The sequence below is a fragment of the Leptonotus elevatus genome, chromosome 2, assembly GCF_054856555.1.
Source record: "Leptonotus elevatus isolate MCC_2025b chromosome 2, RoL_Lele_1.0, whole genome shotgun sequence".
NCBI classification, from domain to species: domain Eukaryota; kingdom Metazoa; phylum Chordata; class Actinopteri; order Syngnathiformes; family Syngnathidae; genus Leptonotus; species Leptonotus elevatus.
This window is the reverse complement of record NC_141240.1, coordinates 30226787-30345312: the sequence shown is the minus strand read 5'-3', so window position 1 is coordinate 30345312 and position 118526 is coordinate 30226787. Positions and strand designations below refer to the sequence as shown.

Sequence of the window (118526 nt, the reverse complement as noted above, 5' to 3'; positions counted from 1 at the left end):
ATTGTTACAAAGGAAAAGGAGATAATAGGTGGCATTTTAAAACATCAAAGTCATCGTTCATTGGTTAATACATGTCAATTGGGCACAGACAATTTAGAACAGGGAATTCTCATTTGTGATTTACCAAAGGTGAGTCACAATGTGTTTCCATACTGTTTTACAGGAAAGGGTGCCAATACCAGTGACAGAGGACGTTTTCTAATTTTCTATTTTTTACGCCCATTGTTTGTTTTAAATTGTTTTTGAATCATTTTTTTTCAGATATAACAAGTTCTCCCTAAAAAAAAAAGAAGATATTCCACATTATGTACTTTACCTTCATGGGTGTCAATAATGGTAAGCAGTACTGTAGGTATTGTAGATGGTATTTTTGTGAATTTGATGTGTAAACAGACAGACAAAGTCTCTCACACGGACATGAATGATCGGTATGAAAGGTGGTCTCCAAGTGCCCACCTGTCAGATCTGTGATCTCTCTAGGCAACTTAATTTACTATTTTAACATCCGCCCTTGGAGTTGTAATGTACTTGACCTTCTTCCGGATTAGAGCAAATCGGTTTCTTCTTCCGTCATGTCAAAGTCTATCAGTGCACCTCTTGTACACTGTATTTAAATGGAATGAGAGAAAACACTTTGATTGGCGGCATATCAAGTTGTTTGCCCATCTTGAGATGTGCCGGCTTGTGTGCGTCTGCGAAATTACCAACTCTCGGTTAAACCCACCCCCGCAGAGAGAAAGCTCACCATGTTAGAATTGCGTACCTTGGCCATGAAAATACAGCCCTTAGTATTTAAGTCCAAAACTAATTTCAAGGTGTTTTTATTTTTTGTTGATGTCAATTTTCTCTACACTTTTTCCATTAACGCAGAATTTTTGCCTTTGCATGTCTGAGGGACCAAGCATCCTTTACGGCCATAAGGACCACAATTAACTCTAGCCAGTCTTTACAGCCATTGTTGAATAATTGTAATAAGGGTAACATATATATAGACATCTATATGTTACTACACTATATGTTCCAAAATGAAAAGAGCATGTTAATTTTTTTTATTTAAAAAAATAAATAAATAATTATTGACATTTTCTCAGCTCCCTTAACTGACACTGTACAAAAATGCAAAACAGAATTGATTTTCAAGCATTCAGATAACAAATGTACTGGTTAGATTTAATCATGGATTGCTCTTTACTACAGAGGTCAAGTTCACGGTAGGCTTCAATATTAATTATCCACCCACCCATGCATGTGCTACATTGAATAACGTGTAGTAAGGATGATTTCTGCAGCCTCCCTCCTAAGGTGCTCCATGTATCCTTGGCAACTGTAATGAATTATGGACGCTCCCCGTTAAAACATGTGCGGTATTACCCCATTTCAGGGTGTGTCCTCCTTGGCTGTCTTTGATTCACTAATCTCACCAGACTGGGTTTCTCTCTTTTTTTCCCCCTCTCCCCCCACTCCCTCCTTCTCTGCCCACTCTAGTCCCCAGGGATGTCCGTCTGGGATCTGCCAGGCTCATCAGCGGAGACGAGGAGAAGGCTAACTGGGAGCCTGCACTTGGCTGTAAATCTGTCCATGTTGGGAGGTGTTCCTGCGGTGGCCTCACCGCCATCACAGCCCAGTAAGTCCATCCAAAGTCGCCACCGCCCCCTGCTCATGTACAGTATGACATCACTCATCAAAAGTCAACCAGTCTGTCCTGGCTGAACCTATCACACTTGGAGCTGCTTATATTTTTAATGTGGCATGAAATGAAAAATGTTTATTTACATATTGTTGCTGTTATTGTAGTTCCTTACTTAAAAAAAAAAAAAAAACATTCCTGAAGTTATGACGCACTATATGCAAACGATCCCACCGCAGCAGCTGATGCTTGATGCCTTTGGTGATTAAGAGCTGATGAGATTTAGTCACTATCTAAGCAGTGTTGTTTAAATTATGGTAATGTGCAGACATAATTTAGGCTTTCAAAAAGCTATGAAGTCATAGACAGCCTCTTCTTGGCTGCAATGCAGTGTAGGGGCTCGTCTCTCCCATACACTCATTTTGCTGGGTATGATACTATTCCATACACATAGACGCGCGCCCTCCCTCTCCTTATCTGAGAAATAAGCATTTTTACAGAGTTTGAGCTGTAAAAGGAGAGGAGCAGATAGCCCATAAATCTAACCATAAAATCGTTAAGTTGTCAGAGGTGCCATCAGCTATCAATCGTGTGCGGCAAGCTGATGAAGGGGAAATAGGTGATAAAAAACAGCATTTTAGGGAAATTATGTCCAGTCTTCCATTTGCGAAGTGCTGCAGTCGCATCACGGCGGAATCTTAATCACTTTGCCAGTGTGACCAGGGACTGTTCTTGGTGTGACAGTGAGGAGGAGCACAACCTGGTGGGAGGGTGCAGGGACATGGAGGCGGAATAGGAGAGCCATAGGGGAAGGGTAGGAGCTAGGGTGTGTGGGGTGTTTGGCGTGGTGGTGGGGGGGGGGGGGTTCAGTGTTGTAGAAAATTATACAACTGGCATAAATCACTTATACACAACCGTTTTCCTCTCTCCCTCCATTTCTTGCTGTCCCCCATCTCTGTTGGATGTTCTCCTCTTTCCTCCGTGGACGCGCGTCTTCCAACTTCTCATTTGCATTCCCGCTGCTCCTCACTTCAGCCCCCCCCCCCCCCCCCCCCACATTTTCATTCTTTCCTACCCATGAAGTGATAGTGGTCACACTCAGCTCTCCTCCTCCTCCTATTCTCCATCCATCTCAACTTCATTTCCACCCTGGTTTGTTTACATGCTTTCTATATTGATCTGCTTTTTGTAGCCTACCAGGGATTTATCCCCTGTCCATGGGCCTGTATTAGCAAACCTCAGGATTGACTTGTCTCTCTGAGATGCTCCAGAACGAACACGCTTTCCAAATAAAATAAAACGCCATCAGAGCATGCAGCTTATTTCAGGATTTTATCAGTGTGACAGGCTTATTTCTCTAATCTGGAATCTAGCACCTGAAATGGAAAACCATCACAGAGGAAATTTATTTTGGAATCTCAATGCTCAAGTGCATTTTTCAATTAACCAATGTTAAACCTTATTAACACTGACCACACTGGCCACTTCAAAAGGTAAACCATCACAATTTAGAGATTCAAAACAAAACAAATTTACACTTTTCAAATGGACAATTTGCTTTGATAGACACTGTCAGAGAGATGTTAATATAAAGGTGGTTAATATTTGCCGTTTCCAATAGCATGCCTGTCTAATGTAGCCTATGGCGAAATATAACCAAATTGTAGAAGCACCGTTGAGTATGAGGCAGTGCAAAAAATACAATCATAGTTATACTCACATTGTTACATTATATCGCAAACAAAAATATTTTTACATTAAACAATTCATTAAATCGGGCCGCTGTCACTGGTTTTATAGCTGGCGAGTGAGCACAATACATGGAAATTACTTTATTAGCGCTTAGGCATAATAATATGAATGCATCATGTGCAAGCCCTCGTCTAATTTTTTTTGTCGATAGTAATTCACCATCAATTTCCATGCTTTTTGCCTGAGTGCCATAAAGTTTTGGTGACATCATTTGACAAATGATGCACATTTTCCTACATGAGGCCTTTTCAGAAGTGTCCTCTGCATCCATTTATCAGGTGTTAGTTACTGTGCTCAAAACTCTCCGTCTGCTGTGAAAAGTGACACTGCGGTATTTCTCACCTCAAATGGATGAGAGGCTATTGATTGACTATTTAGGGTCAGTAGTTCTCGTGTGTTTATGAAGCCAGGAAGGGCTTTCCACAAAGTTGGCCTCATTCACTCAGCTACTGGCAGTGGGCACCTTTCATAAGAATGTGTGGCTTGGCGGTCAACATTCACTTTAGGTTAGTTAGAAATGCTTTCTGGTAACGAGTCTTGTCAGGGGCTGTGCTGCCACCTTTAGTTCAGCTTCGGTACTGTAATGCAGTATCCATTTCCACCCTGTCAGTTTTGGGGCTACTCCGCAGTGAAGTCACATAGCATGTGTTTGTGACAGAGGGTAGTTTAATAGCACATCTAACCTTACCGTGTTACAGGCAGTGTAGCCGTGAACATGCAAGCAGAACGTGAAACACCCTGACGCAGAAATATATTGCCCAGCTGGGTTTAAACTTTTTCCCCCGCCCCATCCAAGTATCGGTATCGTTTCAAACCTGACATGATATTTTCTGCTGTTGCTTTTATGTGTTTATTTGTTGATACAGATCAAACTGGATACATTGCTGGCAAATATTTAAATAGCAGAGGTGTAAAATTGCACTGGAGCGGTTATAATATTTTGCCCAGTCATGTAGAGTAAGGTAGCCAAAATATCAGAAACACTTTTTCCGCATTGCAAATTACCACCACATTTATGAATTTATTTTTATATTAATAACTTTCAAACAAAATAGAACAATAATTTGAGTAAACTATATAGGCGGAATGTGTAATTCAAACTCTCTTATGCATGTAATCAGATTGTAAAACTAATCATGGGGGACCAGTGTATGGAATATTTTTGAATAAACATTTTCTTCACAAGCCTATCAACAAGTATCTCTGTGTCTTGCTTTTTTTCTGTACAACATTTTAGTGAGAAACTTGCTGGGATTTTTTTTCTCTCAGTTTTTGTTGCAGATCATAGAATGTGTACATCTCCCATAAGGCTCACATATCTGTCCAAATGTTCACTATGAGTTTCTTGTATTCGCACAACTAGGGCAATTTTTCTTCTCTGGTGTAAAATGACGCGTTTAAGGCTTAGCCCTTTTTTTCTGTAGTATTTTTTTGCTAGGGAGTGGTCATTTGTGTTGACATGTTAGTGCAATGATAACTGCATCTGCCAGGGGGCAGTCGAGCACACGCATGGGGACTGCAGGCGCGTCAAAGACCACTGCACGTCATTTTCTGCCTTGGAGGCTTTCCCCGTAATATCCAAAATTACCAAAGCATGCAGCAAACTGAAATTGTTCAAATTAATTTTGTTAAGATGAGGTTTTTTTTTTTTTTTTTAAAGATGTATCTGAATAATTTTGGGTGGTTGGTTGTGCTGTGAAACTCCTATAATTACATGACTTTAGTGGTTTATATCACCATTAATGTTCACTACACAAGCATTAAATCATGTCTTATTTTCCATTCTGAGGTCAGACGAGGAAAAGTGAGGGAAGGAGTGGAGCACGTCTTCTGATGAGCGAGTGGTAATGCGCTGACAATAAATTAATATTTAGCATACAAAAAATTTAAAAGCATACATAAAAATAACATTTATACACACACTCCAAAGTTACACAACAGTTACAGTTCAATGATGTCAAAATGTAGAGTTGTAATTTTATGCCCATAAAACTGTTAAAAAGAATTTCATGAATTTCATACTACTCATTTCACAAGTTAGCCATTTATGTGCAAGAAATAGATGCCTTTAATGTTATGGCATATTTGAATATTCATGGTACATCTTATTGACATATTTTTAATTAATTCAGACAAATACAAAAAATAAATCTGACCTAGATCTGATTAGTAGTTGAATAATTGATCCATAATATCTATTTATTGTAATGTGACCATGGCTGTGTCCGAATGTCCACCCTTATCGCTTAACCCCTCGTTCACTACACAGCCCCGCACTATATAGTGGCCAAATATGTTGTGCCCTCAATCTGTTTGGCGATTCGGACAGCCAGCTCACTACTTTCTCCTCGCATATCAGGTTCCCCCGTACCTGTCATGACACACCAGTGTATAAATCTCCGACTATTTATTTTGAAAATGTTTCAAAACTGTACTTTATTTTCTTTGTTGTGCACATTTTCAACCAAAACAAATTAATTATTTCCGTAACATATATTTAATGTATCGCTTTAAAGTCCTGCACTTGCGCTGTCGCTCGCGACAAGTTTTTTCCGTACTCGCAATGCATTGTGGTCTATATCAACCCGGTTGAGTGAACATTAATGTTCACTACTTTTGCATTGTGGGTAATTTTGAGTGCCCTACATTTTCACTCCCTGGATATTCGGAAACATTCACTACAAAATGGCGTATCTGTCTGTCTGTCTGCCTGCCTGCCTGTCTGTCCGTCCGCCCGCCTGCCTGCCTGTCTGTCTGTCTGTCCGTCCGTCCATCGCTGGCTGGCTAGATATATACATAGCTACCTAGATAACTAGCTACTTAGCTAACAAGACACATAGCTACCTAGCTAGCTAGATACTAGCTAAATAAGTAGAAAAGCTAGCTAGCTAGCCAGCCAGCCATTTCAGCAGTTATCTAGAAAATAATATTGCATTTTTACTTCATTAAATATGCGTATATGTGTATAATTAATACACCTGTGATATTGTTTGTTTGATCCTTCTCTTCAAGTACTTCGGTGTTGGTGTAATGAAAGTTTATTAGGTTTTTTTTCTTGAACATCATACAATTGTTGTTGTACAGTATATCATACTTGACCGCAGTTCTTGGTTTTAAGATAGTTTTTCAAACCCAATGCCACTTTTTCCTAAGCCTCTCCATAGAACATGACGAGTCATAAAGGTTTTTTTCTTTTCCCTTTTTTGAGCAACTGTGTTAAAAGGAACACCTGTAACCTGACACACAACCCTCTTCTCAAATGCCAGGGGCAGCTTTATAGCTCATGGGAATGACTACACACGGCTAAATAGCTTGTGCGCAAGCCTGTCTACTCTGGCATTCGCTCGCTTTCAAATGTTAGCGGTACATTGGACGACATCTGAATGGAGGCCATTTTGTTTTTGCCTCATGTTTGCACAATCCTAGGATTGTGTAGGTGCTGATGGGGGATGGGTGGGCTGCTGCCGCTACCCTGAAGACTCCTGTTAATGTTTTAGTCATTCTGCAGCCTCTTGGCCGGGAGACCGATTCAGTCAAAAGCATTTGAGCACCCTCAGGTCTTTACAGTGATTTACTGCATATTTGGACATCTGCAAAGAGCTTTTGCACCTTGAAATTATCGCTCTACCTTCGCTCTCATTCCGTTTCTGCAGTAGTAAACCCCTGGGAATGTACATGCAATACTGAGTCACCTTGAAGATATCCAAGGTAGAGCCACTTCTGTCACCTTTCGCAATCATCCACCGCTCCATCTTACCTCATCTCGCCATTGCCTTCAAGTCTTTAGCTTGCCCCCCCCCCCACCCCACCTCAACCACACCCCTCTTGTCGTGTCCATCAGATTTAATATGCACTGCCCCTGCTCCCATGTCTCTTAACCCACCTCTTGCTCACCAGCTGGACACATCAATCCTCCTGACAGGTGCTGGTCGGTCCGCTCCTTACTGGGCAACGGCCCAAAATGGCAACACAAAGTCTTGGAGGGCACCACTCAAATGTAGGTGACCAGACCTTTATGAGATATCCGTCTCGACTATCAAGACAAGTGACGGGAACTGCAGATGAGCAAGTTGCGTTACCTTGACAAATTGTTTTTACTGCTTTGTTGCCCATGGCGGCCACCCTGGCTTATGTAAGGAGGCGAGCAGTCAGTGGTCATCAATAACTTGTCTGTGTGGTGTGGGTGGTGCAGGCTGTGTGGCATGTTTTCGGAGCGATGGCCAGAGGCCCCCTGTCTTCCCAGCTCTGAAAAGTTCCATTAGCATCCGTCTGTCCATAATTGCGACCGTTGCAGAAGAGGTCCGAACATATCTGGTATGCGGTGTTGAGGAGGCACGCAGACAGGATAATTGCTGGGCAGAATCTGTCCATAGTTCCAGACTTTCAAGTGCTCATTGCCTTTGAGAGTTTTACACCCCAAGTGACTGAATTGCCCCAGGGAAACAAGGTCTTCATTGATTTATTGCTTGCCCTCAAGTCTTTGTTTCTTCAGACCACTTAATCATCCACCGGAGAAGAAGAAGAAGCCTCAAAACTGACTGATCGTCACCGTTGATATTTGGGTTGTGGTTTTTAAGTCGGTGAAAGGGATTGGGTTAGAGCATATATGCTAAGATGTTTACCCACCCCAAAAAAATATTCAAATTTTGTTTTATGAAAATTTCATACTAGTCACTGTTGGGCAAAACACTGTCCACATTTTCTCAATTTCATATTTTTTCACGCACTTACAAATGATTGACCATCTGGTGCTGCAATGCAATGTTAATAATATTTTTCAAAAACTTAATTTTTTTCTTTCTTTCTGAAAAGTGATGGTTTTGGAGGTGCGAGGATTGTACGACTCCAGCACATATGGAATTCGCAGAGCAAGCATGTTAACGTATTCAGTCAAAGCATTAATGGCCAACTGCTGATCTTTGCCACAAACATAGCGATAATAGGGTACTTTTGAGTGGAAGTGAAGCTTTATTTGCATTTTACATCCAATCCTACAATATATACACAAAAATAATAAACTATGAACAAGATGAGAGATGTAAATCACAGTCTGAACATTACACAGCATAACCTGAATTTTACTATTGGGAAATTTGCTTACCACAGCAATAGATCAAAACTTTTCAAACTAATCTATTGCAATAAATTATCGACGCACAACACATCTATCATGCGTTCGTCCAACTCTGTGCAGCAGTTGGAATGTTTTGGCTGGGTTTAGGATTTTGCTAAAATTAGCGCAGGAAAATCTATCCGTTTGAACGAACCCCGCTTGTTGTTCGAAAGTATGCGAAGCTCCGGCCAGCAGCCATTGTTTGCCAGCACAATAAATGCCCAGATGTCAGTACCTCAGCTTACGTAACGTGAGGGAAAATGAACTGGCTAAGCATAATCAGATAAAAAAAACAGCAGTTGCCATTGATGAAAATACTGCCCAGCCACTGGCCCCTCCCTCCAATATCTATGTTTTACAATATCATGGTGTAATGTCAGATAACACTAGTCTGCGCCAGTCAATACAGTCATGCTGCAGCTCCTTTCTTCCATTTGCTCGTAACTGGATGGGAAGCATTGGAGCATTTTCTTCCTGTTCTTTAGCTCCGCCCACCTGACCAAATATGTCCTGAAAGCCCAGCAATGCCAACCTAGCAGCAAGCAGTTTTGTGGTCTTATTAAAAAGAGCTCTTTTTTTCCCTTTCGCTAGGCCTTTATGACAATGGTGTGCGGCTATACTGCAGTATTTATTCACAGGGGCACATTACCGCTCCAGACATGGGTGTGTGTGCTTAAGTAGACATGGAAAACCCAGTGAAGTTAGAGGAAAACGAGCAAAATGAAGGGAATTAAAGATTTAAAGAGCATTTTTACTTGACCATCTAAAAGTGGCATCAGAAATGAGGCGTTATTTTGATTCACAGCATTCACCGATTTGGATGGCTTGAAGGAGCCTTGCCAAATATGAGCGTAAACAAATGGTAACCCTCCCACTAAAAGTTCAAATGAGGAATTGGAGTAAATTACATTCCTAAATTTATTGATTGAGTTTTATACAAAAACTGATAAATAAAAAAGTTTTGGGATACTTAAAGTTCTAATAAACCAAGTGATGATAACATTTTGAAACACTATGACTCATGAAATGCTGTAAAAAGTGTATCCTAGCTATTTGTTTAATTTTGCTCACACCTAATACAAATCAGGAACACATGCGTTTGTAGTCGAACCTCAGTAGGCCAATCCCATTAATGTTCTCCTATAGTTTCCACACAAGTGCCCCTCCTGAATATCGCGTGACTAACCAGCAGATGTTTGCATCGGGCAAACTGGCCAGAGTTTACAATTAAACTCCCTACCGAATGCTCCCAAACTTTGATGCGGGTTCTAGGCATCGTGGTAGAGCGTGTTGAATTTTGTTCCAGGTTCCATAAACATAGCAAAACGCATTACTTGCATTATTTTGGGAGGGTTTGCACTTTACTGAGCGCCTTCTAGTTACGTAAGTTTTTGTGGTTGAAGCTGCAGTTTGTAGCTGAAGCGCTACAAGTGTACGAGAATTTTGTATGAATATGAATGCAGATTTGTAACGGAAACTAGCCTATTATAGTTGATAATAGACCATAGTCAATTACAGTGTGCTGTAAGAATGGAAGGTAAAAAGTGTTTTCTTTTACACGAGTGGAATTGTTTCCCTGAGCATGCAGTGCAGACAACTATGTTTTGATATCAGTCAGAGGTGGGGAACAAAGGTGACAAACAACAAACAAATGGTAATGAAAACCTAACCTCGAATTTTATGACCTCCTTGGTGGAGGTAATAAAATTGCAATGATGTCATCTCTGCTGGTCACCGCAGTAAACGTGCAGCTACCTGGCTTCGGTTGCCTTCTTCTGATCGAGTATTGAGGCGCTCAACGTCCAGCATCATCAAAAGTGAGAGAGTTTTTCAATGTTGACAACTGAATTAATAATTGTAGATATAAATGCAGTGTTGATAGAAAATAACATTTCACAGATTTAATTTTAAATTATTTTTACGTGATTGTTTCTCAAAACTGACAAGAGGTGGAGTTAATGAATTAAAATTTAAAAAATTTGAAGCATGCTTTATATGCTGCATTATACAAATTAAGAAATTTAATTCAACCTATTTTATCCTTTATCTGTTGTACCCTCACTATAAACCAGTTGACCCAGAGAAATCAATCATGATCATTTCGCCTTTCCAACAGAAGCGTTTGTCTGCTGCCACGTTTACGGGTGTGTGTGTGTGTGCGTGTGTCTGTGTGTGTCTTTCTGTGTGTTACATGGCTTGCTTCGGTCAGGCTACTGAGAAACACAAGACAAATCCTAAATTGTCTATCATATGTATATTTAATTTTTAATGTGTTATTATCTAAAGGCACTCATATACTGTACATAAAAATTATTGTTCAGGGTTTTGTTTTTGTACCTTCTTATACCATCTTAAGTCTAATATATTAATAACGTACAGTATATTGGTTTGTTTAGCTCTTAAATCAACTGTATAGTTTTATTCAGCCAATTGAAGCAGATAGAAGAGAGCTTATAGAAAAATAAAGACCACCCTGCCTTTACTTACTGCCTCATTATTTTAGACATGTATACAATATTATTACATATATATATATATATATATATTTTTTTAATTAAATACATTAATTTTATTTGGTCCTGTTGCTGCTGCTACTCAATATCATAATTGTAGTCAATGAGTTGGATTCTCTTTTACAATGTTCCCAATAAAATATGCTTTTCTGTTGGACCACAAATCTTAATAGTAATCATTAATAATTTTGAACTTCAGATTTGCAAAAACATGCTACAAATCCATATAGTGTGGAAACCTTTAGATTCAACTTTTTTGTTGTTGTTGTTCATTCTACTTATTTAAAAGACTTGAGTGGTATTATTGTTTTTGAACTACATTTACAGTTTTTGATAAATATGCTTTTAAAAAAAATCAGCTTCTTCATGGAAACTTTCAACAGAAAAACACAACATTTACAACTTCCAGTAGGTCGGTGAATAGGTTTCTAAGTGCGCAGTTAAGCCGGCAGGTAGTAAACATAGCAGTACAGGCAACCAGGGGGCCGACATTCTCACGCCACGACAGCACTGTCAAAGCTTACGTGCAATATTATTAGCGACTGTAAGCTAAAGACAGGAAATATAAAAGTTCATGATATATAAAGATGAACATATAATTTGATCAATTTACAGTGAGCAAGAATTTACATGCATTAAAAAAAAATGAAACTACTGCCACTTTGTTTGTACTTTGATAGACAGGGAAAGCGTATTGAAAGAGGAAGTGCAAAGTATACTTTCAAAATTAACGGTCAGGTCTAGCGGCACATATGCATATGTCGTCGTTCGGGCCATTGGGTGTGCATTGATGTTTTTATTGTATTGTGTGTATTTGTAGTATATTTTCCTAGCAGTTTGTTTTATAAAATACAATTAAAAAATCATTAATTAATTAATTACTCTTTGCAGTACCATATTCTGAGTATGAAGTCCTTCTAAATTCTTATCATAGACATGTACAGGAAACGTTATTACACAATGCTGTATTTTCTGTTTTGCATAATATCTTATTTTGTGTTTTAAACCCAAGATTTTATTTTACAGCCGACTGCTTTTTAACAGGACAGAGATCTGATTTGTGCGTGGGTTCACTTTCCATTAGCTGCCTCATTCTAACCCTAACCTTCAACACACACTGCTGCTTGCAGAAACTGCCTCTGACTTCACTCTACAGTAGTCCAACTAAACACAAATATGGTCCTCCATAACTTTTTGTTTCCCCCTGAATTGAATATTGAAGTTGATGCCACTAAATTGTCATTGAAACGTCAGTTTGATGCACCCTGAGAGTAACATAAAAGTCTGATGCGAATGTCATTGCATTTCATTCAATAGATGCGCAGATATTTTGCTCAAAAACTATAAATGCCAGCTTTTGTGGTTATAAGAGGAGATCGTCGCCGTCTTTGGTGTACATGTGCACGCGTTTTTATCTTTTATGGCAGTGAATCAGCTCGATATTAAGAGTCATGTGAAGCATCACACTTGTCTAACTGGAGCACAAGACCGGCAAACAAAGGGAGGAAGAACCATTTTGTAGGAACAGGAAGAATCCAAATTCTTTATACAAGCAGAGGAAAAGCTACCGGCAAGTATAGTTGCTTTAACTAGTAACACGCAGAGAACTACATCCCCCCCCCCCCCCCCCAGTTATTTAGACAGAGATGCAATGCAGTAAAAGGCGTGTCATAGCTGTCAAATGGATTTCTTCTTGGCCTGTTATCCATATTGCAGCAGGTTTAGTCATTTTTGCAGCGTCTTGTGAATGTCAATTGGACTTGAAACTTGTCAAGAAAGACAAAAATGTTCCAGTTTTTCTTTTTCTTTTTTTTTCTTTTTTACTGTTTGCCGCCAAATTCATGTCACATTTACAATCGTCAACAGTGAGCATCTATTTTAGAACACAATGTCATATAATGGAAAGTGCCAGTTTGCTTGATTCGTTTCAGCGTCATCTCTCCCAAACTATAATGCAACAAATTGAAATGATTTTGAACTCTGTTGGCGCTCAGAAGTAATAATTGATTTCCAATGTTCCAATGAAATTCTCTTCTTCATTTACCATCCACACAAACATCTGGGTGCTTATTTGAAAAACATGTTAGTGTTGTGTATTAGCTTCCAATAATGCCCAACAAAGTAAACCTATCACATTATGTCAACTACCGAGCACTTTGTTTCAGAGTTATACAATTCGTTGTGATTGATAAATGGCAGCAGACGTCGCTGTGGTCGCCTGTTCACAGCGCTGTGACATTTTTATTGTCTCCCTAATAGCATTAGAAAGTATGACTTCAACAGCGGGGCTCTGGCTTTTCCCGTGGAAGGGAGACCTGCGTTCTTTCCTCTCATAGCTTGAGGAAGCAATTTTTGTTGAGGTTGAATAACAATTCATGAACATTTTAGTTTATTTTCCCACATACCATATTTAAAATGTGTAAAGGAATATTCTGTTTGTGTGTATGTGCGTGTCACTCATTAGACTACAAGAAAATAATGTCAAATATTGAAACAGGTCCCCGATACTGTCCTTAGATCACATTGAAACCACTTTGGCAACGAAACACGGCAACTGAATGTTAATGAGGCGCAACATAAGGCGGCAGAAAATGAATTATTGATTATGATGCCACTGATTTTATTTTGAGGCATAATTTTGCTATAAAAATTGCATGTGTGTGTGAAATTGTGACAGATCATTCTTAATGACTTTACTTTGATTATCAACTCCTCCCAGTCCTGGTAATTCATTACATTATTGATCGTTCCAAAGAAACTGCTATTAACTTTTCTTCAACTTACACATCAAGCAATATTGCATTTCCATGACATGTTTTTAATATGTACCTATGGCAATCAGCAGAATGATATTTTAGTGCTACGTAAAATGAGAATGATTTGTGAGTGAATCAAGGGTACACTCGCTCTTGAGACAAGTACGCGTTTTAATACAAAATACCTTTTAAATTTCCAAGTGTTTATTTACAGCCTCTTTTCATGTTTCCATTTTTATTTTATTATTTTATTTTTATACTGAATAAAATGTCACTCCCCTTTGTTGTGGATGTCCGAGGCACAACAATTTCAAGAGGGAAACAAACATACTGCAAGTTGTAGTGGTCAAAATTCCAAAAGCCTCAGGCTCCTTCACCTACATTTTACTTACCTCATTTTGTGCCCTTTCCGTTTTCCCATTTAATAATAACTTTTTTATACGTAACAAGCCCCCCCCCCCCCCACACACACACACACACTCTCAGTGACGCTTGTACTGTGTTATATGTTTAAATGAAATTACCAGCAGTGCCCCCAACAAACATGACATGGCTGATATATTACATACAGAATCTGAGTTGCCTTGCATGGCTCACTTCCCCATTCTCAGACAAACGGGATTGTATGGTGGTCACAAATGGATAAAAGACAAGATGTTTGCATTATGCGCGCTGTGATGAATCGTCATGAAAAATATGTCACATTGACATGGTCAGTGGAGTTAGTGGTGGGTAAACTGTCCAGTGTTGACAACTTTATACAGTCCACAACGTACAAGACAACTACCGCAGACTGTGATCCAAATTGTTACGCATGTAGGATTTTATATGATTTCAGGGAACCTTTTGGGTCAATATAACTATAAAGTGCCTTTGGTGTCCTCATCAGAATGACACAATCATGTAAATGTAGCAGAATAATGAAACTCTGAGGTCTTATTATAAGTGGCTAAACATTTACACTCATACCGTTGTGCTCATAAGTTTACATACCCCCAGTGTATGTAAACTTATGAGCACTATTGTACATGTGCAAAAGCTAAAGTTTGATTAATAACACAAAAATGCTTTTAATTGTCACCAAAATTCCAATGCTCATTTCTACTCGTATCTACTTCAACCGATGAAAATATCAAAACAATTGCCACAGTATTTTAGATTTTATCGGTATCAAGCCTTTTTCTTAAGTTTAACTTATTCACTCCCAGCCATTTTACTGAAGCAACCCTCTTCACTCTCACTCACTGTTTTACTGGATTTTGACTGATTTTGCAAGGCTCACAGAATATTGTGTTCTATTGCTATAAAAACATGGCACCTATCAAAAGAAAGATGAGAGTCTCTAATTTCATCAGGAAAATAAGTATATTTCTGTCTGTTTCCGTTTTGCAGCAATTCGCATTAGATTAGCTAAATTTCATCATTATTCACAAATCTGTTTAGAACTGTGGGTAAATGAGCTTGTTTGCAACATGGCCCTGGTTGATTTCTTATACTCTGCTGCCATCTTCTGGCCGTTTTTGTAATTACTATCATTGCTTCACCCATTCTCTGCAGTTCAGAGGCTGCATCTCTATGCTCTAGCATAGACAAACATACGAAAACATATAAATACGTCTTTGGGACACTTAAAACAAAACATATTTATACGTTTTTTGGGAGCAAATGAGCTAACTTGACAGGGAGGTTGAAACAGTGGATAACTGCAGAATAAATGTTTATATATCATTTTCGTAAATTTCATCATATTATATGACCAGTTGGATGTTAAGATAAACTCTGTAATTGTGAAACAACATACTGCATGGTGTCTGTGAGTGCCAAGGACATGCACCTCTAAATATAATGCATTATTATTATTAATATTATTATTATGAAAAATATTATATATATATATATATATAATTTGACATTTGAAATCTATTTTGTTAAACAATACACAGTCAGCTTGCTAATTGAATCATGTTGCCAAGTGAAGGTGCTCATTAAATCTTAACATTTGCCAAAAGTGGCTACCCCGTCAGCAAGCTCACACATTTTGTCTTCTTGCATTTAATGTACAGTATGCATGCTCGCGTACCTCTCTGTACTTAAGCGGCATGGCTCAGTGGTAGAGTGATTGTCTCCCAACCTGGAGGTTGTGTTTTTGATCCCTGGCCATTGTGACCATGTCCAACTGTCCTTGAGCAAGATATTAAATTACTGTGGATGGTATGATAATGACTCTCAACCATGCTTGCTTGCTTGCTATGGTTTGAAAATAATGGAAATTCAATTTACACTGAATTTGACTGTAAATAACACACGTACTATTCTAAAGAGAGATTCTTATAAAAGTTGTATTCAGGCATGACTCCTGACCTTCCCTTCTGCCGTTGATGTTGATTGGTTCACCTTGCAGTCTATTTTGTAAATGAATTAATTGGCTGTCTCTTGGGGAGAAATGGAAGAAAATAATAATTAAATCTCACTGCAACGGCCCCAAAAAATGCCAGCCCGCCGGGCTTTTGTCCTATATGGCAGATGGCCAGTCCTTCTCTGCTCAGCGAGCACCCCCCCCCCCCCCCAAGTAAGGGTTGATTAAGGAAAGTTTCCGTCAGGCAAATGCATCATTAAGAGAGCAGCTGTTAAAAAGTCACTTATGGGCAGCAAGAACGTATTTGAAGCTGCTGGTGCCTCTGGAATCACAAGAACCAATTGATGTAGGATCCTCCAAATGCTTTAAGTCCTGCGTTCAGGCAATTTCAACCACCTCCAACCAATTTCTCCAGAAGAAATATTCAAAGTGGTCTTAAATTAAAAAAAAAATTAAAAAATCTCCCTTGACCAATACATAGAGGCTGAGATTTTCTTCATTGGTGTTTTAAATTTTATATATATTGACAAAAACACATTTTATCACTAAAGTGATATCTATCTATCTATCTATCTATCTATCTATCTATCTATCTATCTATCTATCTATCTATCTATCTATCTATCTATCTATCTATCTATCTATCTATCTATCTATCTATCTATCTATCTATCTATCTATCTATCTATCTATCTATCTATCTATCTATCTATCTATCTATCTATCTATCTATCTATCTATCTATCTATCTATCTATCTATCTATCTATCTATCTATCTATCTATCTATCTATCTATCTATCTATCTATCTATCTATCTATCTATCTATCACTTTAGTGATAAAATGTGTTTTTGTCAAAATAGCAATTGTTTTTGTTTTTTAAATGATCTCTATGAATTGCAAAAAATATTATGAATTTCATGAGACTTCATTTTAACCTCTTTGTTTTAATTTTTACTGTTGTGCATAATTTGTAAAAAACGCTATATTCTATAAAATCTCAATACATATAGAAGCTAAAATTGTGAGGATCCAAATTTTGCATTCAAGTATGTTGGCTAAATATGCAAAAAGAGCATCATTGTTTGCCTAATAATTTGGAGTAGTGTAAGCAACACTAAATACGTTTTGTGGATAAAACAGACGGTTATGGTGCATTTTAAAAGCAATTGTGACATACTGTATAAGAGGACATCTGGATATTGTGCAGGGAAGAACTGGAAGCAGAAAAGGAAGCCGAGCCCGTGCATTTACGAGGCAGCTATACACACTGCCGCTCCCTGCAATGCAACGCCAGACCAGTCACAATAAGAGACTTGTACCATGACATTAAGTGCTCCTTCTACCAAATAAGAACAGATCGACAAATCAAAACAAATCCAGCTTAGAGACTTTCCTAACATTTATATTTTCATATTTTGCATCATTACATCCTTTCAAAGTCTATATTTCATCTAACAAATCAATCAAAACAAGGCATATTCAGTCTTTTTAAATTAGTGTTCAGTGAAAAGCTGAAAATGGTATTCTTCATATGAACTAATGGGACGAGGGGGTTGGCGGGGGCCACAAACATCATCGGCCCTACAGTATTATGCATTTCAAAGTCAACAAATGCATTGACCTGCGGTGGGGTCATATTGCAAATTTTGAATGCAATGTATTTTTAAAACAAAATCTCTCAAAAATGTGATATGCAGTGCGTGCGGTGTGCGATGTGAATCACATTTATAAATCTGAGCATTTCCTCTCATTTGTCATGCTTGAACAGTGAGGACAAATTTAAAGCATACATGTACCGGTACACAACCACCCAGCTGTTGTTGTCTTTTTTGCTGTTCATCTCAATTTTGAAATGTATTGTCAAACTAAACTTAAAACGTAGAAAATTACACATAGCTTTGACATAGCCTTTTGTGTGTGTGTGTGTGTGTGTGTGTGTGTGTGTGTCTCTCTGTCTGCACACACAGCAGAAGGAACAGCACAACGTCCGTTAACTTGAAGCAAAAAAAAAAAAAAAAGCGGTCAAAACTGTTTAATTATTAAATTTAATTTAATTATTTAATTGATGTACAATATGTTTTGGGAAATTATGAGTGCAATATTATTCTGTTATTTTTAATTTTAAGAACTTACTAGTTTTTTTTGAGAGGCTTGAACTGATTTATGGCATCGATTCATTTCAATGAAGAAAGCTAATTCGAGATCTGAGTTGTTTTTTTTTCCCCTTGTCATGGCACAAATCAAGCTTGTATCTCAAGGCACCACTGCAGATTGCAGGGCTGAACAGTTAGCCAAATTCAAATCAAGTTCACAATGTAGTAGCATTTATTTTCACATCGCAAAGGCTGCAAGTTTTTAAAAAAGAGAGAAGAAAAAGCATGGTTTCATGAAACAGTTGATAACATTGAAGTGTTATCAACTGCCACCGATTGCTGGCATTATTGTTGTAATCTCACCAATGACTTACTGACTAATGTTTACGCCACACTTGTTTGGTAGATTATTTTTTTTAAAGTTGTCGTCGTGAACGTTTAGAAGAGTTTAAGTCAAAGTGTTTTGTAAGTTAACAACTCTAATTGAAGAAGATGAACAAACCTTTTCGTATTAATTCATGGCCCATTTGCCTTTATTGAAACTTAAACCACCGTTAAGACCAAATCAATGATGTCAAAGAAATCTGATATTGTTTATTGTATATATATCAATTTATTGCTGGTGTTTGTTAAAAAAATAAAAAATACATGAGGACCTGGAACAATACAATCACATTCAAAAAAAGAAAGAGAGAGCAATGATGATGACATGTCGAATCGGTAACATTACCGAATAAACAATACTGAGCTCTCTCTGGGAAAAAAATAAAATAAAAAATCGCAATTGCAATATTGTGGAAAAGAAATTGGAACTAGATTGTTTTTCAAAATCATACAGCCCCAGTCCTATTTTTAAGACACCATTGCACTTTGCTAAGATTATTTCAAATGCTTCATGGTCACTCTGTGGCCTTCCTCCTCACTTCATAGGCACATTACTCTTGCATTACTTTGTGCAGCAGTTGACCACGGTGAAAGTACCTCCAGAAGTGTGTATTACTAGCCTGCATATTCTTTTTGAATACCTGTGTCCTTGTGCGCGTGCATGCTCCAAACAACATAAAAATCCACTCATAAAAACATGTTTGCTCCACAGCGGTAAAAATGGAGAGAGACCTCATGCGCTATCCTCGTATTTGCTTGCTACTGCCTGTAGGGGGCCGCTTGAACACATTGCTTGTTCTGTATCCTGTATGTTGTATCTTAATATTGCTATATTGTTGTTAAAATTCAACGTGGCAGAATACTGTAATGGAATTCTTATTATAAGTGTTCATATATTTGCTTTCATACCAGTAGGGTTAGGAGTCTCGTAAAATGGGTTTCCTTCATTTTGAAATAAACATATAAACCATTTGTTCATGTCTGGCACACTGCCCTGTTGCTCACTATAGATGAGACAAAATCACATATTTTGCATGGTTTTATTGTCCACAACATATTTGATTAAGCTAGTAATCAGTTTTCTCATGTATATTCAATTTTCAGAATCATATTGAACATTTTGCATGTGTCCCTAAAATTGCTGTCAACCATTTCATCGTGACGAGACCGCTGACCAGCATGTTGTCATTCTTCAATGGAAGCTGAAACAATGGAATAGTTGCAGAATAAATATTTATATTTATGTTTCATCATTTTTTATCAGTTGGACGTTCTTAATCTTAGCGTCCGCTATACCATCATGAAATATCATTTGGTGTAAAAAAAAAAAAACTCTCAAAAACTTGAAATATATTTGTTAAAGACTTGCTCAGTGAATACTCTTGCCAAGAGAAGGTCCACCATTTGCTCATGAAATGCTAACATTAGCCAAAATTGTCCACCCTGTCAGCAAGCTGGCATATTTGACTGTTTATGTATACATTGTCTGCTTAATGTTAATTTAATAAAAATGTAACATTTGTAACAGCATAACATCTACTTAATACAATCAATATAAGTTTAATGAAAAATTTCACATTTTGGGTTGTGAAGTGAGAAAGTGTCAAAGGCACCAAGTGATACTGACTAATGTGAGGTAAATTAAAGTCTCAATTGTTTGCATTTGTGAATGCATGCTTGTTTATACCACAGGTATCCACACTTTTCCCTCTGAGGGCCACATGCCAAAAAATTGAAGAATGCAAGGGCCACATTTTTCTTTTAATTTAAATTTATCAAGCACACCAATCAGTCAATCAAACAATTGCATGTTGTTTATATGTGTGTGTGTGTTTTTTTAACAATTTTTTCTAAATGCAATAAATTTAGGATTTTACAAGATTTTGGTGTGGGAATTAATAAGCTTCGGCTTCATCCCGTCAGTCCTTTTTCTTTTCGAGTATAATTGTATGTGAAAAGTGATTCTTGTAAATTGTTATGATTGTCCGAAAGGAAAAATGAATAAAAAAAATAACAACAACAACCCTGTAACTATGCAAAATATCTGCCCCTGCACTGAACAGCAGCCGAATCCCATCTCTACGTTCGGATCCAAAACAGGAGCAATCAATTGTAAGCTGACCATTTTTAAAGCAGTTACTTGAGAATCATCGATAGAGAAGAAAGAGGAGGAAGAAAGATGAGGAAATCATTTTTTGCTTGTAAATAAATAAATACAGTGTCTTTATTCACCACAGTGTTATTTAAAGATAAATGATGCTACTTGTTTAATTGTAAATAGTTAATTTGCATCTTTACATATTTAGAAAAGCTCTACAGTATATAAAACAAATTTATTAGTAGCAGATGTCAGTTTTAGTATATGCCGCAGGCCGCTAAAAAGTTAATAGTGGGCCACAAATAGCCCCCGGGCCATAGTTTGGATAGTCCTGGTTTATACAATATAGTAAACAGTCCAGGGTATACCGTGCTCTCACCCAAGGTTGGGATAAGCTCCTGCTCAACCTAATTAGGATAAGCGGTATAGAAGTCAGATGGGTTTAAAATAGTTTTATTTTGTCAACCAAATGTTTGATCATTTATTTGTTTACAATGTGTAGTTTTTGTCTTACTCTTTTTGAAATGCATTAAATCCCTATATAAAATGTTTATCATGCCATTCTATTGTGCACAGACACCATTATCTGCCGGGTCAACTTTTTGTGCCAAGCCTCAATATATTCTTGTTTAAATGTGGAGCCGTGATAAGCAGATTGAGTCATCTCAGTTGGAAATAATCAGCATTTGAATAACGTTGTAAAAAAATCCAACATGACGCCACCCTGCATCACTGAGCCAAGTTTCATTTGAGTTTTTTTCTTCGCGAATATTTTTGATGGTTGCGATGAGCAAGTCATTTTCGCCAGGCATCGGATGATGTCGGTCGAATCAAGAAAACCATCAAAGTGGGGAAATAAAGGAAAAAATGGCATAGGCGGCAAATGTATTCCAGAAGTGAGGTGCGTGTTAATACTATATGTTGTGAGGCCTTTCATTCTTAAATGATCAATTCCATGCCTTAGACTTGACATTCGGGTTGTCATGAAACTCTTCTCCTGGCCCATACCATGTCTGTTTGTCATTATTACCAAGAAGGTTACGAGTGTATAGAAGCAACGAGAGTGTGCACTCAACAGTAAACTGTTTGTTGCCTCGCTGACCGGCACAGTGCTTGTTCATGCGGGCTTCACTTACTTGGGTTACATGTGCTTCTCCAGCCACCGCTCCGTATGTTGAGTACCTTGAGATTACTTCTGTAATTTTGCGCTATATAGACACAATTGACTTGACTCTACCCATATTAATTTTTTGATCATAAAGTTTGGCAAACTCAGTTATTCAATATTACAGGAAAATCAGCTGAAGTCACAACAAAACACATTTTTTTGCATTTTAAGCAGGTTGAATTTTGAGAAATATAATAAACTGATTTTTATAATCAACATTGTCGGGTTGTTTTTTAACATGGTCAGACTGAGCCAAAGAATGACTAACAATAAAATTCATGTTTATGAAATTATCAGATGTCGAGAAATGTAATTCTTTCACAGAATCATATACTGTAAAAATAAAATTATTGATTTATAAATAAGGTTTAAGAAAATGTACTTCTAAAATTGAACAAAGACCTCAGAGCGTGTGTGTGTGTATTTGCATGCATGCGTGCAACAAGACTTACCTTCACCACACTGAAGCTTCCTCATTTGTTTGTCTTACTATTAACAATGGTTAGCACATGTTTACGCTTGAATGACTTGAATGAATAAATCATGTGTAAGTGCAGTTAAAAAATATGTTTCATGGTGGTCGCAGTTGGGGATTGCTGGCTTGCATTATTTTCTATGTGCATTACTAATATTGTTTGGAAAGCCAAATGAAACCAAGGTCAAACCGGCAGCCGTGGGTGAATTTTATTGGCTGTTAGAAGTTGCCCTATTGTATACAGACAGGACCTTATATATAAATGCCATATTTTTGTTGGTGTATTCCTTTCATAATCCATTTTATGGAAGAAAATCTGAATATCCTATGGTTTGTCACACATTTTATTGACCATATTCCCTGAGTAACTCTTCCCAGTTTAAAAAAATGTTGTTCCCATTTGTGTTTTTACTTCATATCTGATTATTGTTTTCCACCGATAATTTTGATGCACACTGGCAAATTTCTTTAAATCAGGTCAAACTACAGTAAATACTGGATAGCGTATACTGGAGTGCGAGTGTGTCTGCTTCCTGCGCTAATGTGCTACTCTCGCTACGCAGCCCGCATCGACACAGGGTGGCGCGACATACTCCCATACATCATCTTAATCTCCGCACCGTTAAACTGCGGTCAGGATGAAACCTGCCCGGCAAAATTCCCTTGCATGATGTATCTTAATAGCAGGACAGGAAGTGGCACGTGTTAGCTTGTAAACAAGCCGCTGCCATGACTAATAGGCATCAGTATAGTACACAGTTTATCAATTATACACAATTGCATCTGCGAAAATTATTGTCACTATCCGTTGTTGTCTCCTTCGTGCTCTCAGTGAAGTGAAACAATCCAAAAAAACAAAGAAACGACACACAAATGAGTTGATAAGTTAACGTGAAAGAAAAATGGCTGCATGACAGTTGGACATATCATGCTGCAGATTATATTTTCGGTTAAAGACATTTAAAACTCCTGTAAAACTTCCCAATTATACCCCTGTGGCATTTACTATACTTGGAAATTAGCACCAAAAAAAAAAAAATCATGATTGGAAGAGGTGACAAACTTACTAACGAAAATATATTCTCATCATATTTTCTTTGTTGCCACAACACTGACACAATAGACATTTGCAGCCTTAAATTCCCTGTAAAGTGAAAACATATGCCCTTTAAATTTGATCACCCAACAAAATGTGGTGTCAACAAATTTACCCAATATTATTTAGATATATAAAAATGAGCTTTCAAAATATACAATAATAAAGTTGTTCTCTCCGCTCTCAAACACTGATGGGTCTGCTGAATGCACTGAAACTACACCCCTCTCATCTGTCAATCAAATATCACAGCTACAACTTAGAAAAAAACACGCTACTTGGCCTAGCATCTTTCTTAATGTTGAGACATAATGAAACTATGTCTGCGTTAAGCCTCCTGAAGCAAGAATATAGCATAAAGCCCCTGTCCACAAACAAACACACTCAATTTCTTAAATAGTGGTGGAGGGGCGACTCATGCCAGACTTCAAAGTTCGTCACAGTCTGGTTTGGCGCCGCTATAAAAAAGAACAAAATCTGACTGTAACAGACACTAAGGACTGCTTTAAAAAACGGTTGGTACCCCACTACGCACTCTTGGGGACTTGCACTCTCCGAGAACCAAGACAAGGACAGACATAATTCTCTCAGACCCTCCACATCCTGGTCACCACCTCTTCCAGATCCTTCCCTCAGATAGGCGCTATCAGACTTTGCACACTAAAACCAGCAGACATTCTAACAGCTTATTCCCTCTTGCGTTAAAAGTTGTATCACAATTACTAGCTCAAATGGTACCTTCACATTACGTAAAGACTCTCTTATTTGTCATAGTTGCTTGTGACTGCAATACTAGTGTAGCTTGTACTGTTAGAGACAAATTCCTTGTCTGTTTTTATGTACTTGGCCAATAAAATTTATTTGGATTCTGATGGTGCCATTTCAGCCATGACAAAAACAAAACGGGAAAACTGAAATGGTGGGAACCTGCTTTACACTTTGTCCACAACTATGTAGTACATCGTTCTCTGTCTTAGCACATTTTCAGCATTTTCCACCATCCACAGTAATGTGTTTATGAACAAATCTCTCAATTCACTTTTTCAGTCAGGGCTTAAATCAATCGAGGTCACCGAAGCCCTTGAGTCACTTTTGTGATGAAGGGCTATACCAAATCAAATCTTAAATCGTGTAACAACGCTCAGGATCCATGACCAAGACGACTCCATTTTAAGTTCAATCATGATCTCATCTGACAGATTACAAGATGACTGCTCGTATTTCTTGGTTGCCCTTCATTGACGGAATTGTTCACTTTCTTTCAGCCTGCCCAGTCCAAAGCCGGCATTGTGCAGTGTGTATGGAAAGTGATCGATGCCTCAGTCCTTCCCCTCCAATATGCTCCCAAAACAAATTGGCTCTTCCATTTCGACCAGCGTTGGCAATAATTCTCAAGTTGGCAGCTCAGACTGGCACAGTGGTATTACCTCATTTGGAAGCCAGCTCCCAGCATGCTCGTATCCTGCTTTTTGTGACCCGGTCTTTCTCTCCCAAGAGACTTGTCATGTCAGGTGAGTCGCTTTTCCTCACTGTGTTGAAAAGTGACTAAAACCCCAAAGCCTTTTTTTTCCCCCACAATTGCTTCAGTGTAAGTATCTTGTGAATAACCTTGACATGATTTTTTTTAAATCTAAAGTCATATCATTTAGCATCATTTTTTGCAGTCAAATTCCAAAGGTGCTGAACCACAGCTTGCCCAATGAATGCATACATGCAAATACGTCCCGTATTGGCTGCGGGCACAGGCATGACATCTGTGTAATGGGATCTGTTAGGTTGCTGAAATTGCATGGCATCATGGCCAATTATTTGCTGAGTGATTGCCTCCCATTCTATGATCTCACATTTGACCTTCCTGTTGAATGTCAAATGCAGTGGACGCTCCAAAATCAAATGCTTAGATACATTGTATAGAAATAATAATTTGAAATATGTATTCCAAAGATGATAATTACATTTATTTATTTTTTTAATGTAGGATTTTGCTCCTATTTTATAGATCTTTGTATGCCATTTCCATGCAAACTGATTTAAATGTCTCCCAGTGTCCAAAGAGTTTCTTTTTTGGATGTTTAACGAATGGCCCTTCGTTGTCACTCAAGATGTCTTTACCATTATGGCACTGGGGAGAACCTCAGTATATTGTTGCAATACACCAGAGGGGTCTGTGACCTGTCAGGATGTGGCAGGAATTTTGCATGTCAGAGAAATAGATTTCTGAGATATATACGACTTTGTGAAAGTGACGGAACAATTTCAAGTCTTTACCGCTGTAACGAATAAAGACGAGGATGTATTGGGTTTAATGAGCAATTAGGATCACATATGCACTTGTATCTGAGAGTTTGAAGGGCAACACATGTCAATTGTGCAAATCAAATGGTTGCGATAGAGATGTTTATGTCTTTACCTTTATAACGGTGGTTTATTAGTAGCAAGTTATGGAAATCTAGGGGATAATTCATATTACTTACTTACATATTATCTAGTTAACACAGCAAATTTACACAATTAGTCACCCAGTATACAAAGTATAATGGCATCATTTAGCCTTTTGATTCACTACTGAGTTTTTTTTAAATTATCAAATCAAGTTATTCTTCATCAACAAAATGTGTAATTGTTTATGACTTTTCCTTAGTTAAAGAAAACTTGTTCTGATTACAATTGCAATGGATTGTCATGAAATTAGCCGATTTAGTCCTTAATCTCTTTACAGTTTTTTTTCTCTAAAATGTTCAATCACCAATATATTTTTGAAAATAGGACTTCATGCATGGTTCCAGCAGGTATTTATCCATAAAGCACCATAATACAATTGCACTTTTTTCCCTTACAACTGTATATATCATTATTAATAGAATTTTATGAAATTCCTTGTGATGCTACTACAGAAGTGTATCAATGAAAAAACAAGCAGCAGTCATCGACCCGCACATGTAGCATGGGAAGCAGAACATACAGAAGAACGCGTGTTTCTGTCCTGGTTTATTAGCGCATATTATTGTTTCTGTTCATCATTTAGAGTGGATAACGCAGACATTTTTAATTAAACCAGATTTTGTTTGGACTTTGTAAGTGCCACTGTATTGTGGAATGGTTAAATGTTTGGTCAAAGAAAAAATTAATAGACAACGTACCCTACAATGGCCCATGACCAAAGCCTATATAGTGCAGTTCACCTACCTATACTGTAATATGTTCATGGATCTGTTCTGTAGGACCACCCCATTATGTATCCTGAATATATATTCATATATATATATATATTTTATATATATATATAAAATATATATATATATATATATATGTCATAGGGAATAAATCTTTAGATTTTCTCATGGGATTTTACTAGGATGACAATAAGCTAACTGCTTGTGATAATTGCCCCACTGAAAATGTCGTGCTTTCAATATTAACTCATTCACTGCCATTGACGACTATAAACGTCAAAAATTATTTTGGACTATTTCTATCAGTTTAAAAAAAAAAAGTCCCCACTTTTGTTAACAAAAGTATGATAACCTAGATTTTTTTATTGTACATTTAGAACAGATATAACATTTGTGATTAATCGTGAATTAGCTATTGAAGTCAAGCGATTAATTAACATTAAAAAAATAATTTGCGCCTGGCGCGATTAAAAAAAAAAAAAGAGAAAAAAAATTATAAAAAATTAGGGGCATCGGGCGATTAAAATTTGTCATCGTAATTGATTGCATGACTTCAGTAGTTAACTCACGATTAATCACAAATCTTATATATGTTCTAAATGTACAATAAAAAAGTATAGGTTTTCATACACTAGTTGACAAAATGTTAAAATGAATTTTTGACGTCTATAGCCGTCATTGGCAGTGAATGAGGTATTAAGCTTTTTTGTCACCCCTAAATACCTTTTGTTTGACCTTGGCGCTGGTCTCCAATCAATTCCAATCTTCCCATTTTCTCAAAAGTTCAGTTCTTTGACCTAACGTTGATGACGTCTCCTTCACCCTAAAAGCGGGACCCGTTGCATTTGGACACTGCAATAGATGCAAGTACGTCTCCAGTGGTACTTAAAGCAAACAAAACATTTCAAATAGGTGCCGGCACAGCAGGAATGGAAGGAAGCAGCACGTAACAGCAGCGTGCCAACTACTGCTAGAAATTCACTTTTTCTCTGGTTGCCTTGTGCCGAATGTACACACGCCAGCTCGGTTGCAGGCGTGCGGGGACCTCGGGGCTCATTCCTCGCTGTCTGCCTTCATAATGGTCGATCAGCATGGTCACTTCCTGCTGCTGCAGTGTGAAGACTCATCACAATGCCGCCATGGTGCTATTCAGCTTGGTCACCTTGCAGATTTCCTGTCTTCTATTTGCGGCCTATAGGATGTACACTTGATGTGACTTTTTAATTATTTTTCTTGATACTTTTTAGTTTGTATTAACACTCTTGAGTTGTTTCCTTTTATTGGTTAGCTTTTGCATGGTGGTGGCTTGCAGCAAAAAGTGTTCCTGTCTTTGCTCATTTATGTCCATGAAGGTGATTTTTTATTTTTTATTTTGCATCTTAGCCTAATTAATTTAAGCTTATAGCTTGATGCTAATAAACGAATTTGCTGTGGGCCAAACACTGCAAATATTGGATAAAATGTAGTTCATCTTTGTTGACATCATTTGGAGAACACGGCCAATGAAATGTGGCGATGAACAATAAAATTGCTTGTTTTTACACAAAAAAACATACCGTATATAGAATCAATAAAAATAAAGAGTTGGAGGAAGCTGTCGAATGTTGAAAGTAAAAACTACTTTCAATAAATGTGATGTGCAAATACAATTAAACACATGCCGGCAGCAATGCAATTATGCTATGATTTAGGAATTAAACAATTTGGGCATGCTTTGTATTGACAATATTGAGTTAATTTTCAATTTTTACATACTTTAATTTATAACCAACTTGTATAAGAAGCACTTTTGATTCAGTGTTGGGTAAATTACTTAAAAATAAATGAAAATGATTTCTTTCAGGGGTTACGTGGGCGCGAGGTATATCCATCCCACAAAGACCACATGAAAGCCCGCAGGACTTTTCAAACAGTAAATCATGTCATGCAACATTGTGATCATTTGAAAATGTAAAAACGTAGAGAACTTTAGAGCAATAGTGTTGCATATTGATATCATTTTTTTCCCTGCACTGTTAAATTAATGTTATCTAGTGTGAGAATTTCTGAGAAATCATGATCATTGCCTTTACACAGATGAATACTTCATTATTAGGGATGTACTCGACTCTTGAGTAGTCATCGATACCAATACTAAGTACCGATACTACTTGTACTTTGATACATAAAATGTCCCCCCCCCAAAAACGACTGATAAATTAAATTAATATATCCCTTTTCTTTCAGTTTGCTAAAAGTAGCTTTCTTTGTGTTTAGTCAAAGACAACCAAGAAAATACGTTATACGCTTGCAAGTACAGCCTGAAATATTAATCACACCCACCAAACATGTTTGTACAGGGGGCTCTGCTGTCATAGATCGGAGCTATGTTGCTCCTCAAAGCCAAAAAATGATATTGGAAGCGTTAGGGGCTGTTTGTGTCATGATGAATACGCGGTCGTAGATTTAACAAGTTGCACAACATTGACCGCATTTGTGCTAAGATGCTCTCAAGAAAACTTCCAAAAGGCTCCTTGCTCTTTCTCTTCTTTTTTTTTTGTGTGTAGGCTGTATGTGTCTGAGGGCAAGTACAAATGTTTTTGTCTTTTAAGAATATTAGTAGAACTTCATCACAAAGACAGCTATACTTGCACAATGTGACACAGAGGAAAATAAGCTTAAAAAAAAAAGTTATTCTAAGTTTGTCATTCTAAATTTGTAATATATTGCACGACTGCGGCTAATTGCGAGGGGGGGGGGGGTATTCTGTTTGAAGAACTCCATTGTATTATCTAGAATCATAGGTGCTATATGTAGAACAACACCTTTATAAAGTGTACAATAGTGGAGTGCAACACACACACACCTCTGTTTCATATTTAAGAAGAATCTCATCAAACGGTTGAATATTTTTTGGGAGAAAATTTCCTGTGAATAAGTAAATAATTCAAGGGTTAATGTAAATGATTTGAATTGGAATTGGAATAATATTATTCAGTAACTATTAATATGACATGTTCAGCTGTTGCTACAGAGTTTCCACGATTACGTCTCACGCATTTCTCCATCTTTAGCACATTCCCAATGCAGTTTTTCATGCATCCTTCATTAATCCCAACCATGAAATGAAGATGGAATGAGTCTAAAGTGCAAGGAAGGACTTTCCCGGCTGCGTCTGCAGGCTTCCTGTCCTTTAATTGGCTGTCAACAAATATTCATATTGTGGATATTTCCAGTGTTTCACAAGAGTCCAAACAGACTGAGAAGAGTTTACACAAGATGAGCGATGCATCCCACAGGCATTTAGAGGAGCCGCAGGATTGACAGTGAATTCCTGTCTTGAGTTCCCTTCTTAACTGTCCCCTTTACAATGTGTAATGCATGCTCGCGTCTTTAGCTCAATGAAAAGTATAAATCCCTTTTTTTTAATAGAGGCTGAATTCAGGTGGCAGACTGCTCTGATTTTACACTAGATGCTGATGCACTCACGCCAGCCATTTAACACCTTTTGTTTGGACAGTGCGGTTAGATGAAGAATGTTCGGGCGTTTGCTGAAACGAGCTTGTGATTTGTTTGCTATTAATATCGGTTTTTTTGTCGTTGTAGGTGATGAATATGTTTGTATTACTGTGGTGGGTTTATTTATTTTTCCAAATGACACCTGATAACTATTGTGTCCATTTTCAACATTAAGTTCAAAACGTGTCTTAAGAAAGTAAAATTCGTTTTTATAAATATATCATGTCAATGCGTCGCGCATTTTACAGACGGATGCGACTTTTTAAATGTAAAAAAGAATTCGACAGAAAACGAATGACAACTTTGGAACTTTATAGTCGAGAGCGCAGTGTTTTCGTTTTTGTGTTTGTTTGTCGGGAACGAAATGTTCCGAAATGTTTTGCTCTTTTCATCCCCGAGTGCGTTCACAAAAAAGCGCCGCATTACGTGTACAAAGGTTTGCACTGACATACCTGCTCTACTGGAGCAGAAACACCGCACAGATGTTACTTTATAATAGACGATGGCAAACTTTGAATTATAATTACTATTCAACTATTAAATGACTTTATATGTATGTGTGTATTTATTGTATCCAAGCTATGAAATCATCATCTGTTGACATTCGCTAGTTTCAACAATGCACCTGCTTTTAAAAAAAAGTAATTATTTAAAGCACCTTTACTTTTATTTATTTTACTAGTTGTTTGAAAACACAATTTTGGACTTCATTTTTGGATCCAATTAAGTGGTTGGCGTTTCCGAAAGCAATTTTAGACTAAATTGGATCGATATAAATCAGACATTGACTCTTATCACTCTTTTCGCAATTAAAGCGAGTTCGTTGATATAACAGTTGATCGTTTGCTATGTCTGTCGGACTTATTTGCTCCATTTGAAGCGGTGATGTTTAGTGTGAGCGGAAGGCTACCCCGCACCCAACTGTGCATGTCCGAGGAACGTGACTTTGAACTTGAACTTCATCTCGGCCATATTGCTCATGTGCGCAGTGCACCGACACTAATGAGGCTGCACTAATTGTTTTGTCTGCATTGATTGGAGCGTCCCTTCTGTCTGTCTGTCCGTCGAGTGCGCAAAAAAGGACATGTCCGGTGGGGAGGGAGAGAAAAAAAAGGAAGATTTTCACACTTAGCTCGCATGCGTCCTTGTTTAAAATTTCCACTATACTGTGTGGTCTGGATACACTTTAAGTCTAGATTTGTCCCTCATGTGAGTTTTCGCGCAAATGAATGCTTTTAAGTTCAATTGCTTTGCCAGCCTGAAAGAAAGTCACTTTAAAGTGCACATATATTTTGACGTGGCGTGATGGTGTGAATACTTCAAAGTGTCCCCCCCCCCACCTAGAATTCTCCGTTGAATTAGATTCGCCCTCTATTGCCTTTCTACTCTTATATAGCAATTAAACGTAAACGTTTGCAATGGAAACACGCGACAACGATATCAAGATGTTTGCCGCAAGGAAGGAGCATGGCAAAGACAATGAGTGTTTTCACATTTTGCTCCATGCATGTGAGTTATGACGCATGCGCTTCTGTGAGATGACATTCACAACTAATTTATACCTTGTCCTCCAGTGTCAATTAAACCAAAAATAAATGAGCATCTGTCCCCAGTCAGTCCCAATTTTAAATATCGCAGCTGAATTACTGTACCTAATTATACGAAAGTAAACCACTCCTTCTGCTTGATTATTTTTGCGCCTCATAACTATAAAATCGAATGTGTGATCGCTTTACCTGTGCAGAATATCGGTAGGAAAAACGAGACGACTTGGCCGAACCAGCTGGCCCAAAGGCTCCTGGTTCTGTTAGCTGAGGCAGACCTCATTCTTAATTCCTTCTCTATTTTTGCTTATTTATTATTTTTTCTTCTCGCAAATCTTTGCTGTGTTATACTCATCGTGCCTGATGCTAAATGTCTCATCTCAAAGGCATATTAGCGATGATTACTGAAAACTCTGTGATTACAGTATGGCGTCTTCAATGGCCCCGGATATTGTGGTTTAAAAAAAAAAAGCCTTACAATACAAGTGGGACGTTAATAATAGAGATGCGCCTGTACGTTCATTTTTATACGTGGTCTGCTTAGATTCTGCATGTTCACTTTCGGGATGTATTCAAACTCACATGGATTTTGGCCTTATTCACATGTTCGGAAATGATTGTTTCCAAAAGTCTGCATGCCTGTGAAGATATAATGCTCACTTTTGAGCAGTATCGATGTAACGAACACATTTGGTTCCGCGGTTTGCTTCGTGCGCACATTGAGGCTATACTGCATAAACTTGATCTGGTTCTATGTGATTAAAAATAGGATGTTACTGTATTCTGTTAGGAAGAAACAAAATATACAAATTATTCAAAACACTATAGGTACACTATGGCACTATTATTTCTTTCTTTCATGCTTGTTATTATTGTGAATTGCACACCGCATCTACGAAAGAATTTCGAATATTTTGGTTTACTCTAATGCACGAATGGGGCAAATTTGAGAAACATATTTGAATATGATGCATTGCGCACACAAATTATTGCTGCTGATATGACTTGCATTAATTCCCCCCTACAAAATAAATATTGTCTGCCCATTGTGACTTCAGCGACGCAAAGGCGGGATAGGAATAGGAATACTATATTCAGTTTTTGCCTGTGCCCGTACACGGGCCCACCTTTTGATACAGCCCTTATAGCCTATTGACGTATAGGTTGCATGCATGTGTGCCTAATGAAGTGGCCTGTGAATTCGAGTTCCTTTCTTTTAATTAATTTTCTTTTCAGCTTTGAGAAAGCGTATAACTTTTAAAAACAGCGGGTTCAAAATCACAAAATGTCAGTCAACAAAATGGAACCAACCCGCTACTTCAGTCGATTTGACCCAATTTTAGGTTGTTTTGGGTCAAATTGACCCAAATAGCGCGTCGGCCTACGCAATTTTTGACCAAAACTGGATTATTATTATTTTACCGAGAAGCTTTAAAGATGTATATGTGACTGTTTTACCTTCCCCGCTGCGTTCATTTACGCAAGGAAATGTGGCTCAGTAACACACAGACATGCCTACTGGCTTTTATTTATTAATGTTTGCCTGCTTTGCAAAATCACTCCCACGCACCAACTGCTTGTATATAATTAGAAAATATATACAATCAAAAACAAAGTAAGATTTTTAGAAAATGTCTGCAGAAGGTTAGCTTGCCAAGTTTGGGTTTAATCATCACAGTGCGTATCAAACTATAACATCAAAATCGGATTCCTTATCTTATACGTATGATTCTGTGATGTGACGACGATGCATGCAGTGCCGCGTTTGACTGTTCGGGAGAGTGCAGGCTGAGATGATTGACGATGAACGTGTGTGTCTTTTGTCTGCAAGGAGCCACCACCGCCTCTCTTAACTTGAACTTGGACTTCCGACGAGACGCGTCGCCCCTGCAGGATTTATTTAGTCTGCTGCTCTCGGGCTGCACCTCACTGCGGCGGCCATGTTAGTCACGCGGATGCACAACAACCCGAAAGGACTCACGAGATGCTCAACTTGACGTGCTTTAAGATGAATATGATGCGGGTAAATGAGGGCGTCTTATAAATGGCGACGATATCTTGCGTCTTGAATGAACACTTGATAACGTATCCAGTTTATTAGTGCATTGGGTGTTATCAGCACTCAAATGTGGCCGCATGTGATCCACAAGTAGGCCTTTGTCAATATATAACATGGGGGGGGGGGGGGGGGGGCATTGCATGCCCTTTCTTCCTCACTCCTCGATTGCGACGCAAAAATGAACTCACACGACACAACATTGAGCATACGAGAACATTCTAATACGTTTCAATATAGACTATTTGTCTTTGACGATCAAATAGTTCGTTTTCAGCTCAGGCAAAAAATTGCTGCTCGAAATGGGCAATCTTTAGCCACAATAATAAACGATATGCCACTTTTGTATAGTCTTAATTAAACCGTGATATGGGTGAGACATTTTTGACATTTGTTCTTTTTGCGTGCGTGTGTGTCAGGTGTTCCTAATTGTATGGACTTGGGAGGAAATAAACATATGACATAGGTTAGCATTATTGTATAATGTGTCTTTAAACGATTTAGAATTGTTTCCCCATATTATTTCAATCATATTATCCTTAGCTACCATTAACCCGATCGTTGTTATCTTTCCAAAAGCAGGTTTTTAAACCGTTTTTTTTTTTTTTTTTTTTACACGTGTTTGGGCACATTTTGTTTCCCCAAGTGTGTCTGTGACGTGGCCTGGGTTGTGTATATCTTACATGCAATAATTGGAAAATGTGTACAGCATTTACGAAATGAATCCGTTTAATATTTCCCTGCATTAAATATCTCGACAATCATGCAACGACTTCACACGCACTACTCATAATTACAATACAGTTCGTGTTAGCATAACTAAAGCCAAATGCTTGACACTTTTACGGGCACCTAAAGGCTACCTGTAGTGAGTGTGTATCTTAAAGTGAGGGAAGCCAGGAAGGATGCTAAAGCGGCGCACCTCGCAGAACGTCGCAGCTCAGGGTGCACTTTAAACGTGTTCAATTGGAAGCCAAATAGCTGGGTTGCACACTACTCATTTTCCCGCGTCACGTTCCCACGATAATGACACGGTGCGAGGACGTCGACGGCACACAAACATCCTGCAGTTTTATTTTTAAGGATAAAAAAAACAAACACTTGCACATGTGTGGCGCATCTGTTAATGGCAAGGAAGCGTTTTCCAAGTGTTGGATTTTTTGTTGTTGTTTAATTAGCATGTGCCACCCTCTTGCTCACGTGCACGCACGCGCGCGCACAACAGGCGCCTTGGAGGCCTATAAAGTGGACACTTGAGTCTCTCATACTTGAGTATTCGCGAATATTTGGTCTCATGCCGACGCAAGTCATCCAAACTTCCTGTGATTTGGATGCGCGCTATTACTCGTGGACTTTGTGGTGTGTAAAAGTTATTGTGCAACGTGATGGGGAATGTGGGAGGAATTTGCCAACCATAATGCGTGATGTTAAAAAAAAAAAAAACTACACACACTTCTTTCGCACGTTTATACGTACCATCTTTTTTGCAGTTCTATTTTCAACCGAATTTTGCATTTCTGTACGTGCCCTGGGTTCTTCTCCGTGCCCATACGGGAACATTTGTGATCTTGAACGCAATCAAAAAGTGGAAAACACCCAAAATAGACTCTGCTTTAGTTTTGTGTGTATTTTTGTCACAAGAGAAAGTATAGCTTATAACTACTTTAAACTCCCACTTGTGCTTTAAAAAGAGGACACACACACACACACACAAACAGGCAATCTATATCCGCCACAATGTTAGGTACACCTGCACAATGTAATGCCATTGAGACAGGGGGAAATATATTTTATAAAAACAATAATGCTTAATTTGGACAAAAATCGCCCTATTATTATTCTAGTAAAATTATTGCTGCTGATATGACTTGGATGTCACCATGTGAGACAAAATACAAGTATTAAAAACACGGAATCTATGATGCAACAAATAGAATGCTGATTTAATAAATAAATAAATTAAAATATATATATATATTTGGTATTTTCCTCCACACTGCTCGTGTGTTTGCTCGGTTTAGTTTTTGCAGGTGTGCCTAATGTTGTGTCCAATAAAGTGACTTTAGATTGCCGGTAAACTTACTTTTTGTAGCAGCCAAGGTTGCATCCAGCCTCGTCAGAAGAAGCTAAATGGAACCCAGAGACACGCACAAACCTCCTGCAATCGTGACTCACACTGATACAATTTACCGGTTGCCACACTCGCCTTTCTTTCCAGTAAAATCAATTCTAGTCACTGGCATTGTGTTCTTTCATTCATTACAAATAGACCGGATTCAAATCATTTCGTGCATGTTTGTGTGTCTGTATGTACATATTTGCTGCATTAGTATTGAAGTGAAGTTGAGTGTTGTGCTGACTGCAAAGCATGCATGCAGGGGGGGGGGGGGGGGGGGCTACCTGATGCCCCACCCTCTTGAAACGTATCTTGCGCCACTCCAAATCTGAGATTTATGCCTGTGTATTTATTTTATTTTATTCTTCTTAATCTAAAGCGTGAACATGACATGTCGCACGTGCAACTTTCAGTCTCCACTCAAAACGGAGCAAAGGTGCAATTTCAGGAGTTGTGTGGAATCTATAGTGTATATAGTATTGCGGGCCTAATAACATAAACGCAGTCATGTGCCCCTGCCTGCATGCCGCCATACTTCCTGTGAGCGGAAGCCGCAGGTAGGCAGCCATTTAGTGGGCATGGATGCTCTCCCCTCCCCCAGGCTGCACAGCAGCAGACCTTCACTTCAGACACAGTCTGTCTGGAAGGACATGAAGTTTGCTTGTTAAGATATTTACAACAACACACCGTGGCTGCTTGTCAAGATAGTCATAGTTACCACTTGACGGTGACTATAGTCCTGAATGAAAGGGAAATTTGAATGACGCTGCGTCATGGGGAGAGCAAGTTCGCCCTGTCAAAATAGATGGATAAATAATTCAGGATGAAAATAAATTACAAACTTGGATGTGTGTGTGAAATGTGTAATTTTGTATGATTTTTAGCATTTGTTTATTGTTGTTTGCTGTACGTTGGCCTGCACGGCACTCCAGTTTCGTTTTACGCAAACTGACATAAGATTGCAAACTTGTTGCAGACGAAGTCATACCGGAAAGAATAAAAAATAATAATATGCATGACAAATGATATGTAAGCAGCATATTTTCTTTATTCTTTTTTTTTGCTTGGTTCTGTGCACTTTCAATATTTATTCGTCCACATAATACAACAATGTATTTCAAAAAAATCGGAATGGTGTTGTAGTTTTAGATTGCAGCAATTTCAAAACAGCTCAACTTTGGAGAAACTTCTCTTCAAATTGTAAAAGAAGTTATGCCCGTCTTAAAGTGTTTTGTTGTTGTTGTGAGACGTCAATGAGAAATTATCAGCGCCATCAAAGTGATTTTTAAGTGTCTCTTTCGGTGCTGTGGTAGAATATTATTTATAATTGCTGTCAGCATAATATAATATTTTTTTTGCAAATATAATACGATATTAATCGTTGCTATTTAATAATTAGCTAACCATTTTGGATTTTCCCTTTAAAAAGTATGTATTTATTTTATTATTGTCTTTAAAGAAAAAACATTTGGTTTTGATGAGTGCAGAGTATAGTAAAGTTTGTATGGAATAATGTTAATTTTTGATGAGCTAATATAAAAATGTACCGATGCGTCTTTTAAACATAAAAACACATTTTCTTTCTCTCCTTGAAGATGATCATTTCCAAACACAATATGGAAGCCAATATGATGCAATTTCCAAACTCGGGAAGCGTCCAACTAAAAATCAGCCACTAGCTGGTCCGAGTTTAGCAAAGGGCTTAGTTTGGGTGGACCCACTTCCTCATATAATGCAGCAGCACTTCCAATTGTGGATCAACTCGGCCTGATGAGGAGTTGCCTTCACACACAGCAAATGTTTGCGAGTATAAGCGCCTCCAAATAACAACGAGTTTGCATAGTGTGAAGTTCATTCTTGTCTGTCTAGACTCTGATTACGACCCTGTTTGTCTGCGTTTTTTACCTTGACCTTGGACTTCCGTGCAGCTGCCGCCTATGCGCCGTTCGTGCTTGTGTTTTTCCTTAAGACAAAAGAGCTTTAGTCCCTCTCCTCAAAAGGACAAGAGGGGCTCTGCTTCCTTAGTGGCGCGCACGCGCACGCCACAGCCACATTTCCCATGACAAGTCAGCACAGCAAAATAAATGGTGATCAACTAAGGGCGCTTTTAGCCGGTCAGGCGACTTCTTATGACATGCGAATCATGAGCCAGGCAGTGCAAAAATAAAAATAAAAATCCCCTTTATCAATGCATGCTGCACACAAGCCTCCAAAATAAAGAGCCAAGTCTTCATCGACTAGTCTTTCCAAACAAACATGCGCATTTTTTGTGTCTTTCTTAACACTGGAACGCGAGTGCGTTTAATAAAAGCATGTTGTCAAATACTTGTGGACTTCTAGCATAGCGTCTAATTAAAAACACAATCCTCTCCTTGTTCTTATTTTTCAGAGGGCCTGCAGCGTGCGCGTCCACAACTATGACGTTGAATGCAGCAGGATCACTTTTATATACTGCAGTGAAAATGCATCATGCACTTTTTTTTATGAAATGGTAACGTTAGCAGTGCTAAAAGTCATATCCCTTCAATTTTAATTTTTTTTTACCTGCGTAAAGGCACAATAACATCACAAATATATATATATGAAATTGTATGTGTTTGTGTGCGTGTGTGCATGCGTGTATATAGCCTATAGTTATAACTATAGTAATTATAGATTGAATTAGTTAAGCCGTATCATTTATCATACACGGGACTGTTTCTCTCTCAAATAATCATTATTAGCGATTTTTTTAAAAGGCATTCTAGGAAATGGCTTGCGTGACTTGCTGAAGTATATTTACGTTTAAATTGATATGTGACAATTTATTTGATTTTCTATGTCTGTTTGCGTGTACAGCAGCTCTCAGATGTTTATATTTCAGATAGTATTTTTAATTTATTTTTATTTGGTTATTTATTCCAGATTGGTAGATAATTTAGGACGTTAGATAAAGTAATATAGACGCAAAATAACACTTTAACATTGAAAAAGAATTGCTTATTTGTAAACATTCTCTCAGGAGACATTTATGTATCCACTTTGAAAGTAGTTTTTTTTATCTTCAGATTTTTAAAAATATGTTTTCACATGGTGCATATTTGCTTATTTCCTATCTAGCCAAGCTGCGCGTTTTTAAAGACTATTTAAATAGTCATATTTGGACGAAATACATGCAATGGAATGCTTTTTGCTCTTTGACCACATCATTTCTCATATCAACAGGTAAGTGCACTGTTACGCACCTCCAAAAGCCTTTTGGACGGTTTCGAATGATAAATATCGAGTGTGATTGATGTTTATTGTTGCATGTAATGACTGCGTTTGCAACTTTTTAAACACAGTCACGCAGTCGCTATGCCTTTTGAAAGACAATCTGACTATTATATAATGTGAATTGCACGCGTGTTGACTGTGATGAACCACCACTTTGTTTCCCCCCCTAAAAGCACCAAACAGATCGAAAGACACTTTTACGCATACTCGCAAGGCATTTCGGAAGATTCTGAAGTGTTTTATTTTGCTGCTTTTTGCCCATTATGGCCTATTGCGGTGCTTGGAAGCCGGCTGAAATGCACAGATTGTTTTCATTTGCAGCTATCGCCCCAGTGAGCAAACTTCCCTTTAAGGGAGTGAGGCTGGCCGCTCGGAGCCAATGGCAGCGCCGCGTGGCGCGCAAGAGAAGCGCTGACATGCGAGCCAGTGGCTCTTTAAAGGGCTCATCTGGCTCACTGGCTCACTGTGCCTGTGTGTGCGCAGCCGAGGACCTGTTAGCGTATCACGTGCCACATCCTTAATGAAGTGGACACACGAGGGGCGCTCGTGTGCGCATGCGCCCGGTGTAAAATGTAGTTGGAAATGAGGTGTCCGTCTTGGAGAAGTCGACTTTTAAAAAGCATCGGCAGCCCCTGATATGACGACTTCGCTGCTTGTGCATCCACGCTGGGCGGACACCTTGATGTACGTTTATGAAAAAAGCCCGAATGAAAGCGGCCCGAGTAAAAGCCAAACAATGGAGGGACTGAGCGGTAATTGCCCCGCGACCCACTGCAGGGACCTGATGTCGCACCCCGCCCTGGGACGGCACTCCGGCACCATCGCGAGCCACCAAGGCTCCGTCTACTCGGATATTTCCTCGCCGGACAGCGCTCGCCAGTGTCCCGCCCCGCAGTCGTCCTCGGGCGCCTCGCTCAGCTACGGCTACCCGTTCGGGGGCCCCTACTACGGCTGTCGGCTCTCCCACTCGCACAACGTCAACTTGCAGCAGAAGCCGTGCTCGTACCACCCCGCGGACAAATACGCCGAGCCCGGCACGGCGCTGCCCACCGAGGAGCTGTCGAGCCGGGCGAAAGAGTTTGCCTTCTACCCCAGCTTCGCCAGCTCGTACCAGGCCGTGCCGGGATATCTGGACGTGTCGGTGGTGCCCGGCATCAGTGGCCACCCCGAGCCGCGACACGACGCCCTCATCCCCATGGAGGGCTACCAGCACTGGGCTCTCTCCAATGGCTGGGATGGGCAGGTGTACTGCTCCAAGGACCAGACGCAGTCCAGTCATCTGTGGAAGTCGCCGTTTCCAGGTAAATCACAATGACTTTTTTTTCTCCCTTCTCCCTTTTTACCCCCCTGTCCCCCCCCTCCATGCCATCAATCTCCCCTTTTGTTTGGAACACAGTCATCGGGGCTATTTTAAACGTCACCACGTTGTTTACATTCGAGTATTTTTGTTTGGATTTTTTTTTAATGGCATTCTATTCCACTAGAAAATCCAGCAAAACATGCAGAGGAGTTCCCTGAACGTGCATGCCGAACAAACAAACACGTCCCAACCTCCGTTAATTTATTTCTCAAATGAACTTTGCTATTTTAAGGCGGCATTGCCCTTCAACTTGACATGCAGCAAACCCCATGCGTGCTCTCACAAAATGAAAAAGTGAGTTACAGTGCACTTAATGGTGTGACCTGAGAAAGCAAGCGTCTTTTTTTTTTCCAGGTCATGTGATGGATGAACACAAGTTGAGTTTCAGTCACGCAGAATTAGGAAGAGCAGTGCAAACCTTTGCCCCCTTTATGACAAGATAGTGACTTAGCTTGTTTGGACTGTGCCAATAAACCTCAACGTCCTGTGATGTGTTGCATATATCAGGACCCACTTGTGTTACACACACACACACTTACATACACACGCACACACACCTATACTTACACTCACACACTTCGGCATCACGTTGCACACAAAAATTGTCTTATTCGTATATGATTCTGTCTCATATAAATTAATACACATGACCACTAATCTCTATTATAAGCTCTTTATATACTGTTTCTATTTGTATTAATGTCTCAAACAAGGATATTTATATACGTGTAACCAACTTCCCAAATGTAATATTTACCTTCCTCCACAATGGAAAAAGAGCCACGCAAGACCCACGCAAGGGAAAAAAAAATACACACACGCCCTGCTCCACGCACGCATATGCAGTGTTTTGCTGCAAGATGACATGCCAGGCACCCAAGAAGTTCCAATTAGCAGTTTAGTGCCATCATGAACATGCGTGTTGACTAACATTCAGTCCATAAGGCACATGCGCCATTTAGAACGATAATAATTCAAATAATTTTTTTTTTTGTGGCCCTATTACGACCCATATTACGTCCTTGTGCTTTTTTGAAGATTTTAATATCCATTTGAAAGGAGGAAATGTTGACATAACAAATGGAAAATATCGACAACTTTAATAAATAAGCTTTCTTATTCACTTGTGGAGCATTTTTACGCAAAAACGACTTTTAGGCGCTGACAAATGGCCCATTTTCTCAACGCAGTCAGGGCCCTGTGTGCTTCCGCTGCTATTGTTTGTGCTTGGCAGTATTACCCACAATTCCTTGGGACACCTCTGTGCACAAATCACATGCCACCGCTTTAGTTTAGCTCAGCAAGTTCGATATTGACGTGCAGCATAGGCGGAATTGGACTCTGATATGATAGATAGATAGATGGAAAGATAGATAGAGAAACGAACGAACGTATTCTCCTTGCATTAATTGTAGTCGTTGCGTGTTTGCCCACAAAATGCGCGCCCATGCATGCAGATGCCATGATGAATAATTTTATGAGCGGTGAAAGCATTCATAAACATTGTCGCCTTCCGTTTATTTCGCCGTCTGGTCGCCATCGGCAGGTGACATTTGTGCGCCTTTATGGATGCGCATTTGACCTTGTCCTTCTCTGCTTCCCTCCCGCATGCAGATGTGGTGCCCCTGCCGCCCGAGGTGAGCAGTTACCGGCGCGGCCGTAAAAAGCGAGTGCCCTACACCAAGTTGCAGCTGAAGGAGCTGGAAAAGGAGTACGCGGCCAGCAAGTTCATCACCAAAGACAAGAGAAGGCGCATCTCGGCCGCCACCAACCTCTCAGAGCGCCAAGTCACCATCTGGTTCCAGAACCGACGAGTCAAGGAGAAGAAATTCGTCAGTAAATCCAAGAGCAATCACCTGCACACCACTTGATGAGATCAGTCCAACTCCCTGCATCTTATTTACCTCCCGCATCGGAAAGAAGATATAGAAAAGATCATCTGGGTTGTTTTTAATTTAACTTCCATCGCCATCAAAACACCACACGGCCCGAACGATTTCAATTTAGAGATCAAGTCTCTAAAAACTGTGAAAGTACTGAAAAATGACTCCATATTTGTTTTATATGACTGTACATATATAAATATATAATATTTAAAACGATATCTGTATTTCAAAGTTAAGTATTGCGTGTTTTCTTTATTATTATTATTTGTTTTCTTATTTCTTCTCTCCAAACCAAATCACAAAAGGACCCATGACGGTTTTAAAAGAACATGACTGTTTGCTGACTTTAATTCGATTTTATTTTTTCGGGGGGGGGGGGGGTAATCGCCATACAGACAGGAATGTTTGTCAGGTTGCACCCAAAATACTTTAACATCCTCGACGACAAAAAATAAAATAAAATAAAATAAAAAGAGGAGTATTTTGGGTGCCACGATTTATTTTATTATTCCCGTTGAATTTTAAATCCTCTTGGTGGGTCTGTATGTTCTAAGGCTGCGATGTTGTTTATCCGTGTAGTGCAATGCCTTTTTATTATTTAATTCATATTACGTAGTATGGCCGAACTGTAAACTAGAGTACCCAGTACCTGTATGTTCTCTCTTTTTTTCTCTTTTTTTTTTTTGTCAAAGAGGGATTCTGTCATGCATCTGCAATGATTGTAAACCATTAAAGTCAGTGAGTATTACACATGGATGCACGCTCGTTTTATTTGTGTCGTGCCAAGCTTCTAACTTTTCTGCACTATCCCCTTATCGTTTTATAAATAAATGATCATGAAATTGATCAAATATTCAAATCACTCAGCCACTGGCAGACACTCTTCCTTCGCCACGTCGTGCGTGGGCGTCACGCATGCCGGGCTGATGGAGCCGGATTTATAAAAACTCAGGCATCATGGCGTCACACGACGCGGCGTCTTGTTGTCTTTCGCTAACAGGCCGCTGTGTGTACATTTTCTAGCCGGACATATTTGCTGTTGCACATCTACTAAATGGCATGTCATTTCTCAAGTGAAATTGTTTTCGATACTCTCGCTTTTGTTCTTTGTTTTTCTTTTAAAATAGTTTCTGATTATGACATGCTATTTTTCATCTGTTTTTATTTTTGTTTTATTTTATTTTATTTGTATTTTATAGTTTGATGTAGTGTATATTATTGTATTAGTTGGCCAGATTTACCGCTACAAAATGGCTGCAAATGCGGCTGCAATGTTTGTTTTGCGAAAAGTAGAAAACAACTAGCTATTTGTGTGCTTCCCTTTCTCCTTTGCTGTTATTGTTTTCAAAACACATTCTAATTATTATACTATTCTTCCTATTTGCAGTTTGCACTTCTAAAACGGTGTACTACAGTAGTTTCACATTTTCTAGTCGGACTTGTTTGTTGTTGCACATATATTAAATGGCCCATAAACGTGTATGCAGCAAGAACATTTCTTCCTTATCTAATTTGCTCTTTGTTGGCGCCTTAAACAAATATTTTTTTTAAATTATATAATATTTGGGGCAGTTCATAATTTAATATGCTATATGTTCTTGTTAGTTGAGAAGTAATTTTACGCAACTCCACGCAGTTGACAATTTGCATATACGCTGCTGATGATGCACTTCATAAACTATATCCCACGTATTTGGAATATATATATATATATATATATATATATATATATATATATATATATATATATATATATATATATATATATATATATATATATATATATTCCCATGTCGACTCAATTCAAGATGAAGATTTCGAGGAATAGACGCAGGTGAGAATTGCATTGAATTTGAGGCTTCGTTATAGTTTCTCCGGTTCAAGTGTTATTTCACTTACAACACCAAACAAAGTTTTTTCTTTTGTTTTTAGCCAAATTTAATGAACTGTGGCGTAAATTCCCGCGCAGGAAAAATATGGCACAAGTTCAGTGCAGGTTCTTTTTAGTTTAGCCAAATGTGTTGGCCACATGCACGCCTTGTGGTCCATGTGGCCGACCTTCTCAAATGTAAACTTGCACTATAGAAAAGTCCAAAGTTTGTATAGTGACTCTCCACGGCAACTGAAAGCAACTTTAGATGAATTCCTATTACCCCAGGTTTTTCATTTGCACTTTTATTGGTCTGAATAATCGATAAGTGTTTGACATTATTACTATTTTCCTGCCTGGATTTATTTGATGATTGCAAGGTAGAGACATATCCAGTTAAAAATAAAATAAGCTGTCATTATAGCCGAGTTGCAATCTGCTTGGCCATTTGTTGCCTGCACTCAAACTTTTTCCCCCTCCTCCATCTTCACCACATTTTGTTGATTGCAATCCAAGATGTCGTTGTTTTTGTCCGTGCACTTTTTGAAGTTGTTGTGCAAAAAAGTTGTGGCTCGCCAGATTTTACCCTTGACCATGACTATGCAGTCACTTTGACCTTGACATGGCGGCAGATTGTGCATAATAAATAGGGGGCTGGACACCGGTGCAGGCGGTTTGTTTGTGGGCAAACAAGGTGTTATTTCCCCGTCTAGACAGACAAGCTTAATGACATGCCATAAATACATAAAAAAGGGGAAGTCGAGCAAAATCCTCTGACTGCATTTCTGACCATCTCTCGGGGCCTTGCATTAACATTTGGTCTCTGCTCCTTTGTCTTTTTGCTCTTTTGACAGAAGTCCTGCAAAAAAAGTGCTTCTTCTGCTAGGAGTGCATCGTGAGGTGAACATCGTGGAGTCTGCAGCACAGGTAGGACGTTGAACGTCTCACAGCGAGCAGCAGCAAGTGAATATCTAATACGAAGCATGAAAGGTATGGATGCATGGACTTTTCCCCCCTCCAATAGGCTACATGGTAGCGGGTTACTCGTATTTCTATCTCACAACTGCCCTGAGAACTTTTGCACAGTTACGGAGAAAAATTCAAACACTTTTTTTCAACACTTTGTTGTTATTATTATTATTATTATTATTGCAATTTGATTACGCGCATGCTTGTTTTCTCAGTGCATTGAACAATGTTATTTAAATTATAACGTGTACAAACTTGTTCAACATTATGCTGCAAAGAGCGTATTTTCGTTTAGTAGCCACATAACATATATTAACAGTTGTGAGATGTTTATTTTGGAAGCTGCTGTCTTTTGTGACTTTGTAAAATAGATGACTATATATGAAAATATATATGATGCAACTAAAATGTCCATGCTATATATCAAGCTATTTGTCAAGTTTGAAACCTTGTTGTTATCTTTTTTTTTTTATTATACTTATATGCATTCTCAGCACACAAGTGCTCACGTTGGAAAATCTGAGATTAAATGTGCAAACTTGAGAACATGTTAACAACTTGACTGCTAGCATACAAAACTACAGTGTAGTTTTTTTTTTACTGCCTTGTAGCCTCACTGAATAATAAATTCCCTCCTGAAATGATTTTGTGTGATTTTAAAAATCGTACGTAGCACCCCATATATTTTTTTTAATTATACGTGCACGCAATGAATGTATACGTGTATTGTAATTTGGACAGCTTTTGTTTTAAATAGCTAAATAATGCTAGTTTCATTTGTAAACGCATGTGTGTGTGTGTGTGTGAGTGTGTGTGTGACTGTGCAGTAGTGGTGGGAGGGTGCGGGGGTGGGAGGTGGGGGGTGGAGCTGCAGGCCTCTGCGAGAGCCATGAAAAGGGGGCTGATAACCTCTGGTGGTGACCAGAGGAAAATATCAGGAAGTGCTGCCTGCTGCTATGGAAGCAAAAAATGTGAGCTTTGCACAGTTGTGATTTGCTCGCCTTGTGTTTATGTTTCGTACTTTTTTACTTTCGAATGGACTCTTTGGGAAAGCAAGAAAAAATGTCCACAGATGTGGTTCGGGGCAGAAACACAATTTTATCCAGGTGAATGAATGCCTGTTTAGAGTTGAAGTTCAGCTCACTTTTGTTTTCACACATTCTAATTTATTGACCTTTTATTATAAATGGCAGAAAATAAATATAACGCTTTTTTTTTTAAACAAAATATGTCATTGATTGTATCCGGAAGGCTTTCAGTTTTGAACTTCATATATGGTCGATTTTTAAAAGTCCGCTTGTATGGTGTATAATGGCGCATTGTGATGTACATATTTGATTTTAATTTTGTTTGAAAATGCTTGTGTGAAAAAACTAAATGCAAAATTCCCGTCCACTAAAATTTTTTTTTTTTTAAAGAAAAATTGTCTACACTACCATATAGATTTACAAGGCTAAATAAAATATAATCCATCCGTTTTCTTAACTGCTTGTCCTTACAAGGGTCGCTGGAGCCTATTAAAATATAACAATTTAGTTAAATGATTTGCTTTTGCAAACATGCTTTTTTTCTCCAAATACTGCACTGATAACTTTAATTTTTTTCCCAAAGTGACGGTCAAGTTCAATCCGACGTTGAATTATTGCATGACAGTGGAACCACTTTAATCCTAAATTATTTGTTGTTTGTAACTATTATTAAACACACTTTTTGTTTCTCATAAAAAAAAAAATATATATTATTATTTTCATCACGCTCATGTATTATTTATGTTTGCGTCCGTTGTTGTTGTCGTTGTGGTCGTTTGTGGGGCAGTTTAAAAGATCATGCCAAGTAGTTTTCAAGTTAAACTTTAGCACTTGCTTGTGCGGTTCCTCCGGCTGCTTCTCTCCCTTGGAGGGGGCTTTAAAAGCGATTGCACAAGGCCATAACAACCTGCCTTCACCGAATCAAAGAGAGAAAATGGAAAGAAAGGCCCTTTGTTTGCGACTATTGCCCTGTCTGGCCACGACCAATGGATTCCAGGAGGCTAATTCCATTATCGAGGAGACGGTGTACTAGACAGTGACCTTGACTGTCTCTATGCTCGATATACTTGGGCTTCTCTTTTTTTTCTTCTTCTTCTTTTTTTTCGCCCTTAATGAGAGCAAAAGGCAAATGGATCTGTGCGGGAGCCAGGCATGACATCATCCAGAGCAGGCAGGCGATGCCCCGAGCAGACCCGAACTAGTTTGAAAGTCAAATGCGGACGTTTGGGAGCAAAGTACCGGAGGACACCCAACACATGGCCCTCCTTCTCTCCAAGGTAAAGACTTCAGCCTTCGTGTCTCCTCACGCCCATATGGCTGCTGCTGCTGCTGCTGCTGCCATTTTGTAGTAAACGTCACACTGGATTCTTTGGCTTCTGCTATGTATTATTGGAAGGTTTGAAGCGCGACCAAGATGCATTAACGCTCCTCGTAAGAGCAGAGCATTAGCTGTGATTAAAGATACGCAATAGCTCGGCAGCAGAAGTAGCGACGTATAGAAACTGGCCAGAATCCACCGATTTGCACTTGTAGTTCTATTTATGCCACGTGTAGTGCGATGAGATACAACATAGCTTTGTGTTCTCAAATGTCGACTGGCTTGCAAAAAAAAAAAAAAAAAAAAGTTCCTCAAATATTGTTAGAACGGATGCTGCTGTTCTCACATAACACTGCACGAGCACATTTGGAGCACGTAACGATCACTTCTTAAAGCAATGCACACGCAGCAGCCAGCACATATAGTTGCTAATGACACACTTGGCACTTGTAATTAGTTTATTTATTTTTTATTTTGATTCCTTGCATTTTTTATAGGCCATATAGTTCACGCAGGACACTCATGCACACAAAAAAAAGTGCACGAAGTTGAAATGCATTCTTTATAATTATCCACAACATTTGGAGCGATGTTTATAAAGTATTTGTTTGTAAACTTTGACTGAGACAAAATAGTCTACTTTGAGTTTAAAACCAAGTTCAAGCAACCATGAACTTGGCTTGTTCATACATGCGCGCCGCTTTTGCGATTGCAGCTGTCTTTGAGTTTTTATTTATTTATTTTTGCCCAATACTCATGAACTAATCATCTTAATTTGGATAAACGTTATTAATGCAGAAGTTTTGTTTTACTGTCATTGTTACTTTTTTAATTACTTTTTAATATTATGTTAATTATTTGTCGTTGAGACAATTAACAATTTGGTGCCTGTACAATTGTTGCTGAATTAATACTACAAGCTATGATGGATTTTAGTGTCCATTTGTGGGCCTGGATGTGAAAGTTCCGTGTGAATGTTTGAGCGTGTTGGGCAGTTAAATGATAAAGAGAGGCACGGACACAATGCTGAAACAAAGTTATTGTGTTTTCTTTCATTTCACGTTTTTTTGAAAGCAGATTTTTTTTTATTGTTTTTTTTTAATTCAAGATATACCAACACATTTTCTTTGTGCAAGATCTGTCGAAGTGACTCCACAAATCAACTAATTAGCGCAGACGGAAACTCTGAATCAGTTAAGTGTCCCCTGTTATCCTGTAAAAAATCATATAAAAGAATTGTGAGAGGGATAACAATCCCACCAGAGTTAGTCAGTGGGGCTTTATAGGCGGGATGTGTTAAACTTGTTCATGTGAGATGTACTATAGAATATTAGGTGAAATACACCCTCTTAAAGTAACCTTATAGACTGCCCCCCCTTTTTTTTATTATTTTTTATTTTTTTAACAGAGCCACTGGCTTCAACCTGCTGACCCCCTCTTACTGTAAATACGGCAATGAGCATCAGTCCTTTCTTTTAAAACAAGCTTGTAAAATTGGGACATCACGTCTTTATGTGACAAGGAATTCAACCATAATTTGCTACAAGATGCCACATGCAAACCCTCATTGAAGGAGAAGAAGAAGAAAACCACGGTTTCATGAGATAGAGCATTTAACAAAAAATATAAACTTTTGCCAGCTTGTAAAGGTATTAAACGAGGCCACGGCCAGCTCCTTTAGTGTGGTCGCTTTAAGAAAAAGAAAAAGGAAGGAAAAAAAGCAGCAATTGGCTACTTTTGGTCTCATGACTCAAGTCAAGAAAGAAACAAGATTGTAGAATTTTATAAAAAAGGTTTATGGTATTTTTTAAAAAGCATATAAAGCTCAGATATAGAGAAGTTAATGTTTTGTTTTGTCTGAGCCGGAGCGAGTGGGTGGTACCCCGTGCAGCAGAAGTTGGCCTAGACACGTGGTCTGAGGGCGACCAATCAGGTGCCCCCCCAGGTTTAACTATGTTAAATGTCAGATTGCAATAAACTAGAAGCTGTTGGTCGGGCCCGCGGAAATGGGCGAGCATAATCTCCTTAATCCGGGGTTTGTGGGACCTTTGGTAAACATCCACACTGGAGACACCTTTTATTTCCCCAATTTTCGAGCCTCGGGGGGACAACTGGCGGGGCTACCGTCTCTCTCCTACCCGAGGAGGGACAACGTTTGCTCCCTCCCGTGGAATCCTTCGGAGCCGTGCAATGGATACTCCCAGTCCTACTTCAGCAGCCCCGTTTCCATTAACCCCTCGTTCAACCGCTCGTGTGAGATCAGCAGAGCCGAGGAGGCCAAGTGTTACTACAGCAACGGCGCCAGGGAAGCGTGCGGCGGCGGCGGGGGTGGCGGAGGCTCGGGCTCGGGCTCCGGCTCCGGCTCGGGCTCGGGCTCAGGTGGCCTCAAGCGGGAGGACAGGGCGAGGGACACATCCTCCTCATCCCTAACATCCGAGCACGGGATGCACGCCGGGATTGGCGTCGCCGCAGCCGCCACCGGCGCCGCAGCGGCAGCCGCCTTCGCCAAATACGAGTACGGCAACGAGCAGCTGACGCAGGACCCTCCGTCCTGTCAGTCCATGGAGTCCGACTCCAGCTCGTCCCTGCTCAACGAGAGCAGCAAGCCCCCATCCAGCGACACGCAGAGCCTGGTGTCCCCGGGAAGCCATGCGAACAACATAGCCGCAGGCGGAGGTGGGTGCAGCTTCTCTTTTCACATCATACGTGTGCGTTTGTATACTTTTACATCTAGCTAGGCTGCACATGCACGAGTGTATAAAAGCGCCAATTAGTGCTGCTATGTTGTGGAGATTGCAGGAGGACTTGCGTGGTGCGCACACGCCACTAGGGGTTGCCCTAAAAATACTCCACGCGCCATGTGCTTTTTTTTTTTTGGGCGTCCACTCCACCGTGGAGCCAAAAGAAAGCATCTTTGTCACCCACGCGTGCATGCACCTCGACTACGACTTTTGTCGCCCACCGCACTCTTTAATTAAAAAAACAAAAACAAAAAAACAGCGAGTACCGCCCCGCTTGACTGCCTCCATACGAGTTTTCTCCCTCTTGTTTTAATGACTTGTAAACGGGATTAATATCTGTTGCATGTGTACTCAATGCTAATTTAACGTGCTCAGAAACTGGCAAATAAAGCAAGCACGGGTTAATTATCACGTTAATACAACTTTAACTGCGACAATAAAAGTTTCTGCTGTGACACAAAGCCCTCTGGAGGAAGATGAGAAATGTACACGGCTGAGTATGATTATTTTATTTTTTTTAGCTCATTGCTAAAGGTCTAAAGATGCTATCTGGAGGAAGAAATAAAACAAATCACATTAGGCTTCGTGTGACTGCTTCCAGACGCTTCAGTTCTCTGATTTCTAATTTAAAGCAGAGTTCAATATCCCTCGTGTCTATTTCTATTAGACGTAAATGAAGGCTGAGCAGCTGACACTCCTCCAGACTCCCCATAACCTTGGAGGTGACCGTGATTTTGCGTTATGCGCCCCCCCCCCACCCTCCCTCCCTCCTCACCATCTTCCCCCTCTTCCTCATCCAGGTGCCCCGTGGTACCCGATGCACACGAGGACCAGGAAGAAGCGCAAACCTTATTCCAAACTTCAACTGGCCGAGCTGGAGGGCGAATTCATGCTGAATGAGTTCATCACCAGACAGCGGCGGAGGGAGCTCTCTGACCGGCTCAACCTCAGCGACCAGCAGGTGAAGATTTGGTTCCAGAACCGCAGGATGAAGAAGAAGAGACTCATGCTGAGGGAACAAGCTCTGGCCTACTTTTAGTGCTGATGCGGCTGCAGAAGGTGAATCGACAAGGCACTTCAAAAAAAAGAAAGAAAAAAAAGTAAAACAAAAAGTAGCCAAACCTTCTGTGCTCACGTGGTCTTCAAGTGCATGCACGGCCTCTTCTTCCTCTTTTCAATTAAGCTCTATTAGCCCCTTTCCTTACCTTTCTCGAGCCAGTGTTAGACATTCAATCATTGCTGTCAGCGCACAAATTTGGGGAGCGACCTCCCAATTTGATGTGTTTGAGCAAAGAGCCAAATTTGACATAAACACCCTTAAATGACCTTTTTTGGTGTGCGCGCGCGTGTGTGAGAATGAGTTTCGAACCGGTCCTCTTTTGTTTTTGGCTCCATTAAGATCAAATCAGAGAACAAGTAGCTCGAGGGGAACTTGCCTCTCCACGCAAACACGCAATTTCCCCCAAAGTTTGGGCCTGCACGCACTGTGGTGGGCACGTTCACGGTCACGGGCAGGAAGTCTGCAAGTGTGCAGGACGAGATCCACGCAGAACTAAAACTCGAACGAGATTCGCCATCTTGATTGCATTACAATGACTGCAATGACTGCGTTCATCTGCTTTGATTGTACTGTTTCCTTTCTATTACCTCTTACCAATTGCTGCATGGATACAAAAAATATATATTTTAGTTGACTTATAATCGTTAAATGAAAAATTCCATGACTGCGTTTTAAATAATAGGAATATTAATGCATTTAAGGCCTGATGGTGCCATTTGGAGCTGGAGAATTTGTTCAGGCCTAAAACACGATTTGATTTTTTTTGGTGCTCATGATAAGTAGATATGTTAATGAATAATCATACTAATACTATGAATAATGATGATACAAATAGATGTGTGCTCCCTTATGTCGGGGCGAATGCAGTGCGCCATCTGTCAAGTCTAACGAGTAAACTGTAGCAGTGAGCAGTGTATTTGCAGCATGATATTAATGTGAATTACTATAAGTCATTATATGCGGGCCACTTTTTATGTAGGTGACGTCTTCTCTCTCTCTCTCGCTCTCTCTCTCTCTCGCTCTCTCTCTCTCTTTTGTTTTTCAATATTTCCTTATCTCAAACACGCGTTTTCGTCACCAACAAAGAATGTATAAATATTATTTACGTTATTCTATTAGGATGGACGAACGGGGCGACGTCATCCCCGTCGTCGTTCTCCTACCTAGTACTCGTGTATAACTTTGTAAAATGTAATTACACATGTTACTCGATTGTGTGGATCCCCGTCCCACGCAGGGTCCGTTCTTGTTATTTTATGGTGCTTTCTGTTATTGATCGTCTTGAACAATAATGTCGCATTCCATATAGCCTATTTGTGGTCGTGTAGGAGTTCGGAAATGTAGGCCTATTATATGATATACTGCCAAAAGTTTGATATCAACACAAAGTATCCCCAAAAATGTTCAGTGTAGTCGTTGTTTGTTCTGATGGTTCCTTTTGGTTTCGTCCCTCATTTGCATTCCTTTCTTTGCGCTTGTAAGGATTGCTCCATTGTCTTGTATAGTAATAATATGAATGTATATGCGTACGGTCTTCAATAAACAGAATATTGCAACGTTCCCTCAGTCTTGTCATTGGCCGGCGGGATTGTGTGACCGGACCGGGGACCTGTTACATGCTCCCAAATTATAAGCAGCGGCGGCAGTCAAGTGGAGATGTGAACAGTAACGGCACATTTGGAAGTATTTGAGGGGGTGTTTTGTTAGCACATAATTGCACATGCTGGGAACGAGAAGCAATAGGAGCCCACACAGGTTGGCCTTCTTTTATTAGGGCCGCCTTAATACAAAAAAGGTACACGACAGAGGTAAGCCATAAGGACCAGCTCGCCACAAAGAACAGTTCTCGAATTTGTATATTTTTTTTCCATTTCAAAATGACTTCCTTTCTATTTCAACTTAATATGGCTACTCTACAAGCCTATAACGGTGCAGCTAAACATGCAACAGCTCTGTAAAGTCAGTAATGGGGTTACACCCCGGTGCTTCATATAAACAGGCCCAGTGGACCCACTTCTTTTTTTTTTCTTTTTTTTTACATGCACCCAGTCATCCCCCGGTTTGAGCCCGAGATGCGCACATTTGCATATTAAGCGATGTATAAAAGTAGGCTTTCTAAATGTTCAAAACTCTCCCTACTGGTAAGGAAGAGTAAAGCAATGCAGGAGAGCTTTTTTTGTTGTTTTAGTGCTAGCATGTGTTTGTTTGGCCGTTTGTTGTTTGTTGTTTTTTTTTTCAGTTCACGCAGTCATCACGTACTGTGCGTGTTGTGCACAGCTCAATTGGGTTAATTAAGTCGGCGCTAGTTGACATGTCAGAACGCGAATAGCTGCGAGCAAAAATGTGGTGCTTCAATTCTGCTTTTCTTTTTTTTATTTTCACACACAAATTAGTTTGACTAAGTTTTGATTCGCTGATTTTACTATAATGTCACTTTTTGGTTTTTAAAGCGAGAGATACTCGGCGACGCTGGAGTAAACTTTACATTGAAATTGTGAGAAAGTTCCACGTCGGAATTTGTTGCTTAAGCACTTTTGTGGGCCGCAGATGATGACAAACAGCTGGAGATCTGTTTTGTCTTCGACAATCCTCCACGTCAAATTCCTCCTTTCACGTTGAAAACTTAAATCCACGTCACGCGCCCCGCTCCCTCGAGAGTTCCACGTCAGGGGAGGAAAAAAAAAAAAACAGGTCCTCACTCGCATCTGGTTCAAATGTGATTTCAGGAAAAACGCGCGTTTTTATTTCAGTAAATAGAAAATAAATGCGCCGTTTTGTGTGCAACAAACGAAGGCGATGGAATAGCAACGCGGTGGCTTGGAGTGATTTGAGTGCATCATTCATAGCTGTAATGTTTTTAGCTGTCAAATGCGCAGTTGGCCATGGAAGGAGATAAACTGGTGCCTTCATATTTGTTTGCTGCCGCCTTGTTAAATGGCCCGCAGGAGCGTAATGGATGCAAAATGCTCAATCTCGCTGCTGACTTGGCCTGCAACTCCGGCGGGCACGTTTCCAAACACCCAAGGTCAATCGAAGCAAAAAAAAAAGAAAAAAAAAAGGCTTCACAAACCAGAATCGTTTAATTCACAACACCAAATTCCAGCACGCGCCTTGTGCGATTTAATAGTGTTGACGCTTGTTAAAATGTACAATATTCCCCTTAAAATGTATTTTATAACCACGCGCCGACCTTACATGTAGTTTAAAGCTTGTCATTGTTTTTTTTTACGTGCCAACACTTTTGGACATCTTTGTGGTTCGCTGCAATTTAATGTCTCAACATGCAGCTTTAACTTGAACTTGTACAAGCAAACTTTGATGTGCATGCGTCACTTTGGCTGCACTATTTTCATTTCTCTCCTCTTGCATGCCTTCTTCCTCTTTAAAAAAAAAAAAAAAAAAAAAAAAACTTTCCCTCCTCATTGATTGAATCTGGCAGAATCTTAAAGATGAGCTTTACATTCCCAATGTTGCCTCAGGCGCGATGTGCATGTGTCCTAATTGGCACTATTTCAGCTTGCACCAATAAAAGAAAAGCCTTGAAAAGAAAACAGTGGTCAGTGCGGAGGAACCTTGAGACATCCGGATTGTAAAACGTCGCCGGGGCTTTGCAGGACTTGGAACAATAGCATGCTCGGGACTAAGTTTGACTTTGAGACTGACCAAATGTGTTTATGGCGGCCTGTCTCCACGTCTCAAAGGTCAGTGAGCTTCACGGTGCCCTTCGCAGAGAACTTGTGTGTCACATGGGCTGCGTGGGCTCGCAGTCCCCCGCCGTTGGAGCTGAGCCGCTTTGCCCTTTATGGCGCAGAGATGGCGAGAAAAATACCAGGAAAAAATGCACACCACTGTTGTTCTTGACCAGCTGTGTGTGTGTGTGTGTGTGTGTGTGTGTGTGTGTGTGTGTGTGTGTGTGTGTGTGTGTGTGTGTGTGTGTGTGTGTGAGAGAGAGAGGGTGCGTGTGCGTGCGCGTGTGTTTGTGTGTATCGGTCGAATTGTTCTGAAAAGAGAGCGCTCCATCTCACTTGTCTCTTTTCCAAGCTGTCATCTATTGATTTTGACATGATGTTAGATGAGTTGTCTGTGTAGATTTCTGAGATGTGCCATCTTCTCAACAAGCTTTTTTTATTTTTATTATTAATATATATTTTTAATGTGACCTATGCCAGGCGTGTGCCTCTAATCGACAGAAAAGAAGAAAAACACGTTTAAAATTGATCCGCCAGGCGATTTTACAATGATTGGCCAATCGATTTGATATTGTGCTTTTATTTTCAGGGCTTTTGGATTCTAAAAGTAGTGCGACTGCGCCAAGTGGAGATGTGGTATTTACTTAGTGATCTATACTATACGTGTAGTTCTTTTTTGTCACTATGTGCGGGTGAATTGGAAAATATAATACGTCTCTTATTGCCGCGTAAAGTTTAGAACATTGTATTTTTCGAGATAGTGCGGGGATGTCCCCCCCATCAAATTAACTGAAGGTCAAATATTCAGCATTGAGGTGCAAAACCCATGTTTACAAAATTAACTTACTTGATGCAATATATTTCAAATTAATTCAAATCTTACCAAATTTGTCAGAGAGCTATTCCCCCCCCCCCCCCGAAGTCTATATCAACAGTTTAATATGTGCTATGTCTACAGGTTTTCTTTTAAATTTTGTATAGTTTTGTTTTTCAGTTTTTGTTTTGTTTTGTTTTGTTTTGTTTTGTTTTGTTTTGTTTTGTTTTGTTTTGTTTTGTTTTGTTTTGTTTTGTTTTGTTTTGTTTTGTTTTGCGTTTGGGGAAAACAACTTGGTTTACCCATTTGTATATATTTCGGATTATAGGATAATCTTTTTGTTTAGTCCCCTAACCAACGACAGTGCCCTAAAGACAATTCACTAGTTGCCACTATCCACAACCACGCACAAAATACAATTAAATAATGACAAAGTTGACATTAAAAGTATTATTACAGAACGTTATTTTAAAATGTATTTTTAAACTCGAATGCAATAATGAAATTGATCATCTTTCACGAGAACAAGTTAGAATTAATTGTCGTTGATTGATAGAATTATTATTTTATTAATTAATTTGACATTATAATAAAAAAATATTATAACTCATCCATATGTATATAGACAATATATACTATATATATATATATATATATATATATATAGATAGATAGATATGTTGCTTTATTATGGTTTAATTGGAAGTACAGAAGTGTTGGTTGTCAGTATAGGCTATTGATCATATCAGCATCTATGTAGTCATTTGAGTCAGTCAACTGCTTAAATAGTACCAGAGATAAAAAAAAACAGTCGTTCCAAAATATTGTCATAAAAATAATTTCCATTGTAAGACGAGCAGTGCAACTCATTGACAGAATTAGACAAATTTCGAAATTGTTATTGCACAATTTTCAACGAAATTAATTGTTTTGAAAATATGACTGATCTGTTTGCATGCCCCCCCCCCCCCCCCCCTCCAAAAAAAAAGAAAAAACAGAAAACAACAAAACATTTTTGTCGCCTACTGCCATTGATCGTGTCGAGGATTTTAAGTCATAAAATCATAATCTAAATAATAATAATAATAATTTAAAAAAATAGTGACCACGTGATTTCGGTCAACTTGATGCGCTTTTTGTGGTAAGAGAAATACACTCTGGAGATGGCCCACAAGCGTGTCGTCTCTTATCTTGTGAGCTTTTGTTGCCTGCACCGCAGAGGCTTCACGCGTGGTGCATTCACGGCGAGCCCAGTAAAAAATCAAAACAAGGCCCTTTAGTGTGGCTTGAAAGTGTTCGCAGCCTCATGCAGCCAAATTTAACTGGCCGACTTACATCCAATTAAACTTATCTAGGCCATGAGGGGACAGTAAGATGATTACACGGGCTTTCCTCAGTCAGCGTGAGCCTGGCCCAACGGTCCAAAAGTGTGCGTGTGTGTTTTTGGGATACTTTGGCGCGGGCGGGACGCTTTTGGCTGTGGGCGACATCTAAAAACAGTCTTTATTTTGGAGGCGATGTTCTTAACGAGGGAGTGACACCTCAGATAAGCATTGCTATTACGCCAGGAAGTTGCAATACATTGCTTAAATTCCACAGACGTGCGTTTACATCGACAACACTTCCAGCCGAGCAGCTCTCAACAAAGACGTGACGTCTATATTGCATAATCGCTGGCGTTTTACTGCTAAAAATCTTTCAAGCGTGCGCGCTATCGATCCCACCGCGAAGTCTGCCATTTTTTTTTGTGCAAACAGCCTGCGCATTTGGCGCTAGCAAAGAAAGCATCAAGCCGTCCAGGGTCCTACTGCGAGCGGAATATCAGCTGCTGTGAGTCAGCCATCCAAGGAAATAAACACATGATAAAGCTCATTCTTTGCTAATCTGCGCGCACCAGTGCGGCGATAGGCAGCCTTAAAACCCCCACTAGACAAATATTTCCAAGTGATGGACGTTGGCTGCTCACGTTTTGACACATTATGACAAACGCCCCGATGTACATGCTGCAAAAGGACCATTGGTCGTGGCTTTAAACGTGCTGGGAAGTCGCTTCGACCTTTCGACACATTTTAACTTCTATATCTGCACTTTAGCGCTTCACATTTTCGTGATTAGTGCGTCACGTGTTTATAGCTGCGAATCATGCAAATTTTTGTGAAGTCATGTGGATGTTATTTGATAACAGTGGTCTATTTCATGTTCTATTTAAAAAATAAATAAATGTTTTATTGTGGACATTTCCAACGCTGCACGTAAAATAGTTCACTAGTATTCACTAATATTCCATTTGATTAACTAACCACAACTTAGCTTGTAACCAACTCAATGTACTCTGGGAGTGTCACCGTGGAACACTTCGTTTGCTTTGCATTGCAACACTGGAGTGTTTTGTTGTGATGTGCGCGGAATATCTCGTTAGTGACTCCCAAATTCCCCTCATTCTCAGCTTTATGGGTTTTTTTTTTTGGTTTTTTTTGCAGAACAAAAGGATTTAGTGTTACTACAGCCATTGCGAGTTTTATGGTGGACGTATAGAGGCGATTTTTAGTGGTCAAATTCAAGTGCTGTGTCTGGACAGCTGTCTGCTTTCTTTGTACTTGGATGCATCATGTGAGACCACCTTTTGTCGCTTAGGGCAGTAAACAAGCTAATGCCATTGCCACGTTTTTCAAACATGCAACACTGTGAGCTCTCGGGCAGATTTCGAATTGGGGAAATTCTCCTATAAACGCGGATTGGGTTGTTATACGCGCATGTGCAAGTTTGGTGATATCAAAAATATTGGGCAATAATTCAAAAGTCTACTGTAGGATTTAGGAAGTGTCCAATGATCATAAACAATGGGCCATTATATTAATTCCACCGTGTGATTGTATCTGTTAGTCTATAAAGAGTGGAAGACTGCCCTCAACAGTACAATTAAAAGTTTACAACGAGTCAGGAAAGAACAAACAAACGCATTTTTTCAAACCACTCGTTAATTTATTTAAAAAAAATAACAGAGAAAACAATCACCCCCCCGCTGGTTAATGTCGACATTCTGCTGCATAAAAAAATAAAAATAAAATAAAACAAGATCACAGATGCTTCAGCTGGGACTTATTTACTTTTAGAGCCAAATGTCGAAATCGTGATTTTGTCCACAAAGGAGACAAAGTGCATGCACTGCAAGTTAATTTTTCTCAGACAAAAAAAATGAAAAATGAAAAAATATTTCGAGTCATGACGTATTCTTAAAATATATATATTTTTTACATTTTAAATAGGCCTACCTGAAAATAATAAATAAAATAATTAATAATTATTATATTATATATTACATTATAGTATTATATTATTTAAAATAAAATAAAATAATAATAATAGTAATAATAATAATAATAATAATAATAATAATAATAATAATAATAATAATGAAGATGATGATGCTTACATACAAATCAAACTCCCACCAGGCGAATTGTTGTTTGATTGCGTATATTGGCGAGACATTGTGTGCTTCACGCGTTGTACTTTCTGCAACGATTTCCACGTTTCGCCTCCTGAATCAAAGGCAAACCACATCCAAGTCCATTGTGCGCAGTCACCAAACACATATTCTGCATGGGACAAAAAAAATATGTTACTTTAACAACATCGTTATTAGACGATGAAGAGCAAGAAGCATTCAAGTGTTTTCATTTGAGTAGCACCCCCGTAAAATAGCATTTATAAGGAATTAATATGTTGCGTAAAACCCGCTGACACCTGTGTTTAATATTCACTGTTGAGTGCAACAGGCAACCAGTATGGAAATAAAATGGGACTCAAACCGCATCATGGATAAACTGCTTGCAGATCAGCGTGAAAGTGTACTGAATGGTCCACAATATGACTGTGATGACCCCCACCTGCACGAAAAAAAAACAAAAAACTAAAGAATACACACAACAACAACAAAAACAAGCACGGCTGGACGTATTTATTATGTTATGGAATTTTTGGCCACCCTGACATGCTTGCAGCCACTTTCCAAAGGCATTTTATGTTACAGTGTGTAAATGTCAGTGTCAATAATACTGTGGATAAAATGTAATGTAGAGGAAATGTTAAAGGAGATGACCAGTGCAATAACAAAAATAATAACAATAATAATCGCGATAACAGCATAAGTGGCGCCTTACCTGTAAAACTGCATGACGTGCATATATGAATGATAAAGCACCTTTTCCATAAACATAAACATAAGCCCAAAGTCTTACTCAGTTATGTCAAATCAAATCATATGTGCCGGTGCTGATTTTGTGTATGAAAATGATTCGTTTGAAACACCCCCCACCCCACCTACACGCACCCCCACCCCCCACCCCTGGATGTAACAACCCCAACCACTCCTACACATGCAACTCTTCCAAATTGATATATGACAATATCTACTTTCGATCACGTGTCCGCCAGGCGACTTAGACGGATTGCGCGTCATCTCGCCTTCCCAAATTTTTCTCTAGTGCCGCAGCTCGTATCCAAAACATCTTTATCGACGGAGCGCGAAAGATGTTTAACTCTGTGAACCTGGGCAACTTCTGCTCCCAGACGCGCAAGGACCGCACATCCGAATTTGGGGACAGGACGGGTTGCGCGTCCAATCTCTACCTCCCCAGCTGCACGTACTACGTGCCCGAGTTCTCCGCCGTGTCGTCCTTCCTACCGCAGGCCCCGTCCCGCCAGATCAGCTACCCGTACTCCACCAACCTCTCTCAAGTGCAGCCGGTTCGGGAGGTGTCCTACGGTTTGGACCCGGCCGGCAAATGGCACCACCGGAGCAACTACGCGTCGTGCTACTCGACGGGAGAGGAGCTGGTGCATAGGGACTGCCTTCCGCCTTCCACCATGACAGAAATGCTCATGAAGAACGAGAGCGCGTACAGCCACCACCACGCACATCACCACCACCACCACCACCCGGGCTCCAATCACCCCTCGGCGGGCTTCTACTCCGGCGTGGCCAAGAACAACGTCCTCCCGCAGGGCTTCGACCGCTTTTTCGAGACGGCGTACTGCAGCAGCACGGACAATCAGACGGACTCTTGTTTACAAAAAGCCGAGGGGGGGAAGCTGCAAAGCGGTGGCGGCGGCGGTACTGTTGCTGCTGCTGCTGCTGCTGCCGCCGGAGCTGCCGGCGACCTCCAGCAGCAGCAGTCCGCCACAGCAGGCTCGCTTCCGGCAGCCACCGAGCAGGACAAAGAGCCGGACGACGACGACGACGACGCGGAGGAGGAGCACACCAACTCGGGGTCTTGCACGTCGGCCACCAAGGAAGCGAGCGGCACCAAAAGCAACCACTCCAGTAGGTATAAGTTGTAAAATGGGGGAAGAGGTTAAGGGGACTAGCCCGCTGTTTTGTCGCTCTCATTTTATGTGGAGTTTTATAAGCATTCAAAAGGATTTTATTATAACCCCACAAAAGCTCTTTCTTGCAATGAGAAGAATTTTTACGATGCTGAGGCGTTTCAAAACTGACCATGTTATACACACTCCGTGCTGAGTGAGTCTGTATTTTTTTTTATTATTATTATTTATTATTATAAAGAGACAGCGCTTATTGTGACAACTTTGATCGTGAACTTGCATTAGGCGTTTTATGAAGGGATTTTCTTTCTTCTTGTTGTGCCCACCGTACATGCGTAAAAGCCAATTGGGCAGAACATTGCTGTTGGCGTCTTGTGAAATGTCTTTTTAAAAACACTGCATAGCTTTTAGCCGCCCAGGCACGTCCATGTTAGACACATGCATGCATGCTGATCCAACTAAACCCGGGCCTGCATGTGTCAGTTTTATTGAAGGAAATTGGGATTAGTAGCACCGATCAAAAGTGGATTGCAGGATCATCAACAAATGAAAAATAAAATAATAATAATAATTAAAAAAAAAAAAGTTTTGCTATTATAGTGCTAGAAATGACCCCCTCCCCCCCAATGACACAGTGGCCATGTTGCTTCCTGCCTCGTTTGGAATGCTCTACTGAATATGGGAAAAAACAATTACCCCCCAAAAAAAGACAATTCCGCGTTCCCCAGTCACCTGTTTGATAAGAAGTTATTGGTCCTCGGAGGTCTGCAAAGGCCATTGAAAATGTGGCCAAATGCATTTCAACACGAGTGCCAAGAGTGTGTAAATTGTGAGTTCGGCTCCAGAGGAATGCGATGGCACATAATGCGGCGAAATGCTTTTTTGTTGTCGTCAATTTATAACAGATAAACACGTGCTTAGATGCTGTCACTTGCTGTTATTTACTCCAAACGGTTGGCATATTTTACGCTCTTCGCTTCATCCCTAGTGCATCAGCAGCGCCGCTTAAGAGTATTTGTTTTGTTATTGTTTGCAGTTGATTAATTTTAGCATTCTCACCTGATGTGTGATCATTAAATCAACTGTCATTTTTTTCTCCACCCTCCCCAGGTACCCCGCGCACAAGGAAGAAGAGGTGCCCCTACTCCAAGTTCCAAATCCGAGAACTGGAGAGAGAATTCTTCTTTAACGTTTACATCAACAAGGAGAAACGTCTTCAACTCTCCCGCATGTTAAACCTCACCGACCGCCAGGTTAAAATTTGGTTTCAGAATAGACGAATGAAGGAGAAGAAGCTGAGCAGGGATCGCCTGCAGTATTTCTCCGGGAATCCCTTGTTGTGAGCGGCCAGCGGGCTTTGTCACAGTCTCGGTCAGTGGCACCATCGAGGCCTCCATCGTATCCACTCAAGTCAAACAATTGTAAACGTTGGGCTTCAAAACAATCCTCTAATGGAAAGCCTGCGGTCTATCACCAACAGTGCAATGACTTTTTTTCTCCTTTTTTTTTTTTAGGCCTGCATGAGGTTAAAAACAAAAATAAAAGTTGGCATTTTTCTTATTGCGCACGGGTGGCGGTGTATTTCTAGCTGGTTCTCAGAAAAAAAAGGCCTATAATAATTACAACAACAAAAAAATCAACTATGCTGTTTCTTGATTATGTCTCATTTATGTTTATTACGTATTTGTTTAAAAAAAAATGTAATAGTTTGAATCGTTCTTGCGCGGGCAACTGCTGGCTTTCCCCTCTGGTCCATGTATATAGCATCATGATAATTATTTTTCGGCCAGAGAATATCCTAGCCCACTATTTTCCAAGCTGCGATGACAAATGTGACGTCCAATCTGTGAAATGATACACACCAACACACACAGGAGCCAATGCTGCAAATGCACTTGTAAATAAGGGTTGAAAGTCTCTCCATCTCCCTGCTGCTATTCTTCACTACACTGCCCATTCTTCTTTAACAGCTTTAATACCAATACTCATTAAATTATTTGGTGCTTTTGATTCCATAGAGGGGGGTTGAGGGGGGGGGGGGCACACTGTCGACCTGTGTATCAATAATATAATACCTATAAATAAAGTCAAAGCATATAGGCAAAACTGGCCGACTTATTGTGCTTTTTGTGTTTCTAGATGGAGCCTGAAATAGCATCTGAATGTTTACTGCACCCAAATGAGCGACATTCATAACACATTTCACTCGTAACGCGTTTCCGTGCTCGTGTTTCAAAACTGAGACGTTTTGGGTCCGATTTTGTTCGGAGGCTATTTTCGGCCGCTGCTTTCAAAGGCGCAACGCTGCTTTCAAGAAAAACTAGAGAGACAGAGAGTGCAATGATAACCTCTTTTAGTGCCCACTAAATGGAATCCCCACTCTTGTTGTCCAGTCTAGACACCGCCATAAAGACAGAGGCACTAAATGGCGATTTTTCTCTCTCTCTCTCTCTTAATTGCACCTTCTGTTCTGGCCGAAAAGGCGTTCTCTTCCGCAGTAAATAGTAAACATGCAAGGCTGCATGTCCGAGGGGGGTACATTTGCCAAGAGCTTTCCACATGAACTCGGACCGTGCAAATCTACACACACACACACACACACACACACACACACACACACACACACACACACACACACACACACACACACACACACACACACACACACACACACACACACACACCTCCGTTGCAAAAGAAAAAAGAAAAGAAAGAAAGAAGGGGAACCGCAATATAGTACAATATAACACGCCACTCAATTTCATTCATGAAATGTTAACGTTAGGATTTGTTTAAGCATATCCGTGTCAATGTGAGTACTACAAAAGACATCCTGTAGAGAGCAAAGTGAACATGTCATGTTTGATTTTTTTTCTCTTATATGCACATGATGCACTGGAGCACATTTTATAATGAAATCTAGTCTTTGAACTTCAATAATGTCAAGGCCTTCACCTTTAACCCGCTGCAATAAAGCGGAATCAAGGACCCCCCCCCCCCCACACACACACACACACGCACGCACGCACTCTCCCTCCCTCATCCCAGATGTATGTGTGTGTGCGTGTGTGTGTGTGTGTGCGTGCGTGACTGACGGGCCAATGAGAATGAGCGGGAACAGAACCTGGAATGTGTGCAGGCTTCAACTTTGACCCCTCGCCTTAAAAACTACAGCAGGTAACTGAGCCTGCCTTTGGACGTTGTGCAGTAAATAGTCTTGATTGTGCTTGTGACGTGTAGACTTAAAACACACATCACAGCGTGATCGTGCGTGTGCGTGTGTCTGTGTGTGTGTGTGTGTGTGTTTGATTGCTTCTGTAACAATCTGTTCTATTATCTGTATCTTACATGCACGGTTAAGTGTTTAATTCTGCATGAATACGATTCACTTTTGGTTAACAGTGGTCAAGCTTTGTCTTATTCGGGGGGAGGGGCTTGTTGAGGCCACTTCCTGCTCCTAAAATGACATGTTTTCCCTCCTTTCTTGCTGTAATCAAGAGCAGCCCTGATATGCATAATATAGCTCAGAATGGGGCCTTGGTGGGTGGAGTCGGTTGGGGGTTGGGGTGGGAGGGGGTATAGTGTGACAAAAGCACACACCGACAGAGATCAAGGCTGCAGGGGACCCCCTCCCCAACCGGCCACTCCCACCAACCTTGGCCCTGGATCATTTGTTGATCCTACCAGTGTTGCCTCTTTTTGCCACACGAGGGCAAAAGCTCACCCTTCAGCCACCCCCCCCCCCCCCCCCCCTTCTCTCTCTGTGTTTTCTTTCCTCCACGGGATGTTGGTCATGTTTCCTGATGTGGACGGTGACATCAGAGTCGTGCAAAAATGACTCCTCACGCCGGAATGTGTCTTTCTGGCACTTGCGCGTTGTAGTGCGAGGCAAATGAGCAAGTGAGACAAATTTTTATGTAAGGAGATTAAACCTTCAAAGATGAAAGCAAAATGAAAATCTACTACATAAAGCGGAGATGCGGCAGCGACCAATCTGTTTTACAATTGCAACCCATGCACACTGCTGTAAAAGAAAGCGATATATAGTTTATTTTACTTTGGTCAATATTTATGATGGCTAAAATAATATATTATCGATGTTGTTTGGGCCCTGTTTGGATTGTGTTTTCAAATTGAAGTTAGTAAAAGTAATTCGATAGGAACTTCAATCCTTTAGGAATAAATACTCATTATAGTCATTTTTAATTGTTTATTTTTTTTGTTTTGTTTTTTTATGTTTGTCTTGTAACGTTTCCAAATATTGTGCAAAACCTCAAATTTGCAGCATATGACGTTATATATGGTCCAAGTATTTAACACCTTTTCCAATTGAAGTCAATAAATATTTAAACAATAAATAATTTGATTGTGTAACGTTTCGAAATATTTGTTGGTACCAAACAAAAAATAGCCTATACGCTGTCATTAATATTATTTTGACACCGATTTTAGATTGTGAAAACATTGTTGAAGTGTTCTGAACACAACTTCGCGACTGGCGTGGGAAGCTTCAGCGTTCTTAACAGTGAATGTAGCGTTTAAAATTTGATAATAATAATAATAATTATTATTATTATTATAATTATTATTATTATTACTTTTTTAAACGAAATATATATTTTTTAATTTTGTGGTCGGGGGAAAATCCTCATTATAATTCTTGCATTTCTCCTGTCTTTCAATGAAAATGATTTGTTTTTTACCTTGAGCAAAGTGTTATAGACTATTGAAAACGTTTATACTGGGCTGTACTGTTCACATCCCAGCACCTATCCTGTTCTATGGGGCAATAAAACAGTTCGACGCAATAAAACGAGCTCCAGCTTATTGCTGCTCAAACCCCCCCAAAACGCCTTAATTTACATTTGGTGAAATTCTCGAGTTATCCTTGTTTATAATTCAAATTTTGTCCAACGCTCTCATATGCAGTTTTCCTCCTTAAGTCATCTCGTGCATCAGAGGTGTGTTTCGGTGTAGTTGTAACATTTAATAATATGCTGTTGGCTCTCCTCTGACGGCAGTTGCCACTCTGGTTTTTAATTAAGAAGCGACATGATTGTGGCGCCGTAAATTTGCACTTACGCACGAAATGGACGACGGCATGAAAGAGGACACGCAGCACACGCTTCCTCGCATCCAATTGGGAAAGATATTTAGAGAGGCTGCCAAGAGCAAATTAGTGGCGTCGCTTGCCGTATTTCCTGATTTGTGCAACAAACACACGCGCACGCGTACGCAAACACACGCGTAGCCGCACCTTGTCCTCAGCATACGTTAAGTGTCTAACCAGCGCAGCCATCAATGAAAGTCAAACAACATGAAGTGCAAGGGTGTAGTTCTGACAGATTTCGTCCAAGTGTCACAAAAATATGAATAGTGAATAATATATTAGATTAAGATAGTGTGACGTGTGTATCGATATTTTTGCACGCGTGTGTGTGTGTTCATGTATATGACTGTATGTATAGCGAGTATGAATGTGTTTGCTGTAGACTAGTTCGAACTGTTGCTTTCAAAAGAATTTGATTTAAATCAAATGGACGAAAGAGGGGAAGACCCTCCTCTCTCTCTATCTCTCTCACTCGCACACTTGAGAATGTGACTGAGGGCAGTCTTTCGTGGAGCTCAAGTGTGAAGCATCACACAACTTGACCGTCATGTGGTACATTCCAGAATCAGTCTTTTCTGAACGTTATCGTTGCCCTCATTTTGCACCCCTCGCCCTTTATTTATTTATTTGAATTTACTCGTGGGCAAGGAGTGGGTTTGGCACAAAGTGATCAAGTGTTTACGTGTAGGCCTACTGTGCGTGTGCGTGTGTGTGCGTGGGCGTGTGTGTGTGTGTGTGTGTGTGTGTGTGTCACAACGAGGCATATAGAAATATTTACACATCTTATTTTGATCTCACGCACGCACACACACACACGGAAGAAAATAATACGACAGACACTTATATTTCTCTCATTTATTTCACAAAGCTCATGTTTAAGCAGTTTAAAAATAAAGTATGAAGTCTCCTTTATCTCAACATTGGCGCCCGTCGTGAAATGTTATGATTCTTTTATTATGTCAAACTGGTGCAACCGGTTTGAACGCTTCACATCTTTCTGTCCGCTACTGTGTTTAAATTGGGAAAAGAACAAAAAAAAATTCCGAATTTTATTTGCGCTATTTTCTGGCAAACATTTTTTACAACACTGCGTTGGCATATAGTAGCTGCAAAGTCAACCCATGCAAGACGGGCTTGTTTTCTCCATGGTGTCATGTGCTCACCACATTGTTTAACATGCTGGACTCATCTGAGCAGATTAAACGAGGAGCAGCAGGGTGTCCAATTTAAGCCACCACACTTGTGTGTCGACAAATCGCTAAAACGTTCTTCACTCAATGCCATTTTGTCAGTTGGAGTAAAACAAAACGAAACCAAATATCACGCAGTGTAACACGATTCAAGAGGAATTTTAAAAAACCCACAACAGTCTGCGTACGTGTATGTATGTATTTATTTATTTAGAATTTACACACTGCTCCAAATAAAAAAGATTACACAAACGCACAATATAATCCCCGCCAAATTGAAAGCACATTGCTCAACAAAAAAATAATACAAGCTTATATAACATGGCTCAATTGCTTAATGTGTTCTGTGAATTATTTATGAGGTTGTAAAATGTTGTGTTAACAGCGAAACAAGAAACAGCAAAACTAGTAATTGTGCTACTTTATTCCCCAAGATAACTAATAATAATAATGATAATGATCTTATAATATTAATGTTGTGCTACGTCACCAATCTCACTATCAATTGACTCATTTGTTTATCAAACAGCAAGGTCGAGTGTCGAGTGTCGACTCCAATTCACGTTGTTTAAAAAAAAAAGAAGAAAAAAAGGACATACTCAATGTAAATTATAATATTAATAATAAAATGTAACTTGGTGGGAATGGGAATAAGAGATGCATTTGGATAATGAGTGAATTGGTAATATGTTTACATAACACGAGCAAAGAGGAAGTATACCGCGACGGACACAAACATATAAAATATTTTTTTCCCCTGTATTTTTGACATTTTTAACACTGCAGAAAGATTGCGCATTCTCTTTCTAAATCCAATCTTACCTCGTCATTTTGGTGACAAAAAAGACAAACAAACGAAAAACATCGATTAGTCGTTTCCATCACGATGGTTCCGTTACCGTTGTCCTTTGAATGCACGGCCAGTACGAATAATCTTTTAGGAATTTTAATGTTCTGAACTTGAATGCAAAGAAATGGCCGCAAAAGCCACGTAGTTGTTGAGGAAATGCTGTCAGGCTGAGCCCTCCTTTGTTTTTCAAACTGAGGCCTCGCTGTGCTTTGCCGCACGCCGCCACTGGGTGTCGCTCTTGCTCCACAGAAGACGCCTCACCCTTCCCAACTTGACCGCGCTGACGTCACGGCAGTCTGGAGCATCAAGGCCACTTCCACGCCGCTATTGGTCTTGAAAATCACATGACCACGTCTCCGAGCATCCATAATTATGTTCCTGATATATTTTTTTGCGCCCCCCTCCTCCCCAAAAGATGTCAGCATCCTACTGTCCCTATTCTGTCGGAAGGATCCACTAGTGGGGCAGGAAAATGTCATGTCCCAATAACATAGCGGCTGGCAACTTCCTGATGGATTCCTTAATGGGAGGATCATCATCGTACAGGAGTGACGTTTACTCCGGCGGGCCCGGGATGTTCATCCACACCGCCGCGGACTACGGCTACTCCGGAGGGAGAAACATGCAGCCCAAGATGGTCCCGTCTTCCCTCCCCAAGGCTGCGGCTGACGGACTCCCCGCGGACGGCCTCCCGCTCGGCAGCTTCCACGACGGGCCCTACCTGCCCGCGCAGCTGGCCACATGGAACCCGGGCTCCAAGTCCGGGGGGGACTCGCAACCTGTTGCCCCGTGTTTACAACCGTGCAACGTCAAAGAGGAAGTGTTTTGTGGCCGCTATCCGGATGACAGCAATAAGAGCAAAGACACAACAGAGCCGGCCGTCTACATCCGGCTGGGGGACAATAGCTGCGGGCCCCAGGCGAGCGGATCTTTCCAGGTGTACGATGCCGAGGGGCGGCATCGGCCGGACGACCGGCCGCCCCCCTCCGGTTTCTCTCTTGCTCACTTGGCCGCGGCGGCCGAACCGAGCTCGGGCCGTTACAGCACGAGGGAAGCGAGCCAGGTGGATGACGAGGGTCAGGACAGGAAGCAGAAGGCCAAAAGTGACAGCTGCTCAGATGACTCGGACGTCGAATTCAAAGGTACACCCACATTTGACTGCATGGATTACCCCCCCCCCCCCCCCCCCTCGCGGTTTCCCCACTATAACGATCGAGTGCGACATAGCCCAATAATGCAGACTTTAACCTCCCCCATAGTAGCCAGGGGCATTAACACCTTTACATTAATGTGGCAATGTGAGAAAAGCACTTATCATGATATAAACACACCGCACACACTGTCATCCGTCCACCTACGACTACTTTTAAACTGTCATCGTTTACGCCTCTAAATTGTGCCGTCAACATAAACCACGACACCTTTATTATTATCAATTATACAAAAGTCACTATATCTTTGGTTTATTTTAGACGAAAAAAAACAACCCACAGCCAACATCTTTCAAGAATACTGCCAGGAGGATTTATTAATAAATGCATTTACTCCGTTGCACTGCAGCCACAAAACCGTGTTTCATTCCAGCTTTACAACGTAATCATTTTAAGTGAACGCTCACTTCCGCACTGTCTCTTTTCAATTGTCTTTTAGCACAAGCATGCATCGCTAAAACAAGATTTATATATTAGGTTATCATTAAGGTGGATTTTTTTCTCACACATTCGGTTGTTGGTTCGAATGAATACAATGCTACTTTCTGCTGTTTTTGCTTATTGCGTGTGTGTGTGTGTGTGTGTGTGTGTGTGTGTGTGTGTCTGCGTGCGTGCTTGCTTGTTAATGTTTTGGTGGCGATATAGGGTTATTATTTAACTTCCGGTGTATGTGTGCGTGTGCGTGGGTGTGTGGGTGTGTGTGTGCGTGTGCACGCTACCAAGATGTGTGTGTATGTTCCCTTCAAGCATTTTTCCTTTTTCTTTTTAAATGCATTTTCTTTCTTTCTTTCTTTCTTTTTTTTAAATTAGGCCCACATTTGTATTATTTTGGTTTTTAGAATACAAGACTCCTTGCACAACATCTTTGGCTCTAGTGCACCAAAAGTAATAAACCTTTATGGGAGTCTGAGGTCCAACACCGACAGTAAAATAACCACAATAAAGGCGCTTACGTGGTTCATCGTAATTCGATCCAATTACACTCAAAACAGAGGTAATTGTAGCAGGAAGTATGTTCGCTTGTCAAAATAAGAGCTCATCTCCTGGTACAACTACATTTAATTATCATGAATATTATTATTGCAGCTTGATTTTAGCCAGTTAACTTGGACTCAGAAGCAACAACAACAACAACAATGATAATAATAATAATAATTGTATTATTATTATTATTATCATTATTATTGTTGTTTTTCTTCTTATTATTATAAAAAATAATAACAATGATAATAATAATAATAATAATAATACGTATGTTTGAAAATGTATGCTATAGCAAGATGGATCGATAGATACCTGTATAGCCTATGCTCTATGGCGCATGCTATAGTTTACAGCAATGTGAGGTTTTTTTTTGCTGCAGGATATGTCACGGTACACCACTTAATGTAAAATCTTTTTTTTTTTCATGTAAAGAATGACGTCTCTTGCTCTCTCTCTCCTTTAAAAAAACGTTTATTTGTTAGTTTTTTATTTTAAAGATAATGCAGGCTAAAAGAATGCAGCTGACTATACTTTTACAAAATTTGCATCTAGCTGGCTATAGTTGCATGGCTAGATAGATAGATAGATAGATAGATAGATAGATAGATGGATAGATAGACAGACTGTGTGTGTGTGTGTGTGTGTGTGTGTGCGTGCGTGCGTGTGTGCATGTGCGTTTAAGTGTGTTTAAGGGGATAGTCTTTGTTTCCCTATACATCCACATTTGATTTCAATAAAATGATTTGGAAGGCAACAGAATATCATCAGCAAACACATTCAGACTAATTACGCAAAGTGGTGGGCAAATACATAAGCACACAGATGCATATAGGCCTATAGCCTAAGTATTTCCAACACACACACGTATGTATAGTCTACATCAAGTCCACCATAAATGGAGAAATTGATAGATGGATGGATGGAGAAACAGACAGACAGACTCACTCACTCACTCACTCACTCATCGGCTGTGTTTGTCTCGCATGTGCACATGCAGATCCTCCGGCGGAGAAGGCAGCCGGAAGCTGGCTGAAGGCCAAAAGCGGCCGCAAGAAGCGCTGTCCTTACACTAAGCACCAGACGCTAGAGCTGGAGAAGGAGTTCTTGTTCAACATGTATCTGTCCCGCGAGCGCCGCCTGGAGATCAGCCGGAGTATCAACCTGACCGACAGACAGGTCAAGATCTGGTTCCAGAACAGACGCATGAAGCTCAAAAAGCTCAGCAGGGAGAACCGCCATAGGGAGCATGGCGCCGTCTACCACTACGTCTAAAACACAGCCAGCCACATGCACACACACATTCACACTTACACACACATGCATACACGCTACAAATACTTGTAAACATTAAAAAAAAAAAAAAACATTCATCAATTTCATCTGGACACATACGGAGGCGTGCCTTAGTACAAACTCTTCAAGCACCAAAGGAGGACTCACTATTGGATAAGAACAAACACGGAAGATGAGATTGTTTGTGGAATGACACGCACGCGTCCAGCTGTGCACGTGCGCGAGATGCCCACGCAGCCACGTCACGTCACGACCAAGCGCGTCAAAAACAACACACTAGCGAGGGCAGCCAACTTGTCCCTGCGAAAAGTGTGAGAGGGAGGGAGAGAGAAAGTGCTGCCGAGAACATCAGGCCACTTTTAATAGAAGCGAGAGACCATAACCTTGATTTAAATATTATCCAGGTGACCACAGTAAGTCAAGGTCATAAAAAAGCTAATGTCAGCTTCGCCCTGGAAAGCGTTGGGGGTGGATTTTATGATCTGCAAATATAATGTGCCGCAGCACTAAAGATGCGCTTAAAAAGGTGTGCGTGAGCGGAGGAGGGTGAATCTGCACGGCGCTGGCTGCAAAGTGCACAATCCACACTTGGAGGTTGCAGCCGGCCGAGGGAAAGAAAGATGGAGGATAAAGAAATAAAGATGGAGGATAACGCGGAGTGGGGGAAGGAAGCGAGCGCGTCTATTCATCCATCAAGGGGAGCACGTGGATTGGACCAAGTCAAGGTAGGACTCTTTTTAAAATATATATATATTATTATTATTATTTGTAATATATATTTCATTTCCTTCCTATGCTTTATTCCAATGTTTTAATTTCCGGTTTTGGAAGCGTGTGATTCATCTCTCAGCGGGTGTTTGCCGCTTGACAGCTGTGGAGACGTGCACGCTTGTGTGTTGGTACTTTATGATGATGGAGATGCGTGTGCTGCTGAGTGTTATATTTACTGTACGCGCATGCAGGCTCGGGTTTGCCGGTTGAAAATGAATGTCCGCTATGCAAGGTATGCTTTGGATTATTTGGTGCTTGTGGGATGAGCTGGACGACAAGAAAGTAGCGGCAGCCTGCAGCCGCTCGTGCAGCGGAGCTGTTTTTGGTTGTTATTCTCGCCTTTGTCTTTGTGCCACTGGCTTCTTTTTTTTCTTCTTCTTTTTTTATCCCCTTCGTGGATTTTGACCCCCTTTTATCACGCAGCTGGAGCGTGGTTTAGGTAGTTTCATGTTGTTGGGGTTGGCTTCCTGACTCGGCAACAAGAAACTGCCTTGATTACGTCAGTTCGTCTTCATCAAGGGCACAATTTTACCCGAATGTCCCCCTGAAAGGCGCCCTGTCCCCACAAAATGAAATTGTAAAAAAAGAACATTTCGCTTCAACGTGCGTGTTAATGTGCGTGTGCTCAGATATCATTTGCTTCCCTCGCTACTGTTTCGTTGCATGTAACACGCGTTGTAAACAAAAGCCATCTGCCATTGCTAGGTGGATGCATGCGTGACTGCTGGGATGGACAGACATGAAAAATCAATATGTCTGAGGCTTTCAGCTGAAGGCGCTTCTCATGTGGACACTTCGTTGCAGAAATCACCGATGAATGTAACATTTATATTGTTTCGAGGAGTAAACACTATAATGGAGGAAGCCGTGACAGTTGTTTTGTATCTTTTCCTTTTCAAGCGTGCTTTAAAAAGGCAGATAATTATCATTTGCTATGTTTCAAAATGTACAATAATATGAATACAATGTAGAGTCGAGTGTGCATAATATTAAACACAAGAATAAGACTATTCTTTATATTTCTTATTTTTTTATTGTAGCATGCTATATCAAGAGCTGCCATTTTCTAATACAAATAAATATAAAAAGTAATACAATGAATGCAAATGTTGGTGAATGTTACAATCCTGGGCAAAAGTGTTCATTTATAAAACAATACTTCTACTATTATTATCAAGCCATACACAATCATATACAAACTACAGCAAAACTCACGTTGATTTTACATTTTGTACATAAATTGCATACATTAGAATTTACACGAAGTTTATGTTGAGAACAATAACAGTAATTTATGTTTCCACCTCTAACGAAATATAAAGTACAAACCTCATTTAATCACTATACTGTGCACGAGTAACATAGAATAACAATAACATTAATACTAGCATAGCAACTAGGATGACGTCACCCTCTCCAAAATAATCGCCTACGTTATTTTTTTCATCTCCTCATGATGCAAATGGTTCAATTTATTGGTGTTTCCTGAAAAATAAAAAATAAATGATTTAGGCAATTATTTTAAGAAGGCGTCGATGAACTACTATATCTGCATATCTGTCTGCATCTGTTTGAAGTAATTCCAGTGTGTTTTCTGTGTTATGATCTTTAAATTCTTACTGACTAAACGTTAAATGCAGTCATGTGCATTTTTGCATCCCTCTTCTGCACTGTGATTGTGATTTCGCGGCGTGAAGTCAGATGAGGATAAATAACAAGTGAGCAAAGAGTCCACTCGTCAATGAACGAGAAGCAAAGCAATAACAGTTGGCTTGTTGTGTTGCATTTGTTGGGGTGGGGGTGGTGGGTGTGGGGGGGGGGGGTGCAGGCTGGCTGGCCTGTTTACTGCATCCTCATCTGCTCTCGTTGTACAATCATATGGAAAAACCCCTGGCGGCGGTGCAGGCTGCCAGCAGGGGGACAGTCTGGAATCCAAAGTCACTTACATTCAGCGAGCTCAATGGGCGTCTTCTCCTGGAATGTATCAGTGACAAAGACTTTTACAGCGCCGCAAACAGTTCGCCCTAAAACCATATAAACATAAAGTCATTCCTTTTCACTTTGTAGTGGCGGACAGGAAGTGAAGCCCTCGGACGCTCACTTCCTCCGAGGGACACTTCAGCAGAGGTGTGACGGCAAGAAAGATACTGAGCAACTTTCAATCCATTTAACCAGATCAACAAAATGGACAACGTTTCAAAACCAACAATGTTCATGTATGGATATAGAATATATACATTCATTTCTAAATAAACTGGAATGGATTCAGGGATATTTGGGCCAGACAAAAGCTAATAATAATAATAATAATAATAATAATAATAATAATAATAATAATAATAATAATATATATATATATATATATATAAACACCAGTTAAATAAAATGCTAGTCAATGAATATGTAAAATCCAATAGGTCAATCGATTGTATATTGTTAACTGTTATCATACTATCACGCAAGATAATATTATGATGTGATACGAAAATAACTCTTGTTGCATTATTTTCAACCATATTTTGAATTTCCATATGCATAAATAGATAATAGTCTAATCACCATCGTCATCATAAGGTTAAAAATGATCATTTCGATTTATAGGCCAATAATTATTCAACATATTTTGCTTGCGATTTAGCACAATTACAATGACGTTTCTTTTAGCACATCAACGAAATATTTCTTTGACTTTTTAGGCACGAGGAAGTCGAATATTTTCTTCACATGACGCTATCAAGTGAATCTTGTTCTCTTAAGTACAAACTCTCATTTGAGTTCGGTCCTCGTGCGTGCTCCATAAAATAATGATCCAAAATACAGGATTCTTGTGGCCTTTATTTATCCGTCACAATAATGATGATACCATCAGTGGTTTACTATGTCGTCGAAAATACGTCAAAGCCTCGTCTCTTAAAATAGCGTTTAAACATTTTCGACACGGTTACAAATGATTTGCATATAGTTTACTGCGGCTGTGCGAATTTACCCATTGTGGCTTTCGGTAATGTCATAAATCGTTGCAATCAAGTCGATTGATTAGTAAAGGAGCCCAAATCAGTCACATCTTTTGCACTCTTTACAGAGCGGAAATTGATTGTTTTCATGGGATAAACTGCTGCCTGTATGGATTAATATGCATATTTCTGTATCGTTCAATGTTGTAATTTATTGTTAGCATATACATGTCTGTGCACTACTGTTGTTTAAGCTGAATTTGCGGGGAAATTGAAGGCCGTAACAATGTTGCATCGTCTCATTGTTTACATTCACGGTATTCATTATGATGCATTGCTTGGTGACAAGATGGATGACAAATATTTCATATTGTTTGCAATGTGAGCTTTTAGTGTGCATGTGTGGATTGCCTATGTGGAATGCAAGCAGGCGCAGTGCGGCGTCAGTCAGAAATTTGAATATGAAATATCATCTTGAGTGACATTGAAGTCATAATGGAAACATGAAACAAATAAGCAGAAAATAGGAAGTCATTGATTTAATTGCAGAAAAAAACAATAGCGCACACATGTTAAATAGCAATATGCTATTAACATTAAAGACACAGACACACACAAAAAAGGAACGAATGTAATTACAGGCTCATGTGTGCAAGTATCGCATGTTCAGTCAGCACTTTCCACTGAGATTTAATGGTAGCAGCAGAATAAACAGACGTAGACCTTCAACCTGCCCCCCAAAAAACCCAGCAACTTTGAAACGATCTTATTGAAGTTAAAGAGAATTTATAGCGTGTACATCTGGTGAAACATTTGACTTCCCCTACTGTCTGGCCTTTTACATTTCATGCTTGAATCTGAACTCCATAACACACATCGCAACCCCAAACGTAAACATATAGACGATTATTAGCAGTCGTAAAATTACACTTTAGTCTCTCATTTGCATGTGGACTTATTGATGAAGTCATGTTGCTATATTCCCACTTTTCATTGTTCATCGTTCCAAATGCACTGATTTAAGCGAATTTTTTTTGGAGGACGAAACTCAATACACATGCCTGATTTGAAATCCGATTTGTGTGCATGCACGCAGCTTGTGAGGACTAAAAAAACAAAAACATGACCGACATTTAAAAAACAACCTGACGAAAATAGCACCAAATAGTTGGGAAAAAAACTTGACCGATGTTTAGAATTCAACCTGACGTAAATAGCACAAAAAAGAAAAAAAAAGAAAAAAAAACCTAACCATTGAAAAATCAACCCCCGCATGTCCAAACAGATCCCAGCTCGTCTGAAAGCAGATATAAACTTTGAGATTGAAAGTTAAAATTAAACTTAATGACACCGTTATTCTCATTGCAGCCCACATTGCTGCGTGTTCGCTTACCAGCCCAAAGTTGTTTCATGTCCTGCTAAGTGACAGTATATTGCAGGATAAAGCAGCCAAATTAACTATACGGCGGCGACATTATCTCCCTTGTGAGCGCTTTTTTTTTTTAATCTAACGAACCCTTTTACCTTCTTTTGGTGCTGCAATGACTCTGGTCTTTGTGTGTGTGTGTGTGTGTGTGTGTGTGTGTGTGTGTGTGTGTGTGTGTGTGTGCGCACGCGGGCGTGTGTGTGCTTCACATGCGCACAAGTATATAGTTGCGTCGGTTTTTTATGTCAAGAGAGGGACTGGGACGCTGGCTTATTAACGACACGTTTATGAACAATCAAATGGTCGTCGTTAAAATTTATTGACAGGCATTAAAACATGAACGGCCACTATGTGGAATACAGCCGCACTAGTGGGCTGCCTGTCAACAATGTTGGGACCCTCGTCACCACCGCTATCTCCCCGGATCCCCATTTTAGGAAATATCATTGCACCCTTTTGAAAACTGTGCAAATTTTATTGTGCGCATCCCGCGTCTGCCCTGAGGATTCCTCTCTTGTCTGTTTAACTGTCAAACACCGCCCTCCTTGTAAAATAATCAAATAAACAACATGTCATAATTGCTCATAAAGTTAGTGCAAAGAAACACGTTCAAGTTGCAATACTGTTCACTGCAGTAGCATCAAGATGGAGGACTTTAGGATTTTCCACCCGGACAGAGATTGATGACACCGTCAAATAGTGCCGGGCTCAGTTTCATACGCAGTGTGCGCAAGTATCTGCACTGCGACTGCACAAAGATCCTCCGTGAGCACTCCCACGCCATATTTTATCAGCCAGTAAGAACGAGCAATGCATAATAGTTGGATTTGTACCTCTCAAGACGTCCACTATATCACGAGGAAAAGTTCTTTAATCCGATTAAAGGGCAAGACTATGCCGCGGTAAATGGCGCATTGATCTGCCGTACAATTTTTGGTGGGGTAAATACAGTCACGTGACGCGGGGGCAGCCAATCGCAGGCAGCAGAGCTCGGAGAAATAATTACCTGCCTTGATTGTTCTATGGCCAGATAAAAAAAAAGTACACATACACGCCATATAATAATCGGATGCATGTAAACGAGTCAGGGAAGCTTCGACATGTCGACCACGGGGCCCATAAGTAATTATTATGTGGACTCCCTGATCAGCCACGACACGGACGAGGTCCTCGCGGCAGCGGCGGCCGCAGCAGCTGCGACTCGCTTCTCGGCTCCTGCCTCGCACCCTTCCGGTCCACGTCCCGCGTCCCTGGTCGCGGACTGCGGAGACTATCCGTCGTGCAGCTTCGCCGCCAAACCGGCGGTGTTCCCCACCTCCTGGGCCCCCTCGCAGTCGTCGGTGGTCTATCATCCTTACAGCCACCAGGCTCACTTGGGCACAGACTCGCGCTACGTTCGCTCATGGCTGGAGCCCATCTCCGGCGCGGTGCCTTTCCACGGCTTCCCGGGCAACGGCAGGCACTACGGCTTGAAACCCGACGCCTTCCCGGAGCAGGCCGGGCGGACCTACACGGATTATCTCTACTGCTCATCCTCGGACATGCGGGACAAGGCGCTGCAGAGCCTCCCTTCGCCCGAGCCGGAGCTGCTGGCTGCAGGGAAGCATAAAGACGAGAAGCCAGAGCTCGACCCGAGTAAGTTCAAGCACCTTTTTACAGCCGGATTGGCTTCTTCTTCTTTCTTTCTTTTTTTTGCTGGCAAGAACATCGTCCGTAAAGTGAAATGATACACTCGCCCCCCTTTCTACTGCAGGCTAGAGCTTTAGGAACTATAAAAGACAAACGCTACTGCATGGGCTAATAATACTGGGGCTATAAAAACCTCACGAGGTTGTAAACATGCTCCATGGAAGAACCGCAGGAAGATGTTGGATTTTGGTGCAGACAATTCACACAATTGCTTGTTTTTATTTCATTTTTACACGTATTATTCCACCATTTTGACTGCCCGGCGGTCACACAGCTGTGTTACTTTCAGCCATTTTAGGCCTCACAAAGACATACAAATATTCCCAATTTTTCTGCTAATTATTAAGATGACGTGGTAAGATAAATTCACATGCAAGTTGAGGAATGCCATTGGATGAGTTTCGCCGAGGACCTGTACAGGCTTGAACCGTGGGCTACTTTATGGCCCAATAAAGTGAATAAGCGCATTGAGTAGCCTATTTTACGATGGTGTTACTCACAAGTTAAGGGCACTCCGAAGCAAATCAGTGTGTGCTTTGGGGAGCGCGCGGACCCGACTTTGGAATAAAAATGGCATTAAGAGCCCACATGCTGCTTATACACAGGTTTGCTCGTTGCTTAATATGCTGTGTTTTCATTGCAGATAACCCAGTGGCAAATTGGATCCACGCCCGCTCCACCAGGAAGAAGCGTTGCCCTTACACAAAGTACCAGACTCTCGAACTGGAGAAGGAGTTCTTGTTCAACATGTACCTCACCAGGGACCGCCGCTTTGAGGTGGCCCGCGTCCTCAACCTGACCGAGAGGCAGGTGAAAATCTGGTTCCAGAACCGGCGAATGAAGATGAAGAAAATGAACAAAGAGAGGAGCGACAGCAAGGAGCAATAATGTCGTGCAAGTGCCAGCTGCAGTCATGATTCGAACCACTATGGACAGCACCCATGAAGCCTCTTTATATTTATCATTTGCTCATTTTTAACCCCATTTTCCGAGACCGTTTGATGCTTGTTATTTTTCTACGCAAATGTGTGTCCTTGTACATTTTTGAAAAAGGAAGCTAATTCAACATTGACACTTAAATGTTTTGTAAGGAAAATTATAAAAGTACAATTTGGACGCGTAATAGCGCTCCAAAAGCGAGAGAATACTTGAAATCCTCTATGTTTCACACATTCATAATTTAAGTTGCAGGTGAAGTATTTTGTACAAGAACAAAACATCTGCGATTGTCTGTCTTGTTTGTATTTTTGTGATAGTTGTTGTGTACCTTTTTTGGACTGTATCCTACGAATTGAAATGTAGAGTGTAGATAGAGATCTGCAAATATAAACATAATCACCCAAAATAAATGCGTTGTGTGTTGATTGTGTATCATATATATATATATATATATATATATATTCTTTATATTTAATATTTAAAGTCAAATAACCAAAAACGTCTCGTCTACTTTCGCTCAAAGATCAAGTAAGGTTTTTAATTAATAATTTGATTTGATCTTTATTTGTCTCGAGATATATATATATATATATATATATATATATATATATATATATATATATATATATATATATATATTATTTTAAGTAAAATAACCAAAAACGTCTCAAATACTTTCGCTCAAAGATCAAGTAAGGTTTTTAATTAATAATTTGATTTATATATATATATAGGTTCGAGAAGGGGCAGAAAGAAGCCAAAGCTTTCAGGGTTTTTTAAGGTTAGCTTGTGATAGGAAATGATGAATGTTCCTTACGGCAAAAGTAAACGATTGCACAAACAACGACAAATGTCCGCATTATTTGAAGCTATACTTTGATATGACGTTACACACAGAATGTGAGAGTGAGCATCGCATTTGCTTCCCGCCTTATGGAGGCTAAATTACCTTTTTGTGGGGGTGAACAATAAAGACAGGATGCTGCACTTTCCAAAGACCAATCCTGTGTATTTCCGCCCGGACACACACACAAAAAAGGCCGCTTTTTACAACCCCACGCTGAAGCTCGCTTGTTTGTCTCAAATGCAGACCAACAAAGCAAACTCGAGCGACTGGCTAGACGTCTGGCCTAAATTACTTTATGGTTTTAATGGACGGAGCTGCAGGACTCGTTCAAAGGAGTCATGCGCACCTTCAGTGGAACCTCGACTCCCCTCTTCCCCATCTCACGCACCAGCTGCAAGGCCCCCCTCCCTCCCCTGCACTTCATCATATGAGTGCTCTATTCGCAACCATTAGACGGACAACGAGTCAATATAGTTGTTGTGCATCAGAACACATAACAAGGCCTAAACGCGTCACAAAAACACTGCTATTAAAATGTGGGTCATATTTTGCAAACGACTCCCATTCAAACAAAATGGCGACGTTGTGACGTGATTTGAACAAATGGGGACATTTTGTTGTCGCCGCCATGGTGTTTTCTGATTGGTGGACTCAAGGCAGGTTGTCAGGTATAGGCAGCCGTCTGGACGCTAGATGACGCTGTTGCTCCGCGTTTTGAACGTCGCTGCAGCCTCGGGTGAAGTGCTTTTTGTGGCTTGTCTTGTAAAAATGAAGGCAAGACAAAATGACACCCATGGTCAGTGGCCACATTTTATGGAGAACACCAAAAAGCACGGTGATGATTGTTGTCCAAACATATAGTTTTAATGCGTCTGTATTTATTTAAATTGGCACTTTGTTGCTTTATTTATATAAATGGACACTTTGTGGCTTTTTTTAAATACCATATAATCTATGTGCCATAATTTAGTCACCTACTCACGGCGTGCTGATATAGATGAACTGAAATCAACTTTATTTATAGAGCATTGATATATTTGAATTACTATATACAGTAATATGCATTCGCCTATTGAGCAAATGATGTTTCTATTATCTGTAAAAAATATTTTTAACATAATCAAATAGTAACAAATAACAGAATAATGCACAAAACTACGGGAAAATAAAATGTAAATTTTTAATGCTACTTTAAAATGAAAATAAAAAATCTGCTTAGTCCAAAAAATACTCTTGCTTAAAGAGACTAATAATAATAATAATAATAATAATAATAATAATAATAATAATAATAATAATAATAATAATGACAACCTGATCATTTGTATTAAACCGTGTGCGCGCGCGTGCGTGCGTTTGCGCAGCAGTGATTGGCAATCTGCATATTTATAGAGTGTGAAAGGTCCATAAATTCGCCCAGCGCGCCTTTCATATTTTACGACGATGTGTATAAAACGTTAGTGGCCCCACAAAAAGCACACTGGCATATTTGGAGAGAGTGAGCGAGAGCGAGCATTGAAGTGGGACTCACGAGTGCTGATTGCAGCTAAACATCCAGTGTAAAATTTTATGAACTCTTCCACACGAGGAGATTTATCCTCGGTGGCTTTTACGGGGTCATTGAGTGGCACCTACTATTCATAGGTCGTGTTTATATTTGCGTGTGTCGGTGTTTTACAGCGCCGGGTGCAAGTGTGTGCTGCCCTGCATGGCCCCCTTTACTCGATTACACAAGGGCTATGCATGCTTGGGTGTGTATTCCTCTACAACGTCATTCACGGGCGCTTATTTCGTGTTGTTGTTATTGTTTGTTGGTGCACACTTGTTTTTTTGTTTTTTTTGTGCTGTGGGGCTTTTTGTGTTCAAGTTTGTGTGTTTTTGGAGCATCGGTTATTTGTGTTTGTATTCACGGTGCTTATGGACATTGTTGTTATTATTGCCATCATTGTTCACTTCAACAGCCCACCGGAGGTCAAGTATAACGCCAAAATGGCGTCTTTGAGGGGGTTGCGCCCCTGAGTGTTTATTGTTGCTCCCCAGCACAAAGCACGCCCTTTTAAAATGTGAAGTGATCATATAGTGATGATTACAAGCAGCTCGTCTCAAGGTGTGCATAGAGTATCCGTATAGGGCCCCGTGTCTGACCGCTATGGAAAAGATGAAGGGGATGGGGAAGGGAGGGGGAGGACGGGGAGGAGGGGGCGCCTGCGGTGGGGGTGGGAAGCTAAAAAAAGGGAAGAAAAAAAAAGAGCACGCAGCGTCTGTGACTGTGCCGGTGGAGCACGCCTAGCTTTAAGTTTAGATAAGACGCACACATGCCATGAGCCGGACTTGAGCCTGCGAAAAGCCGGGGGAGAAAAACAACAACACGCGGCGGCAGCAGCAGCAGCAGCAGCCCACGCAGGCAGGGAGCGATCTGATGAGAGGAAAGACTCAGAGAGAGTGAGCTGCCGCGGATTGTCCAAAGGGGCAGCGTTCCTCCAGTTCCGGTTTTGTCTGTCTGCGCGTGTGTACGCGCCGTGTGCGAGTTGGAACCCCCAAACAAAAGGCTGCCATCACCCTCGCGGAGATCTTCCACGGCCGTGAGAGAGAGAGCGAGGGGGAGAGAAAGAGAGAGAGAGAGGCGCGCACCGCTGGATGCAAAAACAAACATGAGCTCCTATTTTGTCAACCCTCTTTTCTCCAAGTACAAAGGCGGCGATTCCCTGGAGCCAACTTACTACGACTGCCGGTTTCCACAGAGCGTCGCCCGCAGCCACACGCTGGTCTACGGACCCGGAGCGGCCGCGCCGGGCTTCCAGCACCCGTCCCACCATGTGCAGGACTTTTTCCACCACGGCACCACGGGCATCTCCAACCCGGGGTATCAGCAGAACCCGTGCGCCCTAGCTTGCCACGGCGACGCCGGCAAATTTTACGGATACGAAGCCCTGCCCAGGCAAACGCTTTACGGCAGCCAGCAAGAGGCGAGCCTGGCGCAGTACCCGGACTGTAAATCGTCGGGAGGCTCGAACCCTGGAGAAGGACAAGGCCACTTGAATCAAAGCTCCTCTCCCAGTCTTATGTTCCCATGGATGCGACCTCACGGTTAGAATCTGCTTTGTCTATTATGTGTGTTGTGTATGTACTTAAATTATAATATTGTACGTGTGCGAGTGTATGTGTGTGTGGACTGTACACGCAGATCATACCGAGAACATGTCGAGGCGGCACTGCAGTGCAGCACATGTCCATGCAGCTCACATTTACTGATAGCATGACAGCCAATTATTGGTTCCCATCCAATATTTTACAACCCAGTGAAGAGTCATACTTGAAATTCATGACACTTGCTTTAAAATGCTTTCACATTTGGGAAGATGGCATTTGACCCAATGGGGCTTCTTTTATTCATAATAATAACAACACTAATACAATGGCTACACTCTTTATTATAGCTGCTGGGTTAAAAAAATAACTCAATTTTGGGCAAAAATTGGACCGTGGACAGTTATGGGTCAATTTGACCCGACTTATTGGTTTGTTTTGTACAAAACAGCCCAAAAAATGTTTGTTTTGATACAAAACTAGTCAAAGTTGGGTCAAATTGACCCAGGTTAGTGGGTTGGCCCATTTTTGAGCCAAGATTGGGTTATTTTTAACGCAGTATTATTAAGAATGCTATACATCTGGCCTTCATGAATAAGTGAAATTATCAATCCATTGGATGTGTGTGCCTATATATATATATATATATATTATTTTATTTTTTTTCCCCCCAGTTAATGTTTTATTCCCCTGACTTTCTCCCCCCCATCCCTCAAGCCCCAGGCCGACGCAACGGCAGGCAAACCTATAGCCGCTACCAGACTCTGGAACTGGAGAAGGAGTTCCTCTTCAACCCTTACCTGACCCGCAAGAGGAGGATCGAGGTGTCGCACGCCCTGAGCCTGACCGAGCGACAGGTGAAGATCTGGTTCCAGAACCGGCGGATGAAGTGGAAAAAGGAGAACAACAAGGACAAGTTTCCGGGTCAGAGGGGAGAGGCCGAGGCCGAGGAGGAGGGCAACGAGGACGGTGAAGGGGAAGAGGGGGAAGAGAAGGAAGCGGAAGAGAAAGAGGAGAGCAAGGAGTGATTTTATGGTCCTTTTTATGGTTATATGGCTGAAAAAGAGAAGGAAAAAAGGAGAGCGAGGTCTCATAAACAGAGCAGGAGTCGCAAGCGCGTCATCTTTATGACCGCCCTTTCGTTTTGTCAAGTGGGAACAGGAATCCCAACGATATTCCTGTCATCAATAGGCACATTTACCCCTTGTCATCCAACGGGACTGCCCTTTATTTTCTTTAAAAAAAAAAGTCGACGATATATTTTCTTTTTCAACTGCTGCCCTTGCAAAATGAAACAAAAAGGGAAATAAAACGCATGTTAAACAATTATAATAAAAAAAAAGGCCTATCTATTTTTTGGCTTCAAAATTCGTGTAGATGACCACGATGCAAACTGTAAATAGACACAACAAAAAATAAATAACAAGAAAAAAATCATTTCAAAGTAGACCTCGTAAACTCAATTTTAGTGTTCAGTCATCATCGCAGCAGTTTGTGCAAACCTCCCACTTTTATTATTCTGATTACGATTATAATTATTATCGTCAATGTTGCCGTTTTCGTCGTTTTCTTTCCACCTGAAAGCAGCCATGAGCTCCTCACACGTTTTTTTTTTTTGAGGATGCCCAGGGAATTGCAATCGTTTGAAATCCTTTGATGCTACCTAAAGGGGAGAATTGCAATAGAGATGTCTGAATATAGAGATTTCAGACGGTTTTTAATTTGAAAGTGTTATATACACACACACACACACACACGCACACTCTCACACACGCACGCGTGCAACACACTCTCCAATCTTCTATTATTAAGTTATGTATATGTAGCGTTTACCCAGTATACTTGTTGAAGACAATTATTTGAGTCTTGGGAAGACAATTAGCTCCAAGCAAAAGCAATTAAGAGATTGTTACCAGGCACTACCTAAACTTCCGAGCCATGATGATGATGATGATGATGATGATGATGATGATGCCTTTGCAGAATTGTCACTTCCACCCACTCGCGCCGGCTCTGGATGAATGACAAACTATTTCCCCAACAACTCAAACTGCCTACAGAACGCACACTGACTGCGTGTACCTGCAACAATTACAGCGAGTTTCCGTTTGATTTGAACGTGCTGGTGAAATAGAGTAGTTTTTTTTTTTTGCACTGAATATAACCTTTATGTACGTCTTGTTATATATTGATGTTAACAATTATGCTCGTTTCCTGGTGTTTCTCCTGTGAAAAACGACATTGTGTCCCGCCATTGTTGATGTAAAGTCACAAATAAAGATGATGGCTCACAATCATTTCTCTCTGGTTGTTTTGTTTTTTTATTGCAGCCTCCAATTGATTGCCTCTATTCTCTCGCTCTCACGTACACACACACACACGCTCACTAAAATGTATGCATGAATAACGCCTTAGGCTCCGCAGCTCATAACAGACCTTTTTTTTTTCTTCTTCTCAGAAATATAGGCTGATATCAACGCGCAAAATGGGCTCGTGGTGCATGCACACATTAGGTCATGATAGGATTTTTTTTTCTGTAGTTAGTTAACAAATATATATATATATTAGAACAAGTAACATTCAGTAAAAAAAAGAAAAGAAAGGAAAGTTTAATTTGCTTTTGCGTCCGATTCCCAGCGTGTAAACTGTCCAAAGTCTTCCCTTATTTGATGAATTCCTTTAATAATAAGATAATAAAAACTTCCTCTCTTTAGGGAGCATTTTTAATGAATCTTGGGATTAATAATATTTGAGATGAACAAACATCCGCTGCGTTATTAACAACGGTGAGGCTTTCGAATGTAGCAAGCAAGGTGTGGTTCAGAATTCTGAACAGGCTGCAAACACGTCAGGCCGAAAGTCAGAACTGGCTTTGTAGAACTACAAAACAAATCAAAATGTCTGGGACATTTTAGTGGCTCGAAACTTTAGAGCGACACAAAGTGAATCTCAATGTATGAATGAACAAGTATATTAGTCCACTTGCACGTTAAAACAATGGACAGAACCAAAGGGTGGGGCGAAAGCTCCACCCCCCCCCCCCCCCCCGTCTTTTTACGAGTGTGTTTCGTTCCATTCATTTCAAGAGTTTTTGTTACTTTAGGCTATATGCTTGTAGGTGTATATATTATATATATATAATATATATGTGTGTATATATAATTCCAACCCTTTCTGGACGTTGTTGCTCCGTATACTGTAATATTACACAGTTGCTTGAAAAAATAAAATAATATATGCTAATAATTCTCCATGAATTAAACTTTACACAAATACTTAAGAATAACAATGCCCTTTTTTTTCTTTTTTTTTTTACAAATTATCTTTTTAAAAATGACTCTACTGTATTTGTTTAATATTACATTGACTGCAAAAGTATATTATGCTAAGCCTTTATGTATCTTACGCAAGCAAAAACAAAGTGGAACAAAAAAAAAATATAGTGTTTAATATTTCCCGTGAGTTGCTTTATTTCTCTCTTCAAGTGACTTCATTCAAAGCAAGTGATGCCTATTGCCTGTGCATATGAGGGTGTAACCAAACGAAATCGAAGTTTTAAAAAAATTATTAGTTGTAAAAAAAGAACAAATCATCCAATCACGTGATTCTATTTTCAAACTAATTTTCTTATGTTCAACATACTGGAACAGAATATATTAAATATTTCGTATAAGACTCGTCGCTTACTTTAATTTGCCTCCATTTTGTGTACAACATCCCGGATGTGTCAACATTTCGTCTGTACACATTATCCTATGTATAGTGTGCGTGTTTTCACCAGAGGGCTGACTTAAGCACTAAAATTTAGTGTACCTGTTGTAAACTTTATTGGTGGTGTAAAGGCGAGGCTGGCCTTGCCGGCCGTGCAGCTTTGTGCGTCTTTTGTGGCTGCTGCAGGCTGCTTGGCGGTCCCCAGTGCGCACGTGACGACCTGTAGAGACCAAACTCAGCTCTCCTCAAAGTGGGTACAAAAATCGTCGAACTCCGAATTAGACAGGCTTGTTTTCTTTTTGTCTGATTTGTATTTGTAATGCTGGAGGACTGCTTGGTGAATTGAATTGTGCTGAATTGTCGTCTTGGAATTCGATGCATATCTGGATTTGCAGATTTTGCAAGCTGTTTTTAGTGGAATGTGAGTTTTTATTTATTTGTTTTTTGTTTGATTGAAGGAAGTGTGTCATATTTATTGTTGTGTCTAGCTTTTGTTTAAAACGGCAACATGCTGAAGTGTGCTTATGAGGTGGTGCGCGCTCTTGATTGGGCGCCTTTAGTCATGTGAATAAACACGCGAGGGGGCTTGAATTCGGTTAGCAGTTCCTCTAATTCAAGTGGAACGTTCGTCTTTGCCTTACATAACCTCTATTTTTCTTTCTATCCTTACACTTTGCTTTTCTCACAGTATAGAAACCAGCGTGTGCTTCAAGGGTAAACTACCTGACGTGCCTCCATACTTTGACAACATGCAGACAAAAATCTCAGCTATACGAAGCTCTGTCTTTTTTTATTTTCTATATTTGCTGCATTCGGGAAAAAAAGGGGGACTGGCAAAGATGGGTGCAAACATTCCTGGTTGTTAAAGGGAGAAATTTACAGCTGAGTAATAAAAGTTTACGACTCACTGCTCGCCGTGATTGGCTGCAGCGAGCCACGTGGCTCACGCTCTATGAACATGAACTTTATGCTGTTGTCTATTCCCTGCTCCTTCCTTTGAATCCGCAGCAGAGCAGGCTGCAGTCGTGTAAAATCTTCCCTTTTCTTCACTACGACGTGAAAACATGTTTTGACGCTCGTTGTCGTTCTATCGGTGACTTCCTGACGCAGGCATCTCGTGGAGGTGGGGGCAGCTTCCGCGTCTCGCAGCCATCCCGCAGCGGTTCTCCCTCCGGAAGGAAAAGGAGCTGCAGAAATTGGACTTCCCCATGCTGGGTCCTCATAGGATGCGTCCGAGCGTGGGCAGCTGCAAGATGGAGCACCGGTGGAGCCCCCGCGGAGGTGCCGTTCAGGTAAGACCGCGAGTGCTCTCTCTCTCTCTCTCTGCTCGTGTTTGGATGCCACGCATGGTCTCTCGTGGACGATGCAGATGCGTGTGAGATGGTGGTGGCAAGGTGAGCTCCCACGCCACAGCTGCGGAGCTTGCTTGCGAGTGGACTCTTCCACAGCTTAGCATTTGAACGCTTATGTTGTGTGTTTTTTCCACTGTGTTTTTATCAATTAGCCTGTGTCTCTTTTTTAAAAAAAACACATCATGCCATTATTACTCTTACGGCTGAGTGATGTATTGCAATTAAGTTGTTGTTGTTACTTTCAAGTGTCTGCCAACAGGCTACTGTATCGCACTCACACACGCTCACGCATTCAGACACGATTATGCATGCACAGACGTCGTGGTAGCCCCCCACAGTGCCCCCTAGCGACCAGTCGTTCGCTATGTGGAAGTGGGCGGGGCAGTTGTTGTTTTGAGTTGCTTGCTGCTTCAATGCGGATGTCAGCTGACCCACTTGCGTGTGTGTGTGTGTGTGTGTGTGTGCGTGTGTGTGTGTGTATCTTCTGGTGTGTGTGCTGGTCGGCGAGGTCTGGTTTCCTAATGCTGACTCGGAGAAGCTGAACACATCACGTTGCTTTGAGAGAGAATCACGTACACAGGAGCTTGCATGATGTTATTTATTGTCGTTCATATTTACTGATATTGGGAATTATAATCACAGCTGTGTCAAATGAGAAGTGTTCGTATGTGTATTGGGTATGTATAGTGCAGAGGAGCTACTCATTAGCAGGATATACATCAAAATTGTCACCAAAGGCATTCCAGCTTTTTCCCTGACGGAAGTCAGGCCATAAATTTTTTTTTTTTTTAAAAATCCAAGCTTGAACGTGCAGATAACAGCTGCACTGCGTGTGTGTGTGTGTGTGCGTGTGTGTGTCTGTGAATTAGCTTTTAGAATTGTGTGTTTGGGCCCTCAATTCCTAATTTAATTTAATTTAATATCCATAACAGATTTTTACACATTTGAAATAATATTAATTTCAAATGCACGAGATATTTCTGTGTGTTCCAGAGCTACTGTTTTACACTGTGTGCAGAGGCAACAAAAATGTGCTTTAAGAGATATTGGCGCGTCAGAGTGTGTAATTCCCCCATGCCGAAAATCAACAACCCCTTCAAAATGTAATCATTGTCAAATTCTGCGTCTTGAAGCCGCTTTAATCCTTCTGAGCCGCCCTTGCAAGCACTTTGTTGTCCCAACGCGAGGCTCTGCTGCTGTAATGGTCCACTTCTGTGCCTGCAGAGAGAAGCAAATAGTCCATTTTAATACATTTTCATTTACAGTGCCGCTCAGTTTAGAATACAAAAAAAAAACTGAAAGACGCAATGCTTCGTGTTTGGTGCTGTTAAATAAAGGTCCATTGAAGTATACATCTGTCCCCATCACCACATTTAAAACTCTCGACAGGGCAAAAGTTTTTGCCCACTAATGGTCCTAATTTATGACGTGTGGATCAACATGCCGCTCGCCGGGCACTGGCTTTCTGAGTGCATAACGAGCATAAAGTCGAACACTTCCGGACGTAATTGGGCCAGCCTGCGATGCTAAAGTGCCTATAGATGGCTTTACATTGTTATAACGAGAATTAGTTCTTATTAGTAAAGGGAGGGAAAGGGAAAACACATCAGGGCTTACCAGCCTTAAGCTCCCTGGCTGCGTTTTAATCATGACGGATAATGTAGAAATTGTACAGTTGCCATATAACTAATAGTGTGTCATGTTAAGCAACGGCAAAAAAAAAGAAAAAAAGCAGCAGGGTTCCAAATGGGCCCAGTTCGTTTAAATCAAGCCATAGAAGTGAAGGAAAATACATACATTAATAATAATAATAATAATAATAATAATAATAATAATAATAATAATAATAATAATAATAATAATAATAATAATAATAATAATAATAATAATAATAATAAAGGCAGTACATATAGTAGGCCTATAAATTAATTAAATGCAGTTGACGATTTTTTCTTGCATGGATTTTTTTCTCATCGTCTTCCAATTTTTTTTTTAAAAATTAAAAATATTTCTGCCAAAAGCCGGTGTCAAAGTGGACCAAAAGGCTGCTTTGGGGCAGTTCAAGCCTACCCATGTGATGCGCCTGATGGGCTGCAATAAAACACTAAAACACGAGGGAAAGAATGACCTTTCTAATTGTGCACAGTGGCACAACCTTTACTGCATTCCAGCCTCAATCCGCACATTGGCTTCACTCTTCGTCTTTTATTTACAGCCGTAACTTTACGAGCCGCAGTGTTTGTTGACGCAGTTTTGGATCTTGCCGGGGATATTGAAAGCACAATTTCATTTTAATTGTGGAATTAAAACCGGTGACGGATTCTCAAATAATAAATACGAAAACGTATAATGTGAACGAGCACATTTTGGGGGGTTCAAATTAACATTTGACGTTGGTGATAAAATCCAGAGCATGCACATTTGCTGCAAATGTGAATGGTCACATATGGCCACAAATAATGTGAAGGGAAGGAAGGTTTTATGGCAAGTCACTTCCTCGTCTTTGTTGTCTCTTTTGTGGGCTATTGAGCTCCCAAACAACAGAGCAAACAACGTTGCAAAACAAAACAATGAGCTAATGCACATTTTAACAAGTGCGAGTATTTTTTTTCTCCAAAAAATGACCTGTTGAACAGTGATCATTTAAAATTGTATTTGGTTGTTATTTTGGTTATGTTACTACATGAAAAAAAGTCACTTGAAATTCTTTCGCAGCCAATTTATCAGAGCAGAACAAAAGCGGACAGCAATTATAATCTCCGTTCGCAGTTGTACAAATCACAGCGCGCTCAGACAATCGCTCAACTTTTACGTGTTGGTGGTGCGCCTCAAAAGCAATTTGCAAAGCCATTATTTGTCGCCCAGATAATCATCAGTTTGCCTGCTCTCTTCCACGGCGCGGCTCGCAGGAATGCACACGTATGACGGCAAACACTCAGCACTTAAAACTCACTAAGTGTGGGCTTCAAAAGTCGCTTTGTCAGAGTGTGGACGTCTTTGTATATTTCTATCTGAGGACAGAGTGTCAGAAATAATATTATTTAATTTTGTTTAATTTGATTTTTTTTGTTATATAAGTGTTGTGCTTAATGCCGTCTATCTGGCTTTGCTACAGAGATAGTTTTTTGGTGAGCTGGGGATCGTCACTTGTTTTATTGCCCTCACACAAGAGAGACCATAAACGCATTCTTACCACCTCCCCCTGTCCACTGCAAAAAGCTTTGGAAAGTGGTCACTGGTGGAAACATTGACGCCATGCGACAAAGTCATCGATGTGGTTTTGGATAAATATGAAATACCAATTTTCATTTGTATTGCGCCTATTTGTGTTTGTGTGCGTGCGCGTGTGCATGTGCGTGTGCGTGTGTGAGAGAGAGAGAGAGAGAGAGTGTGTGTGTGTGTGTGTGTGTGCGTGTATTTGCAGGCTGAACATGCAATGTTTTGGTTACAACAAAACACCTCAAGTTTGCACTGAATGTGGGATTAATAGATAATATCCGTAATTGCTCTTGGTGGGGATTTGGATGCAAATGTGCCCCCTCCCGTTGGAATATCAATAAAAGTAAACATCTCCTTCCTCGTGCCTGCTCTCACAACAAGAGTGCGCATGCATGGTGTGTGTCACTTGCACTGTTTATCGGCATTTTACACTAATGCTCCAGCTCTCGGCTACAAGCTACACTTTCCGCCGCGCTCCCGCCTCGCCATTGGTGGAGCCGGGTCAGCTGACTTTGTCATATTGTCTCCGAGCGAGCCAAGCCTCGACTATAACACTCGGCTTTGTGCGTCTTAACCGGAGATTGCAAATTAATAATATTGAACCGTCAAAGTAGCGGGACGGCAGACAAACCGAGGTGCCATCGGGGGGGTCGCAGAAAAAAAAGAAGAAGAGAAGAAGAGCTCGCGGAAAGGTGTGGTTGGCTGACACACGCGGGAGGGAGATTTACTGGGAAGGAAGATTGAAAAGAGAGCGATAAAGAAGTGGGGAGAGTTGGAGAAGAGGGTTACGAGGCAAGGTATGAATTCTTATTTCGCAAACCCGTCGCTCTCCTGCCATTTATCCGGCGGCCAAGAGGTTCTGCCCAACGTGCCCATCAACTCCAGCACCTATGACACAGTCAGACATTTCTCGTCGTACGGTGCCGCTGTGAGCCAGAACCACCGGATATACGCTGCACCTTTCTACTCGCCTCAAGACAACGTGGTGTTCGGCTCGGGCCGGGCTCAGTACGACTATGGCTCCAACGTCTTCCTGCAGGACAAGGACGTGCTGCCCAGCTGCAGGCAAACGAACATGGGACTCAGCAGCACGCAGAGCCACATTGGCCACCAAGACTACACGTTGGAGCAGAGCAGGGCGGCCCAGGAGCAGAAGAGCAACATCCCGATCTACCCGTGGATGCAGCGCATGAACTCACACAGCGGTGAGTTTTACTAGCGGCAAATAAATTAAGGAAATGGGCCCGTTTTACGATTTGTCTCACCAAGAGAGTAAGCTACTTTTTATGGCCCCATAAAACATGACTGTATCTCCTTGACTTGTAGATGGGCCTTTTGCATGTGCAAACAAACAGCTTGCGTTTAGGCAGAGGAAACTCTTGTATCTACTTTTATTTATTGATAAAGCAAGATGGCGGCATATTCAGGACTCGTGTAAAACTTTTAATGTGCCCCCCATACCCCCCTCACCCCCCAAAAAAAACAATATCCATATTGAACGGGTGACTTTGTACCCCAGCAGGAGTGGGCTACGGGACGGACAGGCGCAGGGGACGTCAGATCTACTCCCGCTACCAAACCCTGGAGCTGGAGAAGGAGTTCCACTTCAACCGCTACCTGACCCGCCGCAGACGCATCGAGATCGCCAACGCGCTGTGCCTGACCGAGCGCCAGATCAAGATCTGGTTCCAGAACCGGCGCATGAAGTGGAAGAAGGAGAGCAATCTGAGCTCCACGGTGGCGGGAGCGGAGTCCACCGCGGCCACGCAAGACGAGGAACGCGCCGGCTCGGATGCCGTGAAAGAAGACAAGGAGGACGAGGACAAGAAAAAGAAGGAATAGTTCCAAGATGGAAAATGGAACCCCAACATTACTACCTAAAACAAATGGAGCTGAAAGGGACGACACTGCATGATATGGCTTCACCTCCTCATGGGTGTTGAGCCTTACAAAAAAGAAAAAAAGAAGGAAAAAATCCCAATAATTTCAGCCACATTTTGAACCATGTGACTCTGGATCACACTTATGTTGTTATTGTTATTTTTTTTTACCTTGTCAGTGTCACACTTGTATTGTGCAAATATTAATAATAAAAAACGAAGTATTAATTCCTACGTTATTTCCAATACCAGTATAGCTATTTATCCCACACGCGGCCAAAGCATCACTGTGAAGTCTCTGCTCACCAAATACAGTGTTAAGTTCGTCTCGACATTCCACGGAAGGAAGGAATTTGTCCCTTAATTTGGTCACAGTGTAATTTACTACTTGAATATAAATATATAAATGTATACATAGAAACTTGAGCGTTGCACGAATAGACTGCAGAATACACACAAAAACATACACGCACACACGAACACACACATAAACATACAATATGTGCCTGTATATAGGCCGATCAAACTAACATATTATGCAAATCCTTAAAGGATGTATGTGCATTTAGTTGCTTTGATAGACAACGCATAACACCAAATTGCGCTTATCCCCCCTTTTTTTATTTAACCCTTTGACACAATTCCTTGTAAGATACACGTTCTCATTTTTTTTATTTGAAAGATCATTTTGTCATAATTGTGTATATCATGGAATAAAATATTTGTAAAACTTTCACTTTTGTAATGTGTGTCTTGTTGGGGGCATCGGGGTGTGTGTGTGTGTGTGTGTTTTTTTTTTTTTTTTAATAATTCAAGTGGGGTAGTTTCTAATTCAGACAAACATTATGGACTTCGGGAAAAAAAAATCTTACGGACATGATGGGAGCTCAATGTTTTGAACTATTGTGCTTTATTGACATGAATCTATAATTCAAACTTTTTTTGTGTTTTTTGCTTTTTTTTACACTGTTATGAACATTCATGTCTTTTGAGTTTATGTTTTTAATGAGCAGAAGAGAGAGGGGACTGCAATTCGCAGGGGCTGCCTCGCGCGTGTCCATCCGGGACCAGTCTTGTCCCCTTCCAAACAGCAGATGACGCTCTTGTCCTACTGTGCTTCCCTTTTTCGCGAAAGGCTGCTCGCCCTGCTTCCCCGCAGCTGCTCAAAGTTTACTGGACACGTTTTTGCTATTCATCAATATCCCCATTGAGTATCAACGCCAATTTATGACTGGCCAACATGCGCACGTGATCCCATACAAATAGGCCATATTTGGGCAGCGCGCATCGGATCAAGGATTTAAAAAAAAAAAGATACCAAAGGCTACTCCACCTATAAATCCTGGATTATTTTTTTTAAAGGAGAGGCTCATTTTTTTTCTTCTTCCAAGGGGCTACCAAGAAAAGCAATGATCAACACAAATCAGGGAATAAGAGCAACGTCTATCCAGCAAGCATCTCGGCGCTAAAAGTGTAAACAGATTTTTAAAATGAGCTCTTATGTTGACAGCTGCAATGTGAGGCAAGGCGAGACAAGTTCTCCAATGTTTGGCTTCGGCGTGGCGGGGTGCGGGTCCAGCCTGTGTCACGGCGGAGGCGTCAATGGGAACGCCGTATTTACACGGCCCGTCCACACCGGCTCGCTCGGACGGGACGAGATGCAAACGAGCCTGCGAGGCAACCCGGAGCCTCCTCTCCCGCCGGGAGCTCACACGCACTCTGGCCCGGCCCCGCGCGACTCTGGCGGGCTCCTCTGCGGCGGCGGCGGCGGCACCGTGACGCTGCTCGCCGACAGAGCCGCGGAGAGGTGCGCCAAGTCCGGCGGCAACCGGAGCCAGGAAGGCGCCAGAAGTGCGGAAAGCGCGCAAACGGGGTCACGGAACGCGAACGGGAGCCAGCAGCAACACGGCGAGCGGGGACCGCAGATTTATCCGTGGATGACCAAACTGCACATGAGCCACGGTAAAGTTGGTCTCTCTTCTCATTCCCTGCACTTCTTTTCGAGCGGGCCACTTTCCCTCTTGAGTTTTATAGGCCAAACGCAGGAAATAATAAAAACTCGTGGTCATAAATTTTATGACAAAGGCATCCATTGCTCGTAAACCTGCTCTATTACGGCGAAGAGGTAATCTGAGGCCTGATTTATGACGCAGTAATTGGACCACAGGATCAAACTGTGACAAAATTATCAAATAATATCACAGATTCCTCTCTAAGTATTATTTTCTCTGTTGCTTCTTTTATATTCCTCCCAGTGCAGCATACATGATTTTACAGTATCACCATGTGTGTGTGTGTGTGTGTGTGTGTGTGTGTAAGTGTGTTTGAAGCTTTAGCCTTAAATTGAACTCTGGGAAACACCAATGACCTGACCCAAGCCTGAACTTTTCACCCCGAAAGATTTCAATGCACTCTTTTGCACGCACTGGAGCCACAAGTTGGCTGCAGGCTGTGGATGGACAGTGGACACTTTTACTGCAAATGCTTCTCTTTTGTCTTACTTCATATGCAAACATGCCTGCAGCAGGCAGCCAGGCAGGCAGCACGCCGCAGGGAGGGTTCAAAAAATATCCCACTGTCTGTTCAGCAGCCTCTGCGCGTGCAGGGATTGAAATAGGACATAAAATCTTGTAGTGGAATATTCATACTTCTCATTCTGTCAGGCCAACATGAGGCCAGCATGTTCTGTTTGAACATTTTATCTAGTGGAATGTATAGTTACACGTAACGAATGTTTCTAGAGCAAAAATACATGTCTTCCAATATAAACGTCTCCAACAATAATGTGTCATTTTACTGTAAGTTAATTCCAATCACAATGCAATGCTATCCGATACAAGCATTAAAAGTCAGCTATAGGTCAGTTTTGACACTATTATCTATTTATTAATATATTAACACGGTTGTTATTGTCTTATTTGTACCACGTTTGTAGTATACAGAAATAAAACAATAACAAACATTTTTTGTTAAATCAAGACGTTTATCCAAGTACTGTATATCAATAACTTAAAAATAAAAAAAATTCCCCTACATATATTTTATTTCATCTTATTAGAATGTGCACAAAGTTATCATAATGTAGTTTTTCAAATTCTACATTCTTTTTTAAACTCTACGTTCTTTTAATTGCATGTCATGAATTTAAAAAAATATATTATTATTATTGTTTTCTTCAATTTCTTGCTCATTTTAATGCCTGGTACCACTCAAGGTGTATCACGTGACTACAAAAAAAGAATACATGCTGCTAAAAAAGCACTGTTGTAGCATTGCCATATATGTACGCGATGTAGGTTATTATCAAGAAGATCTATAGAAATGGTTTGATATCAGCTCTTGAATTAAACTATTACGAGCCTATTTGTTTTTGTTATGATATTTGCCCCAGCAAATACCACGAGGCATTTCAAATGAACAAGAAGCTGATGAAACAACGGAGATGCAATTATTTATGATTGCATTTTTTTTTCCATGACTGTAATTCTCAGCGACCGATTGCTAACTAGTGATTGTGATCCGTCAGAATCCGAGGGCAAGCGCTCGAGGACCAGCTACACGCGCTACCAAACTCTGGAGCTAGAGAAGGAGTTCCACTTCAACCGCTACCTGAGCCGCCGCAGGCGCATCGAGATCGCGCACACGCTGTGCCTGAACGAGAGGCAGATCAAGATCTGGTTCCAGAACCGAAGGATGAAGTGGAAGAAGGACTCCAAGATCAAAGTGAAGGAATAGAATTTGGAAATCGCAAGGCGGTATACCGGCGCGACATCGAGTGTGCAAGGAGCTCATGTCTGACCTCCGGATGAACTGCGGGGGGGGGGGCAATGACATCATGACACCGCACAGTGGCTCTTCATCACCAATTATGTGTCACTCGTTGCAGTTTGGGATCCAATGTATTGACTATCACTCACTTTGATCAATTAGTTTACGTTGTTAAATGAATTTGGTGCCCAATGCGACGATAAGACCACTTTGGGGACAAGAAGACGAGAAGGCGCTGCGGGCCCAAGCCACGTCAACTTTACCTCCATTATCACGTGACCACACACACACACACACACACACACACACACACACACACACACACACAAAAAAAAAAAATTCCGAACAGTTCTCCGTGTAACATGTTGTATTTGGTGCGTTCAGTGACGTGACTTTGTGAATGACTGAATTCATGTATGTAACTCAAGATTGTATGTGATGTGCAAAAAAACTAACAAAAAAAAAACATATTTGTAGATTTACGGTGCCTGGTGAATAAATAGCATAATTGATAGCTTCATTGTTGACTGTAACCAATAAAGTGATTACGTGCACTATTTGTGTTGTGTCTATACTCATTACGTTGTGGTTTTATGACATTGGACAACGTTTGTGCCTAATTGTGCTGTAGACAAATGGTTTAAAAAACGAGGTTTCCATTTTTAGACGAGGAAGCTGACTCTTTTACCGAGTGACAAACGCGCAATGAAGTTTAAGGCCCCCATAAAACTTTATTGCCCCTGTTTCCAGACAGACTGTTTCCTGTTTTGCCAGGAGAAGGAAAGGAAAGCCCTCGCCTGAGATAATACAACCCCCTTCCCATGCAAACAACAACGTGGATGCAAAAGTGTGCTTTCCTTTTTTTTTTTTTTTTTTTTAAACAAGACAACATTTGGTGACACGGTCCAGGCACGCTCTTACGCAATACTGTAGTCTATTTTTAATTCCCTGTTGGCTGTAATGGAAACCCCACAAGAGATAAGGAATACAATAATACAAATAAAAGGGACTCACCTCCTGACTCCCAATAAAACTTCCTTGGTGCTTAGCCGAGAATCTACGTCCACTTTTCCCCCCCTGCTTGCTCTCTAAGGCCCAACGTGCGCCTATACGTTTTCCCCACTGTCTTCTTTTGGGGTATTTTAAAGTTTACAAGGTTACATATGCCAATTGGGCCGAGCAGGCCCTGTGAATGGTGCTTGGGAAGCACGTGGTGTCATTTAAGTGGCTTTTATGGCCTGGAAGAGCTGACAAACCTTCGATATATACACATCATATATAATCTTAACTGTCCGGCAATCGCAGCTGCTTGGCTGGCCGCATGCAAGCGCCTCGTGGGCCACAGACGATGCAGGAACTCGGACCCAAGCAGTAAGTTGTCTGTTAATGCTGCTTTAATTTTAATTTCTCTCTCCCATTGAGCTATTTATTATTGAAGCGACGTTATTTGTAGATTCTTGGTTTCAGTCACAGATTAATTTTACACCAGATTTTATGATTAAATTAATGCATATGGTTGAACTAAACCCTTTTTTTAAATTACGTACTTTTGGATGTGATTTAAAACATTTAAACAAACGGAGAATGTGTTCAAGTGCTTTAGGGCGTTTGAATGTTTTAGCAAACAAGCTGAGTGTGTTGTGCAGCCACAAAACGAACACAAAATGGGTGCGTCATTCTGGCTTCGTGCAGTCAGACATCAAAATCCCTTGGGGAAAAAAAAATCTCTGGAACTTTATTGTGCTGCATGTACAAGTTCAAATCACACACACACACACACAAAAAAAACCACTATGCATTGTCTGAATTGAAAACTGTTGATGTGTGAGGGAGCTTTCGAGCATGGGGGCAAAGTGTTGGATCTGAACGTGTGGCTTCCGAATGTGTGTGTTTGGCAGTCGGAGCCACAAGCTGCTCGACAAGTTGTATTCAGCTACTTATTTCTTCATGTGAACGGCGAAGTCTTCATTTTTACTGTTATTTGGGACACACGCAACAACGTTGCCCTCAATGGGTTTTTATATTTGCAAGTTTTCTGTCGCGCAGGCTAATTCATAATACACTTCCATTAGGGGGCACTGTGCAACACACTCTTTATGTGTGAGTGTGTGTGTACTTGTTGGAGAGTGTCAAAGCCAGATGCTATCTTTTTTCGCACTTTTTTTTGGGTCCAATAATTACACGTTTTCGATGGAGAAATCGTCATAAAAAATGCTCACATGGCGCTAAATGCATATTTTGATGATGTATTGAATGGCTACACAGTCTCGTGATGCACTTTTATCAATTTAGAGCCTCACGAATGAAAGTGAAACAATGCAAACATCCGCTTTCACTGGCCGCGTGTGTGCTGTTTTGGTTCCTTTCTCTGACCTGTGCAGCTGACACGGTCATTATTCAACACGCACAGGTCACTTCCGGGTGACTTTTCCTTTGTTTTAGTCCACATTGGAAGCATAGTCCCACTGCATCGTGCTACCAGAATGTATTGACAAAGTGAAGACAAAGTCAGATTATTTTTAGGGGCATGGGTTTTCTATTGGTGGATATTAGCCCGAGGAAGGTTTAGTATTAGTTTTGTGTCAAAACGAGTCGTCCTAAATGTCTCCCTCGTCCTTGTATAACGAGGTATTTTCTAGGGCACCCTCGGCCCATTTGCAAATTAATCAAAACAGAGTAAATTAAACGACGATCAAATTTAGCGGAAATGGAAATAAACAAAATTCTCATCAAATAAAAATAGATCCTCTAATTAGAATTTAAGTCATTTAATTTCAAAACATTTCAACGCCCCCCCCCCCCAAATAAGTCATTTTATTTTTTATTTTTGGCGTGCATGTGAGTGTACATATTAGCCTATACAAAAATAGGCTTCTCTTAGCTTTATTTTAACGAGCAGGCCAAAATCTCTCGTAATTCGAATCAGAGCAAACAAAAACAGCACGTCACAGATTTATTTATTTTTAAAGACACGTGTGGCTTCAATAAAGGAGCATTTAAGAAAAATTAAGCAACAAAAATACAAGTGTAAAAAAAAATACATTTGATATAAAATAAAAGTATGCCTATAACGAACGAGATAAAAACATAAGAAGGACAAAAAATATACAACTAAAATTAACAATTTTTTTTAACTGTTCACAAAATTCCCGCAATCATTTTTTTTGTAAGCATACTTTTGCATTTAGCTTCCTATCCAAAATGTTGCGTCTCGGCTGTTGAAAACCTCCTCCAGGCACGCACCACGTTTGATCTGGTGTCTCCTTTGTGTTTTCCAGATGATTCCACGGGTGAGGGCGAGGGAGTGCGTGAGGCCGCGGACGTGTTGCCTGTCCACCTGTCTTGTGGTAGAGATCTGACACTTCTCGCAGCTTGTTATGTGCTTGAAGGCCAGCAGCTGGCTCCCTCGCGGGTGCCTGACCGCCCGCCCGCCCGCTGCAGACCGGTTGAAAAAGGTTAGACGTGCTTGTGGAAATTTGCACATTACACCTCTGAAATTGTAGCGCAATATACTTTAGGGTAGTCATTAAAGTTGCACAGTGAACTGGTTTAACACGGAACTGTAATGAAGTGCAAAACAAACACTTGTTTTTCGGGGGAGGGGGGGGGGGTCATCTAGAAGCCCCTCTTCGCTGCGTGGCTGCTACTTTTACTGCATATTCTTTTTCGACCTCTCACACGACTGTCTGCACTTCATTAAAACTTTTTTTTATTATTTGAACTGGACGTTATAGCTTATTGTTATTACACCTGTGGGGGAGGGGGCGTGCACGTGCAGCCTGTTCTGTTAAGGGTTTGATTAAAAGCGCGTTATGGCCGTTTAATCAGGGATATTGCAGCGGTCAGGTCAGGTGCCACTGGGCCACCAATTTACACACGGAACCACCACATCGTCCGCATTTGGTATATACACGTGTACAGCTTTTAATTAGCAAAGGGGCCGCTTAATTAGCCCTCCGATGAATAAATGAAACAGGCAAATATTCCGCCTGAGGGCCTCATCTTTTTCACTTGTACATTATAACAAGTTATTGAACTCCGTGCACGATCTGAAAGCCATTTGCGCGGGGAAGGAATTCATTGGCGTCCCTCCATCAATAATCCTTGGCAGTGAACTATTGGAGGCAGTCAAATGCGCGGGGTGAAATGCGGGTCAGCCTGTCTAACTCATATTAAAATGCATCCTCGCGGAGCAACAATCTAGTCCGCCGCATCCCCATCGCCACGTCAAATAGCACTTTTCATTTTTTACCAGCTTCTTGTTGTGTTTTAACAAGGTGAAATCTTCACATCGAGGTACTCGTTGCTTGAGCCTCTCGTGCACTTCCACTGTAATCAATGCCATCGATTCATAATCCGGGCTGTGTTTGCCGTTTTTAATAACCCGCAAACAGGGCCACATGTCCGATATGACATTTTTCATCCCAGCCTTTTCTCATTAGCTTCCAGAGTGGCAGGAAGAAAGGTTAGCGAGCGGTCAGTATGGTAATAGCGAGCAGAAAGAAATGCCTGGGAACAATGGAAACTTATTTTTCATCCGCGCTGTCACGCCGACCCTTTGTATAAGGCTGTGTGTTTGGAACTGAATATTCATATAAGCGCTATACCTCAAAGGAGGACATGCTTTATTCTTTGTGCTTGCGCGTGTATTGATCGTGCACACGGCATTTCAAATAACACCGTGCAGGTTTTGCGTTGTTGCGATGCTTGAACAAAGGCTGAGAGATCCGCATTAGTTGTCTATATGTACCCTGTAGAACCGAATTTGTGTGGAATTGAAAACAATCGCAAATACGTCTCTACGGGAATACATGGGCAGCTGCAATTCACCACCAGCCTCGGCTTAACATGTAAACACACGCCAGCATGCGCACATTTCGTGACACTCCTGTTGGGAGTCCCACTTAAATGCCGAGTTGAGACCGAGCCATGCAGCCACATCCGGGGAGTGCTCGCTACCGTGCGCGGCCTCGTGAAACACGTTGCGAACCAGCGGTCGTTTAAAGCTGACTGATTTACAGCTTTTATTGCGCTATAAAAGGCTTCCGACATCCTCGCGAGTGCTAATAGAAATGTCATGCGCTTTTCCCACAAAGTAGGGTGGCCGCAAACGCAGCACGCTGTCATCGACACCTTTATCACTCCCACCTTCATTATTATTATTATTATTATTATTATTATTATTATTATTATTATTATTATTATTATTATTATTATTATTATTATTATTATTATTATTATTATTATTATTATTATTATGTAGTTCCCAAGTACACAAAAAAAGAGCACGTAGAGTCATTCTATTTGACCCTCCCAGATAAGAAATAGTACAGCATTCACATGACAGGTTTCCATCGAGATAAAAGCAAAGCTAATGTGCTCACTGCTTCAGATAGGATCAGCATTTGGAGCTGGATGGATTTCCAAATGGCAGAGACAACAAAATCTGTTATTTATAATCTGTTATGCATGCCTGGTAAGATTACTGAATGAACAATACTGAGCTCTCACTTAAAAAAAAAAAAGCAAAAAAAAAACTGTATTTCACACACTATTGGAATAAGCAAAAGTCTAATGTTACTGTAAGTGATTGTAATATGAATCACTTGCATTTATGAATGTGTCTTTTGTCACACGGATGGAGAAGGATGCCCCCACTCATTTGCATTAGGGGTTTGTGCTTTTATTTTGGCTGTCTTGTGTGAGCAGAACCAGGATTTTTTCAAAGCTCTTTGTTGTTTTGATGGTAGAGCAACTTGCAATATGATAGGCTTCAACGTATTACCAATGAAGTATCACCATTCAGCAATCTACATGGAACTGAAGAAGGGCAAACTCGTTTATAAATTGTGCTTACAACAATCCCTGGCAGAATTATTCAAATATTGGCATTTTTGGGGGGGACTTATGTCTGAATGGGGACCATTATTTTCAAAGATGGTGCTACACTGCATGGCTATAGCCCTGTCACAAATCTATAGCTCCATTTAAGCCCCTTCAGAATTTATTTTAATTAAAAAATATTTTCTCAACCCCACTGTAGCAGTCAAGTGAGTTTTTTTTTTAAGAGTCCTGCCTGATTATTTTCTTGCTGTGGTCTGTTCAGTTCGGAAATTAGGTCAATCTGAATGCCATTAAAAATGAAACGAATAATGTTTTGCCTGGTCACTCATTTTCTGTAGAGAATCTTTTGAAAATTTTACAAATCATGCCAGGGTATGCTAACTGATGACCACAACTGTACACAGTAAATTCTGTAGAGTAAATTAGACTCTATTTAGAGTTAATTTAACTATTTTTAGAGTGTCAAATAGACTCAGTTTCAATAAAATAAAATAATATTTACACTTGGAAGAGAGTAAAATAAAGAATTGAAAATATAAATAAAATAAAAGTAACTCAAGGGTTGATGAACGAATTGACGACCTTCAGTTTGGGAGACTGCCACACTACCACCTGAGCTATGCCGCTGCTACTGTTTGCTTTTGTCCAAGAGGAGACCAAAAACAATGTTAGGAAGATTCCAGCTGACACGAACAATATACAAGTACACAGCGGGAGCTGCATGGCTCAGGGAGTAGATCGGCTGTCTCCCAAGCTGAAGGTTGTGAGTTTGTTCCTCAAACCTTGACTTTTTTCCCAATTCTTTATTTTACTCTCTTCCAAGTGTAAATATTACTCTAAAACCGAGTCTATTTGGTTCTACTTTAAATAGAGTCAAATTTGCTCTACAGAATTTACTGTTTACACCACTGTACAAATTGGCTATGATAACGTAGTCAATGTATAAGTGTTTTTTCAGGACTAAGAAAAAAAATTCCATAGCAAAATTTGGATAAAAACGCTACATGTGACAGTGATCAGATACATTTAGCAACAGCATTGTAATGCTTGCCTGTTGTCACTGTAGGTTGTATGCCGTATCGTCAGTATTTTGATAGATTATGTTTCTGTATTGGAAAAACTGATTGTCAGTACATTTTAGTTAAAAATCATCATCTAAGTCACACGTTTCAAACTCAAGGCCTGGGGGCCAAATCCGGCCCGCCACAGCATTTATGTGGCCCACAAAGGCAAAGTCATGTGCGCTGACTTCATGTTTTTTGCTAAATACAAAATTCTAAATTTTAAATGAACTTTTAAATAAATTGGAAAAATAAAGTTTAACAAAATTGTTTTATTGGCTTGTGGTTTCATAATTAGCTATCACTCAAGTTGTTGTTATATGTGATTTACTGTATGTTGCTTCACAGTCATAATGGCCCCCTGAAGGAAACCATATCTATGATGCGGCCCGCGGCAAAAACGAGTTTGACAATCCTGAAGTCAATTAGACAGTCATAACATTGATATTTGCGTACCAGTACTGTATTGTAACAGAAAACAATCCTGATATTGATATTTAGTACTGACTGTACCGCTCATAATTTGGTTACATGATAAATTGGCAAAATTGATTTTGCTTCTTTGCTGCTTCCCGGCGACTTTCAGTTAACGTACACTGATTTGGACTCTTTTTAGCGTTGTTTATGTAGAGTCCCGATTCGAGCACCATAGGAATGCTCATCTTATCAGTTTTATGACACCACATTATGCTGCTTGGCTTCTGTGTGACATGTGGCAACATAATTTCACTGTATACGCTGGTGTGTTATGTGGTTTGTGTTGTTACAGCGCTCAAATCATTGGAATAAAAGGCCTACATCTAATTATTTTTTAGCTGTGTTTGTGCACGTTTAGTTAGTTTCCTGTCACAAAGTTGACAAAATGCAGTCAAAACAAGCAAAATGTGGCTTCATTCAATGAAGCTGTGGCCCATGCAAGCGGGCAGGCAGGCGTTGCGTTATCGGCTGTCTCCCAAGCTGAAGGTTGTGAGTTTGTTCCTCAAACCTTGACTTTTTTCCCAATTCTTTATTTTACTCTCTTCCAAGTGTAAATATTACTCTAAAACCGAGTCTATTTATATCTATTATAAATGATGAGGCCTGCTTCAGCCCAACATTTAGCCACACCCACTGAATGTCACAGACTCACATGCTGTCTGACATTTCCATGCTCAACAAACATTGTTTGGACTAGTAACACTAGTGTGAGATTAAAGCAGGAAGGGCAAACTATGGCTTGGGGGTCAAATATGGCACCCTTCATTCTTTCATCCGGCCCTCTAAGACATTCATGTTATCAAGACTCCTGTAATATTTGTCACATCATTTTTAGTTGTTGTTGTTTTAAAAAATTCATTTATCTGATTCAATATTGACTGATGGTGTAGTTGTAAGTTCACCTGACTTTGGTGCAGGCAGTTGACACTTAGTGAGGGCATGGATGGTTTGTAACAAAAGTTACTTCTTGGGCACTGATTAATGCTGAGGGCAATCTGAAATAATAATTCAAAATTATCTAATCATGGTTGCTGCACCCCCTAGCTTGCCACAAACAGTAGGATTTGGTCATGCACTATAAATGCTGACCTTTGAGCTGTACTGTTTGTTTGTTTTTTTGTTGTTAAAATATCAATTTCCAAATCTATGCCAGTGCAAATGTGGTATAAAAAAGAACTGCAACAAAAAAAGCTAGATGAAGTTCACAGGTGCTGAGGCTACTCATGTGGTCCTTAAGGAGGATCTGGAGCCTGTAGGCACCATGATGGTGACCCCTGCTATAACTAGGGGTTCTCAAATTTTGTTTTACAGGAAGTCCCACCTAAAAATAAATCTAGCTGGCCAAGTACCACCATTGTGACTAAATTCAAACACAGTTGCGTATAGGATTAAGTGGTCAACAAAAAAAACACACTGGTTTTATTCCAGAAGTACATTTGATATTATTATAGGCCAACATTATCCAGTTTGGACATTAACAATGTGCTTCAATGTATTTGCACATGAAAGTTAAATTAAAAGTGAAACTCAATAAAAGTGGAAAAAACACTAAACAGTTCTTAAAGATTAAATGAAAATTGTATTGCACTTAAAATAAATATAATTTAACTGGTTTTGGGCCTTGATTCTTTTCACTTAAGGCTGGAGCTCATAGACTATACTGGTGGTAGGCTACTAGTATCTATTATTAAAAGGTTGATATGAGCATGTTAACTTTGAGTTGACCATGTCTGTTTTGAAAAATAGGGCCCTTGAGCACAAAATTATGCCAACCATGCGCCTGCATTTTATTGTATTTTTTTTTACTAAAACGCAAGCATGTCCACGTTTTGCAACGGTTTCATCATTGAAGTGCTCCTTGCTCCATTAATTAGCTGTATGCAGGCTAGTGCTTGGTTAGCTAATGTTGTTGTTGTTATCCTTGGTGGAACAGCTATCTTGTCCCGTTGAATAATTGAGATCGTTGCGTTTTATTTTTTCTCCTTGGTCAGCAAGTAAGCTACTAGTTTTGTCCCCAAGATCAATGGCTTTGGTAAGACAAGCAGGGAGAGAGAGAGCGCGAGGACGAGAAAGAAGGCGAAGAGAGAGAGCGAGGGAGCTTGGAGAACGCCATGTCGACTGGAGGTATGCTAAACACCTCTGGTTCCTTATCCGGGTACCTCGAGGTCCGCTGCGATTGGCCGACCGGGTCACGTGGTAAAAGTAACTTTACAGGGCTGCTCGCAAGTAGGAGGGCTTTATGGAGCAGAAAAACGACAAAGCTAGAAAAATTATTTTCCACTCCAGAAATTAATGATCATGAGCTCGTATTTGATGGAGTCTAACTACATTGATCCGAAATTTCCTCCATGCGAGGAATATTCGCAAAACAACTACATCCCCGAGCACAGTCCCGAATATTACGGCCGCACCAGAGAACCGGGCTACCAGCAGCCGCAGCCGCAGCCGCAGCCGCAGCATCACCACCAGGACTTGTATACTGCACCGCGGGCCAGCTACCAAGAGCGCCAGTATAACTGTGCAAGCATCCCCGAGCCCGACACGCCGAGAGGACACGCGGGAATAGCCCACACTGCGCACCTGCTCGCAGGCAAGGGCCAGCCCGCTTCGTGCGAGACCCCCCAGTTGTCCATGTCCCCCGCCACCCCGCCGGCCGCAGCCTCCGCCTGCAACCAAGCCGTCCCGGAGCATCCGAACAGCGCCGCCTCGTCCAAGCAGCCGGTGGTGTACCCGTGGATGAAGAAGATTCACGTCAGCACTGGTAGGCAAAACCTGCGTGTTTATGTCCGCCCTCTCCCCCTTTATCAGCCCCCTACTCCCATCTCGTTGCCAGCCCCTGCGCTCCGATAGCAGGGAAGCCTTTTGAAATGGCACAATTGAGGCGGATTTACGACTCGGCATTGGTAATTACACCCACCATAAATTTTATAGCCGAGGTATACTCAGGGCAGCCGTATCACCATGTGGCTTCTGCTGTTATGTATTGCGCCATGGAAAGGGAGAGAGAGAGCAAGGGGACATATGAATAAGAAGGGGGAAGAGGGGGAAAAAAAATCCAGTTTTGTAATCTTGCATTAATAATTTAGCTTAGTTGGCTGCGAGTGTCCTCACATTTGGCGCGAACTTGTAAAGTTGCCTTTAAATATCCCAAACGTGCCCATAAATCTTTCAAGTCACATCCATGTTTACCCCTCCTTTATTTGGTCTTCTCCTTCTTCTCGTCCCTCTTCTTTTCTTCTCCCCCACCCTCGCCCAGTGAACTCGGGCTACAATGGGACGGAGACCAAGCGGTCTCGGACAGCATACACCCGCCAGCAAGTCTTGGAACTGGAGAAGGAGTTCCACTATAACCGCTATTTGACTCGGAGGAGGCGCATCGAGATCGCCCACACGCTGGTCCTGTCCGAGCGCCAGATCAAAATCTGGTTTCAGAACCGCAGGATGAAATGGAAAAAGGACCACCGGCTGCCCAACACCAAAGTGCGCTCGTCGTCGTCGTCGTCCGGCTCCAACGCGAGCTCCGCAGCCGGCGCGGTGGCCCCTTCCTCGGCCACGAACACAGCGGCCTCCGATGAACTGAGCGGAGCACAGCATGGCGACGATATTACCAGGTTATAAAAACCACACATGGACGACGCAGGCGGAAAAAAACTAAACAAACAAAACAAAAAGAAAAAACAGAACAGGACTGCTTATTTATAGAATGATGATATATTTTGTTTTTTTCGTAGCCATCGTGTGCGGTTTCCTCGAAGTCCAACGTTATATAAAATGCATGTTATATAGCATGGATTACTGCGAATACCGATGCATTCTTTTATACGTGATACAGGGTTTAATTTATTTGAAGCTCATTTGGAATTGTGTTTTTATTATGCTTTGAATGAAGGGAAAAATGCAGATGATTATACATTGAATCCAAATATTATTGTGGGCCATTATTTTGCCCTGCTGCCCAGGTGAAACGCACAATCTATTTATTTCAAACAACACTGGAAGGATATCAATATAGTTATTTTTGGTAATAGGGGAGGATTAAAAAAAAAGAAAAAGAAACACGCCATTGATCTTGAACTTGTATGTTTAGGATAAAAAAAATGTGACAATTACCTCGTGTATTTCAGAAACAGGATTTCTTTTTTTATTTACAGTTTGGTTTCGTGGTGTTGGTGTTGTGTTTAGGCAGTTTTAAAAACTGATTATTGTGAAATACAATAAACGGAGTTTAGTGTAATTGTGCTAATCATATTGGTCAATAAAACAGTGAGTGTCTTCTAGTTTTCTATGCTGACTCTTTGGTTCAGTGTAGGCGGAATTAGAATTTCAAGCAAACGAGAATCACTGTGTGTGTGTTTTATTTAAAAAAATATATATATTTTTTTAACTGTCTTTATGAACCCTGCAGCTATGGCTGCGTGTGTGTGCGTGCGTGACTTGAACACAAAGCTGCATGCGAATCAATTTAGAGGACATTTGCAATGTGTTTGGAGGGTCGACCATTGTTTTGGAAAATAGTCGTATTGCTTTTGTACACGGTAGAGTTGCCCTGCTTTTAGAGCACACACCACGTTGGCTTCACACGTGCAAAATAAAGTGAATAAAATCATTATTTGCCAAATATGCATCATTTGGTGTTAGTTAGAACAGCAGAACCACGTGATCAGCATGGCTTTAATCTTGCAGAAGACGTGTTTTATTTATTTTTTGTTATCTGACTGAAAAAAATGAAGGCGAAGGGACTTTTAAGTATTAAAAAATATTATTGTATATGCATTTACGGTAAAATGTAGCCAAACATCTAAGATAAAAAATGCACACGAATTTGATAAATTAGTGAAATTGTGACATGAATAGGGTGGTATAAATTGCCTTTCCTCTTCGGGGGGGGGGGGGGGGGGGCATAGTGGGCGCACAAAAGGAAGAGGTATTCTCCACCATCAATCTCTCACTGCACCGCTTTGTAGTGTGCAAAACATCTGATTATAGACAGTTTAATGTAATCTTACTAAATGTGGCTACGGGTTTGAAGTGGACTTTCTCATATTGGAGCGAAAAGCGTTAAGGAGTGCATATGGAGGTTGTTTTCCCGCAGAATAGCGATGAGACGCGGCTGAAAAATGACCGCAGGAGCCTTTATGTTGGCGGACACGTTGGAGAAATGGATGTGCTGGCCACAGTCAGCATGCAGCATCTTTCCACTCCCCTTTTTTTTCCTCGACCATGTGTCGCCTCCGTGTCGCCACGCTGAAAAGGTGGATTGAAGTTTGGGGGTCTGGGGGCGATGTGCATACATGGGAGAAGACCGAGTTCACACCGAGGACACATTTTCTGTCCCATTAGGCTAATTTCAAGCTGGATGGTCGACAAACCCCTCCCGCTTGTGTGACCCACTCGGGTTCTGGTCCCCTTGGCCTCGGCTTTCTTTCGTCGGGTCTTTGCACCCGTGGTTACGACTCTAAAATGTGCATCATGATGATGAGGTGACTTTCCCTGCAAGTGCATTTCAAATGCACGTCTCCCCCCAATTTTTTTTTCATATGTTGCGGGGGCGTTGTTGGAAAATAAATAAATAAAAATAGCCATGCAAGGATGTTATCTTGCATCGTCGTAAAACTGACGGGGGAGGGGGCTACAATGGGAGGCCTATGTCATGTGATGTGGCCCATGTGTTACTTGAGAATTTCAAAGGTGAGCCCTATCCATCCAGATTTGGTTTACGTTTGGACAGCAACTTCCGGAAGTTCTTGCAATGCAAGCCTGTATGGCGCTTTCCAAATATGAAGCATCATTTGGGCCAAATTGTTTCATACGGACATCATTAGAATGTAAAAAAAAATAAAAAAAAAATAAAAGATTAAGTCATTCTTTTTTTGTTCTTACAGTTGTACTCATAAATTGTTTGTTTTTTTAGCCTGGAAAATTGTTGGATGAAAAATCTGTAAGATAGTAATCATTTAAATATAGCCAGAATAGCACGATCACTAAACAAAATATAGCAATAAAGAAAATAATGTGATGGTTACTCATGTACAGTCATCAGACATATCTCCACCCCCACTAAAAAAAATAAATAAAAAATAACCCAATATTGCAAAATGTAAACTTATAAAACAAGATCAACATGTTACTCAAGAAAAAATATTCAATTGGAACATTTTATAGGCTACATTCCTAATTTGTATTTCTGATAATAGTGGAATATATCATTTTTGTGGTTTTACTTATTTATGGGATTAAAAAGAGTAATGTTTACCAGGATGTCACTTTGCACAATACTAGCTCTGGAATGTTTTTGAAATATTTGAGTGAACCTCTAATTTCATATAGTATCTTTATCTTGTATCTTACCTGTCAGAAGATCAACTTAATATAATTTCCGTTAAATCCTTAATGTCTCTTCTCAGAGTCAGTGAAGCAGAGCTGTGCTGCAGGTGAGGCAGCAGGCAGTCAACTATGGACGTGTGCGGCTCGTCTCAACTTCACAATTTAAATTCCTGAACACTTACTCAGCTCCAGAGTTTTTTTTGTTTTTTTTTAATGCCTGTGTGTCTTTTTTTTTTTTACTTCTGAATCACTCGAGATTTCCAGCTCCAATTGCAACCTGGCACACCCGCACTGATTTATGCTCGCCCCGAGCCTCGCGACTCTATCTTGGAAGATGCATGAAAATATTTACACTAACGGCTATCGAAATGTTTGAATGGGAGAGAGGATAAAAAATAAATAAAAATCTATTTATAGTTGAATGGCTGACGTTTTTATTCTCGCACAAAACAAACGCCGTGCTCTCAGGTGAGTGCCTTGTGCAGCCGCTTTGCTCGGTGATGAAAGGTGCATCATTGTTATTGTATGCAGTCGTGGCAGCTGCATAAAGGCTGCGAGTTGAAACAAGGGTCACTGCTGCTGACTTGTGTGTGCATTGACCACCACCACTGGGTGTGTCACAAATGCGTAAATCTCCTTTGCCGGGCAGCAGATGCACCGCGTCCATTTTGGGCTCCATTCATTTACATAAAACACACATAAAAAAGAAAAAGAAAAGAAAAGGCCAGCAGCCAATTGATTTGCAAGCAATTTGGCATCACTCTCAGATATCCCAGATGTACTTGAACGCAGCAAAACGAGGAAGTACATGTACAAGACTTGAATGAATGGCACTGTGTGTGTGGCGGCATCTTTATGGATGCTCGGTTTAATGAGTCCCATAAAAATAACAACCATGTTATTAATAATAACAAAACGGTATCAATAATAATAATAATAATAATAATCTTGATTTACATAGATGTGTCAGAAATTGCATTTACAAATGTATTAATGCAATTTTAATTGGCATTGTCAGGTGTACATTTAGCAATTTTTTTGGCGCAGATTTTTAGTTTAACGCACTTAGAATTATTGATATTATTTTGACATAGCTAAAATAGATAACCCAAATATTATAAACAGCTCTCACTGTGATACTGCAAACTGCAGCCACAATAATGTGCAGTGTATTTGAAAAATGCACCGTCAGCCTATACATACATGCATAGAATACAGATTTTAGAGTTCTTGATTGGAAATTGCTGTATCATGCAGTATGATCTCAATCTGAACGTTACACATGTTACTTTTGTCTCTCTTTAATAATAATTTTTGCTTTCCCCAACATTGGGTATGCCTTCCAATGCATAAGAACAGAGAGAAAAAAGTATTCTTTACTTGATTGACGCCAATTTAATATGATGATTATTATGTATTTATTTTGTCATTGTAATCTGCAATAGTGTGGAACTACACTGTATCACCTGGAGAGTAGGAGGAGTCTACAAACTTTGCCTGCATTCAGGTGTTCAAAATACTAAATCAAACAATTATATTATAGTTATTTTAGCTGAATTTGTTTTCATTTTGTTCGATTTTTTCGAGCAAGCAGTTTGTGATTTTTCATGAATTTGAAGTGGGCCACAGCCCTTTATCACATGAGAATAGATTCCCCCCTGCCCTGAGCAGATCCCCACATTCAGAACCGAGAGTAATCGGTACTAAGATGAAAGTTTGTAAAACAGTGTTTACATGAGGATGGTAATGATTAAGGTGCTATGTTCACAGGGTGGATCTTGGCAGCGGAAGGTGGAGGGAAAGTGTTTTGCTTTTGATATTGAAATATCATAATTCATAAATGAGGCATGATGAAGAGAAGTGCTAGTTGTAAATACAAAAGTTTATTTGCATATCTAATCTCTTTAAGTTGAATTAGTTATTAGTTGTCAGGAGCGTCGTCACACTTTTTAACACCCTGATCCATTAGGGTTGCAGGCTGTGTCAACAAAATAAAAAAAAATAAAAAATAGGTCTATATGCTGCGGACCGCTAGAAAATGGACAGCAGGCTGTAAATAGCCCCCGGGCTCTAGTTTGGACACCACTAACTTACCGTTAATATGCCTATACCTACTGATTTTATTTTTTTTAAGATCACAACCTGCATGCACGTGATGCCCCGCTCTCTGCCCCTCCACCCTCAAAGTATATTTGCATTTCATATTTTTTTAAGTCAGACAACATAATAGCATATTTCGCCAATAGTTGTTTCCCCTCCAAATCCTGATATATTTTTCGTGTGCTCAGGGCCACGTGATTTTATTTGCAACGTGCATTTGACAGCGTCCAGGGCATGCTTGTACACAGCAGCTCCAAATTAAAACCTCGCGTTTGTGCGCATGCTCGCCTGCAAAACTCGAGATTCGTTTGTATCGTGTTCCTCTGTCCGTGTTTGTATTGCGTGTTTTGTGTATTGGGCTCACTTATAAAGTGTGCAGTGCAAACTCCACTCCTTTCATTTGGCCCTGCATTGTTTACAGCAATATAGGGCACCGGAACCATAAATCTTCTGTGTGTGCCAGGACAGCGCCATTTATATGCAGCGTTTTAACCGGCAGCATCCTCACTGCCCATTAACGCCTCCTCCTTTTGGTCCCATCTTATCTGGCTAGACTGCTTGCGCATGCGCGCGCCCGGGCCTACACAAACAGGCACACGCACACAATCTCCGCAAAATATATGATTTTTACAGAGAATGATTTAAATGTCCATGCAGCATTTTCATGACTTGACATGCAAACTTCAAGTTTCAAGGAAATTATTATCGAACCTTTTAACTAAAAAACGAAAAACAACATTTGTTATCAGTAGGAGAGTGAAGAAGAAAAAAAAAAGGGGGGTGGGGGGGGTTAAAGAGAAGTTGTAAAGGGGGTGACATGCACCCAGAGCGACCGGCGCGATTTTTATGTGTGCGTGCTTGCAAGAGAAAAAATGATTTATTGCTATCCAGGCGGTTCAAACAGAGTTCACGGAGAATCGTGGTGCAGGCGCAGGAGTTAAATTATGTTCTTGCTGAGCTTGTATATCACACATTCTATCTCCATTGCAGAGCGTGTGTTCAAGGGTGCATGTGAGGTATAAGGGAAAGAAACAATTTAATTACTTTCATCTCCACCTCCAGTAGTCCCTCCTTCTCATCGCTGATACTGAAAGCCGGCGATAAAAAGCACAATAGCTGACAGGAATGCTTTATTTTTTTCCCATGCAAGTTTAGTTTTTGTTCCAATACTGAGTTCTTAAGCCAATTACATAATACATATGCGTGAATTATATGCCAAATGATAACTAAAAGTATTTTAAAGTCTGATTTTTAAAAAGTGTTATAATACAATTACTTAACTATGCACAATAAATTATATCACCTCATATAATTCCAATTTAATTATTTGATATGAAAAATGATTGGGGAAATTCTGCTGCAAAATCAAGAGGTCGGTGAAGTCAGGAGGTTGATGAGAAACTGAGGCGGAAGATGACGAGAGAGGAAGGAGGCTCTTGGCCATTATGCAATCCTGAGTGCACGATCCATCATTGGCGAGACACGTGCAAAGATGCCTCCGTCCTCGCCATTGTTGTGAAACACCAAAAGTAACGACAATGTGAGACACATGACCACCACATTTTCACGTTTTTTTTCCACGAGATGAAAAACAACAACTTTCCCCCCCCCCCCACTGTTCGATTGGAATAGCCTACATTATTATTGTTGTATGTGATTATGAGTAGGCATACACTAAACATAATAATAAGCACAATCGAGCAATCTGATTCACACGCGCCACAGGAACACACGGATAGAATACTTGCTATATTAACTTTACTGTAAATTTATTTATGCAAAGAGAACGTTAGAGCCGATTCTCTCTTTGTGCGCTGACAGTCAAGCCTTTGTTTGACCACTCCCAGGGAAGCCAATTCAAACAAGAATTTGTAGTTATAGAGATATATATACTGTTGAGCAACAACAAACAAACAAAACATAAAAAAATACAACATTTTAATGTGGTCTTCAGAACGAACATTTAGCCTACAGTTAAGGTTTATTTTATTGTAAATAAAAGTCAATGCAGGGAGGCGGTATATTGAATTAACACATTTATTCATTTTATAGTCAAATGAACCACAATATCAAGAATATATACATTTGAAGCATATGAAAATGTTTAGTAGCCTAACTACTGTGGCGCTTTATACAGAAACTATAGTCATAGCCTGAAATTCTGACCACGCGCTGAGCAACAAACAACAAAAATCAACAACAACAACCTACCACAGCAAAGAAAGTTGAAGCTGCGCATGCAGCGACAAGAAAAAAAATCCTAAATAGCTTACAATATCCCTTAAATAAATAATGACGAATATAACCAAACGCTGCGCACAATACGCTTCTCTCTCCTCTCTGCCATTTTGCGCTGACGTCACTCCTTTTCCTCTCCACTCATTGCACCCCCCCCCCTTTTTTTTTTATAGTATGCCAAGAGACGAAAACTGCTGCTGCTACTCTGAGGTGACGATGTTGTGGAAAAAGTCGCCTAGAAGCGTCAAGTTGATAGTAGATGACTTTGGTCCTCCACAGCTCAGCCATTGGACGACTCACAAGCACGTGACTGGCAATGCCTCCTGGTAAATATTGCTCACAATTTCCACATTCCAAATGCCACTTGATACGTTTTTTGGTCACACAAATATTACCCCCGGCCCGCAACCACTCCCAATGGTAGCTCATTTTTATTTAGCCTATTTGATGAGCTGTGACCTCCACGGACCCCCCAAAGTGTGCTCCCCCCACTTCTGCGGCTGCAGGGCACTATACTTTGGGAGACCAGACAAGAGTCGCCCCTCCATGAAAAGACGTAAAGAAGATGACCTTCTCTTATTTTGTCACTTACAGCTTGAACCTGGATGAGGTAATGGAATGCTCGCTGGACTCTGCAGGCTGAGATGAAGCTCAAGACCAGGAAATGCCCCTTTCGAGCAACACAGCGGACTACTGTGAGTAAAAACAAACAACTGATATAATGTGGTTGCACAAGTGTGCACACTCTTATAACTGGGGATGTGGTTGTGTTCAGAATGAACAAATCACATTCAAATTTATGTTAAATAGGAGTCAGCACACACCACCGTTTAAGTGCCTCTGATTAACCCCAAATAAAGTTCAGATGTTCTAGTAGGCTTATCCTGACATTTTTGTAGTCCAAAGTTGATGAAAAGACAAGAAGAAAATTGATCACGCAGGTTGTCTTGAGTTGCAGGAATTTCTGGCAAGAACTGGGTATTTAGTATATGTGATGACAATGTCCTATCTACTTCCGAGCTAAAAAATGATCTTGTATTGGCCAGACTGGACCTTCCGGTCTTGTTTGACACACTCAAAAAACAGTTAGGTAAAAAATGGATGATAAGTTTTTCGGTTATTCATTTAACTCAAAAAGTTGGAATGAATAAAGCACAAAAAAAAAAAAAAAGCCCCCCGCCCCTCCAATTGGTTGTTTTGCACACAAAAAGCAAATGACTTGACCCCTCCCCCTTTTTTACAACACCAAAAAATCGTGTTGTTTTGTGATTTAATCATAAAAGTGGGGTTATTTCATTATTTGGGTAAAATAACCCAACAATTTTGGTTATTTATGTGTTCAATAACCCAAAAAATTGGGTTATTTTTGTGTTGAATAAATAACCCCAAAAGTTGGGTTATTATTTTTTTTTTTTAGGGGTTTAATAAATAACCGCAAAAGTTATTATTATTATTTTTTTCAGTAAGCTAAAATATTGGGATATTTAAATTTTGGGATTAAATAAATTACCCAAAAAGTTGGGTTAGTCTCTTTTTGACCCAACTGTTTTTAGAGTGCACTGTTGCTAAAGAAATAGTTTGGATGCTAAAAAGCGATGATCCGATGCTGCATCGCTTGCATCGGATGCTAGAGACAAATTAGCAGGTGTTAAATGCCAAAGAACCGCAACAAGATGTTGTTACCTCCTTTCCCATCCGGTGTTTCGAAGATGTGCACTTCTTTGTCTAATGTCACTCAGGCCTTATTAAGTAGCTATTAACCCCCGTTTGCGATATCACTATCAATATACAGGTCCAATGGAATTCTCTAATGGCGGTTATTTTCAGTGGATGTCCCAAGGTAGCGTTTAAGTGAGTGAGATGGGGCTGTGGCAGGTGTGCCCGTGCGTGTCGCCGTGATGAATGTGGCCTGTCAGGCAGCCGTAGTGGCGTCAGATGTTTCCCCCAGACTGTTGCTTCAGGAGGCAACCTTCCCCGAGCACATGACACAGTCGACAGACTGACTCGCTGTGCGTCTCAAGTGTGACTGAAGACCCGAGAAGAGATGAGGGTTCTGCACTTGTCTTACAGGGTCGACATTAGCTGGGGGGCGGGGGGGGGCGGTCTTTCGTGATGGACTTGTTACATGTTTGTCTCCTGCGTCTTTTCAAAACAGGGATGGGATACGGGTTCGTCTTCCGAGGGAGTGGAGAGCGACCTTCACGAGCTGGAGATGGAGTTTGTTGCTTTCTCGGTGGGTCTGCTACGGGCTTGCTACTCACGGGTCACCAAGTGAAGAACGGGTTCCAGAACTGCAGGAGGAGGCACAAGTCGAGTCGAGTGCAGCCCAGTTGTCTTCGTATGTCCTGGGGCCGTGTCCGTTTGGCTCATCCGCACAGTTCATGGGTTATTTCCCCGCGTCGTCGCTCGGTTCAAGCTGTCATATGTATGTCCGCTCGACTTTAAACAGTGGTGCCTTGAGATACAAGTTTAATGTGATCCGTTACCACGCTTGTAATGCACATTTCCCCATTGAAATGAATGAAAATGACATTAATTTGTTAAAACCGTCCCACATAAAATATGATGTTTGATAATGATAATGTACTGTATTTCTTGTCAACATATTTTTAATACAATATTTAAATAGAATATAAAAAATTAAACAGTTCTGTACAGACGGATACTGTAAATGGACATCTGTACAGTATAGATGTCTCAGCTCATCTCGGCTCCCTGCAGAGATAAAGAATACAGGATAGTGTGTATTTTTCCTTTCATTTTATTTGCACATTAGACAAAAAAGTCATTATAATAATACATGTAACATTGAGAGTTTTTGTGCAGAAGAGATCAGAAAACCCATATAAGGTTTTAATTTATTAAAAATGTTTCTTTGTTTTTTTAAATACATTTTTTCCTGTGATTTGTTTCCCTATTTTCCTTCCATTATTCATGGAACACTTGTATTGAATGTTTATTTGCATATAACTTTTTGAAAAATGTTCCTTATTCCTTTCAACAGACACAGATTCTCACTATTCGTGGGCCCACATCACCTGCCAATGGCAAGGGTCGACCG

At 40.6% G+C, this 118526-nt stretch overlaps 9 protein-coding genes across 12 annotated transcripts; all 9 read left to right on the top strand.

Annotated features, from left to right (window-relative positions):
* The first annotated feature begins 39714 nt into the window (after positions 1-39714).
* hoxc13a (homeobox C13a) lies at positions 39715-42308 on the top strand. Its single transcript, XM_086068727.1, has 2 exons — positions 39715-40378; positions 42052-42308. The coding sequence occupies exons 1-2, from the start codon at positions 39715-39717 to the stop codon at positions 42306-42308; spliced, it is 921 nt and encodes a 306-aa protein (XP_085924853.1).
* A 7206-nt stretch (positions 42309-49514) lies between these two features.
* hoxc12a (homeobox C12a) lies at positions 49515-51288 on the top strand. The gene is made up of 2 exons (XM_086069109.1): positions 49515-50184; positions 51050-51288. The coding sequence occupies exons 1-2, from the start codon at positions 49515-49517 to the stop codon at positions 51286-51288; spliced, it is 909 nt and encodes a 302-aa protein (XP_085925235.1).
* A 9057-nt stretch (positions 51289-60345) lies between these two features.
* On the top strand, positions 60346-62483 carry hoxc11a (homeobox C11a). The gene is made up of 2 exons (XM_086068901.1): positions 60346-61138; positions 62251-62483. Exons 1-2 carry the CDS (start codon positions 60346-60348, stop codon positions 62481-62483), a joined length of 1026 nt encoding a protein of 341 aa, XP_085925027.1.
* A 6264-nt stretch (positions 62484-68747) lies between these two features.
* hoxc10a (homeobox C10a) lies at positions 68748-71788 on the top strand. The gene is made up of 2 exons (XM_086069247.1): positions 68748-69432; positions 71483-71788. Exons 1-2 carry the CDS (start codon positions 68763-68765, stop codon positions 71755-71757), a joined length of 945 nt encoding a protein of 314 aa, XP_085925373.1. The 5' UTR covers positions 68748-68762; the 3' UTR covers positions 71758-71788.
* Positions 71789-71886: 98 nt separating this feature from the next.
* LOC147179545 (homeobox protein Hox-C5a-like) lies at positions 71887-97975 on the top strand. Of its 3 annotated transcripts, none has more exons than XM_086067944.1 (4): positions 71887-72503; positions 88313-88494; positions 95164-95615; positions 97180-97975. In XM_086067944.1, the coding sequence occupies exons 1-4, from the start codon at positions 72399-72401 to the stop codon at positions 97386-97388; spliced, it is 948 nt and encodes a 315-aa protein (XP_085924070.1). In that variant the 5' UTR covers positions 71887-72398; the 3' UTR covers positions 97389-97975. The 3 variants fall into 3 exon arrangements, with proteins under 3 accessions (XP_085924070.1, XP_085924072.1, XP_085924071.1); XM_086067946.1 differs by lacking the exon at positions 71887-72503 and adding an exon at positions 87476-87623; XM_086067945.1 differs by lacking the exons at positions 71887-72503; positions 88313-88494 and having other exon boundaries at positions 94938-95615.
* hoxc9a (homeobox C9a) lies at positions 77940-79943 on the top strand. The gene is made up of 2 exons (XM_086068579.1): positions 77940-78564; positions 79262-79943. The coding sequence occupies exons 1-2, from the start codon at positions 78030-78032 to the stop codon at positions 79504-79506; spliced, it is 780 nt and encodes a 259-aa protein (XP_085924705.1). The 5' UTR covers positions 77940-78029; the 3' UTR covers positions 79507-79943.
* On the top strand, positions 82728-85788 carry hoxc8a (homeobox C8a). The gene is made up of 2 exons (XM_086067948.1): positions 82728-83491; positions 84209-85788. Exons 1-2 carry the CDS (start codon positions 83056-83058, stop codon positions 84517-84519), a joined length of 747 nt encoding a protein of 248 aa, XP_085924074.1. The 5' UTR covers positions 82728-83055; the 3' UTR covers positions 84520-85788.
* Positions 91517-94377, top strand: hoxc6a (homeobox C6a). Of its 2 annotated transcripts, none has more exons than XM_086068555.1 (2): positions 91517-92978; positions 93296-94377. In XM_086068555.1, exons 1-2 carry the CDS (start codon positions 92573-92575, stop codon positions 93613-93615), a joined length of 726 nt encoding a protein of 241 aa, XP_085924681.1. In that variant the 5' UTR covers positions 91517-92572; the 3' UTR covers positions 93616-94377. The 2 variants fall into 2 exon arrangements, with proteins under 2 accessions (XP_085924681.1, XP_085924680.1); XM_086068554.1 differs by having other exon boundaries at positions 93293-94377.
* Positions 97976-106381: 8406 nt separating the features above from the next.
* On the top strand, positions 106382-109246 carry hoxc4a (homeobox C4a). The gene is made up of 2 exons (XM_086067947.1): positions 106382-107564; positions 108060-109246. Exons 1-2 carry the CDS (start codon positions 107096-107098, stop codon positions 108419-108421), a joined length of 831 nt encoding a protein of 276 aa, XP_085924073.1. The 5' UTR covers positions 106382-107095; the 3' UTR covers positions 108422-109246.
* Positions 109247-118526: the final 9280 nt, after the last annotated feature.

Excerpts from the sequence above, each read along its gene's own strand:
- hoxc8a (XM_086067948.1), top strand. The coding sequence starts at position 83,056 with ATGAGCTCCTATTTTGTCAACCCTCTTTTCTCCAAGTACAAAGGCGGC. Across the intron at positions 83,492-84,208 it reads CCCATGGATGCGACCTCACG|CCCCAGGCCGACGCAACGGC; the intron begins GTTAGAATCTGC and ends CCATCCCTCAAG.
- hoxc12a (XM_086069109.1), top strand. The coding sequence starts at position 49,515 with ATGGGCGAGCATAATCTCCTTAATCCGGGGTTTGTGGGACCTTTGGTA. Across the intron at positions 50,185-51,049 it reads CAACATAGCCGCAGGCGGAG|GTGCCCCGTGGTACCCGATG; the intron begins GTGGGTGCAGCT and ends TTCCTCATCCAG.
- hoxc10a (XM_086069247.1), top strand. The coding sequence starts at position 68,763 with ATGTCATGTCCCAATAACATAGCGGCTGGCAACTTCCTGATGGATTCC. Across the intron at positions 69,433-71,482 it reads CTCGGACGTCGAATTCAAAG|ATCCTCCGGCGGAGAAGGCA; the intron begins GTACACCCACAT and ends GTGCACATGCAG.
- hoxc9a (XM_086068579.1), top strand. The coding sequence starts at position 78,030 with ATGTCGACCACGGGGCCCATAAGTAATTATTATGTGGACTCCCTGATC. Across the intron at positions 78,565-79,261 it reads GAAGCCAGAGCTCGACCCGA|ATAACCCAGTGGCAAATTGG; the intron begins GTAAGTTCAAGC and ends TTTTCATTGCAG.
- hoxc4a (XM_086067947.1), top strand. The coding sequence starts at position 107,096 with ATGATCATGAGCTCGTATTTGATGGAGTCTAACTACATTGATCCGAAA. Across the intron at positions 107,565-108,059 it reads GAAGATTCACGTCAGCACTG|TGAACTCGGGCTACAATGGG; the intron begins GTAGGCAAAACC and ends ACCCTCGCCCAG.
- hoxc11a (XM_086068901.1), top strand. The coding sequence starts at position 60,346 with ATGTTTAACTCTGTGAACCTGGGCAACTTCTGCTCCCAGACGCGCAAG. Across the intron at positions 61,139-62,250 it reads CACCAAAAGCAACCACTCCA|GTACCCCGCGCACAAGGAAG; the intron begins GTAGGTATAAGT and ends CACCCTCCCCAG.
- hoxc13a (XM_086068727.1), top strand. The coding sequence starts at position 39,715 with ATGACGACTTCGCTGCTTGTGCATCCACGCTGGGCGGACACCTTGATG. Across the intron at positions 40,379-42,051 it reads GTGGAAGTCGCCGTTTCCAG|ATGTGGTGCCCCTGCCGCCC; the intron begins GTAAATCACAAT and ends TCCCGCATGCAG.
- hoxc6a (XM_086068554.1), top strand. The coding sequence starts at position 92,573 with ATGAATTCTTATTTCGCAAACCCGTCGCTCTCCTGCCATTTATCCGGC. Across the intron at positions 92,979-93,292 it reads GCGCATGAACTCACACAGCG|CAGGAGTGGGCTACGGGACG; the intron begins GTGAGTTTTACT and ends TTTGTACCCCAG.
- LOC147179545 (XM_086067944.1), top strand. The coding sequence starts at position 72,399 with ATGGAGGATAAAGAAATAAAGATGGAGGATAACGCGGAGTGGGGGAAG. Across the intron at positions 72,504-88,312 it reads GTGGATTGGACCAAGTCAAG|GCATCTCGTGGAGGTGGGGG; the intron begins GTAGGACTCTTT and ends TTCCTGACGCAG. Across the intron at positions 95,616-97,179 it reads CAAACTGCACATGAGCCACG|AATCCGAGGGCAAGCGCTCG; the intron begins GTAAAGTTGGTC and ends GTGATCCGTCAG.